The sequence below is a fragment of the Scyliorhinus canicula genome, chromosome 17 (genome assembly GCF_902713615.1).
Source record: "Scyliorhinus canicula chromosome 17, sScyCan1.1, whole genome shotgun sequence".
In the NCBI taxonomy this organism is placed as follows: domain Eukaryota; kingdom Metazoa; phylum Chordata; class Chondrichthyes; order Carcharhiniformes; family Scyliorhinidae; genus Scyliorhinus; species Scyliorhinus canicula.
This window is the reverse complement of record NC_052162.1, coordinates 111,803,980-111,948,158: the sequence shown is the minus strand read 5'-3', so window position 1 is coordinate 111,948,158 and position 144,179 is coordinate 111,803,980. Positions and strand designations below refer to the sequence as shown.

The window sequence follows — 144,179 nt, the reverse complement described above, 5'->3', positions numbered from 1 at the left end:
CGCAAACACAGGGAGAATGTGCAAACTCCACACGGACAGTGACCCGAGGCCGGGATCGAATCCGGGACCTCAACGCCATGAGGCAGCAGTGCTAACCACTGCGTCACCATGCTGCCTGTGTTAAGACTCAACCTTTATTTTAACAATTAACACGATATCAACAAAAACATTTCTAGAAACTGGCAGAATTTGCTTGAAAAATTTATTATTTTATAATTTTGATTCTGTCAGATTCCACCAAGAGTATATGGGGAAGGCAGTGGCTTGGTGGGATTGTCACTGAACTATGTAATCTAGCGACACCAGGTCAATGCTCTGGGCATCTGGGTTCAAAGTGTCTCTTTGGGGATAAAAGTAGAGGTTCTGAAGGTCTTCCTTGCTGGCCAAGTACTGATGATTCCTGAGGCCGAGTTCCAAGGAAATTACTGTCAAAGAAGGAGCCAGACTCCCGAGGCTGAATTCCACAAGAATTACTGTCAAAGAAGGAGCCAGAGAGGGTTACGCTTCTACAGACTGATCACCCGCATGAAGTTGGAAAAGTCAATGGGCGGGATTCTCCCAACGGGAGTCTAAGCGCCAATGCCGGAGTAAAAACCGAGTGTTTTACTCCGGCATCGGTGCCCGCTCCCAGACCCCTATTTTCCCCCCTCCGTAGGGCTAGTAGGGGCGTCGCGCGGTTTACAGGGGCGGGGCCTCAGTCTGGCATTAGAGATCCGGCGCGTAAAAGACGTGGCGCCTTGGGCCCCGCGCATGCGCAGTTGGGCTGGCGCCAACTAGCGCATGCACGGTTACCTCACGGAGCGCTCCGAACCCTCACCGACATGGCGCCGGCTGCGGAAGGAAGTAGGCCCGGGGGCGAGGAGGGGAGAGGCCCATCCGCCGATCGGTGAGCCCCGATCGCGGGCCAGACCCCATCGGAGGCCCGCCCCGGGAATGGAGCCCCCCTCCCCCTCACCCGCCCCACAGGCCGCTCCCAAAGCCTTCGCGACGAGTACCCGCCGGCAGCAACCAGGTGTGGACAGCGCCAGCAGGACTCGGCCGTTTACGTGCTGCCGCTCGGCCCATCTGGGCCGGAAAATCGCCACTGGCCGTTTACGGCGATTCTCCGAGCGGCTCGGCGCGATTCACGCGGCGCTAGTTTCGGGGGTGGGGGTGAGAGAATCACGTGCAGGTGGCATGCTTCGCACGGCGACCTAGCGATTCTCCCACCCGGTGGGGGGGGGGGGGGGGGGGGGAGGGGAGGGAGAATACCGCCCAATGTCTTAAGTTCAGTAAACCTTTTTCATTAATAAACTGCATTTTAAATTTACTATCCAGAGAAATCTGCCTTTGTCGTAATTGGTTAAAGTCTTGTCTGAACCAAAGTGAATTTATTAAATGGTAAGTTGGGGGTGGCTGAAATCAATTAGGTTCCAGATAACAAGATCAGATAACAGAAATCTTCACTTTAAAATTTTGCATTTCTGTAGCGCCTTTCACAACGACAGGACATCCCAAACTGCTTTACAGCCAATGAAGTACTTTTGAAGTGCAGTTACTGTTGTAATACATATATATAGAAAATACAGTTCAGAAGGAGGCCATTCAGCCCATCGAGTCTGCACCGACCCACTTAAGCTGTCACTTCCACCCTAACCCCGTAACCCAATAACCCCTCCTAACCTTTTTTGGTCACTAAGGGCAATTTATCATGGCCAATCCACCTAACCTGCACGTCTTTTGACTGTGGGAGGAAACCGGAGCACCCGGAGAAACCCACGCACACACAGACAGTGACCCAGCGGGGAATCGAACCTGGGACCCTGGCACTGTGAAGCCACAGTGCTATCCACTTGTGTTGCCGAAATGTAGGTAATGTAGGAAACTTAGCAGCCAATTTACACACAGCAAGATCCCACACAGCAATGTGATAATCGTTATTGTCACAAGCAGGTTTACATTAACACTGCAATGAAGTTACTGTGAAAAGGCCCTTGTCACCACATTCCGGCGCCTGAGGGAGAATTGAGAATGTCCACAGCACGTCTTTTGGGACTTGTGGGAGGAAACCGGAGCACCCGGAGGAGACCCACGCAGACACGGGGAGAACGTGCAGACTCTGCACAGACAGTGACCCAAGCTGGGAATCGAACCTGGGACCCTGGCGCACTGAAGCAAGAGTGCTAACCACTGCGCCACCATGCTGCCCAAACTGCCCACTGAGTCATGGCTAATACTATAATCAATACAAAGTTAGAAAGGGAACGTTACCCAGTAAATCCCCCACCCTTTGCCTCCTAAATCTAACAATAAAAAACCCCAGTATAAATAACATGGATTTGACTGACAAATGTTGAAGTGTTGGTTCAGAGCCACAAGTTGCTTCTTCCCATTTGAGTCTCGGGCACCTTTCTGTCTCTGTTGCTCGTCTCAATGACAGGCAGGCGACGGAGCTGAGGCTGAATTTAGCTGAGAATAACGGGGCCTGTGCCCCAGTTGGGAAACTGCCATGGGCGACGCATTAATAGAGAGACAGGAAGGTGCTGGAGGACTGACTGGGAAATGGGTTCCAACCAATTGTTATATCAGTCACTCAGAGGTAAAGAGAAACCCGTCTCTTTCAATACATATACAGGGAAGAGGCTGCAATGAAATCTGTCCCTTTTAATCTGCACTGAAGCAGGAGGCTCAGATTCACAGGCTGCAGGAGGAGTCCAATCATCCCATCGTGCCCCTGCTATCTCTTTGAAAGGACTCCCTGATTCATCCAACTGCTCTGCTCTTTCCCCACAGCCCTGCAAATTCTTCCCTTTCAAGTATTTACTCTTTGGAAAGATACTACTGAATCAGCTTTCAGGCGGATCAGACCCTGAACTCTCTCCTCCAGTTTGATTTGTTTTTTTGCCGAGTGCCAGCCTGCATCTTGTTTTCATGTTTTTTGCTTCCAGACAGAGCTGTCCTTTATTCTGCCATTAACACTTACTCTGGACCAATACTTTGTTTCTTCACCACAACCATTACCTCTCCCGTTGCCTTTTGTTCCAGGACATTTTTGTCATTTAATCTCACCCACCCTCTAACCAATCCCTGACTTTCTCTTTTGTTCTGTCTGACCCTCCCCCTTTCTCAGCAGCATCAAACCCATCACATTTCTCCCTCTCTTTAGTTCAGAAGTAGAGTTACATTGGACGTGAAACATTAACTCTGTTTCTCTCTCCACAGATGCTGCCAGACCTGCTGCGTTTTTCCAGTTCTTTCTGTATCTATTTTAGATCCACCAAATTTAGTGGGGGGAAAACACTATTTACTCTCCAGGATAAAATACACATCCTTCATCAGCTTTTGTGGATCATTTCAGTGGAAATGTGCTCTCCCAGACTCAAAGAGCATCAGCCCACTGGAAGCAAAGTCGTGGAAACGGTCTCTCCTCAGTTTGAATACACTGGTGTTCCATCAGTGCCTGCGACATTTTGAAGCACCTTAGATTTGATTTATTGTCACGTGTACCGAGGTCCAGTGAAAGGTATTGTGCAGCGTACAGTCCAGACAGATCGTTCCATACATGAAAAAACATAGGACATACTGTAATTGAAAATATGGAAACATATGTCATTTGAAACATGGAAGTCTGGTAATACCTGATTTAAGAAATATGAGAGAATGTAGGGGAAAAATCCCACGAAGGGTTAACAGCAGCTGCCAGGAGAGGATTGTAAAATGCAGATAACCTTAGTCAAGCAGGCTTAGCAAACAAAACAGCAGGTCTTTCAAGTCACAATCGAGTGAATTTTAGTACAAAGCTAAAAGCAATATTTCACACCTTCATTCAAGTTCGCTGGAAAAGAATGTATGAGGTTCCGTTGAATTAGGTGACAATTCTAGGTGTGAAACTTTGCTGACAGCAGGTGAATATGGAAAGCTGGAGACAACGTGTCTGCAAGAACACAAATTAGACCCAAATCAAAGTCAAAATTATGAGCTGGGGGCACAATTTGATAATAATAAAACTATAGAAATGACAGGAACCAGAAGTCACACTAACTATGTAATCAAAGCATTTTCGAACATCACAGAGGAAACAATGTAATCAGAGATCTATGAGATGAGGTCATGCTCAAAATGAATATTTAGTTGTGTTTGAACAATTTAGATTAAAGGTACCTTTTACAATCCAAGTGAAATAAAAGTTACTTTACAATAATGTCATAAAAACTTAATAGCTGTCAGAAAGATATATAAACACCGAGAAAGGGGACGGTAGGCAGAGAGGCAGAGAAGGAACAAGAGAAGCAGAGTCAGCTTGCAGTCAGCTAGGTTATGGGACAGAGCAAAGCAGCCGAGCTAAAACAGCTAATACATCTAAGGAAGACCAGAATTTAAAGAGGAGGCAGAGTCAGCTCAGAGCCAGCAGAGTCAGCTCTCACAGCTCGGTACATGGGAAAGATAGAGCATAGCAACTGAGCGGAACAGCGAATCAATCTGAGAAAGACCAAACGTTAAAGAAGACTGATTGTCAAGGTGGACCTGAAGGTGTCTTCAACCAACCAGGAGAATCCAGAAGCAAGATCTTTTTACTTTCCTGTAAAGACAGTGATTGCATCTTTTAAAAGAAAAAATACAATAATAAAATAACTGAAAAGTTTTAACCTGAAACAGTGGTTATTACAAAGTCTACTTTACTTACTTAGCAACGTGGGACCCAGGATATCGATGCTACTAAGTGGTAAGTAGATAAAATTCCTCTGTGAAGATATGGGTTATACTGGGGGAATAACTTGAAAACATAGTTTGACCTGAATAGCACCCACCTAAGCCTGCATCGGAGTCAGGGAGTGAGAATCCCTGTTCACCATTTAGAATGTCGGCCCTTTTTGGTATCGGGGAAATCTAAGAATAGTGGTGAGTTTTCAACTTCAATACATAAATACGCAATGCAAATACATAGGCACAGGCATCGGGTGAAGCATACAGAGTGTAATAGTACTCAGTAGAGAAGAACAAAGAACAATACAGCACAGGAACAGGCCCTTCGGTCCTCCAAACCTGTACCGGTCATGATACCAACCTTTGCCAAAACTCTCAGCACTTCCTTGTGCCTTATCCCTCTATACTCATGCTATCCATGCGTTTGTCAAGATGCCTTCTGAAAGCTGTTAATGTGTCTGCTTCCACAACCTCCCCTGGCAACACGTTCCAGGCACTCACCACCCTCTGCGTAAAAAACCTGCCTCGCACAACTTCTCTAAACTTTGCCCCAAGGACCTTAAACCCATGCCCCCTGGTGACTGACCCCTCCACCCTGGGAAAGAGTGCCTGCCCATCCGCTCCATCCATGCCCCTCATAATCTTGTCGACCTCTATTAGGTCACTCCTCAACCTCTGTATTTCTAATGAAAATAGTCCAAGTCTGTTCAGCCACTCCACATAGCTAACACCCTCCAGATCAGGCCACATCTCCTCTGCCCCCTCTCCAAAGCCTCCACATCCTTCTGGTAGTGTGGTGATCAGAATTGCATGCAATATTCCAAGTGTGGCCTTACTAAGGTTCTATACAACTGTAGCATGACATGCCAGTTTTTATACTCTGTGCCTCGTCCAATGAAGGCAAGCATTCTGTCTGCTTTCTTGACTACCTTGTCTACTTGTGTTGCCACCTTCAAAGATCTGTGGACCTGCACGCCCAGATCCCTCTGACTTTCTATATTCCTAAGAATTTTACCATTTATGATATATTTCCCCTCTATGTTAGACCTATCAAAATGCATTACCTCACATTTGTCCAGATTAATCTCCATTTGCCATTTTGCTGCCCAAGTCTCCAACCTATTATTACGGTCCAGGGTTTAGAGAACACCAAAATATATCATGGAGTTCACTTGACTCACAACTTTTAATAGATTTTGGTTATCTGGAGCACAAAGGCCCACATTTTTCAGCTGTGATGTAATAGAGACCTGAAGTATTTTAAACCAGTTATTCTGAATCCAGTTAACACTTTTTAAACACACAGTAAACAACTTATCAACTACCAACACAAATACCCCCCCCCCTCAAAGATACAACATCCATAAGCCAAACACCCTTTTTCCTACAAAAACAGTTGGTTTGTATTCCTTACAGAAACAGGTATTACTTTGAAATTATCAAGTGATCTGGAGACATTCTTTAGCATGCAGAGAGAGAGAGACCAATTTTACGGTATTAACATTCTGGTATACACTCAGGTTCCTCTTCTGTGTATACTTTCTGATACATCCGTTTTATTTCTATATCTTTCTGTTGTAACTCCACCAATTTTCCTGAACTAAAAATATCTGCCTCATCCGCCACCTGTTTCTGTTCTTTTCTAACCATCTGATCAAAAATCGTTTCTGATAACTGAACTTCAACTTTATCTTCACTCTTTGAATTCTCCTCGTGTCTTAACCTGTGACTTTGCGACCTTGTTACTCCACAATCCGGAAAAATCCCAGGATATTCGTCCTTCAACACTTCAGTTGTTTGATTTTCCACTAGCCTATCAACCACTGTAGGCATCAGTCCCACCTGCGATCCAACTATATCAATACCCAAGGTAAACTGTATTCCTGGACAAGATAGTTTCTCTATTTCTTCGACTACCACTTCACCACTCTTCACTAGACATTCCAACCTTACCATATATAATGGAACACTACTCTTCTCACCCTGAATGCCACATATTACCACCTTTACTGGCAAAATTCCTCCCAAACTACATAACTCCTCATTTCTTACCATCAAAGATTGACTAGCTCCCGTATCTCTTAAAATTGGGACTTCTTTACCTACCCCACCTGGTACACATGCGTAAACTTTACACACACAAGTAAATTATTTGAAGAGATCTGGCACCTTCTTACCAATCACCTCTTGATCAGGCTGTACAATCTTTTGCACCTCCTTCTCTTCAATTGGGCTTTCCTTTACCACTTTAACAAACCCGACTGTCTTATCCTGTTTTACCACATCAGCCTTCCCAGTGCTTTTCTTCAACCACCAGCACTGTGACTTTAAATGGCCTAGTTTATTACAGTGAAAAACATTTGAAACTTTTCATTTCTCTTCCACCCTCCTGGATTTCTTTTTTAGTCTGAGGTACACTCTCCTTATTATCTCCCATCAGATCTCCTTTACCTCTACCACTTGAGTATTTCTCTTTTGCCCAATTTCTATCCCTCACCGGCTGAAACTGATGTCGGAAACCAAGCTTTGACTTATGAACTGATCCATAATCATCTGCCATTTATGCTGCTAACCTCGCAGTTTTAACCCTCTGCTCTTCCACATGAGTTCTCACTACATCAGGAATTGAATTTTTAAACTTCTCCAAAAGTCTAATTTCTCTGAGAGCTTCATACGTTTGGTCTATTTTCAAAGCCTTTATCCACCTATCAAAGTCACTCTGTTTGATCCTTTCAAACTCCATGTGTGTTTGACCAGGTTCTTTCCTTAAATTTCTAAACCTTTGTCTGTCGGCTTCAGGCACTAGTTCATGTGCACCTAAGAAGGATTTTTTCACCTCCTCATACATCCCAGATACCTCCTCTGATAGTGATGCAAACACTTCACTCGCTCTACCTACCAGCTTTGTTTGAATCAGTAATACCCACCCACATGTCCTGTGGCCAGTTCATTTGTTTAGCTACCTTCTCAAATGAAATGAAAAAGGCTTCTACCTGCTTCTCATCAAACCGTGGCAATGCTTGGACGTATTTAAATAGATCCCCACCAAGCCTTCGACTATGATTCTCTTTCTCTTTATCCTCATCACTATCCTCAAACTGTATGTTTCCCTTTACATCCGCCAATTTTAACTGGCTGTCACGTTTCATGGCCATTTTCTGAAGTTCAAACTCTCTCTCTTTTTCTTCTTCCCTGATCTGTACCTCCCTTTCTCTTTCTTGTTGTTCTGCTAGGGCTATTCTTTCTTTTCCCCTCATTTCGTATTCAAGCTGCTTTAATTCTTTTTCATGTTCAAGTTGCTTAATCTGCAACTGAGTTTTTGCCATTTCTAATGAGTTGGACTGTATCTCAGGCAATTTTAAATGCTCAGCTACCGCTGTAAGAACCTCTTCCATCATATGCTGTCAGGTAACATTAACTGCAATATTTTTGCCAAATCTAAAAGCCTTGTTTTAGTCTCTGTTCGTAAGGTACTGCGTGTGACCTTCTCCACCCCCGAAAACGTCCGAGCCTCTGAAAGAGCCATTGTCCACAACACACTCCCGACTTAAACTGGAATACAACACCTGAAAGGCAAACACAAATATGCTCACCCCTCACTATCTTTAAATTCACTCAGCCAACCCAATCACAAAAGATAGACTTTTATCCCGGATGAGCCCCCAATTTATTATGGGCCAGGGTTTAGAGAACACCAAAGTATATCATGGAGGTCACCTGACTCACAACCTTTAATAGATTTTGGTTATGGGGAGCACAAGGGCCCACTTTCCAGGTGTGATGCAAAAGAGATCTTAAGTATTTTTAAACAAAACAATGTTTATTCTATGAATCCAGTTAACATTTCATAAACACACAGTAAACATCTTATCAACTACCAGCACATATTCCCCCACAAAGATACAACATTCTTAGTAACTTTCCCAACATCCATAAGCCAAACATCCTTTTTTCTTGCAAAAACAGTAGGTTTGCATTCCTTACAGAAACAGGTATTACTTTGAAATTATCAAGTGACCTGGAGACATTCTTTAGCATGCAGAGAGAGGGACCAAAATACACCTTCTTGGTTTGGATGCAGCTCCCCAACTCAAAACCAAAAGTAAAACTCAGAGCCACACAGCAGCATTCAGCTCAAATCAAAAGTAAAAAGCATAGCCCAGCCCAGCTCCACCCACACAATGACATCACTGCAGTCACTTGAGAAGACAAACATTTCTTAAAGTGACACTATCTATGTGCTGCTGTATCTTCCGACAATCTTCAACACTATCTACCACTCCACGAACCTTGGTGTCATCCACGAACGTACTAATCAGACCAGCTACATTTTCCTCCAAATCGTTTATGTACACGACAAACAACAGAGGCCCCAGCACAGATCCCTGTTGAACACCACTAGTCACAACCTTCCATTCATAAAAACAACCTTCTTCTGCTACCCTTTGCCTTCTGTGACCGAGGCAGTTCCGTATCCATCTTACCACCTCACCTCTGATCCCGTGTGACTTCACCTTTTGTACCAATCTGCCATGAGGCACCTTGTCAAAGGCTTTACTGAAGTCCTTGTAAACAACATCCACCACCCTCCCCTCATCAATCATCTTTGTTACATCCTCACAAAAACTTGATCAAGTTAGTGAGGCACGACCTCCCCTTCACAAAACCATGCTGTCTATCGCTTATCAGTCACTTTGTTTCCAAATAGGTATAAATCCTGTCCCTGAGAATTGTCTCCAATAAGTTACCCACTACTGACGTGAGGCTCACCGGCCCATTGTTTCCAGGATTCTCCCTGCTACCTTTCTTAAACAGCGGTGCCACATTAGCTATTCTCTGGTCCTCTGGGATCTCACCTGTAGCCAATGAGGATACAAAGATGTCAGTCACAGTCCCAGCAGTTTCCTCCCTTGCTTCCCTCAGTACTCTGGGATAAACCCCATCTGGCCCAGGAGACTTATCCACCTTAATATCTTTTAAAAGACTCAATCCCTCCTCCTATTCGATGTTAACATGATCCAGAAGGTGTGTGAAGAGATCAGTCCAGTCCACAAGAGGGCCATTCAGAGATTTGGTAACAGCAGGGAAGAAGCGGTTTCTCAGCCTGTTCGTGCATGTTCTCAGACCTTTATATCTCCTGCCTGATGGAAGAATTTGGAAGAGAGAATAAACTGCGGGAGGGATCTTTGATTATGCTGCCCGTTTTCCCAAGGCAGCGGGCGGTGTAGACAGAGTCGGGTTCACGTGATGGACTGGGCTGTGTTCACCACTCTCTGACGTTTCTTGCGGTTTTGGGCTGAGCAGTTGCCAGATAGGATGCTTTCTATGGTGCATCTGTAAAAATTGATAAGGCAGTCTGGACATGCCGAATTTCCTTAGTTTCCTGAGAAAGTATCGGCACTGTTGTGATTTCTTGGTCAAAGCATCAACATGATTGGACCATGACAGACTGTTGCTGGTGTGCGCACCCAGGAATTTGAAGCCATCAACCATCTCCAACTCGGTACCATTGAGGCAGACAGGGGTGTTCATGATATTTCGGTCCCTGAAGTCAATGACCAGTTCCATAGTTTTGCTGGCGTTGAGGGAGAGATTGGTGGTGTTACACCACTCCACTAGATTCGCTATCTCCCTCATTATTGTTCAAGATCCGACCCACTACAGTTGTGTATCAGCAAATGTATATTTAGAGATGGAGTCAAATTTTGTGTGTGTACAGAGAGCACAGTTGGGGGCTAAGTATGCAGCCATGTGGGGCCCCTGTATTGATAACTATCATGGAGGAGGTGTTGTTTATTCTTACTGGTTGCGGTCTATGGGTCAGGAAGTTGAGGATCAAGTTGCAGAGAGAGGAGCCAAGTCGTAAGTTTTGGATTTTTGATATGAGCTTGTCTGGGATTATAGTGTTGAAGGCGGAGCTGGAGTCAATGAATAGGAGTCTGTCGTAGGAGTCCTTGTTGTTGAGATGCTCCAGGGATTAGTGTAGGGCCAGGGAGATGGCAGTTCCACCTCCCACCGTCATGCATATAAAAAGTCTCTCATTGGTGAGCGTGACCTTTTGTCTCAGCAGGTTGACTGAGTCGATCCCTTCCCACACATGGTGCAGGAGAACGGCCTCTCCCTGGTGTGAACTCAGTGGTGTGTCTGCAGTTTGGATAACTGAGTGAATCCCTTCCCACACTGAGAGCAGGTGAATGGTCTCTTCCCAGTGTGACTGTGTCGATGAGCTTCCAGCCTCAGACGGATATCTGAATCCCTTCCCACATTCCCACATTTCCATTGTTCCTCCATGATGCTGGTGTTTTATTGTCTCTCCAGATTATATACTAATATAATATTTATTACAGTAGTCCCCCGTTATAACGCGGGTGTTCGGGTCCAAGACAGCCACCCGCGTTGTAACCGAGCCGCGGATATCCAAGATGGCGGATATCAAAATGAATGAACGAGAGGAAACATCGCTGACTATGCTGAACATTGCTGAATGGAAGGGCGTTTTAAATAAGAAACAGCAAAGTTCGTTCAAGTCTTAAATCAAGTTTTAAATTTATTAAAATATATACAATAATATACAGTATACATACAATAATATACTTAAAATTGTACTTACAAGCATAAGAGGCATTTGGGGCCTCACGGTAGCATGGTGGTTAGCATCAATGCTTCACAGCTCCAGGGTCCCAGGTTCGATTCCCGGCTGGGTCACTGTCTGTGTGGAGTCTGCACGTCCTCCCCGTGTGTGCGTGGGTTTCCTCCGGGTGCTCCGGTTTCCTCCCACAGTCCAAAGATGTGCGGGTTAGGTGGATTGGCCATGCTAAATTGCCCGTAGTGTAAGGTTAATGGGGGGATTGTTGGGATACGGGTATACGGGTTACGTGGGTTTAAGTAGGGTGATCATTGCTCGGCACAACATCGAGGGCCGAAGGGCCTGTTCTGTGCTGTACTGTTCTATAAAAAATTCTATATTTTTAAAAATCATTTTAAAAAGTCTGTGAGTTTCCTCTGGCACATCCCCTTCCTCATCTTGACTTGTGCTTGTCTCTGGAGGTTCTTCAGGTGTAAGATGTATATCGGGTCGAAGTCTTGCTGCTCTGTGTATGCTATGAGCCACTTCAGGTGCGTGATGGCATCCGAGTGGCTCTTTGCCACTGTGGGCTGGGGTTCTTCTTCTTCTTCTGCCTCCTCTTGGGTGACCTGGTCGATGATCTCCTCCTCTGTGAATGTTTCTGCGGGTGCCATGTCGTCCTCTGCTGCTGACCACCTGTTCACCCAATCGCGGAGTGTTAGGTTCTCATCCAGTTGGTCCTCTAGCCTCTCCTCAGCCGCCCTGATCTCTGCTTCAGTAAAGCCTACGAAATCCTCTTCATCCGGGTAATGGGGTCGTGGGAGTGCTGCTCCTAGGGCCTTGTTCCAGCAGTTGGCGATGGTCTTCTCTGTCACAGCTCCCCAGGCCTTCCCTGCCAGATAACAGGCATCCTTGATGGTGATGGCTTTCAGGTAATCTGGGACAGTGAGAGGAGAGTCTATCATTTCCAGGATCAGTTCCTTTTTGTACACAGACTTGAAGGTCTGAATGATGCCAGCATCACATGGCTGGATCTTGCTGGTGGTGTTCTTTGGGAGATAGAGCACTTGGATCTGCCCATCCCTGGTCTTGAGAACATCTACCTGAGGGTGGGCTGAGCAGTTGTCCAGTAGGAGTGTGGCCTTCTGCGGTAAGTTGCGGGCTCTAAGGTGGTCCCTGACACTGGGTACGAAGAACTTGAAGAACCACTCCTCAAATAAGGAAGCTGTCATCCAGGCTTTGCCAGAGTTCCGGTAGGTAATGGGTAGGTTCTCCATGTTGATGTGGTGAAAACATCTAGGAGACTTGAATTTGCCCACAATCAATGGCTTCAGCTTGTGTGTTCCTGTGGCATTGCTGGCAAACAGGATGGTGAGCCTGTTCTTGGCTTGCTTGTACCCCAGAGTCTTGTGGGCATCATCCTTGACAGCTAGGGTCTTGTCAGGCAGCATCTTCCAGTAAAGCCCTGACTCATCTGCATTGTAGAGTTGCTCTGGGGTCAGCTCCTCTTGCACCATGGAGTTCTTGAGGATGTCGGGAAAGGCTGCTGCGGCTCCTGAGTCGGCGGATCTCTGTTCACCACTGATGGTAACTGCACCTATCCCATGTCTTTTCTGGAACCGATGGAGCCAACCCTTGCTGGCTACGAAATTGCTGTCCTCTGGGTGGAGCTGGTGATGGAACTTCTCAGCCTGAGTCCTGATGATAGGTCCAGATAGGGGGGTGCCACCAGACTGTTCCTGGACAAACCAGGTGAACACAGCCTTCTCTAAGTTACTGTCACTAGCGTTCCTTGCCTTTTTCCTGCTAAGCCCTTCACTCTGAGAAACTGTCCCAACATATGCTCTTAAATTGGGCTCATCTTTCACCCACCCACGGAGGGTTGACTCTGGTACACCAGTCTCTCTGGATAATTTTGCCTTCGTTTCCCCGTTTCGAAGCCGGTCTATCAAATGTATCTTTTGACTCACTGAGTAAGACTTGCGCTTAAACATTTTGAACGACAGTAACTGAACTCGAAGATACCTGCACTGGAAAAGGTATCCCTTTTATGGCTGGGTAATCGGGCTAATCGGTCGCGGCTACTCATCGCGGCTAATCGTTCTACAGTACAGTGATCATCGCTGCTAATCGGTCTAATCATCGCGGGTAATAATCGCTGCTAATCGGTCTAATCATCGCGGGTAATCATCGCTGCTAATCGGTCTAATCATCGCGGGTAATCATCGCTGCTAATCGGTCTAATCATCGCGGGTAATCATCGCTGCTAATCGGTCTAATCATCGCGGCTAAAAAAGGTGCTGTTTCAAAAAGAGTTTAAAATGAGTCAAGTAAGTTGGGGCCCATAAGCCCCCCAATATCGCGAACGTATTGCGGGGCGCGTTATAACGGGGGACTACTGTAGTATCACAAGTAGGCTTATATTAACACTGCAGTGAAGTTACTGTGAAAACTTGGTGATTCCTTGTCCACACAGAACACGTGTCCGGTCTCTCCCCGTTGTGAATGGTGTGATGTTTTTTCAGGCTGTGTAACTGGTTAAAGCTCTTCCCACAGTCAGTGCTCTGGAACACTCTCACTCGGGTGTGTGTGTCGGTGATTTTCCAGTCACACTGATGTTTAAAATCTTCTGAAGCCGACAAAGCAGACATTTCTCTTCCTAGATTGATGATATTCAGGTCCCGATCAGTCGACTAACTCTGTCAGATCTTTTTTTAAATTTAGAGTACCCAATTCATTTTTTCCAATTAAGGGACAATTTAGCGTGGCCAATCCACCTACCCTGCATGTCTTTGGGTTGTGGGGGTAAAACCCGCACACACGCACAGGAAGAATGTGCAAACTCCACATGGACAGTGACCCAGGGCCGGGATCAAACCTGGGTCCTCGGCGCTTTGAGGCAGCAGTGCTAGCCACTGCACCACGGTGCTGTCCTAACTCTGTCAGATCTCGACATGACAATTGGTTTGAGATTTCCTTCTGTAAATCCTCACCTTCTATAATATCCTGTAAGAGGGGTTTACAAAAATCATCACTGTCAGTACAGGATAGACATTCAGAACAGAGAATTCTAGTTTTTATAGAACATTCTTTTCTCTCTCATTCCCCAAAAGCTGTGAATCTCCATCCCACACACTCTCCCTCCATTCTCACTCTGCTGTATCAAATATTCACCCTCCCAATTCTCCTGAAGGTGCTATCGTGGGAGTGTCCCTTTAAGAAAGGTTTTTGTCTTCATAGAATTTACAGTGTAGAAGGAGGCCATCTGGCCCATCGAGTCTGCACCGGCTCTTGGAAAGAGCACCCTACCAAAGATCAACACCTCCACCCTATCCTAATAACCCAGTAACCCCACTCAACACTAAGGGCAATTTTGGACACTAAGGGCAATTTATCATGGCCAATCCACCGAACCTGCACATCTTTGGACTGTGGGAGGAAACCGGAGCACCCGGAGGAAACCCACGCACACACGGGGAGGATGTGCAGACTCCGCACAGACAGTGACCCAAGCCGGAATCGAACCTGGGACCCTGGAGCTGTGAAGCCATTGTGCTATCCACAATGCTACCGTGCTGCCCTGTCTTATCACATGGCTTCAGTGATGTCATTGTGTGGGTGGAGCTGGGCTGTGGCTCTGTGGGTTTTACTTTCGCTTTGAGTTTGGACTGGTTTTGAACTGCACAGGTTTAAAGAAGTGTTTCACTATCTTCATTTTAAAAGCTGTTTACAGACCACTTGGTAACTTAAAAGAGAGAATTGCTTTCTGGAAGGAATTCAAACCTGCTGTTTGAAAAAGGTAACAGAGTATCAATAACAAGTCTTTTACCAGTGAGAATGCCGTGTGCTGGGCCATGCCTTTGAAAAGGTGTTTCTGGTTTTACTTGGATTTTGTTATTGAATTGGAACAGTTAAGAGGGAATTCATTAAAGGTTATACATTGATTACTGTAGCTGTGTGGGGTCTTTGTAGTTGATAAATTTTTTTGCATATGTGTGTTTATAGAAATGTTAACTAAATTCGTAGAATAAAACTTGTTTTTTGATTAAAAGTGCCGAAGAACTCTGTTGAATAAAACGTGAAAGGCAGGCCCTTGTGCTCATCGTAATCAAAATCAATAAACAGTTATAGGTCAGGTGAACTCCATAATATACTTTGGTGTTTTCCAAACCCTGGCTTGTAACAGTGCTGATTCAGGCTGAGTGACAGATCCCTGCTCACTGCTTCCTGACCAGGACACAGAGACTTGAAAATCTTAATGCATACTCCTAGACAAATATATGTCAATATTACTGGACCAAAAATGTGTTCAATATATAGGTTTGTTCCAGTTAGCTGTGATACAGACTGATCATGATCTTGAACTTGCTGCCTATGAGGGTAGTCAAGCAAAGGTGATCAATCATTTATTTATTTATCTTCAAAAATTTAGATTACCCAATTCATTTATTCCAATTAATGGGGCAATTTAGGACAGCACAGTGGCACAATGGTTAGCATTGCTGCCTACGGCGCTGAGGACCCGGGTTCGAATCCCGGCCCTGGGTCACTGTCCGTGAGGAGTTTGCACATTCTCCCCGTGTCTGCGTGGGTTTCACCCCCGCAACCCAAAAGATGTGCAGGATAGGTGGATTGGCCACGCTAAATTGACCCTTAATTGGAAAAATAATTGGGTACTCTAAATTTATTAAAAAAATTTTTAAAATGGGGCAATTTAGCGTGGCTAATCCACCTAGCCTGCACATCTTTGGGTTGTGGGGGCGAAACCCACGCAAACACGGGGAGAATGTGCAAACTCTACATGGACAGTGACCCAGAGCCGGGATCGAACCTGGGACCTCGGCGTTGTGAGGCAGCAGTGGATGATCAATAATTTTGAAATGAAATTGGATGGCCGCTGCAGGGTTACAGAATGGGACCCACTCGAGACTGACCGAATTGGTCAACGGAGAGTTGGCATTGACTCAAAATGTCGAATGGACTCCTGATCGTCTGTAATAAATCTGACTGGAAATATGTAACGTAGCTACAGTACTATATTAGAAGACTAGAATAATCAATGTACTTTATTCCAGGACCATCAATAATATATCTAATCTGGACCGTATAACAACAAAAGACTGTCCGAAGAATCATAGATTCTTACAGCAGAGCAAGTGACCCTTTGGCCAATTATTTTTGCACCTATCTGTTCTCATTCTATTTTCCCACACTTGATTGTAGCCTTGTGCTAGTGCCTATCAAGTGCTCGTCTCAATGCTTCTTACATGTTGTGAGGGTTCCGGCTTTTAATAATAATAATAATCACTTATTGTCACAAGTAGGCTTCAATGAAGTTACTGTGAAAAGCCCCTAGTCGTCACACATTCCGGCGCCTGTCCGGGGAGGCCGGTACGGGAATTGAACCCGCGCTGCAGGCATTGTTCTGCATTACAAGCCAGCTGTTTAGCCCACTTTCAGGCATGGAGTTCCAGATTGCCACCACCCTCTGGGTGAAAATGTTTTTCCTCAAGTCCCCACTAAATCTCCTGCCCCTTACCTTAAATATATGCCCGCTTTTAATTGGCACATCGACTAAGGGGAAAGCATTACTCCTATCTTTTCTGTATCTGTCCTTCATAAATTTGTACGCCTCAATCACATATCCCCTCGGCCTCCTCTGCTCGAAGGAAAACAACTCCGAACCAGGATCTCTTCACAGCTGGAACGTCCTGGCAACATCCTGGTGAATCTTCTTGACATCCTCTCTGGTGCAGGTACATCCTCCCTCTAGTGTGGTGACCAGAACTACACACAGTACTCTAGCTGTGGCCTCACGAGTGTTTTATACAGCTCCATCATTACCTCCCTGCTCTTATATTCCATACCTCAGCTAATTGAAGCAAGTATCCCAAATCCCTTCTTGACCACCTTACCTCCCTGACCTGCCGCCTTCAGGGGTCGATGGACAAGCACACTGAGGCCCCTTTGAGCCTTTGTACTTTCTAGGGTCTGACCATTCATTGTATGTTCCCTTCCCTGGTTAGTCCTTCCAAACTTCATGTCCCCACACTTTTCGGGGTAAAATTCCATTTGCCACTGTTCTGGCCCATCTAACCAGCCCGTCTATATTGTTCTACAATCGAAGGCTTTCGTCCTCACTATTTACTGCACCGCCAATTTTTGTGTCACCTGAGAACTTACTTATCGTCCCTCCTACATTCACATCCAAATCATTAATAGACACTACAAACAACAAGAGACCCCGTACTGATCCCATCGGAGCACCACTGGACACGGGATTCCAGTCACAAAGACAACCTTCGACCATCACCCTCTGCCACTAAGCCAATTTTGCAGGCACTTTATCCCCTGGGCTCTTACCTTCTTGACCAGTCTCCCATGTGAGACTTTGTCAAATGTCTTACTGAAGTCCATGTCGACTACATCAACTGCACGGCCTTCATCTACACACCAAGCGAGTCACCTCATCAAAAAAGTCAAATAAAATTTGTAAGACACGGGGCGGAATTCTCCGAACCCCTCCCCTCCCGTCATTAATCCCGCCCCCGCCGTGTCCCGAATTCTCCGCCCCCCCCCCCCCCCCCTGAGATTCGGCGGGGGCGGGAATTGCGGCGTGCCGGTCGGCGGGCCCCCCCGCAGCGATTCTCCGGCCCGCGATGGGCCAAAGTCCCGCCGCTGACAGGCCTTTCCCGCCGGCGTGGTTTAAACAACCTCTGGTACCGGCGGGATTGGCGGTGCGGGCGGGCTTCGGGGTCCTGATGTTGGGGACAGGAGGAAGGTTCAGTCTGTGTGAAGCACAATCTTCACTCACAGACAGGAGCAGCAGCTTTAGAACACAGAACGTACAGTGCAGAAGGAGGCCATTCGGCCCATCTTGCTGGACAGGCAGTGGAGGAAGCTGCCTGCAGCCATTGACACAAAACCCGGTCGTGATATTCCAAACGTACAGAAAAGGTTCCAAAACATTAACAATTTGTGGAACAATCCCCCCAACATACAACTCTACAGTTTGTACAAGTTTTATCCTGTTTCACCCCTCCTTCCCACCCCCTCACTCCCCCGTGACAAACAGCTCCTCAAACACGGCCATGAACATCCCCCACCTTGTCTTGAAGCCCTTCATTTGTACTTAACCTGGTCCAAACGAAGAAAGTCATCTAAGTCCCCCAGCCAGGTCACCACCCCCAGTGGCCTTGTCAACCGCCGCTCCAGCAGAATTCTTCACCGGGCAATCAGAGAGGCGAAGGCCAGGACATCGGCCTCCCTCCCCTCCATCAGCTCCGGCTTCTCCAATATCCCAAATATTGCCACCAAAGGGTCAGGTCAACCTCCACTCCCACTATCCTTGTCAGCGTCGCGAACACTCCCGCCCAGAATCTCTCCAACTTTTCGCAGCTCCAGAACATTTGTGCGTGATTCGCTGGTCTCACACTCATCTGCCACCCCCTTGGAAGAACCCACTCATTCTTGCCCATGTCATATGTACCCTGTGTACCACCTTGCACTATCAGGCTCATCCTTGCACACGAGGAGGTCGCATTTATCCTTCGACCACCTCACTCCATACTCCCCAGTTTATCTCCGCACCCAGCCCACCCTCCCACCTCTCCTTAATCTTCACCACCCACTCACCTTCCTGCTCTCCCAGCCACCCGTATATGTCTCCGACCCTGCCGTCCCCTTCCACATCTGGAAGCAGCTGTCGCTCCAGCAGGGTGCACCTCAGCAACCTAGGGAACCGTTTCCAAACCTTCCGTGCGAAGTCTCTTACCTGCAGGTACCTAAACGGACTTCCTCTCGGGGGGCTCCATCATCTCCTTCAATTCATCTACACTGGCAAACCCTCCTTCCAGATACAAATCCCTCACTTTAACCAGCCTCACATCTCTCCACTTCCTATACAAGCCATCTAGCTTTGACAAAACATCATCCATACTCGAAACGCTATCTCCCTTCTCTCTCCACAGATGCTGTCAGACCTGCTGAGTTTGTCCAGTATTTTCTGTTTTTGTTTCAGATTCCAGCATCCGCAGTAATTTTCTTTTATTTTCAAGAGCAAGATTGATGAGTTTCTCGATGTTGAAGATATCAACGGATATGGGGATAGCGTGGGGAAATGGTGCTGAGGTAGATCGGCCAATGATCCCACTGAATGGTTGAGCAGGCTCGATGGGCTGAATGGCCAACTGCAGCTCCTATTTGTTATGGTCTCTGTGTCCAGGACAGGAAGCAGTGAGCAGGGATCTGTCAATCAGCCTGAATCAGCACCTTCAGGAGAATTGGGAGGGTGAATATTAGATACAGCAGAGTGAGAATGGAGGGAGAGTGTGTGGGACGGAGATTCACAGCTTTTGGGGAATGAGAGAGGAAAGAATGTTCCAGAGAAACTAGAATTGTCTGTTCTGAATTTCTATCCTCTACTGACAGTGGTATCTTTTCCAAATTGTTTTTGCAGGATATTAGAAGAGGAGGAATTACAGACAGAAATCTCCAATGTCATGCCTCGATCTGATACAGCCACTCGATTCATCGTCACCTGAGTAGCAACAGCTTTGAATCTAGAAGGAAACACGCTTGTCCACTTTGACAGTTCCAAAAGATTTTAAACATCCGTGTGACTGGAAAAGCACCGAGACACACACACCTGAGTGAGAGTGTTCCAGAGCACTGACTGTGTAAAGAGCTTTAACCAGTTACACAGCCTGAAAAAACATCACACCGTTCACAGCGGGGAGAGACCGGACACGTGTTCTGTGTGTGGACGAGGCTTCAACTGATTGTCCAACCTGGAGAGATTCGAGGACCAGCAACATGGAGAAACCGTGGAAATGTGGGGACTGTCGGAAGGGATACAGAGCCCCATCTGTGCTGGAAGCTCATCGATACTTTCACACTGGAGTGAGACCATTCACCTTCTTTAGATGTGGGAAGGGATTCAGTTAATAATTCAACCTGCAGACACATCAACGGGTTCAAACTGGGGAGAAGCCGTTCACCTGCTCTGAGTGTGGGAAAGGATTCAATGATCCATCCCACCTGTGGAGACACCGGCGAATTCATACTGGAGAGGGGATTTTGTGATTCATCACACCTGCTGAGATGGCAACAAGGTCACAAGTTATTACAGGGGTTGGATTCTGCTGTTGTTGTTTCTGCTCTCAATTACACCCAGGACCGAATTTTGTTCATTCTGGCAGTTACTCGATGGGAATGGTGGGAGGGTTTCTTTCTGTTGGACTGGCCGGTCTCACGACTTTGCCTCCAGTGGGCTGATGCTCTTTGAGCCTAGTTGCGAATCCCTGGTTCAAATTTCGCAAGGATCATAGAATTGAAAGGGTGTTTGGAAGTTGTTTAGTTTATCTATTTGGAACCACCCAAAAGATGCCACGTTGCCATGAAGATGGGTTGTGGTGGTTACATGGTTCTTTTATGGAATTTATCTGGATGTTCCGCACAGAAGGAAACTGTCAAGCTATGATGGGGAGGTTGGCTCTGGTAAATTAGGAGGTTACAATAAAAGCTATGAGGGTAGACAGGCAATCACTAGCATCTCAGGAATTATTACAAAGTTACATCAAATATAGACACCGTGAAGGAACAGAAATCCAACAGGGAAAGTGATGCAACTGTGGCTATCAAGAAAAGTTGAAGATTTCATTAGATGAAAGGAAGAGGCTCATAAAGTGGCCAAAATAGTAGTTAGCCTGAGGATTGGGAACGTGTTTTAGAATCCAATAATGTAATTTCCGATTTCTCACCCACCAATTTTTCCTTAATCAATTTAAGTGGTCCTCTTACCTCAGGACCAAAAATCAGTTCAAAAGGACTGAAATTGGTTGACTCATCAGGTGCATCCCTAATTGCAAACAGTACGAATGGAATTCCTTTATCCCAATCCTCTGGATAATCTTGACAATAAGCCCTCAAAATTGTCTTTAATGTCTGATGCCACCTTTCTAATGCTCCCTGCGATTCTGGATGGTACGCAGTTGATTTAAATTATTCTTAAGCTATCCATAACTTCTTTGAATAACATTGAGGTAAAATTTGATCCTTGATCCGATTGTATTTCTATGGGTAGTCCATATCTAGTAAAGAATTTAAGTAACTCCTCCACAATCTTTTTAGCTGTCATATTATGTACTGGAATGGCCTCTTGAAACCTAGTAGACACATCCATTATCGTCAAAAGATATTGATTCCCACTTTTTATTTTTGGAAAAGGTCTTTTGCAATCAATTAGGATCCTTGTAGGAGGTTCCTCAAATGCTGGAATGGGTATTAAGGGTGCTGGTTTTATCACTGCTTGAGGTTTCCCTATCACTTGACATGTGTGACATGATTGACAAAATTTAACTACATCTTTATGTAGTCCAAGCCAATAAAAATGTTTCTAGATTTTAGCTTGAGTTTTCCTGATTCCCAAATGACCTCCCACTGGTACCTCATGTGCAACTCGCAACACCTCCTTTCTATACCCTCCCGGCAATACTACTTGAACTTCTGCCCACTTTTCATCCGCCTGCATATGTAAAGGTCTCCATTTTCTCATCAAGACATCACATGTACGGTAATAACACACTGGTATATACGCAGATTCCTCTTCCATGTATGCTTTCTGATACATCAGTTTTATTTCTGGATCTTTTTCTTGTAACTCCGCCAATTGTCCTGAACTAAAAATATCCACCTCATCCTCCACCTGTTCTTGTTCTTTTTGAACCATCTGATCAAAAATCGTTTCTGACAATTGCACTTCAACATCATCTTCACTCTTTGATTTCTCCTCTTGTCTTAACCTGTGACTTTGCAACCTTGTTACTACACAATCCGGAAATATCCCAGGATATTCGTCCTTCAACACTTCAGTTGTCTGATTTTCCACTGGCTTATCAACCACAGTAGGCATCACTCCCACCTGTGATCCAGCTATATCATTACCCAAGATAAACTGTATTCCTGGACAAGATAATTTCTCTCTTACTCCAACTACCACTTCACCACTCTTCACTGGACTTTCCAACCTTATCTTATATAATGTAACACTACTCTCACCCTGAATTCCACATATTACCACCTTTTCTGGCAACATTCTTCCCAAACTACATAACTCCCCATTTCTTACCATTAAAGATTGACTAGCTCCCGTATCTCTTAAAATTGTGACTTCTTTACCTGCTCCTCCTGATACACATGAGTAAACTTCACCCACACAAGTAAATTGTTAAAAGAGATCTGGCACCTTTTTATCAATCACCTCTTGATCAGGCTGCACAATCTTTTGCACCTCCTTCTCTTCAATTGGGCTTTCCTTTACCACTTGAACAAACCCCACTGTCTTATCCTGTTTTACCACATCAGCCTTCCCAGTGCTTTTCTTCAACCACCAACACTGCGACTTTACATGGCCTAGTTTATTACAGTGAAAACATTTCAAACTTTTCATGTCTCTTCCACCCTCCCAGATTTCTTTTTTAGTCTGAGGTACACTCTCCTTATTATCTCCCATCAGATCACCTTTACATCTACCACTTGAGTATTTCTCATGTCCCCAGTTTCTATCCCTCACAGGCTGAAACTGATGTCGGAAATCAAACATTGATTTATTAACTAATTCATAATATGTGCCATTTCTGCTGCTAATCTCACAGTTTTAACCCTCTGTTCTTCCACATGAGTTCTCACTACATCAGGAATTGAATTTTTAAACTCCTCCAAAAGTATAATTTCTCTGATAGCTTCATACGTTTGGTCTATTTTCAAAGCCCTTATCTACCTATCAAAATTACACTGATTCTTTCAAACTCCATGTATTTTTGACAAAATTCTTTCCTTAAATTTCTAAACCTTTGTCTGTCAGCTTCAGGCACTAGCTCAAATGCACATAAGATGGATTTTTTCACCTCCTCATACAACCCAGATTCCTCCTCCGGTAGTGATGCAAACACTTCACTAGCTCTACCTACCAGCTTTGTTTGAATCAGTAATATCCACATGTCCTGTGGCCATTTCATTTGTTTAGCCACCTTCTCAAATGAAATGAAAAAGGCTTCTACCTCCTTCTTGTCAAACCTTGGCAATGCTTGGACATATTTAAATAGACCCCAACCACGCCTTCGACTTAGATGCTCTTTATCACTATCCTAATCACTATCATCCAACTGTATGTTTCCATTTACGTCTGCCAATTTTAACTGACTGTCATGTTTCATGGCCATTTTCTGAAGTTCAAACTCTCTCTCTTTATCTTTTTCCCTGATCTACATCTCCCTTTCACTATCTTTTTCCTCTCTCTCCCTTTCGTATTCAAGCTGCTTTAATTCTTTCTCATGTTCCATTTGTTTAATTTGTAACTGAATTTTTGCCATTTCCAATGAGTCAAACTGTATCTCAGGCAACTTTAAATGCTTAGCCACCGCCATAATTACCTCACCGTTTCGCATTTTGCCAGGTCGTGTTAACTGCAATGGTTTTGCCAAATCTAACAGTCTGCTTTTAGTCTCTGTCCGTAAGGTACTGCGTGTGACCGTCTCCACCCCCCAAAACTTCAGAACCTCTGGAGGAGCCATTGTCCACAACACACTCCCCACTTAAACTGGTATACCACACCTGAAAAGCAACCACAATATGCTCACCCCTCACTGTCTTTAAGTTCACTAAGCCAATCCAATAGATAGACTGTTAGACCATAAGACCATAAGACATAGGAGTGGAAGTAAGGCCATTCGGCCCATCGAGTCCACTCCACCATTCAATCATGGTTGATTTCAACTCCATTTACCTGCTCTCTCCCCATAGTCCTTAATTCCTCGAGAAATCAAGAATTTATCCATTTCTGTCTTAAAGACACTCAATGTCCCGGCCTCCACCACCCTCTGTGGCAATGAATTCCACAGACCTACCACTCTCTGGCTGAAGAAATTTCTCCTCATCTCTGTTCTAAAGTGACTCCCTTTTATTCTAAGGCTGTGCCCCCGCGTCCTAGTCTCCCCTGCTAATGGAAACAACTTCCCTACGTCCATCCTATCCAAGCCATTCATTATCTTGTACGTTTCTATTAGATCTCCCCTCAACCTCCTAAACTCCAATGAATATAATCCCACGATCCTCAGACGTTCATCGTATGTTAGGCCTACCATTCCTGGGATCATCCGTGTGAATCTCCACTGGACCCGCTCCAGTGCCAGTATGTCCTTCCTGAGGTGTGGGGCCCAAAATTGCTCACAGTATTCTAAATGGGGCCTAACTAGTGCTTTATAAAGCCTCAGAAGTACATCCCTGCTTTTATATTCCAAGCCTCTTGAGATAAATGACAACATTACATTTGCTTTCTTAATTACGGACTCAGCCTGCAAGTTTACCTTTAGAGAATCCTGGACTAGGACTCCCAAGTCCCTTTGCACTTTAGCATTATGAATTTTGTCACCGTTTAGAAAATAGTCCATGCCTCTATTCTTTTTTCCAAAGTGCAAGACCTCGCACTTGCCCACGTTGAATTTCATCAGCCACTTCTTGGACCATTCTCCTAAACTGTCTAAATCTTTCTGCAGCCTCCCCACCTCCTCAATACTACCTGCCCCTCCACCTATCTTTGTATCATCGGCAAACTTGGCCAGAATGCCCCCAGTCCCGTCATCTAGATCGTTAATATATAAAGAGAACAGCTGTGGCCCCAACACTGAACCCTGCGGGACACCACTTGTCACCGGTTGCCATTCCGAAAAAGAACCTTTTATCCCAACTCTCTGCCTTCTGTCTGACAGCCAATCGTCAATCCATGTTAGTACCTTGCCTCGAATACCATGGGCCCTTATTTTACTCAGCAGTCTCCCGTGAGGCACCTTGTCAAAGGCCTTTTGGAAGTCAAGATAGATTACATCCATTGGCTCTCCTTGGTCTAACCTATTTGTTATCTCTTCAAAGAACTCTAACAGGTTTGTCAGGCACGACCTCCCCTTACTAAATCCATGTTGACTTGTCCTAATCCGACCCTGCACTTCCAAGAATTTAGAAATCTCATCCTTAACGATGGATTCTAGAATTTTGCCAACAACCGAGGTTAGGCTAATTGGCCTATAATTTTCCATCTTTTTTCTTGTTCCCTTCTTGAACAGGGGGGTTACAACAGCGATTTTCCAATCCTCTGGGACTTTCCCTGATTCCAGTGACTTTTGAAAGATCATAACTAACGCCTCCACTATTTCTTCAGCTATCTCCTTTAGAACTCTAGGATGTAGCCCATCTGGGCCCGGAGATTTATCAATTTTCAGACCTTTTAGTTTCTCTAGCACCTTCTCCTTTGTGATGGCAACCATATTCAACTCTGCCCCCTGACTTTCCTGAATTGTTGGGATATTACTCATGTCTTCTACTGTGAAGACTGATGCAAAGTACTTATTAAGTTCCTCAGCTATTTCCTTGTCTCCCATCACTAGATTACCAGCGTCATTTTGGAGCGGCCCAATGTCTACTTTTGCCTCCCGTTTGTTTTTAATGTATTTAAAGAAACTTTTACTATCATTCCTAATGTTACTGGCTAGCCTACCTTCATATTTGATCCTCTCCTTCCTTATTTCTCTCTTTGTTATCCTCTGTTTGTTTTTGTAGCCTTCCCAATCTTCTGACTTCCCACTACTCTTTGCCACATTATAGGCTCTCTCTTTTGCCTTGATGCATTCCCTGACTTCCTTTGTCAGCCATGGCTGCCTAATCCTCCCTCTGATAACCTTTCTTTTCTTTGGGATGAACCTCTGCACTGTGTCCTCAATTACTCCCAGAAACTTCTGCCATTGCTGTTCTACTGTCTTTCCCACTAGGCTCTGCTTCCAGTCGATTTTCGTCAGTTCCTCCCTCATGCACCTGTAATTACCTTTATTTAACTGTAAAACCTTTACATCTGATTCTACCTTCTTTCTTTCAAATTGCAGACTGAATTCTACCATATTATGATCACTGCTTCCTAAGTGTTCCCTTACTTTAAGATCTTTTATCAATTCTGGCTCTTTACATAACGCTAAGTCCAGAATAGCCTGTTCCCTCGTGGGCTCCATCACAAGCTGTTCCAAAAAGCCATCCTGTAAACATTCAATGAATTCCCTTTCTTTGGGTCCACTGGCAACATTATTTACCCAGTCCACCTGCATATTGAAGTCCCCCATGATCACTGTGACCTTGCCTTTCTGACATGCCCTTTCTATTTCGTGGTGCATTTTGTGCCCCTGGTCCTGACCACTGTCAGGAGGCCTGTACATAACTCCCATTATGGTTTTTTTGCCTTTGTGGTTCCTCAACTCTACCCACACAGACTCCACATCGTCTGACCCTATGTCGTTTAGTGCTATTGATTTAATTTCATTTCTAATTAATAAGGCAACCCCGCCCCCTCTACCCACCTCTCTGTCTTTTCGATAGGTTGTAAATCCCTGGATGTTTAACTGCCAGTCCTGAACCCCCTGCAACCACGTCTCTGTGATGCCTACCACATCATACCTGCCAGTCACAATCTGGGCCACAAGCTCATCTACCTTGTTCCGTACACTGCGGGCATTTAAATATAGCACCTTTAATTCCCTATTGACTGTCCCTTTTTGTTTTCTTAATGTGGTGGACCTGGTTTACTGAGCCTTTCCATACACTGTGTCATATTTTGTGAGATGGGGACTATCGTAACCTCTCCTGAGCTCTGTCTTTTCGTGATTTTTTGTAATCCTAAACAGTTACGCTTCCCACTGATTCCTTCACCTCTTGTTTCCCTGACTTTCCCTTCCCCCCCAATCTCTAGTTTAAAGTCCTATTGACCACCCTATTTACTCTTTTCGCCAGAACACTGGTCCCAGCTCGGTTCAGGTGGAGACCATCCCAACGGTATAGGTCCCCCCTGTCCCAAAACTGATGCCAGTGTCCCATGAAAAGGAACCCCTCTTTCCCACACCACTCTTTCAGCCACGTGTTAACTTCCCTTATTCTTGCCTCCCTATGCCAATTTGCACGTGGCTCGGGCAGTAATCCGGAGATTATGACCCTTGAGGACCTGATTTTTAATTTGAATCCTAACTCTTTATTATCTCTAAACAGGTCCTCTTTCCTAGACTTGCCTAAGTTGTTGGTACCGACATGGACCACAACAACTGGATCCTCCCCCTCCCTCTCCAATATCCTTTCAAGCCGGTCAGAGATGTCCCGCACCCTAGCACCGGGCAGGCAACATACCATGCGGGACCCTCTATCCTGCTCACAAAGGATACTATCTATCCCTCTGATAATAGAATCCCCAACAACTACAACTTGCCTATTTACTTCCTCCCCTTGAATGGCCTGCTGAACCATGGTGCCTTGGTCAGCTGACTCATCCTTCCTGCAGCCCTGTTCGCCATCCACACAGGGAGCAAGTGCCTTGTACCTGTTGGACAGGGTCAAGGGCTGAAGCTCCTGAGTTCCTGACTGCTGGTTCCCTTTACCTGCCTGACTTGCAGTCACACCCTGCTGTCCCTGGCCACTGGCAGGATTTAAACTATTTACTCTGACAGGTGTGACTGCCTCCTGAAACAAAGTGTCCAGGTAAGCCTCCCCCTCCCGGATGTGCCTCAGTGTGTGAAGCTCAGACTCCAGCTCATCAACTCTGAGCCGGAGTTCTTCGAGCAGCCAACACTTACTGCAGATGTGGTCGCTGCAGCTCGCAATGGGATCTGCCAGCTCCCACATCAAGCAGCTTAAGCACATCACCTGACCAGCCATCTCTAATTAATTAATTTGTTTAATTTAAGTTTACGAGTTTTAAATTTGGGGCAGATTGGTTATCAACCAATCAGATCACAGCTTCCCTCTGACGTCACTTTTGAAAAAAAAAGTGGAAAACAGGAAGTTACCGTTAGGTCTGTAAACTCACCCAGAGACTGCTCCTCCTCCTCTGAACGGCTCCCGAAACTAGGCCTCGATCCCCGGGTTAAAGTGAGTTTTTATACTCACCCAGAGACTGCTCCTCCTCCTCTGAACGGCTCCCGAAACTAGGCCTCGATCCCCGGGTTAAAGTGAGTTTTTATACTCACCCAGAGACTGCTCCTCCTCCTCTGAACGGCTCCCGAAACTAGGCCTCGATCCCCGGGTTAAAGTGAGTTTTTATACTCACCCAGAGACTGCTCCTCCTCCTCCTCTGAACGGCTCCCGAAACTAGGCCTCGATCCCCGGGTTAAAGTGAGTTATCCCGGACGAGCCTCCAATTGTTATGGGTCAGGGTTTAGAGAATCCCAAAGTGTATCATGGAGTTCACCTGACCCACAACTATTAATAGATTGCGGTATGGGAAGGAGCAGAGTGGCGCAGCGGAAGCGTGCTGGGCCCATAATCCCGAGATTGTGGTATGGGGAGCACATGGCTCACTCTTCAAGTGTGGTACTTCAAACAGGGAAAGGTTCTTTTTTAAAGCAAAACAATGTTTATTCTATGAACTCAAGTTAACCTTTTCAAAACAAACAGTGAATATCTTAGCAAACATTAATTCAAATGCACACCCCAAAGAGTACAACACTAAGTAATCTGTATGCTGTCCTTTTGCACCCAAAAGACTTAAAAACCTTTAAACATAAGCACATTAGAGTTTACAGATACTACTGAAAACATTTATAATTCTTCTGAATTCACCAAATGATCGATAGATAGTCTTTGGACGGCAGAGATCAACATTACATCTCTTTGTTTAAAGTTCAGATGCAGCTCACTGAAAAACACAGATACTCCCAAGCGTTTTCTCAAACTGAAACTAAAAAGCAGAAGTAGAGCTCAGCTCCACCCACACTCTGACATCACTCCAGTAACATGAGCAGCTGCATTTCTTAAAGGTACATTTCTTAAACACCCATTTCTCAAAGGTGCTCTCACATGACACATGGAAGCGATGAAGAAGGAGATGGGGATGGTATTGAAAGTGCTGGTGGAGGAGGCGATTGCCCCGGTGAGGTATCAAACGCAGCGACGGAGGTGCAGGAGCAAGGTGAGACACAGAAGGAAGTGGAAGAGGTATTATCACAGCACAGTGATCAACTCACCTCGATGGGGAAGGAGTTGCGGAGGGTGATAGAGACCAACAAGAGTCTGCGAGCCAAAATGGAAGACCTGGAAAACAGATCCAGGCAACAGAATCTGAGGATTCTGGGTCTGCCCGAAGGGGTGGAAGGCCCGTGGCCGACGGAATATTTTGCCACGATGTTGGTGAAGCTATTGGGGGAGGGGGAACGATCCCTGCCGATATGAGCTGGATTGGGCTCATCGGTCATGGAGGCCTATACCAAAGGTGAGTGAGCCGCCAAGAGTAGTAACTCTGTGTTTCTGTAGGTATAGCATGAAGGAGAAAGTCCTGTGCTGGGGAAAGCAGAAGTGGGTGGTGCAGTGGGCTGGAGCTGGTATACGCATATACCAGTACATTATGGTGGAGCTGGCGAGGAGGCGGGCTGCCTTCAGCCAGGTGAAGAAGGCACTGTACATCAGCAAAGTGCAGTGTGGCATAGTATATCCAGCTAAGTTGAGGGTGACCTACGAATCCAAGGACTTTCATTTTGGGACGACGGAAGCAGCAGAGGAGTTTGCGAAGGCAGACGAATTGAGAAATGGTCGTGTAACTTTATTTTTTCACTGCGTGTTGGTGTATGTACTAAATGAGTCAACGCTGTATATATTTGGACAAGGGAAGAGATGGAACTTTCATTTGCAATGATGGTTCTTTGGGGCTTGGGTGTGTATGCGGGGGTTTGTGTGCTAAAGAGGATTTCTTGGTTTTCCTGGGACCGGGCAAGGGGGAAGGAGACCTGGGCGGGGGCCTCCATGTTGGCTGGGTTAAGCCGGCCAGTGAACGGGAGTGAGGTGGGGGGAGGGGCTGCGGCCATTGGAGCCTGGCAGAACAGGTTTTGGTGAGTCTAGCCAGGGAGAAAGGTTGGGGGAAGGAACCGAGGTTGGGGGGAGGAGTTTACAAGAGGAAATGGAGGTGTGGAGTCTGCGGGGTGGGGGAGGGGTTGGGGGGGGGCGGTGTCTACAATTCATGGGTGTCATTCACGGTACTCTTTCGGGGATTGGATGACGTTGAATATTAGAGGGGTGGGTTGGGGGGTGGACTGTATATGCCAATGGTGACCATAGGCGATTCATGGTTCCTTTTTATTTTTTCCTTTTTTTTTTCCACCTTGGGAGGGTTTGTTTTGTTTGATGCTTATATTGTCAGGTCGATCGTTGTTTGGGGCGGTGGGAGGATGGGATCGTTATTGTTGATAAGGGGACTGACATTGCATTCGTTACCGTTTCCTGTTTGTTGGTGGGGTGTAAAGTTTGAAGAAAATGTGAAAATGGAGAAAAAAAAATTTAGAAAAAAAAACATACGAATTAGGATCAGGAGTACGCCATTCGGCCCCTCGAGCGTGCTCCACCATTCAATTAGTGCACGGCTGATCTGATTGTCAGCTCAACCCCACATTCCCGCTGACCCCCCCCCTCCCGATAACCTTTCACCCCCTTGATTATCAAGAATCTATCCAGCCCTGCCTTCAAAATATTCACAGATTCTGCTTCCACTGCCCTTTGAGGAAGAGAGTTCCAAAGACTCCCAACCCTCGGAGAGAAAAAAGTTCTCCTCTGTCTTAAACGGACAAGTTATTACTTTTAAAGTGACTCCAATTTCTAGGTTCTCCCACAAGAGGAAAATTTCTTTCCGCATTCACTCTGTCAAGGCCCCCTCACACTTGGTTCAATCAAATCATCTAAATTCCATCGGAAACAAGCCCAGTCTGTCCAATCAATCCTCACAGAGTCACGCAGTGCTAAAACACGGAATAAGCCCCATCGGCCCATCGCATGCGCACTGGCCATCAAACACCTAACTATTCTAATCCCGTTTTCTAACACTTGGCCCGTAGACTTGTATGCTTCGGCATCTTCTTAAAAGTTATGAGGGTTCCTGTCTCTACCTCCTTACTACCAGTGAGTTCCAGATTCCAACCACCCTCTGGATGAAATGTTTTTCATTACATCTCCTCTGAACCTCCTGCCCATTACCTTAAATCTATACCCCCCTCTTTATTGACCCTTCCATTAAGGGGAAGAGTATCTGCCTATGCACCTTATCTATGTCCCTCATAATTTTAGACATCTCAATCAAGTCCCTCCTCAGCCTTCCCCGCTCCGGTGAAAACAACCCCAGCCTACCCAGTCTCTCTTGATCGCTGAAACGATCCAGCCCCAGCAACATCCTGGTGAATCTCCTCTGCGCCCTCTCCAGTGCAATCACTTCCTTTCTATAGTGTGGTGACCAGAATTGCACACAATATTCCAGCTGGGGCCAAACACGCATTTTATACAGCTCCAGCATAACCTCCCTGCTCTTAGATTCAAAGCCTCGGTTAATAAAGGCAATAATCCCATTGACCTTCTGAACCAGCTTATCCACCTGTCCTGCTGTCTTCAGAGATCTGTGGACATGCACACCAAGTCACTTTGACCCTCTGTACTTCCCAGGGTCCGACCATTCATTGTATATTCCCTTACCTTGTTAGTTGTTGCCTTTTTATACCTGTTATGAATATGGCAATCAGTGAGGTTGCTCTTCTTTCTTTAGATATCAATATTATATTGCTCATTATATTGTATTCACGCTCTTTTGGGCGGTCCTTCAGTTTAGTCCCCACTAATTGGGTAATTCTTGATCACTCTGTTCGATTTAAACCAATAAAGGGGCGGGTGCCATGATGGATGGGCGTGTCCTAAGCGGTCATTGACCCGGCTGTTTACCCTTCCCGAGTACAGGGAATGGCGCCGAAATGTCTGGGATTGTATCGGTTGCCTGAGTATCAGTCCTTTGTCTGGCCGAGATGGGCCATCAAAATGCTAATCAGTTGGGGGTTTCGATACCGTCTGGATTTTTTGCTCCCAAATATACATTCAGGCTCTGAGCCTGCCTGAACCTTACATTGACCATTTTTCCCATTAGGCTTTGCGAACGTCCATGTTTCTTGTTGTAAGTGGCCATTCCCGATGGCTACAGTCCATCCTCTTGATCCTCAACGTGAAGCGTGATGGATCACGCTACTGAATCTTCCTCTGATCTCTGGTATGCCGGGTACCCTCAATCAAGGACAGGTTCTATCCTACTCTGTCCTATGGGTCGAAACATTGACCTACATTTTCCTTAATACAACACATATCTCTGAAAATTCTAAGGGGGCCACTGTAACAGTTTCTTTACACAAAAAGGGGAACCTCTAACTGTCCTTAACTAAACTACACTCATGCTGCTATACAAAAACCAGGGGAGGGTAACGCGCGCGACTGTATTGATCCAATGACGATCATGATGCAGACCATCATGTTCGTCTTCATCTTGTCTCCGCATCTTTAGGGGCCAAGCCCTCTCATTGAGGGTCTAGGCCCGCGCCGGAGTGGTGAAGGCCATGGCAGAGGCGGAAGAAAAAGAGTGCCCCCACAGCACAGGCCCGCCCGCCGATCGGTATGGGGGCACCCCCGGGGTCAGATCGCGCCGTGCCCCCCCCCAGGATCCGGAGCCCGTCCGCACCGCCAATCCCACCGGTCAGGTAGGTGGTTTAATCCACGCCGGCGGGAGAGGCCTGTCAGTGGTGGGACTTCGGCCCATCGCGTCCTGGAGAATCGCCGCGGGGGGCCCCGCTGACCGGCGCGAGGGACCCGCTCACCGGTGCGGCGCGATTCCCGCCCCTGCCAAATCTCGGGGGGCAGAGAATTCGGGACACGGCGGGGGCGGGATTGACGTCGGCCCCGGGCGATTCGCCCAAGACATCCGATAAAGCAATTCTGTCACAGTGCGAGCACTCTCGCAGCCTGTGTTTGATGGGCTGAGTGGGCGGACAATTACTCCGTCCAGTGCAAATCGTTTCAACCAAGGGTTTTAAAATGTAAATAGCAGGTGGGGGATAGCAACCAAAGGGTCGCCGGAAAGGAAATAAATGTTGTGGCAAAGTGCATTCTTTAAACCACATTTCCTTAAAAGAACAGCAAACGAGTTTCGGAAAAAAAATGTTCCAAATGGGGTACGTATGAGCCACGGCAGGGCAAGAATGGGGGGAATCCCCAGGTAGGGCGGTGATCAGTGCCGTTGCTCCACTACCCGAGCTTGGCTGACCAAATACATAGGGGGTCCTCAGGCAGTACGGGAATAAGTGCCTTTACTCCACTGTCTGAGTGACCTTACAAGAACAGTAAGAATTTGAGCATATATGGACTTCAGCAAACTTGTGCCTTTAACTGCCATGTGGCGTCAAAGGAGTAGTCATAACTGTATCAAGAAATGTGCCGGAGATCGGCACACAAAGTCATGCAAGAGAGAGAACATTCAACATTAAAAAAACAAACTAAAGAAGTAAGTGGGCAGGTTCCATCAGGGAGTAGGACACCGTAGATCTCGATCGGTTCCTTTCTCTCATCATCTAGACACCTCAGGGATCCATTCCGAAAAGGGTCTCAAAGAGGTTAGCATGGTGGGAGTCAGACTCTGAGTTGTCACCATCTCACGGTTCCCAAACCCGTGCCTGGAGTTTCAGTGCCAATGCGGCGTGGGCCGATGTGGGAGCCATCTCGTCATTCCGCGTCAGACGACAAGAATTGTTGCAGTGCCAATGTTTTGTATCCTGTAGGGGCAAGGGGGTGTCGCTATTGTCGGGTGGTGGGTTGGGTTCTGGTAACGGCAAATAAATAGTGTCTGAGGGGCCGAACATATCGTGGTCGGTGTCACTGGAGCTGTAGTGACTGTGGCCTGGTCTGTTTTTCCATTGGTCGGGAATATCAAGGGCATTCGTCGTGCTTTCACTGTCGCTATCGCTAGCGGCCGAATCCATTTGAAATTTCGTCTCGGGGGGGGGGGGGGGGGGGGGAGTCAAGGTCGTGTCTGCGGACGTGCTGTCCTGGCTGGGGGCGGGCTGGATTGGGTTGTCAGTGGGCGTGTCTCTGTTGTCTGCCATTGCCAGTGAGATGTGGTGCGAGTGGCTGCACTGCGTCCATAAACCTTAAGCTGGTTTACATGGAACCACCCTGATTTTCCATTCGGATATGTGATCTTATACACTGAGGGGCTTACTTTATCGGAAATTGAGTAGGGTCCTGCAAATTTGGGGGCGAGGAATGAATTAGAATTGTACAGGGAGATCATGACTTGCTGTCCGACTGTATACTCTGTCGGGTGTACTGTCTTATCAAAGCAGGCCTTACTCTGCTTTTTCCTAGCGCCTAGTTGAACAGCTGCAGCGAGCTGTGCTGCTTTAATATTCTCCATCATGTTTTGGCGGCTTTTTCGTGGGTCAGGGCGGTGACTGTGGGGCTGGCCAAATCAAGTCCAAATAAATACTAGGTACCCTTCATGGGTCATCTGGTCATTTGAGTGTGGGGGGGGGGGTGTATCCTGTCGAACTCAACTCTGTGTTTCTAATAAACATCAGTGTGAATGGGAGCACTGTGTCCCATGTTGTGTTATGCTGCTGTACCATCTTCCTAAGTGTTGCCTTTAGGGTCCGGTTCACGCGTTCCACAATGCTGCTGGACTGTGGGTGATAGGCAATGTGAAACTTCTGTTTTATGCCAAAAATCGTCAGGACGTTTTTCATAACTCTGCCTGCGAAGTGCGAACCTTGATCCGACTCAATACGACGGGGGAGTCCCCATCTAGTAAATATTTGCTGGGTTAGAATTTTTGCTGTCGGTTTAGCCGTGTTTGTTCTTGAAGGAAATTCTTCAACCCATTTTGTGAATGTGTCAATGACGACCAACGCATATTTGTATCCATTTCTGCAGGGGGGGGGTGGAGACCAATATAGTCTAACTGCAAGTTTGTCCATGGGCCATTAACAGGGTGGGTTTGTCTTAGCCGACCTTTCTTCACATATCTGTCCGTGTTGTTCTGGGTGCAAATCAAACAATTCTCAATGTAATGGTTTGCATCGGTTTTTATATCGGGCTACAAGCAGAGAGGTCTGGGGTGGGCTCGGGTGGATTCTATCCCTTGGTGTCCGTGTACTTTGTGGAAGTGGAACATAATCTGGTTCCTGTCCTGGATGGGGACCACATAAATACCATCCTTTAAAACGATTCCCTCATGGATCGTTAACGTGTTTTAAAACCTATCATAGGGAGCTGGGAAATCTCCTTTTAAAATTTCCTTTAACATATCATCTTCTTTTTGCGACTGGGCTAAATCTTGAATATTGGTCTGTGAGACCTGAACCGCGTGTACTGGGGCACTCTCAGGGGGTTGCCAAAAGTGGCCATGTCGTGAGCCTACTTTGGCTAGGGTGTCTGCTTTCACGTTACTGGGTGGGGAGGAACGATGATGGCTTCTAACTTTTATGATTCCGTATTTTCTACCTTTCGCTGTCTGGAGAATGTGTTTGAGTAATGGCGCTGAGGGTAGGGGTTTACCGTCGTCGGATATAAATCCTCTAGATTCCCACAGGGGCAGGAATTCTGTCAAGCTGTTGCAGACGTACAAACTGCCTGAATATATGTCTGCTGGGGTCGGGAACGAATCTGGGTGCTGCCCAAAGTAAGCAATGGCTGCTAACTCGGCTGCCTGTGGACCTAAATGTCCTGGCAACTTTAATGAGATTTCCTCTAAAGCGCATCCCGGCGCGTCCTCTGCAGAAATTCCACATCCTGTGATCCTTTTTCCACCTAGAACTGTGGAGGAGCCATCTACATAAATTTTTGGAGCTTTGTCTATGGGCTAGGTCATCTGTGGTCGGATGCTTGTCTTTTTTGGTGCCGATTTGGGAACAAAGGGACCTGTGTTGTGCTTGGGTGCAATGATCTCACACGCACGTGGGGTTCCTGCATAGTGTAAATTGTCAGCCAGAAACGTATACGTCTTTGTCCTTTTTACCATAACGTCGCATCCTTGTAGGAATAGGGTCCAGCGCGCTGCTCTAATTTGGCTAACTGTGCCGTCTTTTAACCTACTGTCTAACAGTAGCTGTGTCGGGGTGTGCTCGGCCAATATAGTTACGGGGTTGAGTCCTGTTATGTACGCGAAGTACTGTACCGCCCAGAAAACTGCGAGCAAGTGCCTTTCGCAGGCAGAAAATCCTTGCTCTACGTGGTCTAAAACTCGTGAGGCATAGGCTACGGGTCCTAAACGATTGTGCCTTTCCTGTAGAAGTACGGCCGAAAGGGTTCGGTCGGTGGTCGCTACCTCTATCGCGTATGGGGATTGTGGGTCTGGTGCCTGCAAAGCGGGAGCTGTGCTCAGTGCACGTTTCAATGTATCCACGGCATCCGTGTGCTGTGGAAGCCATTTCCATGGGGCCTGTTTCTTAAGGAGCTCGGAAAGTGGGGCTGCTTTTGTGGCAAAACCGTCTACATAGTTCCTGCAGTAACCAACCAGTCCTAAAAATGACCAGAGTGCTGTAACATTATGAGGCAAGGGCAGTTTTACAATTGAATCTATTTATCGATTCAGTTCTATCTCACGCTTACCATGCGTGATGACCGTATCTAAATAAGTGACCTTTTCCTGGAGAATTTGGGCTTTTTTGGGGTTAATTTTTCATCCAATTTCTTTTAGGAGACCTAATAATTCCGAAGGAAGCGAAATGTGCTCTTCATTGGTGTCAGTCTGTCGGAGCAAGTCGTCCACATACTGAACGAGGCATTCAGGTCGGGAAAAGTTTGCTAATCTGTTCGCCAATTGTCTGTGAAAAATGGAGGGGGAGTTGTGGAAGGCAAGTCCACATGTACTGCTGTCCCTGGAAAGTGAACACAAATTTGTACTAGCACGTTTTGTCCAATGGAATGGACCAAAAGCCGTTGCTAATGTCCAGAATCGTGGAAACTTTTGACTGAAGTCCCTGTTTTAACATGGTCTCGGGACTCATGGCAACGGTGGGGGCTGCTAATGGAGTTACTTTGTTTAATTCCCTGTAATCGATGGTCAGTCACCATGAACCATCTGTTTTTTTTAATGGACCAAATCGGGGCATTGTTCGTTGATGCTACGGGCCGAATTACTCCTTGGTCCAATAAACACTGGATTACTTTAGCTATCTCTCCCTCGGCTTGCTGTGGAAAACCGTATTGTTTCTGGGGCTTAGGATCGGGACCTGTAATGTTGACCATTCCTGGGATTCTGCCGCAATCGTGCTTGTGCTGGGTAAACAATGCTTTATGTCTTTTCAAGACTTCTCTAACTGTTTTGTCTGTGGTAATGGTTTGTGGATCAAACCAGTAGTCTCCAACTGAACTAATCCTGTGTGCGTAGTCACCTACTGTGAGCATGGCGGGGGCTCGTGCTGCTCTGGCCATTTGCCACACACACTTATTTACGGGGTTGAAAGAGAGGTTGTGTGTGCTCATAAAATCTATTCCCAAGATGTGTTCTGCTGTCTGGGGTAAATCTACCAAAACGACTGAGTGCTTAGTTCGAACGTTACCGATCTGGATATCCACAGGGCCCGTAATGTGTCCCTGCTGGAGGTGCCCTGTAAAGCCACTGAGAGTGATAGTGTCTGTAGTGGGCCATATATCTCGTTGGTACAGCGTGGAGGAGTTTCATAGAATTTACAGTACAGAAGGAGGCCATTTGGCCCATCGAGTCTGCACCGGCTCTTGGAAAGAGCACCCTACCCAAGGTTAACACCTCCACCCTATCCCCATAACCCAGTAACCCCACCCAGCACTAAGGGCAATTTTGGACACTAAGGGCAATTTAACATGGCCAATCCACTTAACCTGCACATCTTTGGACTGTGGGAGGAAACCGGAGCACCCGGAGGAAACCCACGCGCACATGGGGAGGATGTGCAAACTCCGCACAGACAGTGACCCAAGCCGGAATCGAACTTGGGACCCTGGAGCTCAGAAGCAATTGTGCTATCCACAATGCTACCATGCTACCAGTTTAACATGGTTCAGGACCCTCCTGTGTCCCAAAGAAACTCGACTGGGTGTCCCCGGACTGTGCCTGCAACTACGGGTCTTCCAGACTTATCCCAAAGTGTGTCGCAGACCCAAGTTGGGGAGCCCGAACATCATCAATCGGTGCCATTTCTGGCCAAATTATCTGCTCGGGCGCTAACGCTGTGGATGGGTCTGGCATTGTATCTAGGGGGGGGGCATTAGGGGGCTGATTCCATTGCTGTTTCGGGGGGGGCTTGGCATTCTCGGGCGTAATGTCCCTTCTGTCCGCAATTGTAGCATTCCTGTGCTTTAGGGTGCTGTGTGTTACTTCTGCCTTCATTTACCCTTGGTGTGCCCTTACTGGATTCATGTCGGCGTCTACTTTTTCCTGCTCTGTCCTTTTTTGTAGGGATTGTTCCCAAGCTCTAGATAGTCGCTTCAGTACCCACACTTCATTATGTGCCGGGTCTGAGGGGTCGTAATTCGTACATGCCTTTTGTCCTGCCTCCGTTGCGTGGGAGACCAGAGTACGGGTCCATTTGGCCGTATTGTCTACAGATAAATGGGCGCGGGCTAAATCACTGAATACTGCGGTGAAGTGGATCTAGAGGTGTCCAGCAAATGCTGTTGGATGCTCTCCTTTTTTCTGTCTGCACCGGTTGAGTCCTTCTACTGCACCACTTCTATTGTAGCCAATGGCGCCTAAGATGGTGTTTTCATATCCTGGAGGCTACCTCCTCATACATTTTGTGGGTCGGGAAGGGCTGAACAAGACTCATTACTCTGAGTTTCACTTCTTCCTGCTCGTCCAGACCGTACATGAGGGTATGTTGCCTAATTTGCTCAAAAAGTGGTGTGGGTCTGATGTGGGGTGAAAAGTTTCAATTTTATCGCAGGCATCTCTTAACTGGGTGATGGTTAGTGGGGTAGTCTTCGGGGGTTTTAAACTAATTCAGCAGGGGGATGGGAACCTAAATTGTAGTCCCAGTGTACAGGATGTTGAGAGTAGTGAGGTCAGGGATAGGGTTAAAAGTTCGAAAGAGGGCACCGGCAAGCAAGATGCTGGTTTGAAGTGTGTCTACTTCAACGCCAGGAACATCCGGAATAAGGTGGGTGAGCTTGCAGCATGGGTTGGTACCTGGGATCTCGATGTTGTGGCGATTTCGGAGACATGGGTAGAGCAGGGACAGGAATGGTTGTTGCAGGTTCCAGGATTTAGATGTTTCTGTAAGAACAGAGAAGATGGTAAAAGAGGGGGGGGTGGGGGGGGGGGGGGGGGGGGGGGGGGGGGGGGGGGGGGGGGGGGGGGGGTGGCATTGTTAATCAAGGAAAGTATTACGGCGGTAGAAAGGACGTTTGAGGACTTGTCTACTGAGGTAGTACGGGCCGAGTTTAGGAACAGGAGAGGAGAGGTCAACCTGTTGGGAGTTGCCTATAGACCTCCGAATAGTTCCAGAGATGTAGAGGAAAGGATTGCAAAGATGATTCTCGACAGGAGCGAGAGTAACAGGGTAGTTGTTATGGGGGACTTTAACTTTCCAAATATTGACTGGAAATACTATAGTTCGAGTACTATAGATGGGTCAGTTTTTGTGCAGTGTGTGCAGGAGGGTTTTCTGATGCAGTATGTAGACAGGCCAACAAGGGGCGATGCCACATTGGATTTGGTACTGGGTAATGAACCCGGCCAGGTGTTAGATTTAGATGTAGGTGAGCACTTTGGTGATAGTGATCACAATTCGGTTATGTTGGGCAGGGATAGGTATATACCGCAAGGCAAGAATTATAGCTGGGGGAAAGGCAATTATGATGCTATTTGGCAAGATTTAGGATGTATAGGATGGGGAAGGAAACTGCAGGGGATGGGTACAATCAAAATGTGGAGCTTTTTCAAGGAACAGCTACTGCGTGTCCTTGATAAGTATGTACCTGTCAGGCAGGGAGGAAGTTGTCGAGCAAGGGAACCATGGTTTACTAAGGAAGTTGAAGCACTTGTCAAGAGGAAGAAGAAGGCTTATGTTAGGATGAGACATGAAGGCTCAGTTAGGGCACTTGAGAGTTACAAGTTAGCCAGGAAGGACCTAAAGGGAGAGTTAAGAAGAGCGAGGAGAGGACACGAAAAGTCGTTGGTGGATAGGATCAAGGAAAACCCTAAGGCTTTCTATAGGTATATCAGGAACAAAAGAATGACTAGAGTAAGATTAGGGCCAATCAAGGATAGTAGTGGAATGTTGTGTGTGGAATCAGAGGAGATAGGGGAAGCGTTAAATGGATATTTATCGTCAGTGTTTACACTGGAGAAAGACAATGTTGTCGAAGAGAATACTCAGGTACAGTCGACCAGGCTAGATGGGATTGAGGTTCACAAGGAGGAGGTGTTAGCAATTTTGGAAAGTGTAAAAATAGATAAGTCCCCTGGGCCAGATGGGATTTATCCTAGGATTCTCTGGGAAGCCAGGGAGGAGATTGCAGAGCCTTTATCCTTGATCTTTATGTCGTCTTTGTCAACAGGAATAGTGCCGGAAGACTGGAGGATAGCAAATGTTGTCCCCTTGTTCAAGAAGGGGAGTAGAGACAACCCTGGTAATTATAGACCTGTGAGCCTTACTTCGGTTGTGGGTAAAATGTTGGAAAAGGTTATAAGAGATAGGGTTTATAATCATCTTGAAAAGAACAAGTTGATTAGCGATACTTAACACGGCTTTGTGAAGGGTAGGTCAGTAGGGGGATTGAGTTTCGGAGCCACAAGGTCATGCTGCAGCTGTACATAACTCTGGTGCGGCCGCTCCTGGAATACTGCGTGCAGTTCTGGTCACCGCATTATAGGAAGGATGTGGAAGCTTTGGAAAGGGTTCAGAGGAGATTTACTAGGATGTTGCCTGGTATGGAGGGAAGGTCTTACGAGGAAAGGCTCAGGGACTTGAGGTTGTTTTCGTTAGAGAGGAGAAGGCTGAGAGGTGACTTAATAGAGACATATAAGATAGTCAGAGGGTTAGATAGGGTTGACAGTGAGAGTCTTTTTCCTTGGATGGTGATGACCAACACGAGGGGACATATCTTTAAATTGAGGAGTGGTAGATATAGGACAGATGTCAGAGGCAGTTTCTTTACTCAGAGAGTAGTAGGGGTGTGGAACGCCCTGCCTGCAACAGTAGTAGACTCGCCAACTTTAAAGGCATTTAAGTGGTCACTGGATAGACATATGGATGAAAATAGAATAGTGTAGGTCAGATAGGCTTCAGATGGTTTCACGGGTCGGCGAAACATCGAGGGCTGAAGGGCCCGTACTGCGCTGTTATGTTCTATACTGTTCTAAAATCGACTTGGTCTTCTGTTGTTACTCTGCGCTACGTGGTGACTGGATTCATTGGGTTGGGTGCTGCCTGTGCAGTCGGTGGTGTGGGTGCTTTCCTTTTCGAGGCCTGGGGAGCTCTATTCTGGCTTTCTGTTTCATTCACAGATCGATGCGATCGTTTCATTAAGTTCCTGCCAATCAGGGCCATCTTCCTGATCTAACTGTGGGCCAAAGGTATCTCTGAACCCATTCTGAATGGATAGCAGTGATTACAATCTCGCAATTTGCTGCCTGCACTTGGCATGGTCGACCGAACTCTACATCTGTTCCGTGGTGGAACTGTGGAGTGCTCATAGGGCTGCCTTTAAATCCTCACATTGTTTTCTCAACTGTTTTGATTGGTTTTCCGTTTCCTCTCTTACCAAAACCGCACGTTGCGTGTCATGGTAGGCCTTATTGTATTGAATCTGAAAGCTGCTTAGGTGAGCGAGACAAGATTGGTGTGCCCGTTTGACATCAGCCATCTCCTTGTCCTTCGCTGCTAGCTGCTCTCGGAGTTGCTCGTTTACTCTCTCACACTCGCTAACATTTCCTTCTCTGCTCCTCTCTTTCTCCTCAAGCTGTCTGCGGAGTGTCCTCACGACCTCCTCTGTGCCTCGCAATTGTGCCAAGCAGGACACGATTGCCATCGGCTAACCAACTCTACTCAAATTCATCTTGTGGATCTCAGTCAGGTTATCCCACCAAGTTTGTCCTGTACTACCAGGACCTGTCTCTTCATTGCACAAAACTCGGACCATAGGGGCCATCCTTTCCCCTTTAGGTATTTCCTAATCTCTTCTTCCCATATGGGACACTGTTCTGCTCTGTTGGTCGCTGCGACTCAGGCTCTTGTGGATGCATAAGGCATTCCATTGCCTTCATTGCCATCTCTACGATTATCTCTGTTTCTACCGAGAAATTGGGACAAGGGGGAATAAAGCGGTGGTGCAAACACAGGTACAGTTATTTTCCCGTTTACGCAACTCCTGAAAGTTTTACGCAACAAAATCTATCGAGGTTACCGTATATCGCTTTTTCGTACCAAATGTTCATAAGTTCATTAGATACAGGAGCAGGATTCGGCCATTTGGCCCATCGGGTCTGCTCTGCCATTCGATCATGGCTGATCTCATCCTGGCCTTAACTCTGCTGTCCTGCCCATTCTCCATAGCCCTTCAACCCATGACCGATTAAAAATCTAACTCTTCCTTAAATTTACTCACATTCCCAACATCCACCACACTTTGGGGTAGCAAATTCCACAGATTTACAACCCTTTGGGAGAAGTAGTTTCCCCTCAGCTCCACTTTAAATTTGCTGCCTCTTATCTGAAGACTACAACCTCTCATTCTGGAATGCCCCACGTCTACTTCATCTACACCATTTATCATCTTGTATTTTCATCCACACCATTTATCATCTTGTATACCTCATTTTAATCTCCCCTCATTCTTCTTAACTGCGTAAACTCGTTTAATACGACAAACCCCTCATCTCTGGAATCAATCTAGTGAACCTCCGTTCAAATGTAAATGGCTTATAGAAGAGAAACAGATCATAGACGATTGGGAAAAGTCCATGAGATATACATGTGTTAATGTTTAGACAAGGAAATTGATTGGAGCCAAATACACAGAAAGCATAATCAGAGAACAAAAAGGAATCCTTGATCAGACCCAGAGAGGCAGTTAACATCGAGCAGTCTCAGAGAGAAAGACAGGCAGGTTCCAGCCGCACAGCCTGAAGACCGCGTTTACAGCCAAACAAGTTTCTAATCTTAGAGCCAAGGCAGTGCAGAAAACCTTTGTAATGACAGTTTGAAATATCTTCAATGGACCAGAGAAAGACATTCTTCCAGACTTGAGGAGCATCCCTGTATTGTGTGGCAACTATAGCTGGTTATTTAATTTGGATGTTGTTTGGGAACAGGGGGAGCCTCACAGAGTTCAGGTATTGTAGATATATTTTGTAACCAATGTTTTGTATGGGGCTGGTTTAACACAGTGGGCTAATCAGCTGGCTTGTAATGCAGAACAAGACCAGCAGCACGGGTTCAATTCCCGTACCGGCCTCCCCGAATGTGGCGACTAGGGGCTTCATTGAAGCCTACTTGTGACAATAAGCGATTATTATTATTAACCAGGCATGCATTCTATATAAAGTGTGGGCGTTTAGTAATTCATACATCTGATATGCGTGAGAGTGGAGTCATCCTGTGTGTGTGTGTATTTATCTTTTCATTACTTTACAAAATAGTCTTTCATAATTTCGACACGACGACTGGGCTATTTATTCTTGCTGGGGTTTTATTTGTGCGTTCAACGTAATTTCAATAACTGGAAAATTTCAGACAAGGAATTGTCGGTTTTACATCAAGGATGTGTTTGGGGGCGACGTTGAAGTCCCCGTGACCGAGAGGGTTTTGTAGCTGCCGATAAATGAGGGGATAAAGCCGTACGGGAGGCTAAACAGAAAGAGTTAGGCAGTTGGAGAGAGTTTGGCATGTGTTCAGAGGTCCCAGATAGGGGTCAGCCAGCATCATCACATCAATGGATCTGCACAGAAACGGTCCAGCTGGATGGAACCTATAAGTCCAAGGCGAGGTTAGTGGCTCGGGGATTTGAAAGGGATAAAGAGGTCAGAGTGGACTCATCCACAGTGGGAAAGGTCATTTTAAAATTTCTTTGGCCATTTTCTCGGGAATGTAAGGCAAGAAACATTAAAGCTGCGATTGTGCTGGGATTACCTCCAGGGGGCAGTGTTTCTGCAACCTCCCAAGAAGGTGTCAAGTTGAATAGGTCAACGGCATGGCGGCACAGTGGTTAGCACTGTCGCCTCACAGCTCCAGGGACGCGGTATCAATTCTGGCCTCGGGTTACTGTCTGTGTGGAGTTTGCACGTTCTCCCCACGTCTGCTTGAGTTTCCTCAGGGTGCTCTCTCAAGAGCTGGTGTAGACTCAATGGGCCGAATGGCCTCCTTCTGCACTGTAAAGTCTGTGAATTGGATTGGCTGGGCACACAGACAAGGCCGGATACAAGTCTGATGTCTTCGAGCTGAGTCCTGTAATGAAACATCCAAAGGTCGGGGACACTTAATAGGTGAACAAAACATTAAAAAAATACAAGATGAAGAAATGTCTGCTGAAATTTCCATCTATGGGTGAGCTGAAGACTATCAAATGGATTGTTTTTAGTGATGCCTCTCACTCGCATGAGCCTGTCTCAGTGTCCAAATATTTCTCTTGCTAGATTTAAAGTTCGATGATATTCAGCTCCCATGAATCGACTGACTGTCAGATCTTTTAATATTTATTCCTCCTTTATTCAAATAAGGATATACATAACAACATACAATCAATAACAAAATAAACATAATAAATTAGGAGGATTGTGAGATTTTTTCTTATTTCCATTAAACATTTCCCTTTTGCCCTCCCTACTTATCCCAGCTCATCTACCCCCCCCCCCCCCCCCCCCCCCCACCAACAAACCTCGAGACAAGAAAGGCTTCCAACTCATCCAGAATGCCCCATCTGAGCAACAAAAGACAAACTTAATGTTCTCAAAGTTAGGGGATTCCACAAGACCCCCTAACCATGTTGATATTTTTGGAGAATCTTCTGACTTCCATTCTAATAAGATTCACCTCCAGGCAATCAATGTGGAAAAGGCCACCACATCAGCTCTTTTCCCGTCTATACGTCCTGGCATTTCTGACACTCCAAAAACTGCCTCGGGATTCTGGTAATATTTCCCCCTCCAACATTTTTGATAATGTTTTAATATTGGCGGCACGGTAACACAGCGGTTAGCACTGTTGCCTCACAGCGCCAGGGACACGGGTTCGAATCCCGGCTTGGGCCACTGACTGTGCGGAGTCTGCACGTTCTCACCGTTTCTGCGTGGGTTTCCTCCGGGTGCTCTGGTTTCCTCCCATTAGTCCCGAAAGACTTGCTTGTGAGGTGAACTGGAGATTCTGAATTTTCCGTCAGTGTACCCAAACAGGCAGTGGAGTGTGGCGACTCGGGGATTTTCACAGCAACGTCATTGAAGTGTTAATGCAAACCTACTTGTGACACTAGTAAAGATTATAAGATCCTCACGGCCTCACGGTAGCATGGTGGTTAGCATCAATGCTTCACAGCTCCAGGTTCGATTCCCGGCTGGGTCACTGTCTGTGTGGAGTCTGCACGTCCTCCCCGTGTGTGCGTGGGTTTCCTCCGGGTGCTCCGGTTTCCTCCCACAGTCCAAAGATGTGCGGGTTAGGTGGATTGGCCATGCTAAATTGCCCGTAGTGTAAGGTTAATGGGGGGATTGTTGGGTTACGGGTATACGGGTTACGTGGGTTTAAGTAGGGTGATCATTGCTCGGCACAACATCGAGGGCCGAAGGGCCTGTTCTGTGCTGTACTGTTCTATGTTCTAAGATTATAAATACCGAGGTCCAAAACCCTACTACACGTCCCCAGAACATGTGGAAATGGTTAGCTGGTCCTCCTTTACATCTCTCACATTTACCTTCTACCTCCGTGAAGAATCTGCTCATTCTTTCCGGTGTCATATGGGCCCAATGTGCTGGAATTGTATTAAGCTCATCCTATTGACCCTATGCAGTGTTGACCCTGTGCATAGTTTCACTCTGTAGTCCCCATCGGTGTTTTCTTTGTGTCCATCAGCCATCTATAAATGTTAATTATTTTCCCATCTCCCAAGTCATCTGGCAAGAGCAATTTATCAAAGGATAAGACGGAAAGATCAGAGAGGCAATGATTGATTGATACAATCCTGGAAGTCGATCGGCAGTACACTGTGACTCTTATGAAGGAACTCTTGGCAGAACAGAAAAATTCTTGGCAAGGGGAATTCAATTTTATAATGATAGGGAAGACTGCGAATCAGCTTCGGAGAGCAAGGGGTGTTTGTATGAATATGAGAAAACAGCCAGCCGACTGCTAGCGCACCAACTGTGACAACAAGTTGCCGTAAGGGAAAATCATTTTTTTAAAATTTGGTCATGGGGCGTGGGCGTCGCAGTCTATGCCAGCATTTATTGCCCATCCCTAATTGCCCTTGAGAGGGCATTTAAGAGTCAACCACGTTGCTGTGGGTCTGGAGTCACACAAGGCCATAAACAAATAAGAGCAGAATTAGGCCACTCGGCCCATCGAGTCTGCTCCGCCATTCAATCACGGCTGATATTTTTCTCATCCCCATTCTCCTGCCTTCTCCCCATAACCCCTGATTCCCTTATTAATCAAGAACCTATCTATCTCTGTTTTAAAGACACTCAGTGATTTGGCCGCCACAGCCTTCTGCGGCAAAGAGTTCCACAGATTCACCACCCTCTGGCTGAAGAAATTCCTCCTCATCTCTGTTTTCAAGGATTGTCCCTTTAGCCGGAGATTGTGTCCTCTGGTTCGAGTTTCTCCTACAAGTGGAAACATCCTCTCCACGCCCACTCTATCCAGGCCTCGCAATGTCCTCTAAGTTTCAATAAGATCACCCCTCATCTTTCTAAACTCCAACAAGTACGGACCCAGACTCCTCAACCGTTCCTCATATGACAAGTTCTTAATTCCAGGGATCATTCTTGTGAGCCTCCTCTGGACTTTTTCCAAGGCCAGCACATCCTTCCTTAGATACGGGGCCCAATACTGCTCACCATACTCCAAATGGGGTCTGACCAGAGCCTTATACAGCCTCAGAAGTACATCCTGCTCTTGTATTCTAGCCCTCTCGACATGAATGCTAACATTGCATTTGCCGTTTGCATGGGTTTCACCCCCACAACCCAAAGATGTGCTAGTTAGGTGGATTGGCCATGCTAAATTGCTCCTTAATTGGAAAAAATAAAAATATTAGGCTGCTCTAAATTTATTTAAAAAAACATTGCATTTGCCTTCCTAACTGCCGACTGAACCTGCACGTGAACTTTAAGAGAATTGTGAACAAGGACTCCCAAGTCCCTTTGTGCTTCTCATTTCCGAAGCATCTCCCCATTTAGAAAATAGTCTATGCCTCCATTTCTCCTTCCAAAGTACATAACCTCACACTTTTCCACATTGTATTCCATTTGCCACTTCTTTGCCCACTCTCCTAGCTTGTCCAAGTCCTTCTGCAGCCCTTGCTTCCTCAATACTACCTGCCCCTCCACAGATCATTGTATCATCTGCAAACTTAGCAACAATGCCTTCAGTTCCTTCTTCCAGATCATTAATGTATATTATGAAAAGTTGTGGTCCCAGCACAGACCCCTGAGGCACACAAGTCACCAGCTGCCATCCTGAAAAAGACCCCTTTATCCCCACTCTCTGCCTTCTGCCAGTCATCCAATCCTCTATCCATGCCAGGATCTTACCCTTAACACCATGGGCTCTTAACTAATTTAACAGTCTCCTATGCGGCACCTTGTCAAAGGCCTTCTGGAAATCTAAATAAATGACATCCACTGGTTCTCCTTTGTCTAACTTCCTTGTTCCCTCCTCAAAGAACTTTAACAGATTTGTCAGACGTGACCTCCCCTTGTGTTTTGTTCACAAGTTCCCCCAAGTCCCTTTGGGTTGCAGCTTTCTGCAGTTTTTGTCCATTTCAGTAACACTTTGTTATTTTGTTCTCCCTTCCAAAATGAAGTTCCCATTTTCCCACATTATACTCCATTTGCAAACTTTTGTGCCCACTCAATTAACCTCTCAATATCTCTTTGCAAACTGTTTGTGTCCCCCTCGCAATTTGCCTTTCTACCTATTTTTGTGTTGTTTGCAAATTTGGGCACAGTACGTTCGCTTCCTTCCTCCAAGTCATTAATATAAATTGTACACAGTTGCGGTCCCAGCACTGATCCCTGTGGAACCTCACTGGTTACAGGTCACCAACCTGATAAAGAACCCCTTATCCCCACTCGCTGTTTCCTGCTCATTAGCCAATTCTCTATCCATGTCAATATACTACCTCCAACACCATGGGCTCTTATCTCATGACTTAACGTTTTGTGACGTACCTTGTCAAAGGCCTTCTGGAAGTCCAAACACAACAAACCCATCTACTGGTCCCCCTCTATCCACTCTGATTGAGACTTCCTCGAAACACTCTGATAAATTAGTCAGGCACGGTTTCCCTTTCATGCAGCCATGACGACTCTGCTTGATCAGATTATAATATGCCAACTATGCCACTACTTCCTTATTCCAAAATATTTCCAACAATCAATGTTCGGTTAATCACCCTCTCGTTCCCCGCTTTTGCCTCACTCCCTTTGTGAATAGTGGTGTCACATTGGCAGCTTTCAATCCTCTGGTACTTATCCAGAACCAAAGGTTTTTGGAAAATTGCAATCAATGCATCCACTACGGTAGCATGGTGGTTAGCATAAATGCTTCACAGCTCCAGGGTCCCAGGTTCGATTCCAGGCTGGGTCACTGTCTGTGCGGAGTCTGCACGTCCTCCCCGTGTGTGCGTGGGTTTCCTCCGGGTGCCCCGGTTTCCTCCCACAGTCCAAAGATGTGCGGGTTAGGTGGATTGGCCATGCTAAATTGCCCTTAGTGTCCTAAAAAAAGTAAGGTTGGGTTACGGGTATAGGATGGATACGTGGGTTTGAGTAGGGTGATCATTGCTCGGCACAACATCGAGGGTCGAAGGGCCTGTTCTGTGCTGTACTGTTCTATGTTCTATCTCTGCAGCCATTTCTTTTAGGATCCCAAGATGCAGCCATCCAGAGGACTTATCTGATCCCCATTAGTTTGTCTGATGGAATTTAATTCCACCACCGTATTCTTTAGTATCAATGGGATGTTTGAAGTCTCTTCCACCGTAAAGACTGATGCAAAATATCTGTTTAACTCCTCTGCCATTTCCTTATTCCCCATAACTATCTCCGCAGATTTATTTTCTAAGGGGCCTGTGTGGAGTTGAGGTTACAATCAGATCAGCCGTGAACCTATTGAATGGTGGAGCAGGCTGGAGGGGCCGAGTGGCCTACTTCGTGACTCCTACTCCTGCTCCTAATTCGTACGTTATCACATCTTTTATAATAGATTGTAGCATTTTCCCTCCTACTGATGTCAGGCTAACGGGTCTGTGGTTCCCCGTTTTCTCTCTCTCGCCTTAAATAGTGGGGTTACATTTACCACCTTCCAATCTGCAGGAACCATTCCAGAATCAATAGAATTTTGAAAGATGATCACCAATGTATCCACTATCTCTACAGCCGCCTCTTTCAACACTCTGGGATGTAGAGCATCAGCTTTTGGGGATTTATTAGCCCCAACCACATTAATTTATCCAGTGCGACTTTTTCACTAATACTAATCTCTTTCAGTTCCTCGTGCTCACTAGTCCCTTGGTTCTCTCATGTTTTTGGGATGATTTCTGCATCTTCCTCCGTGAAGACAGACACACATTGTTTAGTTTCTCTGTCATTTCCTTATTCCCCATTATAAACTCTCCTGTCTCTGCCTGGAATGGACCCACATTGGTCTTTGCTAATCTTTCCCTTTTCACATTCCGATAGAAGCTTTTCCTGTCGGTTTTTAGGTTTCTCCCCAGTTTGCTCTCATATTCTATTTTCTCTTTATCAGTTTCTTGGTCCTCCTTTGCTGAATTCTAAAACAAGTTCCCAACCCTCAGGCGTACTACTATTTTGGCCACTTTGATCGAATGGAATCTTTAAGTTTTCTTGTCAGCCACAATTGCATAACTTTTCCTGTTGGATGTTTGTTTCTCAAAGGAATCTATATTTTATTTAAATATGTAATAATTCCTTAAATGCTTGCGATTGTCTGATTATCGTCACACCTTTTATTGCAAGTTCCCAATCTACCTCAGACAACTTGCCCCTCATGCTTTGACCTTCTGTGAGAAACACCCAGATACAATAAACAAAAGAACCATGTCACCACCATGGCCCATCTTCATGGCAATGGGGCTGCTTTGGAGGGGTTTCAAAGAGAAATGGGAACTAAACATCTTTTAACTTCCAAATAGCCTTTCACCCTGTGATCCTTTTGATAATCGGAACCAGATTTCCGCAACTAGGCTCAAAGAGCACCAACCCACTGGAAGCAAAGTCGTGAGAGTGGCCAGTCCAGCAGAAAGAAACCCTCCGACCCTCCCCATTGAACAGCTGTCAGAATGAATGAAATGCAGTCTAGGATGTAACTGTGAGGAAGTGAGCAAACGAATATGATGGACAGCAGGACCCTGAGGGTAATGTGTTCACAGACAGAACAAAGGGATGAGCAAAGCATGGCTCGGGGGATGGTAGCCTCGTGGAGAGAATAGTGAAAAGGATGCTGGGTAAAAAACATTCACCTGAAGAAGGAGCCGTGCTCCGAAAGCTCGTGTTTGAAACAAACCTGTTGGACTTTAACCTGGTGTTGTAAGACTTCTTACTGTGCTCACCCCAGTCCAACGCCGGCATCTCCACATCATGGGTAAAAAATGGGCCCAGAATAAGTGAGCCAATTAGGATATATGACCAGGTCAGGAGGTGTGCAAAATGACCAATGGGAAGTTTGTATGCGAATCGTGATGTAATTTGAAGTATATCTCCAGTGTTCCTTTGTTTGAGGTTCTCTTTATCCTGGGCTCTACAGAAGACAGTGTGTGTGTCCTGAGGGTCTATGGATTGAGTCAGCCTTGCAAGTTAGTTATTATTAAATGATATGAAACCTGCAAATCCATCTCAGATTTTATTGAATCTAGACTGACAGCAAAATAATCAGGCATTAACAACTGAAGCAGAAACAATAACAGCAGAATCCAACCCCTGTCATCAATTGTGAACTTGTTGGTGTCTCACCAGGTGCGATGAATTACAAAATCCCTTCCCACACTGAGAGCAGATGAACGGCCTCTCCCCAGTGTGAAATCGCTGGTGTGTCTGCAAGCTGGATAAAAAAGCGAATCCCTTCCCACATTGAGAACAGATGAGCGACTTCTCTCTATTGTGCACTCGCTGGTGTCTCTGCAGGGTGATTGGCTGAGTGAATCCCTTCCCACACACAGAGCAGATGAACGGCCTCTCCCCAGTGTGAACTCGTTGGTGTGTCTGCAGGGTGGATAACCGAGTGAATCCCTTCCCACATTGAGAACAGATAAGGGACCTCTCTCTATTATGCACTCGCTGGTGTCTCTGCAGGGTGATTGACTGAGTGAATCCCTTCCCACACACAGAGCAGGTGAACGGTTTCTCCCCAGTATGAATTCGCTGATGTGACTTCAGGCTGCATTGCTCGGTGAATCCCTTCCCACATTGAGAGCAGGTGAACGGCTTCTCCCCAGTGTGAACTCGCTGGTGTGATTTCAGGTTGGATAAATGAGTGAATCCCTTCCTACACACAGAGCAAGTGAACGGCCTCTCCCCAGTGTGAATACGTCGATGAATTTCCAATACAGATGGGGCACTGAATCCCTTCCCACAATCCCCACATTTCCACGGTTTCTCCATGTTTTGTGTCTCCTCGTGTCTCTCCAGGTTGGACAATCAGTTGAAGCCTCGTCCACACACAGAACACGTGCACTGTCTCTCCCCGCTGTGAATGGTCTGATGTTTTTCAGGCTGTGGAACTGGTTAAAGCTCTTCCCACAGTCAGTGCTCTGGAACACTCTCACTCGGGTGTGTGTGTGTGTCTCTCTGATTTTCCAGTCACACTGATGTTTAAAATCTTTTGAGGCTGTCAGATCTGGAAAATATTTCTCCTTTTGTTTCAAACGCTACTGGTACTCAGATTCCCAGGAACCGAGTGACTCTGTCGGTTCAAGACGTGACTTTTGGGATTTCTGTCTGCAATTCCTCCTCTTCGAATATCCTGTGAAAATAATTCAGAAAAGAGATCTCTGTCAGTACAGGATAGAAATTCAGAATAGACAATTCTAGTTTCTCTGGAACATTCTTTCCTCTCTCATTCCCGAAAAGCTGTAAATCTCCGCCCCACACACTCTCCCTCCATTCTCACTCTGCTGTATCTAATGTTCACCCTCCCAATTCTCCTGAAGGTGCTGATTCAGGCTGATTGACAGATCCCTGCTCACTGCTTCCTGTCTTGGATACAGAGACCATAACAAATAGGAGCTGCAGTCAGCCATTCGGCCCATCGAGCCTGCTCAACCATTCAATGGCCAATGGACAATCTACCACAGCACCATTTTCCCCACAGTATCCCCCATATCGCTTGATGACATCAATATGTTGAAGCCTATTTAACTCGTTCCAGAAAATATTTGATGACCGAGGCTCCACAGTCCTCAGCGGTAGAGAATTCCAAAGCCCAACTGCATCATTGGCCGAGTCAACTCAGGCCAATTTAAAAAGAGCAACTTGTAACTCACTCCCAGTGAGTTCTCCCAGTGAGGCACAGAAGACACAGCCAGAGTGAGACACAGCGAAGGGTGAGTTTGGGAATTCGAAGCTGGGTGGGGAGGAGGTGCTTTCTAGCCCCGGTAAGTAGTTCTTCTTTTTTCTTTTCATGCTCCTCATGTCCGATGTGGGAGCTCAGGGACACATCCAATGTCCCTGGCTCCTATTAGACCGCTTGACAGCTCTGGAGCTGCGGATGGACTCACTTTGGAGCATCCGCGATGCTGAGGACGTAGTGCATAGCACGTTTAGCGAGTTGGTCACACCACAGGTGAAAGTTACTGAGGGAGATAGAAAATGGGTGACCAAAAGGCAGAGCAAGAGTAGGAAGGCAGTGCAGGTGTCCCCTGCGGTCATCTCCCTGCAAAACAGATATACCGCTTTGGATACTGTTGAGGGAGATGGCTCACCAGGGGAAGGCAGCAGCAGCCAGGTTCATGGCACCATGGCTGGCTCTGCTGCGCAGCAGGGCAGGAAGAAGAATGGCAGGGCTATAGTGATAGGGGACTCAATCGTAAGGGGAATAGACAGGCGGTTCTGTGGACGCAATTGAGGATGGTATGTTGCCTCCCTGGTGCAAGGGTCAAGGATGTCTCGGAGCGGCTGCAGGACATTCTGGGGGGGAGGGTGAACAGCCAGCTGTCGTGGTGCACATAGGCACCAACGATATAGGTAAGAAACAGGACGAGGTCCTACAAGCTGAATTCAGGGAGTTAGGAGTTAAACTAAAAAGTAGGACCTCAAAGGCTCAAAGGTATCTCAGGATTGCTACCAGTGCCACGAGCTAGTCAGAGTAGGAATATCAGGATAGATAGGATGAATGCGTGGCTCGAGAGATGGTGCAAGAGGGAGGGATTCAAATTCATGGGGCATTGGAACCGGTTCTGGGGGAGGTGGGACCAGTTCAAACCGGACGATCTGCACCTGGGCAGGACTGGGGCCGATGTCCTGGGGGGGGGGGGGGGGTTTGCTCGAGCTGTTGTGGCAGGGGGATGGGAACCAATGCAGCAAGTCGGAAGGTAGTAAAACAGGGACAGAAACAAAAGGCAGTAAGGGGGAAAGTGTAAGGGCAGAGAAGACATAGTCAAAAATCAAAAAGGGCGACAGTACAAGGTACAGTGACTGAGGTGAGCTCAGTGAATAGGCCCAGTAATACGAAAAGGAATAAAACAGGAAGTAAAAACGTAAATGGTAAGCGATGCAGCAGGTTGTTACATGAAGATGTTCACCGACAAGGAAAATTAAGAGAATAGTTAAGAGGAAATATAACTTAAGAGAGGTTACTGATTGAGGTGTTAAGATTCAAAACAGAGGTATAAAAGCCAACATAAGTGTACTTTACCTGAATACTCGGAGTATTCGGAATAAGGTAAATGAGTTGATGGCGCAAATCATCGTGAATGACTATGATTTAGTGGTCATTACTGAAACATGGTTAAAGGATGGTCAAGACCGGGAGTTAATTATTATGATGCCGGCGGTGGAAGGGGAGGCGGAGATAGTGGTGGCGCTAGATGCAGAGAAGGCCTTTGATAGGGTCGAGTGGGGGTACTTGTGGGAGGTGCTGGAAAGGTTTGGGTTTGGGGAGGGGTTTGTCAGTTGGGTGAGGCTGTTGTATGAGGCCCCGATGGCGAGCGTAGCCACGAATAAGAGGAGGTCGGAGTATTTTCGACTATACCGAGCGACGAGTGTCCCCTGTCCCCCCTACTTTTTGCGCTGGCAATTGAACCCCTGGCTATGGCACTGAGGGAGTCGGGGGATTGGAGGGGGCTGGTCCGGGTTGGGGAGGAGCACCGAGTGTCGCTCTATGCAGATGACCTATTGTTGTATGTGGCGGACCCGGTGGGGGGAATGCTGGTGGTGATGGGGATTCTCCGGGAATTTGGGGATTTCTCAGGGTACAAGCTTAACTTTGGGAAAAGCGAGCTGTTTGTGGTACATCCGGGGGACCAGGAGGCTCCCACTGAAAAGGGCGGAGAGGAGCTTCAGGTACTTGGGGGTTCAGGTAGCCAGGAGCTGGGGGGCCTTGCATAAGCTAAACCTCACAAGGCTGGTGGAGCAAATGGAGGAGTTTAAGAGGTGGGACATGCTGCCGCTGTCTCTGACGGGTAGGGTGCAGTCAGTCAAGATGACGGTGCTCCCGAGGTTTCTGTTCCTGTTCCAGTGGCTCCCCATCCTTTTCCCGAAGGCCTTTTTCAGGCGGGTTAACAGGAGCATTACGGGGTTTGTGTGGGCACACGGGACTCCAAGGGTGAGACGGGTGTTCTTGGAGCGGGGCAGGGCTGGGGGGGGGTTGACGTTACCCAACCTCTGTGGGTATTATTGGGCTGCCAACGCAGTGATGGTGCGCAAGTGGGTAATGGACGGGGAGGGGGCGGCATGGAAGAGGCTGGAGATGGCATCCTGTGTGGGTACGAGCCTGGAAGCGCTTGCAACGGCGCCGCTGCCGCTCCCTCCTACGAGGTATACCACGAGCCCGGTGGTGGCAGCTACCCTCAAGATCTGGGGGCAATGGAGGCGGCACAGGGGGGAGGTGGGGTCCTCAATGGGGTCCCCGATACGGGGGAACCACCGGTTTGTTCCGGGGAGAATTGATGGCGGGTTCCTGAGTTGGCACAGGGCAGGTGTCAGGAGGCTGGGGGACCTGTTCATAGACGGGAAGTTTGCGAGCCTGGGTGAGCTGGAAGGGAAGTTCAGGCTCCCCCCGGGGAACACCTTTAGATACCTGCAGTTAAGGGCGTTTGTCAGGCGGCAGGTGGCGGGGTTCCCCCTGCTGCCGCCGCGTGGGGTCCAGGACAGGGTGCTCTCGGGGGTATGGGTTGGAGAGGGGAGGATTCGGATGTGTACCAGGTGATGCAGGAGGTAGACGAGGCCTCGGTGGAGTAGCTGAAAGATAAATGGGAGGAGGAGCTGGGTGAGGAGATTGAGGAGGGGACGTGGGCGGATGCCCTAGAAAGGGTGAACTCCTCCTCTTCGTGTGCGAGGCTTAGCCTCATACAGTTTAAGGTACTGCATAGGGCTCACATGACCGGGACAAGGACCGAGGACAGCTGTATTAGGTGCTCAGGGAGCCCAGCAAACCATGTCCACATGTCTGGGCATGCCCAGCGTGGGGGAATTTTGGAAGGGGGTAGCAAGGACGGTATCGAGGGTGGTAGGATCCAGGGTCAATCCAGGCTGGGGACTCGCAATATTTGGGGTTGCAGTTGAGCCGGGAGTGCAGGAGGCGAAAGAGGCCGGTGTTCTGGTCTTTGCGTCCCTAGTAGCCCGGCGGAAGATTCTTCTTCAGTGGAAGGATGCGAGGCCCCCAAGCTTGGAGGCCTGGATCAACGATATGGCGGGTTTTATTAAATTGGGGGGGGCGGAGGGGGTCGTCTCTTTGTTTTTGTGTTGGGTTGAATATCTGTCTTTTGCCAATGTCGGGCGTTAATTTATTGTTTCTCTTTTGTATTTACGGCGGGCGGGGGGGGGGGGGGGGGGGGGGGTTCTGTTTTTTTTTTGTTCTTACAATTTTCTGTTATTGTTTTCTTTTTTGTGAAAATTTGAATAAAAATTATTTTTTAAAAAAAGACTGGGAGTTAAATATCCGAGGGTATCAAACTATTCGGAAGGACAGAATGGATGGTAAGGGAGGTGAGGTAGCTCTGTTATTTAAGGATGACATCCGGGCAATAGTAAGGGATGACATCGGTGCTATGGAGGATATGGTTGAATCCATTTGGGTGGAAATCAGGAATAGTAAGGCGAAAAAGTCACTGATAGGAGTAGTCTATAGGCCACCAAATAGTAACATTATGGTGGGGCATGCAATAAACAAAGAAATCACTGATGCATGTAGAAATGGTACAGCAGTTATCATGGGGGATTTTAATCCACATGTCGATTGGTTTAACCAGGTCGGTCAAGGCAGCCTTGAGGAGGAGGTTATAGAATGTATCCGTGATAGTTTCCTAGAACAGTATGTAATGGAACCTACGAGGGAACAAGCGGTCCTAGATCTGGTCCTGTGAAATGAGACAGGATTGATTAATGATCTCATAGTTAGGGATCCTCACGGAAGGAGCAATCACAATATGGTGGAATTTAAAATGCAGATGGAGGGTCAGAAGGTAAAGTCAAACACTAGCGTTTTGTGCTTAAACAAAGGAGATTACAATGGGATGAGAGAAGAGCTAGCTAAGGTAGACTGGGAGCAAAGACTTTATGGTGAAACAGTTGAGGAACAGTGGAGAACCTTCCAAGCGATTTTTCACAGTGCTCAGCAAAGGTTTATACCAATAAAAAGGAAGGATGGTAGAAAGAGGGAAAATCGACCGTGGATATCTAAGGAAATAAGGAAGAGTATCAAATTGAAGGAAAAAGCATACAAAGTAGCAAAGATTAGTGGGAGACGAGAGGACTGGGAAATCTTTAGGGGGTGACAGAAAGCTACTAAAAAAGCTATAAAGAAGAGTAAGATCGATTATGAGAGTAAACTTGCTCAGAATATAAAAACAGATAGTAAAAGTTTCTACAAATATATGAAACAAAAAAGAATGGCTAAGGTAAATATTGGTCCTTTGGAGGATGAGAAGGGAGATTTAATAATGGGAGATGAGAAAATGGCTGAGGAACAGAACAGATTTTTTGGGTCGGTCTTCACAGTGGAAGACATAAATAACATGCCAGTGACTGATAGAAATGAGGCTATGACAGGTGAAGACCTTGAGGTGATTGCTATCACTAAGGAGGTAGTGATGGGCAAGCTAATGGGGCTAAAGGTAGACAAGTCTCCTGACCCTGATGTAATGCATCCCAGAGTGCTAAAAGAGATGGCTAGGGAAATTGCAAATGCACTAGTGATAATTTATCAAAATTCACGAGACTCTGGGGTGGTCCCGGCGGATTGGAAATTGGAAAAAGTGACACCACTGTTTAAAAAAGGAGGTAGGCAGAAAGCGGGTAATTATCGGCCAGTAACTTCGGTAGTAGGGAAGATGCTGGAATCTATCATCAAGGAAGAAATAGCACGGCATCTGGATGGAAATTGTCCCATTGGGCAGACGCAGCATGGGTTCATAAAGGGCAGGTTGTGCCTAACTAATTTAGTGGAATTTTTTGAGGACATTACCAGTGCAGTAGATAATGGGGAGCGAATGGATGTGGTATATCTGGATTTCCAGAAAGCCTTTGACAAGGTGCCACACAAAAGGCTGCTGCATGAGATAAAGATGCATGGCGTTAAGGGTAAAGAGTAGCATGGATAGAGGATTGGTTAATTAATAGAAAGCAAAGAGTGGGGATTAATGGGTGTTTCTCTGGTTGGCAATCAGTAGCTAGTGGTGTCCCTCAGGGATCCGTGTTGGGCCCACAATTGTTCACAATTTACATAGATGATTTGGAGTTGGGGACCAAGTGCAATGTGTCCACGTTTGCAGACGACACTAAGATGAGTGGTAAAGCGAAAAGTGCAGAGGATACTGGAAGTCTGCAGAGGGATTTGGATAGGTTAAGTGAATGGGCTAGGGTCTGGCAAATGGAATACAATGTTGACAAATGTGAGGTTATCCATTTTGGTAGGAATAACAGCAAACGGGATTATTATTTAAATGATAAAATATTAAAACATGCTGCTGCGCAGAGAGACCTGGGTGTGCTGGTGCACGAGTCGTAAAATGTTGGTTTACAGGTGCAACAGGTGATTAAGAAAGCAAATGGAGTTTTGTCCTTCATTGCTAGAGATAGGTAGATAGATAGAACATTACAGCGCAGTACAGGCCCTTCGGCCCACGATGTTGCACTGTCCTGTGAAGCCCTTCTAAAGTCCCTCTACACTATTCCCTTATCGTCCATATGCCTATCCAATGACCATTTGAATGCGTTTAGTGTTGGCGAGTCCACTACTGTTGCAGGCAGGGCATTCCACGCCCTTACTACTCTCTGAATAAAGAACCTACCTCTGACATCTGCCCTATATCTATCTCCCCTCAATTTAAAGCTATGTCCCCTCGTGCTGGACATCACTATCCGAGGAAAAAGGCTTTCGATGTCCACCCTATCTAATCCTCTGATTATCTTGTATGCCTCAATTAAGTCCCCTCTTAGCCTTCTTCTCTCTAACGAAAACAGCCTCAAGTCCTTCAGCCTTTCCTCATATGATCTTCCCTCCATACCAGGCAACATTCTTGTAAATCTCCTCTGTACCCTTTCCAATGCTTCCACATCCTTCCTATAATGTGGCGACCAGAACTGCACGCAATACTCCAAATGCGGCCGCACCAGAGTTTTGTACAACTGCAACATGACCTCATGGCTCCGAAACTCAATTCCTCTACCAATAAAAGCTAACACACCGTACGTCTTCTTAAAAACCCTCTCAACCTGGGTGGCAACTTTCAGGGATCTATGGACATGGACACCGAGATCTCTCTGCTCGTCCACACTACCAAGAACCTTACCATTAGCCCAGTACTCTGCCTTTCTGTTATTTCTTCCAAAATGAATCACCTCACACTTTTCTGCATTAAACTCCATTTGCCACCTGTCAGCCCAGCTCTGCAGCTTATCTATGTCCCTCTGTAACTTGTAACATCCTTCTGCACTGTCCACAACTCCACCGACTTTAGTGTCATCTGCAAATGTACTCATGCCCTCCTCCAGGTCATTTATAAAAATGACAAAGAGCAACGGCCCCAAAATAGATCCTTGTGGCACACCACTAGTAACTGGACACCAGTCAGAGCATTTCCCATCAACCACCACTCTTTGTGTTCTATCAACTAGCCAATTTCTGATCCAAACTGCTAAATCACCCTGAATCCCATGCCTCTGTATTTTCTGCAATAGCCTACCGTGGGGAACCTTATCAAATGCTTTACTGAAATCCATATACACCACATCAACTGCTTTACCCTCATCCACCTGTTTGGTCACCTTCTCGAAGAACTCAATGAGGTTTGTGAGGCACGACCTACCCTTCACAAAACCATGTTGATTATCTCTAATCAAATTATTCATTTCAAGACGAGGAAGGTTATGCTGCAATTGTATAAGGTGTTAGTGAGGCCACACCTGGAGTATTGTGTTCAGTTTTGGTCTCCTTACCCGAGAAAGGACGTACTGGCACTGGAGGGTTTGCAGAGGAGATTCACTAGGTTAATCCCAGAGCTGAAGGGGTTGGATTATGAGGAGAGGTTGAGTAGACTGGGACTGTACTCGTTGGAATTTAGAAGGATGAGGGGGGATCTTATAGAAACATATAAAATTATGATGGTAATAAATAGGATAGATGCGGGCAGGTTGTTTCCACTGGCGGCTGAAAGCAGAACTACGGGGCATAGCCTCATAAATAAGGGGAAGTAGATTTAGGACTGAGTTGAGGAGGACCTTCTTCACCCAAAGGGTTGTGAATCTATGGAATCCCTTGCCCAGTGAAGCAGCTGAGGCTCCTTCATTAAATGTTTTTAAGATAAAGATAGATAGTTTTTGAAGAATGAAGGGGTTAAGGGTTATGATGTTCGGGCCGGAAAGTGGAGCTGAATCCACAAAAGATCAGCCATGATCTCATTGAATGGCGGAGCAGGCCCGAGGGCCCAGATGGCCTACTCCTGCTCCTAGTTCTTATGTTCTTATCCTCAAGTGAAGAATTTAGGACTCATCTTAGCTTTCTGTCCATTTTCCTGCCTGTTCCCCATAGCCCTCCACTCCCTCGTCAATCAGAAATTTGTCCAACTCATCCTTGAACAGATTTAATGGCCCCCAGACTTCACTAGTTCCTGTGTAAGAGAGATCTGAGGGAAGAATGATTGGAAGTATATAATGTAACTGCAATGCAATATTACTAGACTAGAAATAACAGTAAATGTACGTTGTCACAGAACTATCAATAAGATATCAAATCTGTACCATATAACACCAGGCATATCTCTGATATTAATTTACTGTCCCCTTAAGTGTCAGCCATCTCCTGGGGAAAGCAGCCCTTTAATTGTGAACATTGGGAAAGAGACCATCCTTTTAGCCAGACAAATAAATGTCTCAAGCTGAGGGGACAAAGGATGTCAATGTCTTAAGACAGGACTGTTCCCTTCCAGTTGGGGAACACTTCAGCAGTCAAGGACATTCAGCCTCTGATCTCCGGGTCAGCATTCTACAAGGAGGCCTTCAGGAGACGCGACAACGCAAAATTGCTGAGCAAAAACTTATAGCTAAGTTCCGCACGCATGAATGCGGACTCAACCGGGATCTGGGATTCATGTCGCATTACATTCGGCCCCCACCAACAAGCCTGGACTTGCAGAGGCCTACCGACTGAACTGGCTTGGGACAATTCACACCTCTTTAACCTGGAGTTACCTCTCTCTCTGCATCTTTGATGATTTGATTGCCTGCAGGTGCTCGCATTCCGGGGCATCTCTGACTGTGTCTATATAAACATTTCTGGAACAAGCCTTTCCATTCACCTGAAGAAGGAGCCGTGCTCCGAAAGCTCGTGTTTGAAACAAACCTGTTGGACTTTAACCTGGTGTTGTAAGACTTCTTACAATGTCTTAAGAGAGAGAGAGAGACCTGGGCCAAGATTTCCAGAGTCTGCACCCTCCCTGGATTCACTTCCTTTCCCTTCAGTTGCTGCAAGTGACCAATTGAAGGTGAGAATGAGAAAAGAAATGGAAAGGGGGAGAAAAGAAAATGTTTTACTCACAGATGTTGGAGACTTGAGGAAATTTCAGTCTGTGTGAAGCTCGATCCTCTGCCTCTGATTGGCGGGAGGACAGGAGTCCTTCCGGTCGTCTGTGTTTCCCATTGGTCAATAACTCAGCAGGAAGATCAGGGGGCAGGCTCCCTTCCGCACATGCGCAGCTACTCCTCTTCCTTGGACCTGTGCAGTCCCGGGCCGGGGTAGGGGGAGGGGGGTGATCACCGAGCGGCTTCTCGCTCTGGCCGGAGCCGTCAGTCGGTTGCCTGGAAACCTTGTCTCCGGGAGGTGGAAGGGAAACAACGGGTGGGGGTGGGGCTCCCGTGTGCGCGCGCCGGGCCTGCGCATTGGACCGCGCGGTGACGTCACCGCTGAGCAGACTGATACATATTGGCTGACTCAGGCAGGGCTCCATTCACTTTGAAGGTGACAAGGGTAGTCTGAGGGCCAAAGAATGTTCCAGAGAAACTGGAATTGGCTGTTCTGAATTTCTATCCTGCACTGACAGTGATGATTTTTGCAAACTCCTTTTAAAGGATATTAGAAGGTGAGAATTTACAGCAGGAAATCTCAAACTAATTGTCATGTCCAGATCTGACAGAGTTAGTCGATTGATCGCGACCTGAATATCATCGGCCTTTCAATCTGGAAGGAGAAATGTCCGTTCTCATTTTAAACGACAGTGTGACTGGAAAAGCACCGAGACACGCACACACAACCGGGTGAGAGTGTTCCAGAGCACTGACTGTGGAAAGAGCTTTAACCAGTTACACAGCCTGAAAAAAAATCACCCTATTCACAGCGGGGAGAGACCAGACACGTGTTCTGTGTGGATAAGACGTCAACTGATTGTCCAACCTGGAGAGACGCAAAGATACCAGCACCATGGAGAAACGGTGGAAATGTGGGGAATGTGGGAAGGGATTCAAATATCCGTCTGAGCTGGAAATTCACCAACGCACTCACACTGGGAAGAGACCGTTCACCTGCTCTCAGTGTGGGAAGGGATTCACTCAGTTATCCAGCCTGCAGACGCACCAGCGAGTTCACACCGGGGAGAGGCCGTTCACCTGCTCTGTGTGTGGGAAGGGATTCACTCAGTCATCCAATCTGCTGAGACACCATGTCACGCACACCAATGAGAGACCCTTTAAATGCTCTGACTGTGGGAGGTGCTTCAGAAGGTCTCAGGTACTGATAGAACATCAGCGCATTCACTCTGAGGAGAGACCGTTCACCTGCTCTCACTGCACAAAGAGATTTCGAACGTCATCCAACCTGCGGAAACACCAGCGGGTTCACACTGGTGAGAAGCCGTTCACCTGCACAGTGTGTGGTCAGCAACTCGCTCATTTATCCACTCTGCTGAGACATAAAGTCACTCACACCAATGAGAGACCCTTTAAATGCTCTGACTGCGGGAGTGGTTTCAAAAGCTCTCAGGAACTGATGACCCACCAACGCATTCACACGGGGGAGAGACCATTCAGCTGCTCTCTCTGCACAAAGAGGTTTAGAACATCATCCAAACTGCGGGAACACCAGCGAGTTCACACCGGCGAGAGACCGTTCATCTGCTCCGTGTGTGGCCAACGATTCGCTCAGTTAACTGGCCTGCTGCAACACAATGTGATGCACATCAATGGGAGACCCTTTAAATGCTCCGACTGTGGGAGTTCCTTCAAAAGCTCTCAGGGATTGATGGAACACCAGCGCATTCACACTGAGGAGAGACCGTTCAGCTGCTCTCTCTGCACAAAGAGGTTTAGAAAGTCATCCACACTGCGGGTACACCAGCGAGTTCACACTGGGGAGAGGCCATTTACCTGCACTGAGTGTGGGAAGGGATTCACTCAGTCATCCAGCCTGGTGAGACACCGGCGATTCCACAGGTGGTGACAGGGGTTGGATTCTGCTGTTATTGCTGCTGTTAATCACACCCAGGACTGAACCATGCTCATTCTGACACTTGGTGAAGTGGGAGGGTTGGAAGGTTTCTTTCTGCTGGACTGGCCGGTCTCACAACTTTGCTTCCAGTGGGCTGATGCTCTTTGAGCCTGGGAGACCACATTTCCACTGAAATGATCCACAAAAGCTGATGAAGGACATTTATTTAATCCTGAAATGTAAATAGTGTTTCCTGCCCCCATCCCGTCCACCTAACTACAGACCGATCTAAAATAAATACTGGCAGCACGGTAGCATGGTGGTTAGCATAAATGCTTCACATCTCCAGGGTCCCAGGTTCGGTTCCCGGCTGGGTCACTGTCTGTGCGGAGTCTGCACGTCCTCCCCGTGTGTGTGTGGGTTTCCTCCGGGTGCTCCGGTTTCCTCCCACAGTCCAAAGATGTGCGGGTTAGGTGGATTGGCCATGCTAAATTGCCCGTAGTGTCCTAAAAAAAAAGTAAGGTTAAGGGGGGAGGGGGGGGGGGGATGTTGGGTTACGGGTATAGGGTGGACACGTGGGTTTGAGTAGGGTGATCATTGCTCGGCACAACATCGAGGGCTGAAGGGCCTGTTCTGTGCTGTACTGTTCTATGTTCTATGTTCTAACAGGTCTGGCAGCAACTGTGGAGAGAGAAGCAGAGTTAATGTTTCACGTCCAATGTAACTCTGCTTCAGAACTAAAGAGAGGGAGAAATGTGATGGGTTTGATGCTGCTGAGAAAGGGGGAGGGTCAGACAGAACAAAAGAGAAAGTTAGGGATTGGTTAGAGGGTGGGTGAGATTAAATGACAAAAATGTCCTGGAACAAAAGGCAAAGGGAGAGGTAATGGTTTTAGTAAAGAAACAAAGCATTGGTCCAGAGTCAGTGTTAATGGCAGAATAAAGGACAGCTCTGTCTGGAAGCAAAACACATGTAAACAAGATGCAGACTGGCACTCAGCAAAAAAACAAATCAAAATGGAGAAGAGAGTTCAGGGTGTGAAGTTGTTGAACTCAATGTTGAGCCCAGAAGGCTGTAAAGTGCCTCATGGGAAGATGAGGGGCTGTTGGTCCAGCTTGTGTTGGGCTTCTCTGGAACATTGCAGCAGGCCGAGGACAGGAATGTGAGCCTGAGAGCAAGGTGGTGAATTCTAATGGCAGCAAGCGGAAGGTCAGGGTCAGGCTTGTGGACTGAGCGGAGGTGTTCCACAAAGAGGGCAGGGAACAGGCTACAGATGAATTAAAGACAAACCATTTGGGTCCAGAACATTTTTGTTTTGTTTTATTTTTTTTCCAATTATGGGCAATTGAGTGTGGCCAATACACCTACGGCACAGTTGCACACTGGTTAGCATTGTTGCTTCACAGCACCAGAGTCCCAGGCAATAGTTTTCTTTCTTCGTCATCTTGATCATGTTGAACAATGAGCTTATTCTTGAGCCAGACTTTGATAGACTATGATTGCAGGCCACTTATCAACATAAGAACATAATTTACTTGTATCAACGATTTCTGTTACCGTTACAGTTTCTAGAAACATTTAGAAACAAAGAATGTACAAACCTAATTCTGCCATTACAATATTATCTATTACATTGTTTCGCTAATTTTCACTTATATAAAATTCAGTGTTGAATAATCAACTGTGTTGTAACTAGTTTTTAATAGGAAATCAATATGTGATTAATAAAGAAAAGTTATGTAATGTAAAATGGCTGCAAGAAGCTAGATGTTGGAGTTTAAAATGGCTTCCTTGACCTTGTTACTTATATCCGTGAATATGGTGTAAAAGTGATGAAATTTTAAAATTAAATAGATTTCCCAGTACTGCATGGTAGCACAGTGGTTAGCATTATTGCTTAACAGCGCCAGAGTCCCAGGTTCGATTCCAGCTTGGGTCACTGTCTGTGCGGAGTTTGCACGTTCTCCCCATGTCTGCATGGGTTTCCTCCTGGTGCTCCGGTTTCTTCCCAGAAGTCCCGAAATACGCACTGTTTAGATAATTTGGACATTCTGCATTCTCCCTCTGTGTCCCTGAACAGGCGCCGGAATGTGATGACGAGGGTATTTTCACAGAAACCTCATTGTAGTGTCAATGTATGCCGACCTGTGACAATAAAAATTATTATTATTACCTGCGGTATCGTACATTACAACAATTACTGCACTTCAAAAAGTACTTGTTCTGCGATGCTATTGAAAATGATTTTTTTCTAATTTTCCTCAAACTTGGATATATTACAGTTGGTCCCCTCATCAAAATAATTGACAAAGACTGAGCTTGAATTTTGAGTAATACCATGTCTTTAATTCTCTCTGAAATTCTCTCTGAAATTCTCAGTGAAAATCCAAACACACCAAATACTGAATAATTTGTTTTTTAAACACAGGCAAGTTGTTGTGATTTGGACTGCGTTACCTGAAAAGAGTGCAAGAAACCAATTCAACTCTTCTTTCAAAAGGGAATTTTCCTTGAAAGGAAATGAACATTTCTGGGCAGTGGGATTAATTGGTTGGCTCTTTCACAGATCTGGCATCAGCAGGATGGACCGAATGGAGGAGCCCCTCGTGAGGAGTAATGGGGACAAAGGGACCTGGGTGAGAATGGGTCCTCAATAAGTCACTGAAGGCTAACATGCAGGTGCAGCAAGCTATCAGGAAGGCTAATGGACGTTGGCCTTTATCACAAGAGGATTTGAGTACAGGTGTAGTGAAGACTTGCTTCAAAAGTATAGAACAGGCATTGTCAAAGTCGTGGGTGGGTGTCGGGAGGGTCGCGGAGCCATCCGTCACGGCGCTCCGATCGCGCAAATCCTATGCCGGCTGCAAGCGGCCTTCAAAATGGCCACAAACATATTTTTAAAATTCGGGCGCATGCGCAGTGCGGCTGCATTTTTTTTTAATGCGGTCGCAGCCTTTTTTTTTACAAATTCGGGGGGACGAAGGGACCATTGGAGCCAAAGGGACCCAAAACCATTTCCTCCATTTTTCTCAGCAACAAACAAGGTAAGAGAAAATGGTGGGTTGCGCAGGTCGGCCAGCGTGGGTCAGAAAAGGTCGGCCGGCATGGATCACGAAGGTGGGTCACGAAGGTCGGCCGGCGTGGGTCGCGAAGGTCGGTCGGGTCGGATCCTGAAGGTTGGATCGTTGGTAAAAATGGGTCCCCGGAAAAAAGTTTGATAAACCCTGGGATAGAACATTGGTAAGACCGCAACTGGAGTACTGTGTGCAGTTTAACCTCAGGAAAGATATTGCCACAGAGGGAGGTTCACCAGACTTGATCTGGGGATGGCAGGACTGTCCAATGAAGAGAGATTGGGGAAACTGGCCCTGTATTCTCCAGAATTTTGAAGAACGAGAATTGATTTCATTGAAACTTATAAAATACTTTAAGGAATAGACAGGGCGGGTGCAGGTGAGATGTTTCCCCGGGTTGGGGAGTCTAGAACCAGGGGACACAATTTCAAAATAAGGGGGAAGCCACTTAGGACGGGTCTCGGAGGAGGCATTTCTTTACTCAGAGGGTTGTGAATCTTTGGAATTCTCTACCCCAGAGGGCTGTGGAAACTCAGTCACTGAGTGTGTTTAAAGCAGAGACTGACAGATTTCTAAATCCCAATAACACAAAGGGAGGTGGGGATAGTGTGGGGGAAAAGGCATTGAAGTGGATGATCAGCCATGATCGTATTGAATTCGGAGCATGCTCAATGGGCTGAATGGCCAACTCCTTCTTTGGAAAGTAAATTGTGAAGAGGACATAAGGAGGGTACAAAGGGATATAGATAGGTTAAGTGAGTGGGAAAAGATCGGCTAAATGGAGAATAATTTGGGAAAATGTGAAATTGTCCATTTTGGCAGGAAGAATAAAAAGCTTATTTACCATAAGGTGAATGATTGCAGAGCTCTGAGATTGAGAGGGATCTGGGTGTCCAAGAGCATGAATCACAAAAGGCGAGTATACAGGTACAGCAAGTAATTAGGAAAGCTAATAGAATGTTATTGTTTATTGTGAGGGGAATTGAATACAAAAGTAGGGAGGTTATGCTTCAGTTATACAGGACATTGGTGAGACCACATCTGGAGCACTGTGTACAGTATTGCTCTCATTTAAGGAATGATGTCAATGTGTTGGAAGCAGTTCAGAGAAGGTTTACTGGACTCATACCTGGAATTGGAGGCTGGTCTTATGAGGAATGATTGGACAGGCTGGGCTTGTGTCTGATGGAGTTTAGGTGACTTGATTGAACCGTATAAGATCCTGAGGGCCCTTGGCAGGGTGGATGTGGAAAGGATGTTTCCTCTTGTGGGAGAATCTGGAAATTGGGAGTCACTTTAATAGTGATAACCTGTCCGTTTAAGGCAGAGGAGAACTTTTTCTCGCAGTCTTCGGAATTCTCTTCCTCAAAGGGCAGTGGAAACAGAGTCTATGAATATTTTTAAGGCAGAGCTGGATAGATTCTTGATACGCAAGGGAGTGAAGGACTTTCGGGGGGGGTCAGCAGGAATGTGGAGTTGAGGTTTCAATCAGATCAGCCGGGAACTTATTGAACGGTGGAGCAGGCTCGAGGGGCCGAGTGGCCTACTCCTGCTCCTAATTCATATGTTATCACAACCTTTATAATAGATTGTAGCACCATCCTTCCTACTGATGTCAGGCTAATGGGTCTGTGGTTCCCCGTTTTCTCTCTCCCTCCTTAAATAGTGGTGTAACATTTACCACCTTCCAATCTGCAGGAACCATTCCAGAATATAGGATCGGGGAGCTGGTTGTAATAGTGATGGCTGCATTGGAGGGGAGGCTGGTAGCACTGGTAATCATATATGGGTGCCATCCCGGAACTGGGTACCCATGAGTCAAGGGAGGAGCCGAGGATTGACAGGTCCCTACCCGCGCTCTCTGACCCAGGGGGAAAAGGCATTGGCCGAGCTCATGAAGGAGATTGGGGGAGGGGGGTTGACTCGTAGAGATTTTTACACGCGAGGGATCGGGAGTATTCGTTTTTCTCCCCGGTAGACAAGGTGTTTTCTTTGACCTTTTTTGTGGTGGGAGTTGGTTGGAGTTAAGAGGTTGTGTACACGGCCATTGCGATCTCGGATCACGCTCCTCGTTGGATGGATGTGGTATTGGAGAAGGGGGCAGCCCAGGGGTGGAATATGGATATGGGATTGCTGGAGGATCGGAATTTCTGTGACAAGATAGGGAAGGTGGTTGAGGAGAACGTGGGGTTCAATTGCACGGGGGGGGGGAGGTTTCGCAGTCGGTGGTTTGGGAGGCTCTGAAGGCGGTGGTGGGGCGAGGGTGGGGAGGGAGGTGGTCCCATTTCAGGCCAAGGTGGATAGGGAGGAACGGCAACAACTGAGAGGAGAGATTTTGGAGATGGATGGGAAGTAGACGGGGGGACCCGGACCCGAGGCTCCTGCAAAGAGGAAGGAGTTGAGGTGAGGTTTGACCTATTGTTCATGGGGAGAGTGGTGCGTCAGCTGAGAAGGATGAAGGCGGCTGTCTGAGAGTGCAGGGAGAACGCAGGATGTATGTTGGCAGGTGACCTCCATAAGGAGGCTGTGACAAGGGAGATGGTTCGGGTGCAGGACAGGACGGGGAAGTTGGTGGTGGTCCCGGATAAGATTAATCCTGTTTGAGGGGTTCTGCAGGGACTTGTATAAGTCGGAGCCACCGGAGGAGGAGCAGAAGATGAGGGAGTTTCTGGGTGGGTTAGAGTGCCCGAGGTTGGGGGGAGGTGGCAATCGGATGGATGCAGGCAGGGAAGGCAGCGGGGCTGGATGGGTCCCCGGTCAAATAAAGATTTAAGGACAGGCTGGGGCGGCACAGTGGTTAGCACGGCTGCCTCATGGCACACAGGACCCGGATTCGATTCTGGCCCTGGGTCACTGCAGGGGCGGAGTTTGCACATTCTCCCCGTGTCTGCCTGTGTCTCACCCCCACAACCCAAAGATGTGCAGGGTCGGTGGATTGGCTACGCTTAATTGACCCTTAATTGGAAGGAAAGAATTGGGTACTCAAATATGTTTCTGAAAAAAGATGGGGAGAATGCGTTTGATCGGGTGGAGTGGAGTTATTTAATGGCAGTGTTGGAGAAATTTGGGATTGGGTTGAAGTTTGTGACATGGCTGTAGATGTTATATAAGGAGCCGATGGCGAGTGTGTGCACAAATAGTATGAATTCAGGGTACTTTGCATTGCACTGGGGTCCGAGGCAGGATGACCCATGCCCCCCCCCCCCCCTTCTGTTTGCATTGACTATAGAGCCCTTGAACATTGTGCTGAGGAGTTTGGTGTTGTGGAAGGGGATAGTGAGTTGAGGAGGGAGCATCCGGTATCCTTGTGTGCAGATGACTTGTTGCTGCATATTTTGGAGCCGAGCTCTTCGGTGGAGAGTATAATGGGGTTGCTTCAGAGATTTGGGATGTTTTCAGGGTGCAAATTGAATTTAGGGAACAGTAAGTACTTTGTGGTCTCCCCTGCAGAAGTGGGAGCGGGGGTGATGGGGCTGCTATTTCATGCAGGAACATCTCATTTCAGGTACCTGGGGGTGCAGGTGGCCCGGGATTGGGCAGGGCTCCAGAAGTTTAATTTCACTAGCTTGGTGGGGAGGGTGAAGGCTGACTTGCTGAGGTGGTGTGGTGATATAACCACTGTAGTGATGTGTACTTGCAGTAGGGGGATGTATGCCTGTACCTGTAATACAGGTTCCTCCGGTCAGCCCCTGCCGGCTAGCTCCGCCCACAGGGAGCTTGTGTATAAATATGTGTGTGAGTCACTCAGACCTTTAGTCTACAGTTGCAGATGGAGGAATAGCATCACACAGCAATAAAGCCTCTACTGTACATGTCTCTCGTCTTTGAGTATAATTGTTAGCACTACAGGTGGGACAATCTCTGTTCGCGGAGTTAATGAGGCAAGTTCTTCAGATCATATGGAACTTCAACAAAATGTCTTTTTAATGCCTTGTGCATGCAGGAGAGTGAAAACCCAGCTGATGTAACTCCAGCTTGGTCCAAGTCGCTCTGCCCGCACAAAGCCAGTTCACATTTCTTGATATTGTGTGGATGTTATCGACTGATTCAAAGAAATACAAAGAGATTCAAAGTAATTAACCAATTATCGATACCGTTAACTTGATCAGTTTACACTCATTCTCCTGATTCGATGACATGGATACATTGTCTTACATGCTTTAGTTCTTCTTTTAAAATAAATTTAGAGTACCCAATTCATTTTTTCCAATTAAGGGGCAATTTTAGTGTGGCCAATCCACCTACCCTGCACATCTTTGTGTTGTGGGGGCGAAACCCACGCAAACACGGGGAGAATGTGCAAACTCCACACGAACAGTGACCCAGAGCCGGAATTGAACCTGGGGCCTCGGCGCAGTGAGGCAGCAGTGCTAACCACTGCGCCACCGTGCTGCCCCGTGCATGCTTTAGTTCTAATCATTCGGTGGATACATCTTGTCCATGTTCTTTACAATGCAAAGCAACGTATTTTAGACAATCAGTCCATAATGAGGTGATGAATGTCCGACCTCCCTGACACCAGCATAAGGTTATGTGCACAATGCCCCTTCCAGACATGCAGGAGCCAGGCTGAATGTTTCCCATTAGTCCCTGTTGCTCGGGCTTTGGAAATGTGTTGCCTGAGGTACACCTGCTTGTACTATGCGAATTTGTGTTTGTCCACATCTGGGTTTTGGAGACTGTCAGTCCAGGCTTCCTCTTCCATGCTGCCCCAAGTCTGTCATAATATACACCAGTATATCATGGTGCAAACACATACTGATGGACACACACAGGGACCAATCAACATGTACAAACACCGCAGCCAATCACCAGTTAGAATACACACACGATAAAGGCAGAGGGCACTACGGTTCCCGCTCATTCTGGGTGCTGCCTCTGAGTGTAACAAGAACTCATCCAGCCCAGCACAGACTCACACCACGTGCTGAGAGAATCAACTGGTTCGGACAAGGCTTAGGTCTCTAGTTTAAGTTAGCATCATTTAGACCCACAGTCATCGTGTGTTAGTTAGTTCGAAGTAGTCAATAAAATTGAGTTGAACCTTCATCAGTGTTGGAAGTGTCTGTTCATCTCTCAAGTCTATACTAGCCAACACTTCAAAGTCTACCTCAGATTCTTCATTTTCCCGACTACAATCTCCCTCTGTCGTTGGCGGGCCGGATACAGGTAGTAAAGGTGAATGTTTTTCCGCGATTCTTGTTGTTGTTCCAGTGCCTGTCAGTCTTTTTGCTCAAGGCTTTTTTCTTAGGGGGTGGACAGGCTGATCTCCTCTTTTATTTGGGCAGGGAAGGTGGCTAGGTTTAGAAAGATACTGCAGAAGATCGGCAGGCTGGGGGGCGGGGGCTCCCAAATCTGATGCATTATTATTGGGCAGAGAAGATACAGGGATGGAGTAGGGAGGTGGGGGCTTTGTGGGTGAAGACGGAGGCCTTGCAGGGAGTCAGGGTTGCCGGCGCTGGCAACGGCGCTGCTCCCGATGGCCCCAGGGAAGCGTTCGGTGAGTCCAGTGGTGGTGGCCACGCTGAAGATCTGGAGGCAGATTTGGCAGCATTTTAGGTTGGGAGCTGGGTTGAGGGAGATGCTGATTAGGGGGAACCACGGGTTTGAGCCGGGGAGGATGGATGTAAGATTCGGGGGACGGTGAGAGAGGGGGGGTGAAGGAAATGAAGGATCTGTTTCTGGGAGGGTGATTTGCGAGTCTGGAGGAGCTGGGCGAGAGGTTTGGGTTGGCACGGGGCAAGTTTCAGGTAGCGGCAGGTGCAGAACTTTACAAGAAAAATCTTCCCGACCTTCCCGATAGCATCAGCCTCCTCATTGCTAGAGGTGGTGCTGTCAGTGGGGGGGAGGGGGGTATTGGGGACAGTGTTGTCTTGGCAATTTACGGGGCGGGGGGGGGGTGGGGGATTTTGGACAGAGTGTCCTTGAAGGGGGTTAAGGCGAAGTGGGAGGAAGAGTTGGGGGCGGTGCTGGGGGAGGGACAGTGGTGTGAGGTTTTGCAGAGGGTCAATGCCTCGACTTCATGCACGGGGCTGGGGCTATTACAGCTGAAGGTCGTGCATAGGGAGCACCTTACAAAGTCTGGGATGAGCTGGCTGTTTGAAGAGGTGGGGGATGTCAGTGAACGATGTGGGAGGGGGCCTGCCAACCATGTGCATATGTTTCAGTCCTGCCCGAAGCTGGAAAGGTTTTAGAGGATGGCGTTCGGCCCCATTTTGGGGGTTCTGCATGTGGATGTGAAGCCCGTTCCCCTAGAAGCCAGAATCGGGGTGTCAGATCAGCCACGGCTGCAGGCAGATGCGGGGGGGGGGGGGGGGGGGGGGGGGGGGGGGGGGGGGTGCGGATGTTTTAGCCTTCGCCTCACTGATTGCTCGCAAGCGGGTCTTGTTGGGGTGAGCCACTGTGTACACCTGTATTAGGGGATGTAAGGTCGGACCTGTACTACAGGTTCGCCAGTAGCCCGTGCTGGCTGGCTCCGCCCAGCAGGAGGAGTATAAATATGCGTGTCCTCCATTGATCTGCCATTTCGCCAGCTGCAGTTGGAGGCCACGCATCTGACTGTAATAAAGCCACAGTTGTACCCAATCTGAGTCTTTTGTGCAATTGATCGTGCATCACAGATGGAGTATAATATGGGAGAACATGAATGTGTTCACTGTGGCAGGAGGAACAGAGAAGCAGTATCCTATTTAAATGGAGAGAGATTGATGTACCATCGATTGCACGCGAGGCGAGTGGTTTACCAATGTCAGGCTTTAATTAACTAGAACACAGCTCTGCGATCGTCTACAGTGGAAAGGGACGATCGTCAGGCGTCTGACCATTTATACCTCGTTGATAGAGGCGTGGTTAACTCAGCCTCTCGGCCAATCGGTCGAGAGGCACATGACCGACCAGGGCCAATGGTAAGCCGACGTTCTGGCCCAATGGCAGACGAGTATGCAGATCATATCATCACATTCACCCCTTACGGAGAAGGAAGGCGGGGGGGGGGGGGGGGTGAACGAGACCCAGGGTGGGGTGGGGGGGGGGAAGAACTGATGATATGAGTAGCCATGGGGAGAATAATTTTCTCTCCTTACCCTTATCGAATTTGGGGGCTTGCCACTGGCCCAGACATAACAATATTTACAAAGGGAGTCCATGGGGCTGTAGAACTCTAGAAGGATTCGATCAGTCTTTTGGTGGTCCTTGACGTCCTGGCCGAGCGCCGTAGTGGAGGAGGTGTCGTCGGATCGGCTGATGGTCCTGCTGATGTCCTGGAGTCCGGGAGCAATAGACTTCGAGTAGTCTCCGTCACCTGAGCTGGCCGCGGAGACGCCATGGATGAGGGATGGGGAAGCTGAGTGGGGTGCTGGGGTGAAAAAGGGGAGGGGTCTGTGGTGGGGGGGGGGGGGGGGGCGTACGCCGGCGGGTGCCAGGTCCCGGAGGGAGACCGTGTCCTGCCGACCGTCGGGGTACTCCACATACGCGTACTGCGGGTTAGCGTGGAGTAACTGGACATGCTCCACCAACGGGTCGGACTTGTGCACCCGCACATGCTTCCGGAGCAAGATGGGCCCGGGGTTGACCAGCCACGTCGGGAGAGGGGATCCGGAGGACGACTTCCTGGGGAAAACAAGAAGACGCTCATGAGGTGTCTGATTAGTTGCAGTACAGAGGAGTGAGCGGATAGAGTGCAGTGCATCGGGGAGCACCTCTTGCCATCGGGAAATAGGGAGATTTCTAGACCGGAGGGCCAGCAGTATGGTCTTCCAGATGGTACCATTCTCCCGCTCGACCTGTCCGTTACCCCGAGGGTTATAGCTGGTCGTCCTGCTAGAGGTGATGCCCCTGTCGAGCAGGAATTGACGCAGCTCGTCGCTCATAAAGGAGGACCCCCGATCGCTGTGAATGTATGCGGGGTAGTCGAACAGTGAGAAGATGGAGAGTAGGGCCTTAATGACGGTCGATGTGGTCATGTCGGGACAGGGAATGGAGAAGGGGAAGCGGGAGTGTTCGTCGATAACCGCCAGGAAGTAAATGTTGCGGTTGTTAGAGGGAAGGGGCCCCTTGAAGTCAATGCTGAGACATTCAAAGGGGCGGGATGCTTTGATCAGGTGTGCGCGCTCGGGGCGGTAGAAGTGCGGTTTGCACTCGGCGCAGATGTGGCAGTCACGGGTTACTGACCTGACTTCCTCGATGGAGTAGGGCAGGTTGCGGGCCTTAATGAAGTGGTGTAGGCGGGTCACCCCTGGATGGCAGAGGTCTGCGTGGAGGTACCGCGGGACAGGGCATCAGGAGGCTCATTGAGCTTCCCAGGACGATACAAGATATCATAGTTGTACGTGGACAACTCGATCCGCCACCGTAAAATCTTGTCATTTTTGATCTTGCCCCTTTGTGCATTATCAAACATGAAGGCTACTGACCGTTGGTCTGTGAGGAGGGTAAACCTCCTGCCGGCCAAATAGTGCCTCCAATGTCGCACGGCTTTGACTATGGCCTGGGCTTCCTTTTCCACAGATGGGTGGCGGAGTTTGGAAGCCTGGAGAGTTCTGGAGAAGAAGGCCACGGGTCTGCCCGCTTGGTTCAGGGTGGCCGCCAGAGCTACTTCTGATGCGTCGCTCTCAATCTGGAAGGGGAGGGACTCGTCGATGGCGCGCATCATGGCCTTTGCGATGTCCGCTTTGATGCGGCTAAAGGCCTGGCAGGCCTCCGTCGACGGCGGGAAGGTCGTGGTTTGAATGAGGGGACGGGCCTTGTCAGCGTAGTTGGGAACCCATTGGGCGTAGTATGCGAAGAACCCCAGGCAGCGTTTGAGGGATTTGGGGGTATTGGGGAGAGGGAGTTCCATCAGGGGGCGCATGCGTTCGGGGTCGGGGCCTATCACTCCGTTACGCACTACGTAGCCGAGGATGGCTAGGCGGTCGGTGCTGAACACGCATTTATCCTTATTGTATGTGAGGTTAAGGAGTTTTGCGGTTTGGAGGAATTTCTGGAGGTTGGCGTCATGGTCCTGCTGGTCGTGGCCGCAGATGGTGACAGTATCAAGATACGGGAAGGTAGCCTGTAATCCGTACTTGTCGACCATTCGGTCCATCTCCCTTTGGAAGACCGAGACCCCATTCGTGACGCCAAACGGAACCCTAAGGAAGTGGTAGAGGCGCCCGTCAGCCTCGAACGCGGTGTACAGTCGGTCACTCGCACGGATGGGGAGCTGGTGGTAAGCGGACTTAAGGTCCACAGTTGAGAAGACCTTGTATCTCGCGATCTCGTTTACCATGGTAGAAATACAGGGAAGAGGATACGCGTCCAGTTGCGTAAACCGATTGATGGTTTGGCTATAACCGATGACCATCCGGTTTTTCTCCCCCGTCCGGACCACCAGCACTTGGGCTCGCCAGGGACTGTTGCTGGCCTCGATGACCCCTTCCGTCAGCAACCTCTGGACCTCGGACCTGATGAAGGATCGGTCCTGGGCGCTGTACCGTCTGCTCCGTGTGGCAACGGGTTTGCAATCGGGGGTGAGGTTAGCAAACAGGGAGGGAGGGTCCACTTTGAGGGACGCGAGGCTGCAGACAGTGAGGGGGGGTATAGGGCCGCCGAATTGAAAAGTCAAGCTCTGCAGGTTGCACTGGAAGTCCAGTCCTAGGAGTGCCGGTGCGCAAAGGTCAGGGAGGACAAGGAATTTATAATTTTTAAAAACCTTCCCTTGGACCGTGAGGTCCGCGATGCAGCACCCGGTGATGTGGACGGAGTGCGAACCTGAGGCTAAACCGATTTTGCGTGTTACGGGATGGACAGGGAGCGCGCAGCGTCTTACCGTGTCAGGGTGAACGAAGCTTTCCGTGCTCCCGGAGTCCAGCAGGCAGTCCGTCTTGTGGCCGTTGAGGTGGATCAGTGTAGTCGTTTTTGCGAGCGTGCGTGGATGAGACTGGTCGAGTTGAACGGCCGTGAGCTGTGGAGAAAATCCGTCGTCGCCGTCCGAGTCGATGCTGGAGGGACCTTGCGTGGCAGATCTGGAAGTCGGTGGCCAGGATCCCCAGGTGAGGTCTGTTCCCCAAGATGGCGGCACCCAGCATCCGCACGTGGGGTCGGGGCCCCAAGATGGCGGCGCCCAGGAAGCCCTCGTGGCCGAGCTAGCGTTGCCGGCGCTGCGAGCTGATCAGCTGTGGGGGCACGCAGGCCGGCTCCAGGAGGCGAGCCGGGTGTAGCAGCTGTGGGGACGCGCAGGCCGGCTCCAGGACGCCGGTTCGGTGCATCAGCTGTGGGGATGCGGAAGCCGGCTCCAGGACGCCGGTTAGGTGTAGCAGCTGCGGGAGGAGGTAAGGCGCACAGGCCGGGTGCGGGGGGCCGGGGGCGGGGGGAGCAGAGTCGCGCTGCGGGCAGGCAGGGACCGGGGGGCCCGGAGAGGCGAGCCGGTCGGGCGCCGGGGCCCGGGGGTGGGGGGAGCAGAGTCGCGCTGCGGGCAGGCAGGGACCGGGGGGCCCGGAGAGGCGAGCCGGTCGTGCGCCGGGGCCCGGGGGTGGGGGGGGGAGAAACGTGCGGGGCAGTCTGGCAGAGGCCTGGAGGGGCCGGGGAGGTGCGCTTGTCGGCCGGCGGGGCGCGAGTCGGGAGCGGCTGGGGGGGCCCTGGGGGAGAGAGAGAGGCACACAGGCCATTTGCAGAGGCCTGGGGGAGGGGGGGAGAGTGCTGTGCAGCTTCCAGAAACGCTGCAGACAGCGTTTTGGCCTGGCAGACCGTGGAGTAGTGGCCCTTCTTCCCGCAGCTCTTACAGAGGGCGGAGCGGGCTGGGCAGCGCGAGCGAGGGTGTTTAGCGTACCCACAAAAGTAGCAGCGGGGCCCCGCGGATTTATCGGGGCGCCCCGCGGCACAAGCCTGAGGGAGGCCGGGAGCGGTGGGTAGCTGGTGGGAAGCGTGCCAGGAGGAGGCCTGGCCAGGGTCATAGGTGCGAGCGCTTAGATCTGCGACCTCCAGGGAGGCGGAGAGAGTCAGCGTCTCCGTTAAACTGAGTTCGTCTCTTTCCAGCATCCGCTGGCGGATCACGGGAGACAGCATCCCAGCCACGTAAGCGTCTCTGATGAGTAGCTCCATGTGCTCTGTAGCGGACACCGCTACACAGGCGCAACCTCTCCCCAGGGCATAGAGGGCCCGGGCGTATTGGTCTAGAGACTCACCGGGGACCTGCTTTCTGGTGGCCAGCAGATGTCGGGCGAATACCCTGTTGATCAGTTTGATGAATTGTCCTTTTAACTTTTGTATAGCGTCATCATAATCCGTTTCCTCTTTGATTATTGCGTAAGCGACAATACCCACACTGGAGTGGAGGACGTGCAGCTTCTGTGCCCCGGTGGGGGGGGTGGTTGTAGATGCCAGGAACCCTTCGAGGCAAGTCAGCCAGAGTTTGAAAAGTTCTGCAGAGTTCGGAGTTTGCGGGCTGATGCGGAGGCATTCGGGCTTGATGCGGAACTCCATCTTCAAAGTCGTAGTTAATTAAATCGATTGCACGCGAGGCGAGTGATTTACCAAAGTCAGGCTTTAATTAACTAGAACACAGCTCTGCGATCGTCTACAGTGGAAAGGGACGATCGTCAGGCGTCTGAGCATTTACACCTCGTTAATAGAGGCGTGGTTAACTCAGCCTCTCGGCCAATCGGTCGAGAGGCACATGACCGACCAGGGCCAATGGTAAGCCGACGTTCTGGCCCAATGGCAGACGAGTATGCAGATCATATCATCACAGAGATTGCAATACTCAGTGTTACAGAAGGATCTGGGTGTCCTGTTTCAGGAAGCACAGTAAGTTAATATGAAGGTACATCAACTAATTCGGAAAGCAACTGGAATATTAATGTTTCTCAGAAGGGGAAATGGAAGCTACAGCTGTGCTGGGCCTTGGTGAGACCACACCTGGAATATTGTGCGCTGCATCTTCAGCTTGTTTGAAACACAAAGATATAATTGTGTTAGCAGCAGTTCAGAGAAGGTTCACTCGACTCATTCCTGGGATGAGGGGCTCCCCTTGTGAAGAAAGGTTGAACATGTTGGGTCCGTACCCACTGGAGTTTAGATGAAGGAGAGGTGATCTTATAGAAACATTTACAATCCTGAGGGAATTTGATAGGGTAGAAATCAGGAGGATGTTTCCAATTGTGGGAGAGACTAGAACCCGGGGACACGGTTTATCAATATGAGATCCACCATTCAGACGGAGATTGAGGAGAATGTTTTTCTCTCAGAGGGTGTTTAGTCTGTGGAATTCTCTTCCCCAGAGAGCAGTGGGGGCTGGGTCATTGAATATATTCAGGGAAGAGTTAGACAGATTATTGACAGAGGAGACAAGGGTTATGGGGGTGAGACAGGAAAGTGGTGTTGAGATCACATCCAGATCAGCCATGATCTTATAGAATGGGGCAGCAGGCTCGAAGGGCTGAATGGCCTACTGCTCCTATGTTCCTATCCGGTTCTGCCTAAATTTGCTGCCATGTTTCCTACACAACAGTGACTACACTTCAGAAAGTACATCATTGGCTGGAAAGTGCATCGAGAAATCCAGTGGCCCTGAAAGGTGTTACACAAATACAAGTCTTTTGTTCAATCTGCCAATCCCTCTGTTCCTTTCTCTTTCATGGACCTATCCAGCTTCCCCTTAAAGTCACGCACACATTGACACTCAAATTGGCAAAGGAATCAAAGGTGGCATTTGGGAAACCTTGTTTGCAGAGGGAGTGGTGAGGATATGGAAGGTTCTGTCTGAGAGGGTGGTGCAGGCAGATCCAATTTCCAGAGGGAATTGGGTAAATTCTATGAACGGGGAACGACAGGGGAGTGGCGCTAGCTGAGCAGCTCTGGCTGAGAGATTGCAGGGACATGATGGGCCGAATGGCCTCTTTCTGAGCTGTAAGCATTCTGTGATTCTATGCTGCAAATAGTGGGATCTCCATGGTCCATCAGGAAGTTATGGAATGGAGAATCCCTCAAGTGTTGTCCGGGCAGCATGGTGGCGCAGTGGGTTAGCCCTGCTGTCTCATGGCACCGAGGTCCCAGGTTCGATCCCGGCTCTGGGTCGCTATCCATGTGGAGTTTGCACATTCTTCCCGTGTCTGCGTGGGTTTCGCCCCCACAACCCAAAGATGTGCAAAGTAGGTGGATTGAACACCCTAAATTGCCCCTTAATTGGAAAAAAATAATTGGGTACTCTAAATTTATTTTTATAAGTGTTGTCCCTCCCTGTCTGGGCCAGGTTAGGTATCTGGATGAAGAGGTGGACAATGAATTATATCCATGTTTTGTGTTGGTTTTAATTATAGAAGGTGATGCTGCAGTCCAGGATGGACAGGGTCAGTCTACAGCTGGGATCTCTTTGGTCGCAGCTTGTGTTGAACCGTTCCAGGCACTGACCATCTCCAACCAGAGAGAATCAAACCAGCTCCACTTGACATTCAATGACATCACCATCGCTGAATCTCCCACCATTAATATCCTGAGAATTACCATTGACCAGAAACTGAACTGGATCAGCCGTATAAATACTGTGCCTGCAAGAGCAGGTCAGAGGCTGGGAATTCAACGATGAATGATGCATATCCTGACCCCCAAAAGGCTATCACGATGCACTGTTGCCAATCGACACCGGAGTCGCCAATAATGTTGCCAATCAATAATGATGCACTTTAGAGTCACCAGGTTTCAAATGATCAAAGACCAAGCAAACCACACAACCAGTTAGTCAGTTCAAGTTGAAAGATGGTTTATTTACACACAAGGATTACTTCGACATGCAACACAAAACACTACAAAATAAACTACACCTAACAACTACAATAACCTATACTTAACTTTAGGGCAACCGGCTCTATGCAGATGGACAAGGCCTTTGTCTGGATCTTGCGTGGCTGGGTGGAAGAAGTGGCTCTGTTTCTGCTGGCCTCACCCGTCTGGTAGCGATCGTTGATCTTGAACTTGTCTGTCTGGTTGTTATGCTGCACTTGGGTTGGCATAGGCCGGATCCAAGAGAGACCGAGCACATGGCTGTGTCTCTTCCTATCCCTCTGGGATTTCGTGCTCTTTGGGGCTTTCCTTAGCTTTGGACCCAATAATTCGGCAGGCTTCGATCACTGCCTACAATTTTGGCCAATAAATGGGCGGGTGCCTTGATGGCTGGGCGTGTCCTGAGCGGTCATTGACCGTGGCTGTTTGGGCTTTCTTAGCAAAGGGAGTGGCGCCGGTTAGTCTGCATCTGTATCGGTTACCTGAGTACAAGCCTTTTGTTCTGGGGAAATGGGCCATTAGAATGCAAACGAGCGGGGGTTTCGATCGCGTCTAGCTATCTGGGTTGCAAATACACACACAAGCTCCGAGTGTGTCTGAGTCCTGGGTTGGCCATAATTCCCCTGGTCCTTTGCAGGTGGCCATCTGAGATGGCTACAGTACTAACTGCAATTCAAAGAACAAAGAAAAGTACAGCATGCTCTTCGGCCCTTCAAGCCTGTGCCGACCATGCTGCCCGTCTAAACTAAAACCTTCTACACTTCCTGGGTCCGTATCCCTCTATTCCCATCCTATTCATGTATTTGTCAAGATGCCCCTTAAATGTCACTATCGTAATTCAGGAATGTGATGGAATACTATCCAGTTCCCTGGATGTGGGCGGCTACAACAACACTCACACCAACCAGGATGAAGCAGCCCACTTGACTTGCACCCCATCCAACACCTTAAACACTCCCTCCAACGCCCAGTGGCAGCCGTGGGTACCATCCACAGGAGGAACTGCAGCAACTCGCCAAGGCTCCTTCGACAACTCCTTCCAAACCCGTGGCCTCTGCCACACAGAAGGTGAAGTGTAAAAGGCACATGGGGACCTCACCACATGGTCCCCTCCAAGCCAAACACCATCCTGTTTTGTTTCTAGTCTTGGGACTAAAGGGATCAAAGGATATGGGGGGAAAGTGGGTGCAGGTTTCTGAGTTGGATGAGTAGCCATGGTCATAATGAATGATGGAGCAGGCTCGAAGGGCCGAATGGCCTCTTCCTGCTCCTATCTTCATGTTTCTATGATTTGGAAAGATATCGCTGTTCCTTCAATGCCACTGGCTCAAGATCCCAGAACTCCTTTTTTTGTTATTTTCTCACTGATCGAATCCATGTGAACTGCTGATGGACTCTTGTTTTTGCTTGTACTCCATTTTTTTTCTTCTCTCCCCATTTTTCCCAAACTGTACAGAGTTACTGTTCTGTATTTTGTAAATAGTTGCGGGCCAGTGGGCAGCCATCAATGCAATGGTACGATCTAACATCTCTAGTCATACTACCAGTCTCATGTGCTCATGGGACACGCACCCCCCCCCCCGCTCCATGTCCGCGTTCCCCGTACACACACCCCCCGGTTCCTTTCACAACAGGGGGTGAATGTGGTAGTATGACTAGGGGTATTACGGTACCTGGGAGTGTGAGCTGCCATTGGTGCAGAGGACTCGCTGCCCAGGTATGTCATGTGCCCCTCAGCCGATTGGCTGAGAGGTAGGTAGCTCCGCTTACGAGGCGGGGTATAAGAACCCGTGTTCCCCGGCAGTCTGCCATTCTTCTGTACGTCTGCTGCCGGGTCCACTTCTTGTGTATTAAAGCCTATCGTTCGGACTTTATCTATGTTTCGTGTCCATTGATTGTGCATCAATAGTCTTTAATAATAATCGCTTATTGTCACAAGTAGGCTTCAATGAAGTTACTGGGAAAAGCCCCCAGTCGCCATATTCCGGCGCCTTTTTGGGGAGGCTGGTACGGGAATTGAACCCACGCTGCTGCCTTGGTCTGCATTACAAGCCAGCAGTTTAGCCCACTGTGCTAAACCAGCCCCTTTATTGTCACAAGTAGCCCTACATTAACACTGCGATGACGTTACTGTGAAATGAGTGCCCATGGCTGGGCCGGCATTTATTCCGCATCTCCAAAACGCCCTTGAGAAAGTGTTGGTGAGCTGGCTTCTTGAACCGCAGCAGTGCACGGGGTGTCGGTACACCCAGAGTGCAGTTAGGGAGGGAGATCCAAATTTTGACCTCTGACAGAACTGTGGGTTCATCAAAGGGGGTCATCACTCTGGCTGAATCATCGATACTGACACATTAACCAATGACTCTGCAACAGTCAGTGTACTGAGTGATTTAGGGCCTTGGATCTCTGGTTCTGAATATTGGAGGTTAGTGTGTATCAGAGGTTAGAGTTAGTCATGGCTTTTGTGCTAGATTTAGGGCTATAATTAGGATTTGATATCAAGTTTCGGTGAGAATCGTAAATCATACGGTACAGACGAGATCCTTTGGTCCATCCAGCCCTTACCAACAAGAAAAGACAAATCTTTTAAAAATAACTTAGATGACCCTTTTTTCCAATTAAGGGGCAATTCAGCGTGGCCAATCCACCTGCCCTGCACCTCTTTTCATAATAATCTTTATTAGTAGGCTTCCATTAACACTGTAATGAAGTTACTGAGAAAATCCCCGAGTTGCCACATTCCAGCTCCTCTCCAGGTACACCGAGGGAGAATTCAGAATGTCCAAATTACTTAACAAGCACGTCTTTAGGGACTCGTGGGAGGAAACCGGAGCACCCAGAGGAAACTCACTCAGATACGGGGAGAACGTGCAGACTCCGCACAGACAGTGACCCAAGCCGAGAATCGAACCTGGGACCCTGGTGCTGTGAAGCAACTACTGTGCTACCCACTGTGCTACCGTGCTGCCCATAACTCCACTAAACCTCTTGCCTTTCACATTAAAATTATGTCCCCTTGTTATTGATCCTTCAAAAAAGGGAAACAGCTGCTCCCTATCACCCTGTGCATGTCCGTCATAATCTTATACACCTCACTCATGTCCCCTCTCATCCTTCTCTACTCCAAAGACAACAAACTGAGTCTATCCAACCTCTCTTCATAGCTAAAATACTCATCCCAGGCAACACCCTGGTGAATCTCCTCTGCACCCTCTCCAGTGCAATCACATCCAATCACAGTGCGATGACCAGCACTGAATAGAGTACTCCAGCTGTTGCATGACAACATAACCCCTCTGCTCCTATAATCTATGCCACAACTGATAAAAACAAGTGTCCCGTATGCCTTCTTAACTATTAACCTGTCCTGTGTCTTCAGGGATCTGGAAACAAGCAACCCACAATCCCACTGAACTGCTCTCTGTGTTCCCACTCGTGTTCTGTTCATCACTGAAAACTTTCTTGTCGTGTTACTCCTTCCAAAGTGCATCGCCACGCACTTTTCAGGGTTAAAGTTTGTGGTAAACACCACTACAGTAGTAACACATTGCATGTATCATGGTACTGCCCATGTATCACAAGTACTGCGGTAAATCCCTGCCTGCTGGCTCCTCCCAGCAGGTGGTGTATAAAAGTGTGTGCTCTCCTGCGCTGCAGCCATTCTGGTTCCAGCTACAGGAGGCACAACACCTTGTCCAATAAAGCCTCAATTGTTCCACCATTCTCGTCTCGTGGTAATTGACGGTACATCAAAGTTTCATCTGCCATTGGCCCATCTGACCAATCCGTCGATATCCTCCGGTAATCAACCAATCATCTGCAAACTTACTTATCATCCCTCCTACAATTTCTTCTTATTGCTTATATATATATATACAAACAATAGGAACCCAGCACTGATCCCTGTGGTACGCCACTGGACACAGGCCTCCAGTCACGCAAACAGCCGTCTGTCATCACCCTCTGTCTCCTATTACTCAGCCAATTTTGGATTCAATTTGTCACTTTACATTGTCACATTGATCACATCTGCTTTTACCTTCTTTATCCAGTTCCCTTGTCAAAGAGAAGGTGCCACAAAGATTCACATAAATACAACAGAGCTGAAAGCATTTAATCCTCAGGAAAGGCAGGGGCTGCTTTTCTCTGGGAAAGAGAAAACTTTAGATTTAGATTTAGAACAGTACAGCACAGAACAGGCCCTTCGGCCCTCGATGTTGTGCCGAGCAATGATCACCCTACTCAAACCCACATATCCACCCCATACCCGTAACCCAACAACCCCCCCTTAACCTTACTTTTTAGGACACTACGGGCAATTTAGCATGGCCAATCCACCTAACCCGCACATCTTTGGACTGTGGGAGGAAACCGGAGCGCCCGGAGGAAACCCACGCACACACGGGGAGGACGTACAGACTCCGCACAGACAGTGACCCAAGCCGGAATCGAACCTGGGACCCTGGAGCTGTGAGGCATTTATGCTAACCACCATGCTACCGTGCTGCCCACATGCTGCCCACCGTGCTGCTTTGATTTGATTTGATTTGATTTGATTTGATTTGATTTATTGTCACATCTACCAAGCATTGGGCTGGTTTAGCTCACTGTGCTAAATCGCTGGCTTTTAAAGCAGACCCGACATGGCCAGACTCGGCAAGACTCATCCGGCGACTGTACCTTGATCTCGACCTGGAAGTGGAAGATGCCCGAAGCGGAAGCTCAAACCCGACCTCACATGGAAAACAACATGGCTCCCGGAGCGCCCAACCCGGCTCCCAGAATTCCCGATCCGGTCCCCAACCCGGAGAGGCCCGCCCAGCGGCCCAACCTACCGGAGGATAAAGAGGAGAATCAACGTTAAGACCCAACCAGGCCTGCTCCAAGGCCTGATTCCAGGAATTCCCGATCAGACCACCAACGCTGGAAACGAAGACGTGATCCCACCCAACCTGACCCAGGAAGACCCTACCGCCGAACCAAACCTAGACTAAAGACATCCAAAACAGCGAAGACCCCACGCGAGGACCCGAATATGCCAAAAGGTAAACACGTCCTCATGGAACCCCAGGGCCCAACCGGATCGCGAACATGCCCTCCTGGCGATCCTGAATTCGCAACCAGCGCCCGGGACCCCGCCAGACGCAACCACTTACCTTACACATGGTCAGACTTCTCCCATCGGATCATGGGACCATCCAGAAGCAGCTGCCGACCGAGGAAGCGAGGGAAACGCGGTAATCTGCAGGTGAGAGTAAAAGAACGCTGTTTCAAGACTCCTCTCCTCAGCATAGTCCTGGCAAACATCCGATTGAAAACAAGCATGACAAGCTGAATACTAGACTTACCTCTCAGAGGGAAGTAAGAGACTGCTGTGTGCTCTGTTTCACAGAGACATGGCTCACCCCTGCCTCACCTGGATGTGCCATGCAACCTGAAGGCTTCTCGATACACTGGATGGACTGCATGGCGTCATCAGGCAAAGCGGAGGTTGGAGGGGTTTGCCTCCTCATCAACTCCTCCTGGTGCTCGGACGTGGTGACTCTGGCAACCTACGGCTCTCTGGACCTGAAATACCCGACTGTGAAGTGCCGCCCGTACTACCTTTCACCGGAGTTCATTTCTGCCATCATCGTGGTCTACATCCCACCCCAGGCGGAGGTGAAGAAGGCGCTTGATGAATTGTAACCGCTATAAATAACAATGAAGCAGAATACCCGGAGGCCTTGTTCATCATGGCCGGGGACTCTAACCAGGCCAACCTCGAGAGTGGATGAAAGCAAATTACTGCGGAAGCTGGAATCTGAAACGAAAGAGAAAATGCTGGAAAATCTCAGCAAGTCTGGCAGCATCTGTAGGGAGAGAAAAGATCTGACGTTTCGAGTCTGATGACTCTGTCAAAGTTCAAGAGTGTACTGCCATAATTCCATCAACACATCTCCTGTCCCACCAGGGGTGCCACCATCCTTGACCACTCCTACACAAACAGCAAGGGGCTGGTTTAGCACACTGGGCTAAATCGCTGGCTTTTAAAGCAGACCAAGGCAGGCCAGCAGCACGGTTCGATTCCCGTGCCAGCCTCCCCGAACAGGCGCCGGAATGTGGCGACTAGGGGCTTTTCACAGTAACTTCATTGAAGCCTACTCGTGACAATAAGCCATTTTCACTTCAAGGGCGCCTACCAATCCATTTTTCTACTGCAGTTCAGAAAATCGGACCACAAGACGGTGCTCCTTCTCCCGGCATACAAGCAGAATTTGGCCGGGTTTCGGGATATAAATTGAACATGGGAAAGAGTGAGATATTCCCGATCAATGCCAGAGGGCAAGAGAGGAGATTAGGTGAGTTGCCGTTCAGGTGATGGAGATGAGCTTTGGTACTTAGGAATCCAGGTAGTGCGGAGCTGAACTAGGCCTGATTTGTGGAGGGGTGAAGGTGAATTTTAACAGGCGGGATGTGTTGCCGCTGGCACTGACTGGGTGTGTGCAGACAGTGAAAATGACAGTGCTGCTCAGGTTTTCGCTCGTGTCTCAGATCCTCCCTTTCTTTGTCCCCAAGTCTCTTTTTAGGAGAGTCAGTGGGATAATTTCAGGGTTTGTGTGTATGGGGAAGGACCCGGCGGAGAGGCGGGTATTTTTGTAGCGGGGTAAGGGGGGGGGGTGTTGGGGGGGGGGGGGGTTGGCATTGCCAAATTTGATAAATTATTATTGGGGGGCGAACATGGCGATGGTGAGGAAATGGGCTGTGGAGGAGAGGTCAGTCTGGGGGCGGGTGGATCGGCATCATGTATGGGAACGTGTTTGAGGGTTCTGTTGTTGGCACCTCTCCTGTTTTTGCCAGCCAGGTACAGCGTGAGCCCAGTGGGGGTGTGGGTGTTAAAGGTGTGGGGCAGTGCAGGCAACGTTTTGAGCTGGAGGATATGCCGCTTTGGGTTCCGCTATGTGACAACCATAGAATTGTGCCAACAGGGCTGTACGTGAGGTTTCTGGGGTGGTGGCAGGTAGGGATTGAGTGTTTTAGGGACTTGCTTGTAGAGAGGAAATTCACGGGGCTGGAGGAGTTGGAGGAATTGAATGAGTTGCCCAAGGGGAATGGCTTTATGTACCTGCAGGTACGGGATTTTGTGTGGCGAAAGGTGCTGCCTCTGTTATTGCAGGATAAGCTGTTACTGGAAGACGAAATAGGGAAGGGAAAGGTGTTGGGTGTATATATGTAAGGAATTGTTGGAGATCTATGGTTGTTTGTTGGTTTGATGTATTGTTCTTTCGATATTCTGTGTATATATTTAAGAAGAAAGAAAGAAAAGAAGAAAGAAGAAAATTGCTTATTGTCACGAGTAGGCTTCAATGAAGTTACTGTGAAAAGCCCCTAGTCGCCACATTCCGACGCCTGTTCGGGGAGGCTGGTACAGGAATTGAACCGTGCAAGGCCTGCCTTGGTCTGCTTTAAAAGCCAGCAATTTAGCCCAGTGTGCTAAACCAGCCCCTAAAAAGCCTTGAATAAAAATATTTGAAAAAAAATCTTTTCCCACAAACTAAAAATTCTCTTTCCAAAAGCACAGGCCGCTCACTGATATTCAATTTCAGGATGTGGAGATGCCGGCGTTGGACTGGGGTGAGCGCAGTAAGAAGTCTTACAACACCAGGTTAAAGTCCAACGGGCGCGATTCTCCCAAAACGGGAGAAATCGTAAAGCTGGCGTAAAACCCGGGCGGGTTTTACGGCAGCGCGCCCCTTCCCGACCGGGGACCGATTCTGGTCCCCGGTCGGGGCTAGCAGCCCGACGCCGTAGGCTCCGGCAAGACGGGCTTAACGAAAATCGTTAAGCCCGCTTGCCGGAGTTAGCGCCGGCTGACGCATCATATGACGTCAGCCGCGCATGCGCAGTTTGGAAGACTCCAACCCGCGCATGCGCGGGTGACGTCATCGCGTTTTTGCGCGAAACCCGCACATGCGCGGGCCGGGTTGCCCCTCAGCCGCCCCGCAAATGGATACTGCGGGGCGGCGGAAGGACAAGTAGTGCGCGGGCATCGAGCCCGCTGCCCGCGATCGGTGCCCACCGAACGCGGGCCCATGGCACCCTTGGCACGGCCGTGCCAATCGGTGCCATGGTTATTAATAGCGAGTTAGTCACGCCGTTTTTACGAACGGCAAGACCAGGTGTGTTTGCCGTTCGTAAAAACGACGGCGTAAAGGGCTGGGACTTCGGCCCATCTAACAGCTGAGAATCGCTGCCGGCCGTAAAAAAAACGGCGGCAGCGATTCGGGTCGGGACTTCGGCGGGGGGGGGGGGGGGGGGGGGGGGGAGAATAGCGGGAGGGCGGCAAAAATGTCGGGAAGGCCCTCCCGCTATTCTCCCACCCGTCGTGGGGGGCGGAGAATTTCGCCCAACATGTTTGTTTCAAACACTAGCTTTCAGAGCACAGCTCCTTCCTCAGGTGAATGACTTGACCTTCCTCACCTGAGGAAGGAGCAGTACTCCGAAAGCTAGTGTTTGAAACAAACGTGTTGGACTTTAACCTGGTGTTGTCAGACTTCTTACGGGATTCAATTTCAGATGAATGGAGTGAATCTGTTAAATATTGATGTGCAGTTTGATTTGAGTTTCCCATCTGGGGTCTATGTTCATAGATCTTTGAAAGTTGCCACTCAAGTGGTTAGAGCTGTGAAGAAGGCCTATGGTGTGCTAGCGTTCATTAGCACAGGGATTGAATTTAAAAGCCGTGAGGTGATCCAGCTGTACAAAACATTGGTAAGGCCACATTTGGAGTACTGTGTGCAGTTCTGGTCGCCTCATTTTAGGAAGGATGTGGAAGCTTTGGAAAAGGTGCAAAGGAGATTTACCAGGATGTTGCCTGGAATGGAGAGTAGGTCTTACGTGGAAAGGTTGAGGGTGCTCGGCCTTTTCTCATTAGAACAGAGAAGGATGAGGGGCGACTTGATAGAGGTTTATAAGATGATTAGGGGAATCGGTAGAGGAGACAGTCAGAGACTTTTTCCCCGGGTGGAACAAACCATTACAAGGGGACATAAATTCAAGGTGAATGGTGGAAGATGTAGGGGGGATGTCAGGGGTAGGTTCTTTAACCAGAGAGTAGTGAGGGCATGGACTGCACTGCTTGTGGAAGTAGTTGAGTCAGAAACATTAGGGACCTTCAAGTGGCTATTGGATAGGTGCATGATGGGCAGCACGGTAGCATGGTGGTTAGCATAAATGCTTCACAGCTCCAGGGTCCCAGGTTCGATTCCCGGCTGGGTCGCTGTCTGTGCAGAGTCTGCACGTCCTCCCCATGTGTGCGTGGGTTTCCTCCGGGTGCTCCGGTTTCCTCCCACAGTCCAAAGATGTGTGGGTTAGGTGGATTGGCCATGCTAAATTGCCCGTAGTGTCCTAGAAGTAAGGTTAAGGGGGGGGATTGTTGGGGGCATAGGGTGGATACGTGGGTTTGAGTAGGGTGATCATGGCTCGGCACAATATCGAGGGCCGAAGGGCCTGTTCTGTGCTGTACTGTTCTATGTATTACAGTAGAATGATGGGGTGTAGATTAATTTGTTATTAATCGAGGACAAAGGTTCGGCACATCGTGGGCCGAAGGGCCTGTTCTGTGCTGTATTTTTCTATGTTCTATCTGTAAATCCCCTCCTTGCAAATATCCTGTAAAAGGAGTTTACAAAAGTCATCGCTGTCAGTCGCAGGTAGAAATTGAGAGCAGGCAATTCCAGTTTCTATGGAACATTTTTTCCTCTCTCAGTCCAAAGATGTGCAGGTTAGGTGGATTGGTCATGCTAAAAAAATTGCCCTTAGTGTCCAAAATTGCCCTTGGTGTTGGGTCGGGTTACTGGGATAGGGTGTGGGATTTGCTAGGGTGCTCTTTCAAAGAGCCGGTGCAGATTCAATGGGCCGAATGGCCTCCTTCTGTACTGTAAATGCCATATGATTTCCCTACAGCTGTAAATCTCCATTCCACACACTCTGACTCCTCTCTGGGCTGAAATCCAAACCCATCTCAGCATCTCCACCTTTTCATTCCTCCACTCCCAGTTCTCTCCCTCCCTCTCCTCTCCTCTCCCTGGGTTCAGCTCTGCAACTCCTGTCTGCAGACTGACAATAAAATCAATGAGTCTAATTGGGGGGGGGGGGGTTGGAACCTCCAGCGGGTGTTTGTGAATCCTCCCCACCCACCTCCCAGGTTTTCCTTCCTTCCCAGAGATCAGAATCCTCATTGATTTGAGCCCAAAGTGGAATCTCTGATTTATTGTCCCCTCCCCCATCCAGAACAATGGGCACAGGGGGCGGGGCTGGACGACTGAGACAGACACCTGGTCCTCCAACCAATCAGAGTGAATGGGGGGCGGGACCTAGCCTGGGAGTTTGCTCCCCCTCCCCAGTGCGAACCAATGTGATGGGGGGGCGGGGCTGGAGGACTGGTCTTCCTGCAGTCAGTGAATGGGGGGCGGGGCCACCTTTGCTCCAGTGCGAACCAATCGGACGGGCTGGAGGACTCAGACAGGCCGCTGGTCCTCCAGCCAATCAGAGTGAATGGGGAGGGGCAGGACCGAGTTTGCTCCCCTCCCCAGTGCGAACCAATAGGATTGGAGGGCGGGGCTGGAGGACTGAGACAGGCGGCTGGTCTTCCAGTCAATCAGAGTGAAGAGGGGCGGGACTTCGCCTCATTGTTTATCCTCTGCTCGCTCAACCAAGATGGCGGCCGTTAACCTGGGTCTGGTCCCGGGAGGGAGAAATTCCGCGGGTGCAGATCAGTGAGCTGACAATTGCTAATAAGGTTTTGCGGATCGACAAGGTGTTCCGAAGCCTCCTTACTTTCCCTCGGCGATTACGTTCTCGTGTGGCCCAGAAACCGCGATGCGCATGTCCAGGGTCGAGGGGTAACTGCGCATGTGCGGGGGAGGGCTCATCTGTCAGACATCCTGAGGTGTTGACCAATGGGAAGAGCTGGGGAACCGGAAGGACGCTGGTCCTCCAGCCAATCAGAGAGACTCAAACCTCCTGTCTGCAACATCTGTGAGTAAATCACTTTCTTTTCTCCCCTTTCCATTTCTTTTCTCATTCTGACCTTCAATTGGGGACTTGCAGCAACTGAAGGGAAAGGAAGTGAATCCAGGGAGGGTGCAGACTCTGCAAAGCTTGGCCCAGGTCTCTCTCTCTCTCTCTAAGACATTGACATCCTTTGCTCCCTCAACTTGACACATTTATTTGTCTGGCTAAAAGGATGGTCCCTTTCCCAATGTTCACAATTAAAGGGCTGGTTTCTCCAGGAGATGGTTGACATTCAAGGGGACAGTGAATTAATATCAGAGAAATGTCCAGTGTTATGTGGTACAGATTCAATATTTTATTGATGGTTCTGCAAAAAATGTGTTAGCAGGAATTGATCCAAAAGAATCACTCGACACCTAGAACATAGAACAGTACAGCACAGAACAGGCCCTTCAGCCCTCGATGTTGTGCCGAGCAATGATCACCCTACTCAAACCCACGTATCCACCCTATACCCGTAACCCAACAATCCCCCCATTAACTTTACACTACGGGCAATTTAGCATGGCCAATCCACCTAACCCGCACATCTTTGGACTGTGGGAGGAAACCGGAGCACCCGGAGGAAACACACGGGGAGGACGTGCAGACTCCGCACAGTGACCCAGCCGGGAATTGAACCTGGGACCCTGGAGCTGTGAAGCATTTATGCTAACCACCATGCTACCATGCTGCCCCTGGGTCTGCTCCAAACATCAAACAGTTTATTGTGTTACATTGGTGGGGAGCAGGCAACTCGGGCAATTAAGATACCTCTCTCCTGAACAAAGAAAATGATCATTTATACAATTACAAATAGTTAGTTGGTCTTCTTCAGCTGGACACATTCCAAACAAAACTATTATACATTGATATTTATTATTTCCCGTCGTGTAATATTGTCCTGTCGCAATGTTATATATTTCCAGTCATCTCTTCCCTCAGAGGGTTGTTGGTCTCTGGATTTCTCTTCAATAGCGACCAGTGGAGGTTGGCAGTTGTTGAATATATTTATGGATCAGCTGAACAGATTAAAAAATATATATATTTTTAATTAGGTTTTTGCCATTTTTAACAATAAAAGCAACAGAGTAACATAAAAATTGGTGGAAAATCAGCACAGAGCAGAACAAGAGATATTGCCGCATAAATACAACAACACATTGTAGAATTAATTCGGAACGGGATATTTGAGGGACCAGAGCCTCTAGATGAAATGCCGGATCAATTGATCAACCAGTGAACATGTTAACATGGTGAGAGGGGAAGATTCAATTAAAAACAGGAGGATTACAATGCAGGTCACACACCCCAAAGTATTCCAAAGCAGACTAACAACATAGTCAAATTAAAATGTATAAGTTGATTGAATTTGGTGTCTCCTCATCAATATTGACTGGTAAGTCCCTTTCCCATGACTGCAAAGCGTTAGAAGGCAGGATCTGGAATTGAGAGCATCATAGAACTTGTTAATCAATTATTTAGGCTCCACATAATTCAGGATTTTTCCGCTGGAAAAATTGAGGAATCAAAATGCAAAGATGTCTTGATAAAGTCTCTGAGATCTAAATACTGAAATAAGACTGTCTTGGGTTGTCAAATTGCTGACATAGCTGCTCAAAGTAAGACAAGGAAGCATCTCTGAACATGTCTGCTATCATCTGCAGAGCGTACAATAGTCTGGACAACACAAAACATCCCTTGGCATGAAATCGGAAGAGACAACCCCCCCAGACAAGGTCCCACCTAAGAGTCACCATCAGCTGTGGAAAGTTGGCCCCAAAGAGCATTCAGTACTGAAACCTTTTGCATTTCTGGGTTCACCAAATGATTAAGCTATCTTTGGATGGCAGACTTCAGATGCAGCTCACTGAAAAACACCTCGAGCTTTTTCTCAAAGTGAAACTAAAAAGCAGAGCCTAAAAAGCTCAGCTCCACCCACACTGACATCACTGCAGTAACATGAGCAGCCAAACATTTCTTAAAGCGACATTCTCATGACACTGTCCTTGCCTGGCCTGGCCCACATGTGACTCCAGACCCACAGCAATGTGGTTCACTCTTAACTGCCCTCTCAAGGGCAATTAGGGATGGGCAGTAAATGCTGGCACAGCCTGCGACACCCATGAATAAAAAAAATAAAAATTAAATATAAAGTGGCTGGTGACGCCACTGGGAATGTCCCAGGAACAAAATCCTGTACCTGGAAGTACCGAAACATAGCTGGCCCCCACCAGTCCGACTTTCTCCTTCAGCTCCTCCGAGATGGCAAACTGCCCGCCCTGAAACAAGTCCCTCACTGCGGCCCTTTCCTTTCTACCCCCAAATGTGGCATCCACTGGCTGAAAGAAGCTGCGTCCAATCCTGTCATGCCTGGACCACCAGATTAGTCCCAGCCAGACGGAACGGAAGCCCCCCCTCCCCACCCCTCCTCCTCTCCCTGAAGGGCTAACCACAAAATACTCGCACTTGCCAAAATTGAACTGATACCCCGAGAAGGAGCTGAATCCCTTCAATATACGCATAATGTCCCCCATACCTGGCCCCGAATCCTTTACATACAGCAGCAGGTTGTCTGCGTACACGGACACCCTGTGATCTGCCCCACCCTTCACAGTTCACCCCCAGTGGTCTGAGGCCAATGGTTTGATCGCTGTCGCAAACAGGAGAGGAAACATAGGACACACTTGCCTCATCCCCTGAGCAGCCAAAATGGCCCCGAACTCATGGTGTTAGCACTGTTGCTATATTTATTTGGTTATAAATATGGCAGTCAATATGGTCGCCTTCCTTAATCCTAATTATGTTTACACTGAGAGTCGCCAGGTATCTCTCGATACCGCCACAAGGTTCAAACCCGATTACTGATCAAAGAGCCAATACACCAGTTAGTTCAAAGTCAATACTATTTATTTGCACACACAGTAATATCTACTCATGCACAAAATACCACAAACTAAACTATCGCTAACGCTAACGCCTATACTTAACTTCAGTTCCCACTCAGTCAGAGGAACAATGGGCGTTTTTCGGATCTGAGGCTGTTGGGTGCGGAGAGGTAACAGGAGAACAGCTAAGGTCGTCCGTCTGATAGCGAGCGTTGACCTTGGACTTACTGGTGCAGCTGGTGGACGTGTCTCTCCGCTTCGAGAGCCGAGTCCAAGAGAGCGATTCTCTCTCGGGGGGGGGGGCTTCTTCTTATACCTGAAGGGGCTTCGTGCGCTTTTGGGCGGGACTTGAACTTGGCCCCAATTAATTGGGCCGTATCTTGATGACTGGTATTGATCTTGACCAATAAAGGGGTGGGTGCCCTGATGGCTGGGCGTGGCTTTGGTGGCCGTTGGCCTGGCTTTGTTTACGCTTTCGGTTTGGGGAACTGGCACCGGGACGTCTGGAACAGTATCGGTTGCTTAAGTGTCATTCCTTTGTTCCCGGAGATGGGCCATCAATATGCTAATTGATCTATAGTTTCAATTCCGTCTGGGAGCTGTCTCTCCAATATGCATACAGGCTCTGTGCCTGCTTGCTTTCTTAACATTGTCCATATTTCCCTACAGTCATTACGATCACCCATTTTGTATTCTGGAAGTGGCCATACCCAGATGGCGACAGCACGCATGCTGCCAACTGGAGCTTCGCAGAACAGTCGCACCCATGAAACAAACCCAGGACCCAGCCCAAACTTCTCCGCACTGCAAAAAGATATCTCCACTCAACTCTATTGAATGCTTTTTCTGCGCCTGGTGAGACGAGATCTCCGGTTCCAGCCCCACTGCCGGGTTGAGAATTACATTGGGTAGCCACCTCACATTGGACAACAATTCCTGCCCTTCACAAAGCCCGTCTGATCCTCCCCCACTATCTCTGGGAGACAGAGCCCCAACCTCGACGCGAGGAAAAGCTTCACATCTACGTTGAGCAGCGAAGCCCGGGGCGATACGACCCACACTCTTTGGGGTCCTTTCCTTCTTCAGGAGTAGGGAGCTGGACGCCTGCCCCAGTGTCTCCGGGAGGTTGCACCAGTGAATCATTAAACATCACCAACAACAACAGGGCCACTGACCCGCAAGCTTATTACAAAATCCTACCGAACCCATCCGGCTCCAGCCCCTTCCCCGTTTGCATCTTCCCTAAAGAGGTTTGAACTTCCTCCAGCCCCAACTCCTCCTGCAAATCGTCCTACACCTCCAAACCCTCCAGAAACTCTCACTCTGCTTGTTCTCTGGTGGCTTTACAGCCCCTCGTTAAAGGTTGGAAATGCTCTATTTACCATCCGTGGGAAACTAACCCACCTCTGTCTCCCTCTCTTCATAATCTCCCTCGCAGCTTCCTGTCGCCTTAACTGGTGAGCCACAAGGTGGCTAGCCTTCTCCCCGAATTCATGCACCACCCCCTTTAAGCACCTCAGCTGGTGCCTGCGGACCTACCTGCGGACAGCAGGGGCAGCACGGTAGCATTGTGGATAGCACAATTGCTTCACAGCTCCAGGGTCCCAGGTTCGATTCCCAGCTGGGTCACTGTCTGTGCGGAGTCTGCACATCCTCCCCGTGTGTCCATGGGTTTCCTCCCACAGTCCAAAGATGTGCAGGTTAGGTGGATCGGCCATGCTTAATTGTCCTTAGTGTCCAAAATTGCCCTTAGTGTTGGTTGAGTGGGGTTACTGGGTTATGGGGATAGGGTGGTGTGGGCTTGGGTAGGGTGCTCTTTCCAAGGGCGGTGCAGACTCGATGGGCCAAATGGCCTCCTTCTGCACCGTAAATTCTATGAAATTCTAACAGGTCAAATTGCATTTGTAGCTTCTTCCTTCGAGCCCATCACTCCGGCTTTGGGTCACTTGCATATTCCCGGTATACTTCCAGAATCTCAGCCAGTAGCTCCCAACTCTCCTTCCTGGCCTCCCTGTCTATATGTGCGTATACCAGATGATTCTCCACCCCCCCCCCTCCCCAATCATCGCCTTTAGTGTCTCCCACAAAGTGAAGGGCGAGACCATCCCATTCTCATTCAACTCAATGTATTCCTTTATGACCTTTGAGATCTTCCAATATCCAGCCTCCATCCCGTGCGCTGCACCCGACACACCTCCAACATCAAGTCCACCAAGTGTAGCGCATGGTCAGAAATAACCACCACTGAGTACTCCGTGTTCTTCACCCCTGGGAGCAGGGTCCTACCCATAATGAAAAAGTCGATTCTTGAGTACACCTTGTGTAACGGGTGAAAAGAAATGAAAACTCCTTCCTCTCCCCAGGTGCATAAACCACCAGGGGTCAGCACCCTCGCCATCCCCGAAGGGGCCAGCGACTTCGGCCTGGGGCGATCCAGCTTAGGATCCAATAGTTAAAATCACTGGCAAAAAAATAATTGGTGCGTGTCTAATCCCGCTATTGCAGCCAGCAGCCCTCCCAAAAACTTGACATCGTCCCAATTCAGGGCGTACATGTTCAGTAACACCACGGCCTTCTCCTCCAACCTTCCCCATAAACATCACGCACCTACAACCCCCCCCCCCCCCCCCCCCCCCCCCTCGCGGCCACCCATTGACCAGAACCGACCCTGCCTGAAAACGGACATGTTCCAGATAACTAACTTTGCTGGAGTCTCTCACTAACCCCCCCCCCCCCCCTCGAGTCAGCCATCAGGTGCAATACTCCTGCAGAAATCCCACCTACGATGGCTTGCAGCCCCACCTCGAGGGTGAGACGAAGAATCACCTTGTCTCTGTTAGTTCTGTCCCTGCCCCGTTCCTTCCCCGCCCCCCCCCAAACCTCAGGCTCGCAGATTTCCTGCCGTCTCACCCAACCCAATTCCTCCCCCCTCCAAAAAAACAACCAAACCCATTGTGCCCCTCCCAATCTGCCCCAAGGAGTTGCAGCCTCTCCCCTCTATCCCCCTGATCCACTCCCTTTCATCAGCTATCTCTTCCCTTTTCCTCTCGTGAGGTGGTCCCCACACCCCCCCCCCCTCCGATATTACCCCACAAAAAACAACAAGCACTTAATTCCTCCTACCCCACAACCCCACCAAAGTGCCCAATCCCAAACACCGTTCTCCGCCCTCTACCTCTCCAAATCCTCTCCCTGGAGAACAAGGCCGAGAATCCCCGAGGTAAGGTTTTTATACTCTCAGCTCTGATACACCGCCCCTCCGAGTCGGCTCACTGGAGGCTAGGCCGTGAATCCCCGAGGTAAGATTTTAATCCGCTCGGCTCCAATACTCACTCCCTCCAAGTCCACTCCCTCGAGATTAGGCCACATATCCCTGAGGTAAGGTTTTTATACTCGCTGCTCCGATACTCCACCACTCCGAGTCGACTCACTGGAGGCTAGGCCGTGAATCCCGAGGTAAGGTTTTTATACTCGCTGCTCCGATACTCCACCCCTCCTAGTCGGCCCACTGGAGGCTAGGCCGTGAATCCCCGAGGTAAGGTTTTTATACTCGCTGCTCCGATACTCCACCCCTCCTAGTCGGCCCACTGGAGGCTAGGCCGTGAATCCCTGAGGTAAGGTTTTCACAGCTCTGATACTTCGCCCCTCTGATGCCGCTCCCTGGAGACTAGGCTGCAAATCTTTTGAGGTAAAGCTTCTGCAGTCTATCCCGCATGGGACACATGGGGCAGACCTTCTAATATTCCCCGTGTGCCTCGAGGAGCATGAACTCCTCTGGTAATGACAGGGTGGGGCCACAATGTATACAATGCCAACCAGAGTATCACTGGCCTCGAGAGACAAAGGACCAGTGTCATTCTAACCGGGTTGTGATGTAGATTCCTGAATGTAAATAAAAGTTATTTTGTCTTGCAAGCCGACCGACTACTCTCGCTGTTGTTAAACTGGCGACGAGGATAAAACCGGAAGCAATATACGGAACGCCTCTGATTTTTCTCCAAGGCCAATATTACCGAGACGGAACACCAAACAGTGATCCTTTTGTTGGCCTGCGGTGCTCGTACATTCAGTGTCACATTTCCAACCGGATACAGTTGCGTTCGACCAGCTGGTTTTGCGTGTGGGAGACCATCTCAACCCAACGCTGCCTGCTGTTGTGCAACACTATCAGATTAACGCAACTGTACGGTCTGAGAAGGAGTCAGTCGCTGCGTGTGCAGCCCGATTGAGACGCATTGCTGAGGATTGTGATTGGGGGCTGCCCTCGCGGATATGAATGTAGAACATACAGTGCAGAAGGAGGCCATTCGGCCCATCGAGTCTGCACCGACCCACTTAAACCCTCACTTCCACCCTATCCCCATAACCCAGTAACCCTGCCTAATATTTTTGGACACAAAGGGGCAATTTAGCATGGCCAACCCACCTAACCTGCACATCTTTGGACTGTGGGAGGAAACCGGAGCACCCGGAGGAAAGCCACGCAGACACGGGGAGAACGTGCAGACTCCGCACAGACAGTGACCCAGCCGGGAATCAAACCTGGGAACCTGGAATCGAAACTGTGAAGCAGTTGTGCTATCCACAATATTCAGAAGCAGCTTTTGGGGGAAGGGTGCCTAACATTCCTGTCGGTTCTCTCACAGGAAAGTGTGGCTCCTGTAGTTCAAGAACGATGAGGCATGGAGGTCAATGCCACGAATCGTCTTTCCCCCTGCCGCCCTTTCACCACACCCAGGTGGGGTCGCCGAGAGTCGATCGGGACACAGCCTCATGACGCAAAGTCTAAATAAACACTCTGGATGGATTTGGCCTGGGCTGCCAGCGCGCTGTGTGAGCGGTGTTGCTTCCAAAGCGGCCAGCAGCGTTGTCAGCGTAAAGAGCAGCGTGTTCGTAAGGGTTCTACGGTTCGTCAGCCACTTGTGAGGGCCCATCATATTGATGACCCCGAAGAGGCTGCCAACCAGTCAGACGTGCAGCTGAACTGTTTGGCTGTGCCTGGGTTGCACCTATCAGGATTCCTATCCGGGTCAATGGACATTGTTCGTATGGAATTGGACATGGGTGCGGCCGTAGCTGTGCTTCCCTGCAGTATTTCTCATTGTATCCGCCTCGGGGTGAGTGAATTGGCCGTGGCTGATTTGGTGGACTGTCTCGGCACGTATACCGGGGAGCATCTGCCCACAGTGGGCTCTGCGCTTGCCCCTGTAACTTTGGAGCGTCAGTTGCTACATCTTTCCCTCATTGCGGTCAAATGAGCTGACCCTTACCTCCTGGGCTGCAACAGTTGCACCTTGATTGACCACTTATCCTACGAGTGGAGGCAGGAGGTTTGCATTCGGTGTTACTTCCCTGATGTTTTTGGGTCTGGCCGTGGGAAGATTAAAGGAGCTGTGGCAAAAAATCCAAGTAGAGCCGCAGGCCGAAACTCGTTTTTCCGTGCTGGACTGGTTCCTTCTGCCATCGTCGGAAACGTTGAAGCTGAATTGCAGAGGTTGCAAGACCTTGAGATCATCCGGAACGGGCAGCCCCGATGATGAAGCCGGACCGTCCGTCTTTGCAGAGATTACAAATTGACCGTGAGTACGGAATCTCGTCTGGACCACTATCCGCTCCCTCTCTCTGCCACTTCGGCGGGAGGCTCGACTTTTACAAAACCCAACATGAGCAGCGCATATGTGCAACTCCATAAGGCATCGAGAAAATACCTCACTACCAACACTTAGAAGGGTCTTCATGAGTATACCAGGCTTCCTTTTGGCACCTCGTCTGCCTGCGCTATTTCTCAGCGCAGTATGGCGGAGATATTGCGTGTGGCAGTTTATCTCGTGCTTAATGCAGGAGCAGCAGAGGCCGAACATTTTCAAAATCTTGAGGCTGTTCTACACCGCCTTTCTGAGCACGGTTATTTATTTGGTCTACCGTGTCGACCGCGATGGCCTCCACCCAGTCGAAGACCAGGTGCAGGCTATTGTTGTATTTTATATTTTCCCCGCGTCTTGACTGTGATAGAGAAATTCAAACAGCATTCATTAGGTAAGCAAAACTGAACTTTATTCACTAATTAGAACTGCTAGCAGAAATTGGCTGATACTTGGAAAGTCGGAAGGCAGTCAATTACAAACTGCTGAGTCCGTCCCAAGTCTGCGCTAGTACAGGAAAAGAAGGCGATTCTTATACATTATAGGATCAAGATAACATGAATACAGCTTGGTCAGGAATTTGGTCAAAAGTAAAACATAAGTAATAATCGTTACCATGGCGGCACCTTCTGACCTTTAGGGGACTTGAGTTTCATATCATTATCTTGTCTTTGTTTTAAGAAAGGGAAGAAGTTGTTTACATACAGAAGGAGACAGTTGTTCAGCTTGTTATGTATTGAGACTACATTTAGGCGAATGATGAAAACACCTTATCTTAGAATTTTAGAGTCACTCGGTTCTTAGGTCAAGTCGACCTCGGCTGTCTCTGTATTCTGGGCCTTAGGTTATATGAAAATCAGTTTAAATTCACTTGTACCAAGAAGACTTGACTAGTTTTCCCATCATGCCATTATTTGCTTCACACAATACTACACAGGTGCAGGCTATCAATTTGCCCCAGCGCCAATTATTGTCACAGATCTTCATTTGTTTTTGGGCCTTGTTAATTATTATGGCCGCTTTAAGCCAAACTAGGTTACGATTTTGGCCCTCCCCTTCATCAGTCCATGCAGAAAGGTACCCCATGGTCGTCGAGGGACGAACAAGATGCTTCGTTTCGGATCGTGAAGCGAACCCTGGTTTCCTCCCAAGGTTCTTGCGCACTTCGATGCAACCAAACCTTTGTGTTTAACCTGCAATGCATCGCCATCCAGCATTGGAGCTGAACTTCCTCAACACATGAAAGATGGTCGGGTCGCCCCATAGCCTACACCTCTAGGCTACTGCCGGCTGCTGAACGCTCCTTTGTGGATATGGAAAAGGAAGGGCAGCCGGCCATATTTCGGGTCAACCGATCCAGTATGTCTATGGCCACCACTACTTCTCCGTTGCAGATCACAAGCCATTGCATGGTTTATTCTGAGAAGATAAGGCGTCCCGCCAGTTCCATTCAGAGCTGGGCTCTCCTATCGCCGGCCTATCGGAACTCTTTTGAACACAGACCAGGCTCATCTATAGCGCATGCGAATGCTTTGAAGTTGACTGCCGTTGCCTGCTGTATCAATTGACCCGTCCATGGACGATGAAGTCATGGCTGGTCTTCAGTTTTATGAACCCGCTACCCCCTGACAGCTGCACATATCTGGGAAAAGTAAGAAATCTTAGAACACCAGGTTAAAGCCCAACACGGTTGTTTCGAATCACTAGCTTTCCGAGCGCAGCTCCTTCCTCAAGTGAATGAAGAGGTGGGTTCCATAAACACAGGGGCAGCAGGGTAGCATGGTGGTTAGCATAAATGCTTCACAGCTCCAGGGTCCCAGGTTCGATTCCCGGCTGGGTCACTGTCTGTGTGGAGTCTGCACGTCCTCCCCGTGTGTGCGTGGGTTTCCTCCGGGTGCTCCGGTTTCCTCCCACAGTCCAAAGATGTGCGGGTTAGGTGGATTGGCCATGCTAAATTGCCCGTAGTGTCCTAATAAAAGTAAGGTTAAGGGGGGGTTGTTAGGTTACGGGTATAGGGTGGATACGTGGGTTTGAGTAGGGTGATCATGGCTCGGCACAACATTGAGGGCCGAAGGGCCTGTTCTGTGCTGTACTGTTCTATGTTCTACATATATAGACAAATTCAATGATGCAACACGATACTTTGAATGCGAGTCTTTGCAGGCCATTAAGTCTTTACAGGTCCAGACGGTGCGACTGGAGAGAGGGGTAACCCCAGGTTAAAGAGATGTGAATTGTCTGAAACCAGGACAGTTGTTAAGATTTCGCAAGCCCAGGCCAGATGGTGGGGGATGAATGTAATGCGACATGAATCCAAGGTCCCGGTTGAGGCCGGACTCATGCATGTGGAACTTTGCTATAAGTTTCTGCTCGGCGACTCTGCCTTGCCGCGTGTCTTGGAGAACGCTTACCCCGAGATCAGAGGCTGAATGCCCTTGACTGCTGAAATGTTCCCCGACTGGAAGGGAACATTCACTCCCCCACCATCTGGCCTGGGCTTGCGAAATCTGACCAATTGTTTTCTTTCCAATTGAGCGGCAGTGCAATTTGGCGTGGCCAATCTATCTACCCTGCATATCTTTGCGTTGTGGGAGTAAGACCCACGCAGACACGGACGGGGAGGATGTACAAACTCCACACCGACAGTGACCCGGGGCCGGGATCGAACCCGGGTCCTCAGCACTGTGAGGCAGTAGTGCTGCCCACTGCGCCACTGTGTCGCCCCTGACCGAATTGTTGATGGGTTGTCTTCTTCACACCCAACTGGGATAATTATTCGGAAGTTTAAAGGCGTTGCCCCGAAGGGCCTTGCTCTCTACGAAAATCAGCGTCCGCAACTTCGGTGATGGTCCTCATTGGATTCCAGGGGTGGTCGTTCACCAAACCGGTTCCGTGTCGTACTAGGTCCGCGTACGAGGCCATCTCATGAAGCATCATCTCGATCACCTTCGTGCACCTGCACCTGATGCTCTGTCTTCTTCTCGTCGTCTTTCATCCACAAGCCAGCAAGGCATTAACGCAGTGGACCTCCGCTCCGGCTCGGCCGTCCCTCGGGGGGTCTTCGGAGGTCAGGGGGGGGGGAGGGGTGTAGTAACCCGCATGGAACAACGGGGCAAACCTTCTAATACTCCCCTTGTGCCTCAAGGAGTATGAACGCCTTTGGTATATAAGGCCGACCAGAGTGTAACTGGCCTCGAGAGAAGGGATCGGTGACTTTCCAACTGAGTCCTGATGCAAATTCCTGAGAGTAAATAAAAGTTATTGTGTCGAGCAAGCTGAATGATTCCTCTTGCCATTAAAGTTTTTGTACTGATTGCTCAAATACTCCGCCCCCTCGAGTCCACTCCCTGGAGAGTCAGCTGCGAATCCCCGAGGTAAGGTTTTAATACTCTCAGCTCCGATCCCCCCCCCCCCCGAGTTCACTCCCTGGAGACTAGGCTGCGACACCTCCGAGGTAAGGTTTTTGTACTCGCAGCTCCGATATTCCACATCTCTGAGGCCGCATCAGTTAAGGTTTTTGTACTCGCAGCTCGATCCCCCTCCCCTCCGATTTCACTCCCTGGAGACTGGGTCACGAATTCCTGAGGTAAAGTTTTTTATTCTCACATCTCCGATACTCCACCCCTCTGAGTCTGCTCCCTAGAGACTAATAATAATCGCTTATTGTCACGAGTAGGCTTCAATGAAGTTACTGTGAAAAGCCCCTAGTCGCCACATTCCGGCACCTGTTCGGGGAGGCTGGTACGGGAATTGAACCCGCGCCACTGGCCTTGTTCTGCATTACAAGCCAGCTGTTTAGCACAATGTGCTAAACCAGCCCCTAGGTATGGGGAGTAGGATTTGGAGAGTAGGTAGTGGAAAATATGTCTCTGGGACTTGATGGCCTGTAGCCTTGGGTATTCAGGGAGGTGGCAGCGTGGATGTTGGACGTATTGGTTCTGATATTTCAGAATTCCCTGGATTCTGGAAAGGTCACAGTATGTGACACCCCTATTCAAAAAGGGAGAGAGGCAAAAAGTAGGAAACTATATACCGGTGAACATGACGTCTGTGGTGGGGAAATTGCTGGAATCAATCATTAAGGAGGAGATGATTGGACATTTGGAAAGACAAAGCTCAATCCACCAATGTCAGCATGGTTTTATGAGGGGTAGGTCATACTTGACCAACTTGCTCGAGTTCTTTGGAGGTAAACAGCAAGGTGGATAATGGTGCTACGGGCCAGGGTTTACAGAACACCAAAGCATATCATGGAGTTCACCTGACAAACAACTTTGAATAGATTTTGGTTATGGGGAGCACAATGGCCCACTCTGCAGGTGTGACGCAATAGAGATCTAAAGTATTTTAAAAACAAAACAATGTTTATTCTGTGAATCCAGTTAACATTTTATAAACCCACAGTAACCATCTTACCAACTACCAACACTGATAACCCCCCCCCCCCCCAGAAAGATACAGCACTCTATAGGTAACCCTTAGTAACTTTCCTCACAACATCCATGAGCCAAAACACTTTTTAACAAAGACAGGTTTGTGTTCTCTACAGACAACCGGTGTCACTTTTAAATTATCAAGTGATCTAAACACCTTGTTTAACATACAGAGGGAGACCAGTATATGTGGTGATTGTATATCTGGGTAGATGCAATACAACTGAGCAAGCACTAGAGCAGGGGTGGGCAAACTTTTCCGTGCAAGGGCCACATTCAGAAATTCACAATTTTAAAGGGCCGCATAGTATATTAAGTAAAATAATTACTTCACCCGGTTATGATTCTGGGCGCCTCATATAGAACATAGAACAGTACAGCACAGAACAGGCCCTTCGGCCCTCGACGTTGTGCCGAGCAATGATCACCCTACTCAAGTCAACGTATCCACCCTAGACCCGTAACCCAACAGCCCCCCCCCCCTCCCCCCCCCCCCCCCATTAACCTTAAAAAAATACTTAAAAATTAAAAAAAAAAATTTTTTTTTTTAATGACTTGGTGGGCCGCATAAAGACCTTTGGCGGCCCGCGGGCCGTAGTTTGCCCACCCCTGCACTAGAGGGTGCACGGGAGAGATAGAAATACAGACAAACAGGAAGTCAGGACACACTTCACAGGACGGGAGCTGGCAGCAAGACAGACTAGCAGCATAGATGTAACTTTAAGTTAAGAACTGAAGAGAGAACTAACTCACAATAAAGCATCTACTTCAACTTTAAGACTACGAGCTTTATTAAGACACAAGGAACAACACATGGTACCAGGAGTTGGGTTCCAATCAATCTCATCGAATTAGCGAAGTCTTCCCATGTCGAATGTCCGGTAGGAGTTTTCCTTGCCATTTTTATCTTTCTGTGTCTGCAGCTTGTGTAATCTTATTGTAAGCATTCTGAAACACCTGCTTGGTTTGAATGCAGCTCTCCAACTGAAAACGAAAGTAAAACACAGAGCCAAAGACATCTTTCAACTCAAAAGAAAAGTAAAAAGCAGAATCACATTCCAGCTCCACCCACACAATGACATCACTGAGGCCGTGTGATAAAACACCCTTTTCTTAAAGGAACTCTCACATGACAATGGGAACCTGTGGATGTGGTATATCTAGGCTTCCAGAAGGCGTTGAATAAGGTGCCGCATAAAAGACTGATCCAGAAGGTGGGAGCGCTGGGGATTGGCGGAGTGGGGGTAGAGTGCTAGATTGGATTGAGGATTGGCTGACTGACGGAAAGCAGGGGTGTTGGGATAAATAGGTCCTTCTCTGGCTGGTGAACTGGAACTAGCGGGGTGCCACCGGGATCAGTCCTCGGACCTCAATTGTTCACAATTTATATAAATGATCTGCGAGCAAGGACGTGGTGTAATGTAGCAAAATTTGCGTTTGATACTAAAATAGGTGGGAAAGCAGGCAGTGAAGAGGAGAAAAAGATTTCACAGATGGATGGAGAATGGGCAAAATTTGGCAGATGGAGTTTAATCCATTTTGGCCGAAAAATAGAAAGGGAAATTATTATCTAAGAGCAAAGCAGATTTAAAATGTGTCTGGGTCGAGGGATCTGGGTGTCTTTGTCCATGAATCGGAGAAAGTCGGTATGCAGGTACAGAATATAATTAAATAGGCAAATGGAATGTTCACGTTTATTGGAAAAAGGCTGGAGTGTAAAATTAGAGTGGTGTTGTGGCAATTATATAGGGTGTTGGTGAGACCACATCTGGAGTATTGTGTCCAGCTTTGCTCTCCTTATTTGAGGAAGGATGGGGTGGCATTGGAGGCAGTTCAGAGGAGGTTCACCAGTTTGATTCCAGGAATGAAAGGGTTGACATATGAGGAGAGATTAAACAGTTTGGGCACGTACTCGCTGGAGTTTAGAAGGATGAGAGGGGGATCTGATCGCGATGTATAAAATACTAAAAGGGGATTGATGTGGGGCAATCTAGAACGAGAGGTCACGGGTATTGGTTGAGAGGCGGTAGATTTAAAACTGAGATGAGGAGACACTACTTCTCGCAGAGGTTGGTGAATTTGTGGAACTCCCTGCCCCATAGTGAGGTGGAATCTGAGTCATTAAATGGTTTCAAGAAGGAGATAGATATATTTCTGATTTGAAAAACGGGTGAAAGGGATATGGGCAACAGGTAGGGAAGGTGGATTTGAGACCAGGCGGAGATTGGCCATGATCTGATTGAATGGCGGAGCAGGCTCGAAGGGCTGAATTGCCGACTTCTGCTCCTAATTCCTATGTTCCAATGAACGAGAGAGGAAAGAATGTTCCAGAGAAACTAGAATTGTCTGTTCTGAATTTCTGTCCTGTACTGACAGTGATGTGTTTTGTAAACTCCTTTTGCAGCTTATTAGAAGAGGAGGAATTACAGACAGAAATCTCAAACGCCATATCTAGATCTGGCAGTGTCACTCAATTCATCGGGACCGGAATCGACCTTTGAATCCCGGAGAAGAAATGTTTGCCCAAGCTGTTGGCATCAAGAAAAATTTTCAGTGTGACTGGAAAATATCAGTGTGACTGGAAAAGCACCGAGACACACATATTCGGGTGAGTGTTCCAGAGCACTGACTGTGGAAAGAGCTTTAACCAGTTACACAGCCTGAAAAACATCATACCATTCAAAGCGGGGAGAGACCGTACACGTGTTCTGTGTGTGGACGAGGCTTCAACTGATTGACCAACATGGAGAGACACGAGGAGACCCAAAACATGGAGAAACCGTGGAAATGTTGGGACTGTGGAAAGGGATTCAGAGTCCCTTCTGCACTGGAAGCTCATCGGCGCATTCACACTGGGGAGAGGCCATTCATCTGCCCTCACTGTGAGAAGGGATTCACTGTGTTATCCAGCCTGATGTCACACCAGAGGGTTCACACTGGGGAGAGGCCGTTCACCTGCTCAGTGTGTGGGAAACGGTTTACTGAGTTATGCGACCTGCGGGTACACCACCGCGTTCACACTGGGGAGAGGCCGTTCATCTGCTCTCAGTGTGGGAAGGGATTCACTACGTTATCCAATCTGAAGACACACCAGCGAGTTCACACTGGGGAGAGGCCGTTCATCTGCTCTCAGTGTGGGAAGGGATTCACTGAGTTGTCCAGCCTGCGGAGTCACCAGCGAGTTCATACTGGGGAGAGGCCATTCACCTGCTCGCAGTGCGAGAAGGGATTCACTCGGTTGGCCAACCTGCAGGCACACCAGCGAGTTCACACTGGGGAGAGGCCGTTCACCTGCTCTCAGTGTGGGAAGAGATTCACTCGGTTATCCAACCTGCGGAGTCACCTGCGCGTTCACACAGGGGAGAAGCCGTTCACCTGCTCTCAGTGTGGGAAAGGATTCACTCAGTTATCCAGCCTGCGGTCACACCAGCGAGTTCACACTGGGGAGAGGCCGTTCACCTGCCCTCAGTGTGGGAAGCGATTCACTGAGTTATCCAACCTGCAGAGACACCAGCGAGTTCACACCGGGGAGAAGCCGTTCACCTGTTCTCAGTGTGAGAAGGGATTTACTCGGCTATCCAGCCTGCAGTCACACCAGCGAGTTCACACAGGGGAGAGACCGTTCATCTGCTCTCAGTGTGGGAAAGGATTTATTCACTCATCCAATCTGCGGACACACCAGCGAGTTCACACTGAGTAGATGCCATTCACCTGCTCTCAGTGTGGGAAGGGATTCTGTGTTTCCTCATACCTGCTGAGACACCAACACGTTCACAATTGATTACTGGGGTTGGATTCAATTACATCCAGGACTGCATTTCGTTCATTCTGACAGCTGTTCAAGTGGGATGGTCGGAGGGTTTCTTTCTGCTGGACTGGCCGGTCTCACGACTTTGTCTCCAGTGGGCTGATCCTCTTTGAGACTTGATGCCAATATCTGACTTCAAATTTCACAAGGATCACGGAGTGAAAGAGTGTTTGGAAGTTTGAAGACATTTCTGTTTGGAACCCCCAAATCATGCCACGTTGCCAGAGAGATGGGCTGTGGTGGATACATGGTTATTCGTGTTTAATTTATCTGTCCTTCACAGAAGAAAACTCTCTGAGGGGCAAGTTGTCTGAGGTGGGCTGGGAAACTGATGGGAGACAGGCTAATATTTAAGGAATTCTTACATATTTACCAGGGGGCCAGTTGGCTGGATACTTGGTTCATGATGAGGAGAGACTCGAACAGCACGGGTTTAATTCCCGTACCGGCTGAGGTTATTCATGAAGGCCCCGCGTTCTCATCATTGCCCCTCACCTGAGGTGTGGTGACCCTCATGTTAAATCACCAGTCATCTCCCTCACTGTCAAAGGGGAGAGCAGCCTATGGTCCTCATAAATACAACAAATATAGATTATTAAGGGTCAAAACTGCAACAGAAAAAGTGACGAAACGGTAGCTAACATGAAAAGTTAAAGATTCCATTTGCTCAAAGGAAGAGGCTCATAAAGTGGCCAAAATAGTCGTAAGCCTGAGGATTGGGACCGTGTTTGAGAATTCAGCAAAGGAGGACCAAGAAACTGATAAAGAGAAAATAGAATATGAGAGCAAACTGGGGAGAAACATAAAAACCGACTGGAAAAGCTCCTATAGGAATGTGAAAAGGAAAAGATTAGCAAAGACCAATGTGGGAACTGAAAGAGATTAGTATTAGTGAAAAAGTAGTACTGGAGAAATTAATGTGGTTGAAAGTTAATAAATCCCCTAAAGCTGATGCTCTACATCCCAGAGTGTTGAAAGAGGCGGCTGTAGAGATAGTGGATACATTGGTGATCATCTTTCAAAATTCTATAGATTCTGGAATGGTTCGTGCAGATTGGAAGCTGTTAGCCTGAGCTAATGGGCTGGGGCCGGTTTAGCTCAGTTGGCTGGACAGCTGGTTCATGATATAGAGCAAAGCCAGCAGCGTGGGCTCAACCCCGTGCCGGCTGATGTTATTCATGAAAGCCCCGCCTTCTCAACCTTGCCCTTGTCCTGACCTGTGGTGATCCTCAGGTTAAATCACCACCAGTCACCACCCCCCTCAAAGGGGAAAGCAACCTATGGTCACGTGGGACTATGACAACTTTACCTTCCCTTAGCCTGACATCAGTAGGGAAAATGCTACAATCTATTATAAAGGATGTGATAACATATGTGTTAGGAACAGGAGTAGGCCACTCGGTCTCTCGAGCCTGCTCCACCATTCAATAAGTTCCCGGCTGATCTGATTGTAACCTCAACTCCACATTCCCGCTGACTTTGATAACCTTTCACCCCCTTGCTTGACAAGAATCTATCCAGCTCCGCCTTCAAAATATTCAAAGACTCTGCTTCCACTGCCCTTTTGAGGAAGAGTTCCAAAGACTCCCAAAACAAGAACTTTTAAAGTGTAGTCACTGTTGTAATGTACAAAACTATAGGTCGGGCTGAGAAATTCAATTTAATTTTAAAATTCAATCACTTTTGCACCAAATTCACAGATATAAGTAACAAGGTCAAGGAAGTCATTTTAAACTCTAACATTTAGCTTCATGCAGTCATTTCCCATTATATTGATTTCATATTAATCAACAGTAACAAAACAGTTGATTATTCAGAAATGGACTTTGATTAAGTTGTTAGCAAAACAATGTAATAGATAATATTGTAATGGCTGGATTGTTCTTTTATAAATTATAAATTAAGATTGTACAAACCGAAATGTTGCGAGAAACTGAAAAACTAGCAGAAATCGTTGATACCAAGAAATTATTTTCTATCTTTGATAAGTAGTAGGATATTATATTCTATCCAAGTCTGGCTCAAGAATAAGCTTGTTGTTCAACCTGATCATGATTAGCAAGGAAGAAAGATATTGTCTTCCACAAACTGTCTTTTTGAGCCAGTGTACCTTGTATTAACTAAATGTATTAATTAGATTACTATATTAATTAGCTACCAGTCAGTAACATGTTAAATAAGTAATGACAGTAATGACCCTTAATCGAGTTAGTATTAATGAATCAATAATGAATCAGTAGTTATAATAAAAGACTGAGTTTAATTTGTGCTCAAAATATTTTAATTACTGTGTATGTAAAGAATGTGAAATGAGGATAAATGTACTGGCAAGAGAGACCTTCAAACTCTGATTAGCCTCAACATTTGAAACTGTCTGAAAAGGGATTGTATAGAATCAGATAAAGGGATAGTATGAAACAGTTCTGTTGTATTCCTGTCTGAGATAATGAGAGAAGGTGGTGTCAGTAATTGGGGAGCCAAATATCTCGAGACCAAATTGTCCTGTTACAACAGGCTCAACTCTGCCGTGAAATGGTCACTTTGGGGATAAAAGTAGAGGTTCTGAAGGTCTTCCTTGCTGGCCAAGTACTGAAGATTCCTGAGGCCGAGTTCCAAGGAAATTACTGTCAAAGAAGGAGCCAGACTCCAGAGGCTGAATTCCAGAAGAATTACTGTCAAAGAAGGAGCCAGAGAGGGTTACGCTTCTACAGACTGATCACCCACATGAAGTTGGAAAAGTCAATGTCTTAAAGTTGTTCAGTAAACCTTTCTCATTCAATAAACTTCTTTTTAAATTTGCTATCCAGAGAATTCTGCCTTTGTCTTAATTTGTTAAAGTCTTGTCTGAACCAAAGTGAATTTATTAAATGGTAAGTTGGGGGTGGCTGAAATCAATTAGGTTCCAGCTAACAAAATCAGATAACAGAAATCGTCAATTTAAAAACTTGCATTTCTATAGCGCCTTTCACAACCACAGGTTGGCCCTGTGGTGAATTATACACCTAGTAATTCACACTGTTGTATTACATGTATTGTGTTCTCGTGGGCTCTATATACGAGCCACTGCGCGGCTCTGTCCCTAGGGGGAGATCAGTTTATACTGGGCTCCACCCTTGGCTCCGCCCATGGCTCCTCCCACTAACCGGAAGTATAAAGCACTGCAGTCGTAAGCCTACTCTCAGTTCATCTCGTCGCAGGCAGGCTCTGTTGTAAGACTATTAAAACCACTGTTTACTTCCAATCACGTATCTTGTGAATTGATGGGCTCATCAATTTAATAGTCTTAGAAAACTTGAAGACAACTACAATGGAATCAGCCCTCAAACCTGACTGACTAGAACTCGACCCGCAGGATGCAGAGGCAAAATAAATCTTTCTACACTGGCTCAGATATTTCAAGGCCTACCTGGCTAAATCAAGCACTTCAGAAACTACAGAGGGACAGAAACTCAGCCTACTGCACGCAAGGGTGAGACATCGTACTCCACACAACTTAACTGCACTACCTCGTATACGGAGGCCCTGGCCATACTCGACCGAATGTGCGTGTGGCCCATCAACGAGGTCTACGCGCACCATATTTTCACGACCCGCTGCCAGCACACCGCGGAGTCGTTGGAAGACTTTCTGCGCGATTTAAAAGCCCTAGCTCGGGAATGCAATTATCAGGCTGTCACAGCCTCCCAGCATATGGAACTCGCTGACCGTGATGTATACGTGGCAGGACTCAGGTCCAACTATGTGCGCCAACGGTTGCTTGAGAAAGGGGCCCAGAACTTGGAGGACACTGTAGAGTTAGCTACAATCATGGAAGGTCTCGTTCCGCAGCCTCCCCTCGTTCCCCGCAGACCAAGCGATCCCATCATGGGCCCCCGACCAGTGACTGCCCCAGGCCTGCGCCGTGCGGCCACCCACTCACTATGCAGCACCAGCATGCCATTTTTGTGGGCAGCCCCAACACCCACGGCAGCATTGCCCGGCCCGCAACGCGACCTGCAGCAGCTGGGGTCGCAAAGGACGCTATGCCCGGGTATGCCTTGCGAAGAAAACTCCAAACTCCCCCGCAGTCCAGAGCACTCGCTTCCCAAACTCGTAGGCCCCGTAACGCTGCAGCCTGTATGCCGACTCCGTCCCCACCCGACATGTGCGACTCATGGGGGCTGCCATCTTGGCAGCCCTCCTCAAACGCGACCGGCCACATGCGACTCATTGGGGCCGCCATCTTGGGCGCCATCTTCCTCGCCGTCCGCCACGTGCGATCCACGGGGGTGGCCATCTTGGGCTCCATCCTCTCCAACCTCTGAAACTTGTCTCGAAGACTACGACCTCAGCGGGCAGTCATCACGGGGCCACTCCAGCACAGCTGATCGAGCCGCCGACTACCCGCAACTCAGCGCGGTCACGTTGGACCAGTCGTGTCCGAAACACCTCCGGAAATCTATGATGACCGTTAAAATCAACGGGTACAGTACACCGTGCCTCTTCGACTCCGGGAGCACCAACAGCTTCGTACACCCAGATCTGCGAAGACGCTGTTCGCTCCCTATTTTCCCTGCACGGCAAACTATCTCCCTTCCCTCGGGCTCACACTCTGTTCACATCCAAGGGCGCACCGTCGCGACCCTAACGATTCAGGGCGCTAGCTACTCAAATTTCCAGCTGTACGTACTCCCCAAACTCTGCGCCCAACTCTTACTGGGACTCGACTTCCAGTGTAACCTCAAAAGCCTCACACTCAGCTTCGGCGGGCCCCTACCCCCACTCACTATCTGCAGTCTAGCGACGCTAGAAATCGACCCCCCTCCACTCTTTGCTAACCTCACTCCGGACTGCAAACCCATAGCCACTCTCAGCAGGCGGTATAGCCTGCAGGACAGGGTGTTTATCAGAACCGAGGTCCAGAGGCTCCTATGTGAGGGGATCATAGAGGCCAGTAACAGCCCCTGGAGAGCTCAGGTGGTGGTTGTCAAGACCGGGGAAAAATTCCGAATGGTAGTGGACTACAGCCAAACCATTAACCGATTCACGCTCCTCGATACGTACCCCCTCCCCAGGATTGCAGACATGGTGAATCAGATCGCCCAGTACCGCATCTTCTCCACGGTGGACCTGAAGTCTGCATACCACCAGCTCCCAATCCGCCCAGAAGACCACCACTACACGTCATTCGAGGCAGATGGCCGCCTCTTCCATTTCCTCCGGGTCCCCTTTGGCGTCACGAATGGGGTCTCGGTGTTCCAACGAGCAATGGACCGAATGGTGGACCAGTACGGGCTGCGGGCCATGATCAGCAGGACGATGACACTAACCTCCATCGATTTCTCCAAACTGCCCAGAAACTTAATCTCACGTATAACACGGAGAAATGCGTTTTCCGCACGACCAGGCAAGCAATCCTTGGCTATGTCATGGAAAACGGAGTCCTGGGCCCCGACCCGCACCGTATGCAACTCCCTCTTACAATTCCCTCTCCCTCATTGTCCCAGGGCCCTCAAGAGGTGCCTGGGATTCTTTTCGTATTATGCCCAGTGGGTCCCTCAGTATGCGGACAAAGCCCGCCCACTATTTAAGGCCACACTCTTCCCACTGTCAGCTGAGGCTCGCCAGGCCTTCAACTGCATCAAGGAGGACATCGGCAAAGCCGCCATGCGGGCGGTGGATGAATCCATCCCCTTTCAGGTGGAGAGCGACGCCTCGGAGGTCGCTCTCGCAGCCACTCTAAATCAGGCAGGGAGACCAGTTGCCTTCTTCTGCCAAACCCTCTCCGCTTCGGAACTTTGACACTCCGCGGTCAAAAAAGAAGCACAAGCCACCGTGGAAGCTGTACGACACTGGAGGCACTACCTCGCAGGTAGGAGGTTCACCCTCATCACCGACCAAAGATCGGTTGCCTTCATGTTTGACAACTCGCAAAGGGGCAAAATTAAAAATGATAAAATCCTGCGGTGGAGGATCGAACTCTCCACCTAAAATTATGATATTATGTATCGACCGGGGAAGCTCAATGAGCCCCCAGATGCCCTGTCCCGCGGCACGTGCGCCAGCGCGCAAGACAACCGCCTGAAAGCCATCCACAATGACCTCTGCCACCCGGGAGTCACCCGGCTCGCCCACTACGTCAAAACCCAAAATCTGCCTTTCTCCACCGAGGAGGTAAAAGCCATCACCAGGGATTGCCTGATCTGCGCGGAGTGCAAACCGCACTTCTATAGACCAGATAAGGCCCACCTGGTAAAGGCCTCCTGGCCCTTTGAACGCCTGAGCATATATTTCAAAGGGCCACTCCCCTCGACCAATCGAAATGTGTACTTTCTGAACATCATCGACGAGCTCTCCTGCTTCCCGTTTGCCATCCCGTGCCCCGATATGACCTCCCACACAGTCATCAGAGCCCTGCACAGTATCTTCACCCTGTTCGGGTTCCCCAGCTACGTACACAGCGACAGGGTTCATCCTTTATGAGCGACGAGCTGCGTCAGTTCCTGCTCGACAAGGGCATCGCCTCGAGCAGGACTACCAGTCACAACCCCAGGGGAAATGGGCAGGTGGAGAGGGAGAACGCGACGGTCTGGAAGACCGTCCTACCGACCCTCCGGTCCAGGAAGCTCCCGACCTCCCATTGGCAGGAGGTCCTCCCCGACGCGCTCCATGCTATTAGGTCCCTCCTATGCACAGTCACTAACCAGACCCCTCACGAGCGGCTATTTGTTTTTTCTAGGGGCACTACCACGGGGGTTTCGCTCCCAGCTTGGTTGAAGACACCGGGCCCGGTTCTCCTCCGGAAGCACGTCCGGGCACATAAAACTGACCCACTCGTAGAGAGAGTGCTTCTACTCCACTCGAACCCCCAATACACCTTCATCGAATACCCTGACGGCCGTCAGGACACTGTTTCCCTCCGGGACCTGGCGCCTGCAGGATCCAACTCCACCACCACTACCGCCGAGGTACCCCTCACACTACACCCCAGCCAACCCTCCGTGCCCGGCGTCCCCGCACCTATAGGTTCACTGCCCGTGCTCCGCGCCCCCATGCCTATAGGTTTCCTCTGCCCCCCGTCGCACCAGTCGGGTACGAAGCTCGGACCGAATCACCCCCGGAGTCCACTATCGTACCCTTACCGACCGTCACCACCCAGCCACCCGAAGAGGCTGCAACCCCGGTGCTCCGCCGATCTCAAAGGACGACTCGGCCGCCGGACCGGCTCAATTTGTAGACCCATCACCCCCGCCGGACTTAATTTTTTTACAGGGGGTGAATGTGGTGAATTATATACCTAGTAATTCACACTGTGTTGTATTACATGTATTGTGTCCTTGAGGGCTCTGTATACGAGCTCTACCCATAGGGGGATATGAGGAGTTTGTACTGGGCTCCACCCTTGTTCCGCCCATGGCTCCTCCCACTAACCAGAAGTATAAAGCACTGCAGTCGTAAGCCTGCTCTCAGTTCATCTCGTCGCAGGCAGGCTCAGTTGTAAGACTATTAAAACCACTGTTCACTTCCAATCACTTGTCTTGTGAATTCATGGTCTCATCAGCCCCAAAGTGCTTTACAGCCAATGAAGTGCTTTTGAAGTGTCGTCGCTGTTGTAATGTAGGAAACGCAGCAGCCAATTTACACACAGCAAGATCCCACACACAGCAATGTGATAATGAGCCGATGATCTATTTTTAATGATGTTGACTGAGGGATAAATATTGACCAGGACACCGGGGATAACTCCCCTGCTCTTCTTCAAAATAGTGGCTGTGGGAACTTTTACACCCACCTGAGAGGGGCAGACAGGGCCTCAGTTTAACATCTTATTTCCCTGGATTCTGGAAAATATCAGTTCCAGTGGATTGGAAAAAGGCCAATTTAACGCCCTTATTCAAAACAGGAGAAAGGCCGAAAGTAGGAAACTATAGACCAGTTAGTTTAACGTCTGTTGGGAAATTGTTGGAATCCAATATTAAGGAACATTTGGAAAGTCAAAACGCAATCCATCAGAGTCCGCATGGTTTTTTTGACGTGTAAATCATGTTTGACCAATTTGCTGGAGTTCGTTGAAGATGTAACAAGCTGACCATCAGAAAGCAGAGTGGGGATGGATAAATTTAGTGTCGATCACTGGCCAGCTGCTTTAATGCTTTCAGCAACACAAGCTGTGTGAAGTCAAAAAGCAGTGTAGATCACTGAGCAATTGCTTTAATGCTGGTGTAATTTCATTGGGGGTTTGGCACAGTGGCTATCACTGCTGCCCCACAGTGTAAGGAACCCGAGCTCAATTCCAACCTTGGGTGACTATCTGGGTGGAGTTTGCACACTCTCCCTGTGTCTGCGTGGGTTTCCGTCAGCTGCTCTGGTTTCCTCCTACTGTCCCAAAGATATGCAGATTAGGTGGGTTGGCGATGCTAAATTACCCCTTTCTTGTCCAGGGCCAGGTGTGGTCCCAGGATTGCAAGGATCGGGTGGGAGCTGTGTTAGGGTGCTCTTTCAGAGAGTCGGCGCAGGCTCGATGGGCTGAATGGTCTCCCTCTCCACTCTCGGGTTTTGTGTGATTCCATGAAATGGGTATCTTTCCGGTTGACAAGCTGTAACTACGTGCTACAGGTTTCAGTTCTGGAGCCCCAACTATTTACAATCTATATTAATAACTTGGATGCAGATGTGAGCCAAATTTGCAGACGACACCAAAGGTGGGGAAAAAAAGTTGCGATGAGGAAATAAGAAATTTGCAAATGCATATGTTAGGTGAGTGGACCTAAATTTGGCAATTGGATTTGAACATGGATAAGTGTGAGGTTATCTAATTTAGTCGGAGGAATAAAAAGGCAATTTAAATGGAGAGAATCTTCAAGATGTTTCCATACAGAGGGATCTGGTGCCCTTTTGCACAATCGCAGGTCAGTCTGCAGGGGCAGCAGTTATAAGGAAGAAAAGTGGAATTTGGCATTTATTGCTGATGGAATAAAGTATAAAAGTTGAGATGTGCCGTTGTAACTGGAGAGGGATTGGTGAGGCCACATCTGGAGTACTGCGCATACTTTTGGTCCCCTTAATTGAGGCAGGATGACGGTTCAGAGAAGGTTCACTGGATTGATTCCAGGGATGAAGAGCTTGTCTTGTGAAGCTAGACTGAGCAGTTTCGGCTCATAAACTCTCTGGAGGTTAGACGAATGAGAGGAGATCGAATTGAGGTATATAGAACATAGAACAGTACATAGAACAGTACAGCACAGAACAGGCCCTTCGGCCCTCGATGTTGTGCCGAGCAATGATCACCCTACTCAAACCCACGTATCCACCCTATACCCGTAACCCAACAACCCCCCCCCCAACCTTTTTAGGACACTACGGGCAATTGATCATGGCCAATCCACCTAACCTGCACATCTTTGGACTGTGGGAGGAAACCGGAGCACCCAGAGGAAACCCACGCACACACGGGGAGGACGTGCAGACTCCGCACAGACAGTGACCCAGCCGGGAATCGAACTTGGGACCCTGGAGCCGTGAAGCATTTATGCTAACCACCATGCTACCGTGCTGCCCATATAAGATGTTAAAGGGCATTGACAGAGTAGACGTAGAGCGGACATTCTAGAATTAGAGGACATAGTTTTAGGCTAATAGGTGGCAGATTTAAAACCCGAAATGAGGAGGAATTACTTCACTCGAAGGGTTGTCAATCTGTGGAATTCTCTACCCCCCAGAGTACAGTGGGCACCAGGAGACCGACAGTTTAAAAAAAATAAATTTAGAGTACCCAATTCATTTTTCCAATTAAGGGGCAATTTAGTGTGGCCAATCCACCTAGCCTGCACATGAAAATGAAATGAAATGAAAATCGCTTTATTGTCACTTGTAGGCTTCAATGAAGTTACTGTGAAAAGCCCCTAGTCGCCACATTTCGGCGCCTGTCCGGGGAGGCTGGTACGGGAATCGAACCGTGCTGCTGGCTTGCTTGGAAAGCCAGCGATTTAGCTGAGTGAGCTAAACATCTTGTGGGGGTGAAACCCACGCAAACACGGGGAGAATGTGCAAACTCCACACGGACAGTGACCCAGAGCCGGGATCGAACCTGGGACCTCAGCGCTGTGAGGCGGCAGGACTAACCCACTGCGTCACCGAGCTGCCCTGACGGACAGGTTTTTAATACGTAATGGCAAGGGTTACGGGTTGTGGCCAGGAAGGTAGAGATGAGGCTGAGAGGAGATGAACCATGATCCTATTGAATGGTGGAGCAGGCTCGAGGGGCTGAATGGCCAACTCCTGCTCCTATGTTCTTTTGAAAGAAGTTTGTCCTGACAGTGCAGCACTCCCTCAGTGCTGGGACGAGGAATGTCGGATGTGATTTTTGTCCTCAGGTCCCTGGACTGGGATTTGAACCCACAACCTTCTGACCCAGAGGTGAGAGAGCTGCCCACTGAGCCACGGCTGACACAATAGACAATACAAAGTTAGAAATGGAAAGTTACCCATTGAAATCCCCCACCCTTTGCCTCCAGTGCCTAAATCTAATAATAAAACCCCCCAGTATAAATAACATGGATTTGACTGGCAAATGAAGTGTTGGTTTAGAGCCACGAGTTGCGACTTTTTAACTTCCCATTTGAGCCTCGGGCACCTTTCTGTCGTTATTGCTCGTGTCAATGACAGGCAGGAGACGGAGCTGGGGGCTGAATTTAGCTGAGAATAACAGGGCCTGGGCCCCAGTTGGGAAACTGCCATGGGCATTGCACTAATAGAGGCAGGAAGGTGCTGGAGGACTGACTGGGAAATGGGCCTCCAACCAATTGTTATATCGGTCACTCAGGGCTAAAGAGAAACCCGTCTCTTTAAATACATAAACAGGGAAGAGGCTGCAATGAAATCTGTCCCTTTTAACCTGCGCAAAAGCAGGAGGCTCAGATTCACAGGAGGAATCCATTCAGCCCATCGGGTCCCTGCTATCTCTTTGAAAGGATTTTCTGATTCATCCAACTGCTCTGTTATTTCCCCACAGCCCTGCAAATTCTTCCCTTTCAAGTCTTTACCCTTTGGAAAGATACAATTGAATCTGCTTTCAGGCTGATCAGAACAACTCACTGTGTCAAAAAATAAAATAAAATCTCATCTCCCCCTTTGGCCCCTTTGCCAATTACCTCAGAGGGACTCACTTTCTGTTAATGAGCCTGTCAACCCCTCTCACCCACTTTCCCTAAAGTGCATCGATCTAATCATGAAAAGTCCAAAAAAATCAAATATTTTTACTGATAAACATTTATTAATGAAACAGAACATGGTTTAAAAAAACAGAAAATTTCTTGATGAACAAAGACAACCAGAGTAAAAGGATGTTCACAATGTTCTGGACCCAAATGGTTTTCTCTTTAATTCATGTGTAGCCTGTTCCCTGCCCTCTTTGTGGAACACCTCCGCTCAGTCCACAAGCCTGACCCTGACCTTCCGCTTGCTACCATTAGAATTCACCACCTTGCTCTCAGGCTCACATTCCTGTCCTCGGCCTGCTGCAATGTTCCGCAGAAGCCCAACACAAGCTGGACAAACAGCCCCTCATCTTCCCATGAGGCACTTTACAGCCTTCTGGACTCAACATTGTTTTTATTTTATTTTCTCTCATTCTCGCTTGGCGTTGTAAAGTTAACTTAAGGGTTAAGTCATGGCAGGAGATCCCAGATCCGTGTCATGCGTTTCCTGTGCGATGTGGGAATTCATGGACCCTTCTGGTGTTCCTGACTCCTTCACGTGCAGGAAGTGTGTCCGACTGCAGCTCCTGTCAGACCGCTCGATGGCTCTGGATATGCAGGTGGATTCACTTCGGAGCATCCACGATGCTGAGGAAATTGTCGATAGCACGTTCATTAAGTCACACCGTAGATAAAAATTACTGAGGAAGATAGGGAAAGGGCTACCATCAGACAGAGGAAGTGTAGGAAGTCAGTGCAGGTGTCCCCTGTAGTCATCTCCCTCCAAAACAGATATACCGTTTTGGATACTGTTGGGGGAGATGACTCACCAGGGGAAGGCAGCAGTAGCCAGGTTCATGGCACCGTGGCTGGCTCTGCTGCACAGCAGGGCAGGAAAAAGAGTATCAGAGCTATCGTGATAGGGGATTCAATTCTGAGGGGAATAGATAGGCATTTGTGCGGCTGCAAACGAGACTCCAGGATGGTGTGTTGTCTCCCTGGTGCAAGTGTCTTGGATGTCTCCGAGCGGCTGCAGGGCATTCTGGAGGGGGAGGGTGAACAGCCAGCTCTCTTGGTGCATAAAGGCACCAACGATATTGGTAAAAAATGGGATGAGGTCCTACAAGCTGAATTTAGGGAGTCAGGGGTTAAACTAAAAGGTAGAACCTCAAAGGTAGTAATCGCAGGATTGCTCCCAGTGCCATGAACTAGTCAGAGGAATGGCAGAATAGCTAAGGTGAATACGTGGTTGAGTGGTGGTGCAAAGGGAGGGATTAAAATTCCTGGGACATTGGAACCGGTTCTGTGGGAGGTGGGACAGTATGCACCTGGTATGGATGGTTTGCACCTGGACAGGACCGGAACCAATGTCCTTGAGGAATGTTTGCTCGCGCAGTTGGGGAGGGTTTAAGCTAATATGGCAGGGGATGGGAACCGATGCAGGAGATCGGAGGGATGCATTGAAGTTACAGTGCAGAAGGAGGCCATTTGATCCATTGAGTCTGCACCGACCCTTGGAAAGAGCACCCTACTTAAGCCCACGTCTCCACCCTATCACCAGTAACCCGGCCTAACCTTTTGGACACTGAGGGACAAATTAGCCGGAATTGAACCCAGGACCCTGGAGCTATAAGGCAACAGTGCTAACCAATGTGCCAACTTGCCGTCCAAAGGACCCGTACGGCGGGGACAGAAACAAAAGGCAGTAAAGGGGAAAGTGGAAGGCAGAGAAACCAAAGACAAAAATCAAAAACGGCCACATTCCATCATAATTCTAAATGGGCAATAAATGTAAAAAAAAATAAGCCTGAAGACTCTGTGTCTCAATGGAAGGGGCATGTGTAATAAAGTTGATGAATTAACTGCGCTGACAAATCATTAACGGATGTGATGTAATTGGGATCACAGAGACCTGGCTCCAGGGTGACCAGGAATGTGGGAACTCAACATTCAGGGGTATTCAATATTCAGGAAAGATAGAAGGAAAGGGAAGGGAGGTAGCATTGCTGGTTAAAGAGATTAATGGAATAGTAGGGAAGGACATTAGCCTGGACGATGTGGAATCTGTCTGGGTGGAGCTGTGGAACACCAAAGGGCAAAATACGTCAGTGGGAGTTGTGTACAAACAGTAGTTGTGAGATTGGGGATGGCACCACACAGGAAATTAGAGATGCGTGCGGTGAGGGTACAGCAGTTATTATGGGTGACTTCAATCTGCATATTGATTGGGCGAATCAAACTGGTAGCAACGCGATGGAGGATGGTTTCCTGGTACGTATAAGGGATGGTTTTCCCGCCCAATATGTCGAGGAACCAACTGGAGAGCTGCAGGCCATCCTGGACTGGGTATCGTGCAGTGAGAGAGGATTAATTATCAATGTTGTGGTGTGAGATCCTTTAGGGAAGAGTGATCATAATATCATTGAATTCTTCATGAGGATGGGGAGTGACACAGTTAAGTATGCGACTAGGGTCCTGAACTTAAAGAAAGCTAACTTTAATGGTATGAGATGAGCATTTTTTGTAAAATGTTATTCGTTTACAGGATGTAGGCGTCGCTGGTTAGGCCAGCATTTATTGCCCTTCCCTAGTTGCCCTTCAGAAGGTGGTGGTGAGTTGCCTTCTTGAACCGCTGCAGTCCTTCAGGTGTAGGTACGCCCACAGTGGTGTTAGGGAGGGAGTTCCAGGATTTTGCCTCAACAACAGTGAAGGAACGGCGATATATTTCCAAGTCAGGGTGGTGAGTGACTTGGAACGGACCCTCCAGGTGGTGAGGTTCCCAGGTATCTGCTGCTCTTGTCCCTCTAGATGGTAGTGGTCATGGGTTTGGAAGATGCTGACTAAGGAACCTTGGTGAGTTACTGCAGTGCATCTTGTAGATGGTACACACGGCTGCCACTGGTCGTCGGTGGTGGAGGGTTTGAATGTTTGTGGAAGGGGGAGCAATCGAGTGGGCTGCTTTGTCCTGGATGGTGTTGAGCTTCTTGAGTGTTGTTGGAGCTGCACTCCTGACTTTTGCCTTGTAGTTGGTGGATTTGCGGGGGGTGGGGGTCAGGAGGTGAGTTACTTGCCGTAGGATTCCTAGCCTTTGACCTGCCCTGGTAGCCTTTGACCTGCCCTGGTAGCCTTTGACCTGCCCTGGTAACCTCAGTATTGATATGAATAGTTCAGTTCGGCTTCTGATCAATGATAACCCCCAGGATGTTGATTGTGGGCAGCAGGGTAGCATGGTGGTTAGCATAAATGCTTCACAGCTCCAGGGTCCCAGGTTCGATTCCCGGCTGGGTCACTGTCTGTGCGGAGTCTGCACGTCCTCCCCGTGTGTGCGTGGGTTTCCTCCGGGTGCTCCGGTTTCCTCCCACAGTCCAAAGATGTGCGGGTTAGGTGGATTGGCCATGCTAAATTGCCCGTAGTGTCCTAAAAAGTAAGGTTAAGGGGGGGGTTGTTGGGTTACGGGTATAGGGTGGATACGTGGGTTTGAGTAGGGTGATCATTGCTCGGCACAACATCGAGGGCCGAAGGGCCTGTTCTGTGCTGTACTGTTCTATGTTCTATGTAATGCCACTGAATGTCAAGAGCATTGGCTAGGACAAGCTGGCAAAGGATTCTAAAAGGGTTGACGGTGGATAGGCAATGGCAGACATTTAAAGAACACATGGATGGGACTTCTGGTGACGGTGATGTGCTCAGAAGTCACACATCAGGTCGCTCTCCTCCAGAATACAACCAAATAGGCCCTCTTTTAGTCGAATTTAGCCTGGAAAATTGGACTTATTTCACCTACAAGTGAGAAAGGGAGAGAATAGGTACAACGTGCCAGCAAATGGAAGCTTGAGAGGCCACAGACAAGGCAGGAGCGGAGGGAAAGGCTAAGACCAGCGGACGAGTGAGTCGGCGGATCCACGAGGCAAGTGACGCCCCCAATCATCCCAGAGAGAGGGAAACCGATGACCCAAACAGCGGCCTCCCCCCACCCCCGCCTGGATATGGATGAAAGAACTTCCTGACGAAGGACTTGACGGCGATGAGGGAGGTGATAAAAGTGGAGATCCAGGTGACGGTCAAGATGGCAGTGATGGAGACGTTGGTCGCCATGCCGACGGCGATAGATGGAATGGGAAAGAAACTGGAAGCTCAGAGGGAGACGATCCTAGAGCTGGAAAAAGCGTTGGCGGACCTGAGCGACAGGATCGTTGCTCTGGAGGCTGAAATAAAAAAGGTTGGTGGCCACCCAGGGGAGCCTGAAGGGGAAGGTCGAGGACCAGGAGAATCGGTCTCAGCGCCAAAATATCCGGACCGTGGGCCTGCCGGAGGGGATCGAGGAAAGGGACCCGATGGACTAAGTGGCCCAAGTGCTGGGTGCCCTAGTCGGGAGGGACAGCTACCTCAAGCTGCTGGAGACCGACAGGGTACACAGGTCACTCTGACCGAAACCCAAGATGGGGGCAGCCAAGGGCAATAATTGCCAAATTACATCGCTATCAAGATGGGGAGAAGATCTGGGGTGGGCAAGGCAGACACAGGTGAGCAGCTGGGAAAGACACCGGATAGGAGTGTTCCAGGACATTGGAGGCAGACATGGCAAAGCGCAGGGCCGAGTTCAACCAGGTGAAATCAGCCCGGTAAAAGAGCGGAGTGAAATTTGGAATGCTATTCCCAGCCAGGCTCTGGGTCACGTTACAGGACAAGGAACATTACTTCAACACCTTGGCAGAGCCGGACAGATTTATACAGACGAATGGCCGGGATAAGGGGCAGACAAGGCAGCGTTGAGGACGAAGCAGGGGAGGAAAAAGGGAGAAAAAAAAAACTATGATGGACTTATACTACGTTTGCGCGGGACAGCTTTGAATGGTGATATCAGACCACAGGGAAGGGCGAGGGAAGCAGAACACAGGAGAGGGTGAAAAGGAGACAGAGGGAACAGCTATCTAGCGGGCATAAGATTCTCAGCCCCGGGGGGGGGGGGGGGGGGGGGGGGGGGAGTGGGTAGCAGGGGGGTCAGAGGGGGGGAAGGAGAAACAGAAGGGAAATAGAAGGTCAGGAAAGGGACGGTTTTCAGATTAGCTTCAATAGGTACGGTGCAGGTTGAAGGAACAAGATGGTGCTGCAAGCAACCACTTTGGAGGGTCCCTGGGCAAAGGGAAACCCCGGCGTGCAGGGGCGCACCCATGTGGTGTACACACTGTGGCCAAATGGCCACCTAAAATGGGGTCCTGCAATGGGTGCTTTGAGAATTGGCCAAGTTCGAGGACAAGCGAGCTGCAGCTCAAATAAACACCAAAGAAATCAACTGCAGCTCAGACTCTACAATACACAGGAAAAGGGCCATCTCCAGGCCATCCCAGGAACAATAGAACTGTCCTCTCAATCACACTAGCTTACCAGACACAGTGGCACCTACACCCCTTATTTGGAAGGCCTACATGCCCCCAACACTTGCAGCCATGGCCAATGAGTGCCCACCCCAAAATCAATGTGGCAGCCCCTGATTGGACTTAATCAGTCAGGGTGATTGAGCCCTGATCAATTGATTGACAATGACCGAGAAACCGCCCACCAAAGGGCCCGAAATCCAAGCAGGTTAAAAGATACCACACCACCTGAGAATCACTCAGCAGCACCCAACGACGGTGACCCTTCACTGGCCGAAGAAGAACACTGATAGAAAGAAAACCAGAGACAAGGGCAATGAAGACCAACGACCAACCATCGAGAACTGCAAGACCGCGGGTCACAGATAAAGACCATAGCTGCCCGGGACTTGCCAGTGACTTGAAGTTAAGTTAAGGTCTTTAAGCTTTGTACTAGCTTTGTAGTTTGACTTATGTGTGTGTGTTTGTGTGATTGAATAATTTTAACATTGTGTGTAAGTAAATAAATATTGAATTGTTTCATGAAACAGACTTGTAGTCATTTGTCCACCGTATACGGGTTAAGACACACTGTGGTTTAGGCACAACAACACACAGTTGGTGGCCATGTTGAGTGCCCCCTGGACAAAGGGAAACCCCGGAGCGCAGGGACCCAGCCTCATGGTGAGAACGGCGACCGGGGCCATTTTGGACAACCCTCTAACAAAGGAAAACCCCGGATCGCAGGCCACGGCCATCAGGTAAGTATGGTTGATCCCACAGAAGCGGGGGGACAGAAGCCCCCCCCCCCCCCCCCCCCCCCCCCCCCCCGGACCAGGATTATAACCGACAATGTCAGGGGAGTTAACGGCCCAGTGAAAAGATCAAGAGCCTTCGCCCACTTGAGGAGTTTGAAAGTCGACATGGTCTTCCTGCAGGAGACGCACCTGAGGGAGAAGAACTGACTGCGGTGAGGAAGGACTGGCTGGGACAGACCTACCACTCATGCTGCAGGACGAGGGCTTGGGGGGGGGGGGGGGGGTTAGCTATCTCGATTAGCATGAGGAAGATATTTTACGGAACCAAGAATGGTCACGGACCCAGGGTTATGGTACGTCATGGTAGGCGGTGCCCTAGATTGGGTACCGGTAGTCCTGGGAAACGTGTACGCTTTCAACTGAGACGACACGGATTTCATAAAGAAGACCATGGCGGAAATCCCCGACATCAACACATACCAACTGATCATGGCGGGGACTTTAACTGCGTAAAAGGACCCACTAATGGAACAATCAAATCCTAGAACGGTAAAAAAGACAGGCATGGCTAGGAAACCGGGAGCATTCATGGGCAGCACGGTAGCACAGTGGTTAGCACTGTGGCTTCACAGTGCCAGATTCCCGGCATGGGTCACTGTCCGTGCGGAATCTGCACGTTCTCCCTGTGTCTGCGTGGGTTTCCTCCGGGTGCTCCGGTTTCCTCCCACAGTCCAAAGATGCGCAGGTTAGGTGGATTGGCCATGATAAATTGTCCTTAGTGTCCAAAAAGATTAGGAGGGGTTATTGGGTTACGGGGGATAGGGTGGAAGTCAGGGTGTAAGTGGGTTGGTGCAGACTCGATGGGCCGAATGGCCTCCTTCTGCACTGTATGTTCTGTGTTCTAAGATGGGGGCAGTGGGTCTCTGGCGGTTCCTACACCCAGGTGAGAAGCAATTCCTGTTCTTCTCACCAGTACACAAGGTATTTACCCGCATGGGCTTCTTTGCAGTGGGAAATCAGTGCTTCCCGAAATAGCCAGAGCGGAATACTCCACGATAGTCATCTCCAACCACGTTCCACATTACATGGATGTGAGGTTGGAGACGGGCCAAGCCCAATGCCCCACATGGGGGTTGGACACGGCCCTCTTGGCCGACAAGGTCTTCTGCCAGAAAACACCATCGGCCGCAGTCACTAACAACCGGGATGGGGAAGTCTCACCTTCCACGTTCTGGGAGACACTGAAGGTGGTGATTCGGGGAGAAACTAGCACCTATAAGGCATGCAGAGATAGGGAAGAGAGGACGGCTAAGAGGAACTGATTGACTCTATCCTGGCAGTCGACAGGAGAGACTGCGAGGCCTCGACCATGGAGCTTCTGGCGGAGAGGAAAGAGATACAAATGGACTTTAACCTGCGATCCACCAGGAAGGCAGTGCACCACCTCCGCCAGGCACGGGAGATCTTTTATCAACACAGAGAGAAGGCCAGCCGCCTGTTGGCTCACCAGCTGAGACAGCAGGCAGCCACGAGGGAAATAGAACAGGTGAAGGTCAGCAGGGGGTTGGGAACCTGAATTGTAGCTCCAGTACACAAGAAGTTGAGAGTAGGGAGGTCATGAGTAAGGTTTCAAAGTTGCAGGAGTCTACCGGCAGGAAGGAAGGTGGTTTAAAATGCGTCTACTTCAATGCCAGGAGCATCTGGAATAAGGTGGGTGAACTTGCAGCATGGGTTGGTACCTGGGACTTTGATGTTCTGGCAGTTTCGGAGACATGGATAGAGCAGGGCGAGGAATGGTTGTTTCAGGTGCCGGGGTTTAGATATTTCAGTAAGGTCAAGGAAGGTGGTAAGAGAGGGGGAGGGGTGGCATTGTTAGTCAAGGACAGTATTACGGTGGCTGAGAGGACATTTGATGAGGACCCGAATACTGAGGTAGTATGGGCTGAGTTTAGAAACAGGAAAGGAGAGGTCACCCTGTTAGGGGTTTTCTATAGGCCTCCGAAAAGTTCCAGAGATGTAGAGGAAAGGATTGCAAAGATGATTCTGGATAGGAGCGAAAGTAACAGGGTAGTTGTTATGGGGGACTTTAACTTTCCAAATATTGACTGGAAACACTATAGTTCGAGTACTTTAGATGGGTCCGTTTTTGTCCAATGTGTGCAGGAGGGTTTCCTGATGCAGTATATAGATAGGCCAACAAGAGGAGAGGCCACATTGGATTTGGTACTGGGTAATGAACCAGGACAGATGTTAGATTTGGAGGTAGGTGAGCACTTTGGTGATAGTGACCACAATTCGATTACGTTTACTTTCGTGATGGAAAGGGATAGGTATATACTGCAAGGCAAGAGTCATATCTGGGGGAAAGGCAATTATGATGCGATGAGGCAAGACTTAGGATGCAGAGGATGGGGAAGGAAACTGCAGGGGATGGGCACAATGGAAATGTGGAGCATGCTCACGGAACAGCTACTGCGTGTCCTTGATAAGTATATACCTGTTAGGCAGGGAGGAAGTGGTCGAGCGAGGGAACCATGGTTTACTAAGGCAGTTGAAACACTTGTCAAGAGGAAGAAGGAGGCTTATGTAATGATGAGACGTGATGGTTCAGTTAGGACGCTTGAGAGTTACAAGTTAGCTAGGAAGGCTCTAAAGAGAGAGCTAAGAAGAGCCAGGAGAGGACATGAGAAGTCTTTGGCAGGTAGGGTCAAGGATAACCCAAAAGCTTTCTATAGATATGTCAGGAATAAAAGAATGACTAGGGTAAGAGTAGGGCCAGTCAAGGACAGTAGTGGGATGTTATGCGTGGAGTCCGAGGAGATAGGAGAGGTGCTAAATGAGTATTTTTCGTCTGCATTCACACAGGAAAAAGACAATGTTGTCAAGGAGAATACTGAGATACAGGCTACTAGACTAGAAGGGCTTAAGGTTCATAAGGAGGAGGTGTTAGCGAATCTAGAAAGTGTGAAAATAGATAAGTCCCCTGGGCCGGATGGGATTTATCCTAGGATTCTCTGGGAAGCTAAGGAGGAGATTGCTGAGCCTTTGGCTTTGATCTTTAAGTAATCTTTGTCTACAGGAATAGTGCCAGAATGTTGTCCCCTTGTTCAAGAAGGGGAGTAGAGATAACCCCGGTAACTATAGACCAGTGAGCCTTGCTTCTGTTGTGGGAAAAGTCTTGGAAAGGTTTACAAGAGATAAGATGTATAATCATCTGGAAAGGAATAATTTGATTAGTGATAGTCAACATGGTTTTGTGAAGGGTGAGTCGTGCCTCACAAACCTCATTGAGTTCTTCGAGAAGGTGACCAAACAGGTGGATGAGGGTAAAGCAGTTGATGTGGTTTATATGGATTTCAGTAAAGCGTTTGATAAGGTTCCCCACGGTCGGCTATTGCAGAAAATACGGAGGCATTGGATGCAGGGTGATTTTAACAGTTTGGATCAGAAATTGGCTAGCTGATAGAAGACAAAGGGCGGTGGTTGATGGGAAATGTTCAGACTGGTGTTCGGTTACTAGTGGTGTGCCACAAGGATCCGTTTTGGGGCCGCTGCTGTTTGTCATTTTTATAAATGACCTGGAGGAGGGGGTAGAAGGATGGGTGAGTAAATTTGCAGATGACACTAAAGTTGGTGGAGTTGTGGACAGTGCAGAAGGATGTTACAAGTTGCAGAGGGACACAGATAAGCTGCAGAGCTCAGCTGACAGGTGGCAGATGGAGTTTAATGCAGAAAAGTGTGAGGTGATTCATTTTGGAAGGAATAACAGGAAGACAGAGTACTGGGCTAATGGTAAGATTCTTGGTAGTGTGGATGAGCAGAGAGATCTCGGTGTCCATGTGCATAGATCCCTGAAAGTTGCCGCCCAGGTTGAGAGGGTTGTTCAGAAGGCATACGTTGTGTTAGCTTTTATTGGTAGAGGAATTGAGTTTCGGAGCCATGAGGTCATGTTGCAGTTGTACAAAACTCTGGTGCGGCCGCATTTGGAGTATTGCGTGCAGTTCTGGTCGCCACATTATAGGAAGGATGTGGAAGCATTGGAAAGGGCACAGAGGAGATTTACAAGGATGTTGCCTGGTATGGAGGGAAGATCTTGCGAGGAAAGGCTGAAGGACTTGAGGCTGTTTTCGTTAGAAAGAAGAAGGTGAAAAGGTGACTTAATTGAGGCATACAAGATGATCAGAGGATTAGATAGGGTGGACAGTGAGAGCCTTTTTCCTCGGATGGTGATGTCCAGCACGAGGGGACATAGCTTTAAATTGAGGGGGATAGATATAGGATAGATGTCAGAGGTAGGTTCTTTAGTCAGAGAGTAGTAAGGGCGTGGAATGCCCTGCCAGTAACAGTAGTGGACTCGCCAACACTAAACGCATTCAAATGGTCATTGGATAGGCATATGGACGATAAGGGAATAGTGTAGATGGGCTTTAGAGGGGTTTCACAGGTCGGCGCAACATCGAGGGCCGAAGGGCCCGTACTGCGCTGTAATGTTCTATGTTCTAAAGCATTTGAGGCCTTCTACCGGGGACTGTACACCTCCGAACCCCGCAACAGAGTCGCGGGGATAAAACAGTTCCTCGACAGACTGGGCAAGCCAGTCAGGTGGCAACGATAGACGGAGGGAGCTGGAAGCACAAGTAGGACTGGGAGAGGTCATGGAGAGCATCAGCTCCATGCAGGCGGGAAAGGCGCCCGAACCCGACGAGTTCCCGTCTATAAAACATTTGTACCAGCTCTGGCCCTCCAACCTATGGGAGATGGTCGCAGACTCGCTAGCGAGGGGCACTTTGCCGCCTCGGCTAACACAGGCCATCATATCGCTGATACCCAAAAGAGACAAAGGCCCGACGGAATACGGAGAATAAAGACCCATTTCGCTGCTTAACGCAGATGCGAAAATACTCGCCAAAGTCCTGGCTAAGCAGCTGGAGAACTCCGTACCAGAGGTGGTCGCAGAAGACCAGACGGGCTTTAGTCAAGGGTCGGCAGCTAACTGCGAACATCGGACTGCTGAACATGATACTGAGGGAAGGGGCGGGAACACCAGAGGCGATCGTCTCCCCGGACGCAGAAAAGCCTCTGACACAGTCGAGTGAAAGTACCTCAGAGAGGTACTGGAACAGTTTGGGCTGGGGGCAGGGTTCACTGCCTGGGTGAAACTCCTGGACAACGGCCCCAAGGCGAGCGTCCAGCCCAACACCACCAGCTCTGAATACTTCCAGTTACACAGGGCCACAAGGCCCACTGTCCCCATTCCTGTTCGCCCGGGCAATTGAACCCCTGGCGATCATTCTGCAAGAGGTTGGAAGGGCCATCAGCAGAGAAGGCAGATGGGCAAAGGGGGCGGGGTTGCATTGCCGGTAAGGAATGAAGTTAAATCGATAGCAAGGAGCGATATCGGATCAGAAGGCATAGAATCTCTGTGGGTCGACTGGAGGAATCGCAAAGGTAAAAAGACCCTGCTGGGAGTTATGTACAGGCCCCTCGCAGTACTCAGGATGTGGGGCAGAGAATAAATCAGGAGTTGAATTAGAGAAAGCATGTAAAAAAGGCAATATCTATTTGGAATTGAATCAGAATGAGGAGGTGTCAGCGGCTATATTTTGGGAAGCACTGAAGGCAGTGATCTGGGGGGAAATTATTTTGTTTAAGGCCCATGCAGTTAGGGTAAGGAGGGGAGGAACATGACCGTCTAGTCAGCGAGATAGCGGAGGTGAACAGGGAATATTCGAGGGTACCCACCGTGGAGGGATTGGCGAGGAGGAAAAAGTTGATAGGGGCAATTTGACAGGCTGACAACGGGAAGGGCGGTAGGGCAACTACATAGGGCAAGAGGGGTGCAATACGAGTATTGGGAGAAGGCGAGCCACATGCTGGTGCACCAGCTGCAGAGGCAGGCTGCGTCCAGGGAAATATTGAAGATCCGGACTGGGGCTGGGGATGTGGTGTCAGAGCCAGGGAAGATAAATGAGGCATTTAGAGAGTATTACCAGGGACTTTATGAGGCAGACCCAGGAGGAGGGGGACATGGGGCAGTTTCTGGACGAGCTGGAATTTCCCCAGGTGGAGGAAGCAAAGAGGCCGGCGTTGGAGGAGCCCCTGGGGCTGAGGGAGGTGCTGGATAGTATCAGGGGTATGAAGTCAGGGAAGGCCCCTGGGCCAGATGTACCGGCGGAATTCTATAAGGAATTTGCAGCAGACCTGGCAGCACATCTGTTGGGGGCATTTAATGAAGCACTGGAGAAGGGGAAGTTGCCGGAGATGATGTCGCCGGCAGTAATCACACTAATCCCGAAAAAGGGGAAGGACCCATTGGAATGTAGATCGTGCAGACCCATATCACTATTGAACACGGATGTGAAAGTATTGGCTAAGTTGTTGGCGGGGAGGATGGAGGATTGTGTCCCGGGGGTGGTTGCCGAAGATCAAACAGGCTTTGTGAAGGGCAGGCAGCTCGCGAGTAATATAAGACGGCTGTTGAATGAATCTGTCGGGGACTCTGGTACCGGTGGTGGTCGAGTCCATGGACGCAGAGAAGGCATTTGATCGGGTGGAGTGGCGGTACTTGTTCGAGATTTTGGGAAGGTTTGGGTTTGGGCCGAGATTTATGACATGAGTGCAGTTGCTGTATGTGGCACCAAGAGCGAGGGTGAGGACGAATGATATGAGCTTCCGAAGCTTTGACTTGCACAGGGGTACGAGGCAGGGGTGCCCACTGTCACCGCTGCTGTTTGCGCTGGCCATAGAGCCATTGGCAATGGCTCTCCGGGGGTTGGTAGAGTGGCGGGGATAATGAGGGGACAGAGGGAGCCTCGCGTGTCGCTCTATGCCGATGACATCTTGCTGTATGTTTTGGATCCGTTGGGAGAGTACGGGAAGGATTATGGGCCTGTTGGGGAGGTTTGGAGGGTTCTCGGGATACGAGCTGAATGTAGGGAAAAGTGAGGTATTCCCTGTGAATCAGCTGGCACAGCGGGCTAATTTAGGGGGGATGCCATTTACGGTAGCGAGGGATAGGTTTAGGTATTTAGGGATTCAGGTAGCGAGGGAATGGGCTTCATAAGTGGAATTTACCGAAGCTGGTGGAGGAGGTCTGGGAGGATCTCAGGAAGTGGGATACACTGCACTTAACATTGGCGGGGAGGGTCCAAGTGGTGAAAATGAATATTCTGCCGAGGTTCGTGCTTATCTTTCAGGCTCTCCCGATCTTTATACCAAAGGCCTTTTTTATGAAAGTGGACACAATCATCTCTGACTTTGTACGGGTGGGGAAGGTGCCGAGGGTGGGGTAAAAGATAAAAGATATTTAAGCAACAATGTACCTTTCGACAAACTAGACACAAAATCTACCAAAGTCACAACATTGAAATCAGTGTCAAGGTATATCCAGCTGGTAATCAATTATTAAGAGATATAAAGTGATCTACAGAGGCAACAAGGGGGGGTTGGCATTGCCGAACTTGCTTCACTATTATTGGGCGGCGAATGTGGACATGGTGCGGTGGTGGTGGTGGGAAGGAGAAGGGGTAGAGTGGGTTAGGATCGAGGAGTAATCTTGTAAGGGGCCTAGTTTGAGGGCTATGGTGACGGCAGCATTGCCAATGGCTCCGAGTAGGTATTCAGGGAGCCCAGTGGTGCAGTCCACAGTGCAGATATGGAATCAGCTGAGGAGCTGAGGCAGCACGGTAGCATTGTGGATAGCACAATTCCTTCACAGCTCCAGGGTCCCAGGTTCGATTCCAGCTTGGGTCACTGTCTGTGCGGAGTCTGCACATCCTCCCCGTGTCTGCGTGGGTCACACCCCTACAACCAGCACAGTGAGGCAGCACGGTAGCATTGTGGATAGCACAATTCCTTCACAGCTCCAGGGTCCCAGGTTCGATTCCAGCTTGGATCACTGTCTGTGCGGAGTCTGCACATCCTCCCCGTGTGTGCGTGGGTTTCCTCCGGGTGCTCCGGTTTCCTCCCCCTCCCACAGTCCAAAGATGTGCAGGTTAGGTGGATTGGCCATGCTAAATTGCCCTTAGTGTCCAAAATTGCCCTTAGTGTTGGGTGGGGTTACTGGGTTATGGGGGTAGGGTGGAGGTGTTGACCTTGGGTACGGTGCTCTTTCCAAGAGCCGTTGCAGACTCGATGGGCCGAATGGCCTCCTTCTGCACTGTAAATTCTATGAGGCATTTTAGGGTGGAAGGGATGTCGGTGCTAACGCCTCTGTGCGAGAATCATGGGTTTGAACCGGGGGGATGGAAGTAGGGCTGGTCAAGGTGAGGGAACTGTATTTGGAGGAAGGGTTCACCAGTCTGGAGGAGCTAAGGGTCAGTGTAGAGCTGCCGAGGGGGAGTGAGTTCAGGTACCTGCAGGTTAGGGACTATGCGCGAAAGGTCTGGAAGGGGTTCCCTCAATTGCCGGGATACACCCTGCTGCAGCGACTGTTGCTTCCAGATGTGGAAGGGGAGGGAAGGATTGGGGTTATATACAAGTGGCTGGGGGAGCAGGGAGGCAAGCGGGTTGTGAAGATCAAAGAGAAATGGGAAGCGGAGTTGGGAGGGGTGATCAATTGGGGAGTATGGAGTGAGGCACTGCGTAGGGGAAACGGGACCTCTTATGCAGGGATGAGCCTGATACAGTTTAAGGTGCTGCACAGGGTGCATATGATTCAGGCAAGAATGGGTGGGTTCTTCCAGGGGGTAGCAGATGAGTATGAGAGGGAGAAGCAAAAAAACAGATGTAACGGTATTACAATTAAATAAGGGTAACTACAAAGACATGAGGGAGGAGCTGGCCAGAGTTGATTGGAAAAGGAGCCTAGCAGGGAAGACGGTTGAACAACAATGGCAGGAGTTTTTGGGGGTTATTCAGGAGGCACAACAGAAATTCATCCCAAGGAGGAGGAAACATGCTAAGGGGAGGACAAGGATTAATGTAGAAGGGGGGGGGGGGGGGGGGGATAAATTGCTGATGAGGAGGGGACTTTTAGGGTGTTGGAGGAGGAGAGTGGATGAGGGTAGCTGCTGGGGGGCGGGCCGGGTGAGGTGCAGGTCATGGGCTGTGCCTCGGATCCATCCCCCCCCCCCCCCCCGACCAGGCTGGTCACGTGAAATGTTCGTGGACTGAATGGGCCGGTCAAAAGGACCCATGTGTTCGCACACTTGAGGCAGCTGAAGGCGGACGTGGCCATGTTGCAAGAGACGCACTTGAAGCTGGGAGACCAAGTTAGGGAGGGGGGGGGGATGGATCCGTGGAGATTCGGAAGGCCAAGGGGCAAGGAGTATTCATTCTACTCCCATGTGCACACAAGGTGTATTACAGGATAGACATTTTTGTACTTGACAAAACGCTGTTAGCAGGGGCGGAGGGCACTGAATACTCAGCAAGCGTGGTGTTGGATCACGCCCCACACTGGATAGACCTACGGGTCAGCGCAGGAAAGCCCCAGCATCCGCAGTGGAGGTGAGATGTAGGGCTGCTGGTGGAGGATGAGGTCTGCGAGCGGGTAAGGGAGGCCATTCGGGCTACATAAAGAGCAACGACACGGGTGAGATTGTGGCGGGGGTGGTTTGGGAAGCATTGAAGGCGATTATCAGAGGGGAATTTATTTTGACTTCCGGTGGCGGCTATGGAGGAGTAAGTCGCACATTTGGTGGCTCTCGATCCGGTCGGACTTTTGGATTTTTTTCCCCCGACTTTTTTGTAATTTTGAGCCCTGGTTCTGAATGCATAGGCACTCGGGCACTGACTCCAGATATAGGTGTATGGGATTAAGAAGCAGAAAGAATCGCAAACAGCTGAAGAAGTGGGTAAACAAGGGCAGTGTAGAAGCTGCTGCTGAGGACAATATGGCCGATATCCGCACCCCGGTGCAGACAGCCCAGCCAACAACGGAGCATCTGCTGAAGGTCATCCAAGACGGCTTTACTGTGGTGAAACGGAACAGTTTTGACGCGATCCAGAAATCAATCGAGTGCCTTGAGCACAGGCTGGATGCCCAGGTTCGGACGACCCAGAAGATGGAGAAGGCGCTGGAGGAACAGGAGGATCCCCACACGGTGGTGGAGGTGGAGATGGAGAGGCTGAAGGACCAGCAACAAAGGCTCCTGGAAAAAGTGGAGGAGCTGGAAAATAGGTCTCGCCGGCAGAATTTGAGAATCGTTGGCCTCCCGGAGGGGGCTGAGGGAGAGGGTGCCGCAGCGTATGTGGCGGACATGTTCCAGAAGCTGTTGGGGGATGATGCCTTCTCGCGCCCGGTGGAGGTGGACAGGGCGCACAGGGCGCTGGCGAAGCAGCCGCAAGTAGGGGGCATCCCCCCGAGCGATGATGGTCCGGTTTCACAGGTTCCTGGACAAGGAGCGGGTGCTACAAAGAGACAAGCGCACATTGGAATAACAGTGTCTTGCGTATCTACCAGGACCTGAGCATGGAGGTGGCCAGAAGGAGGGCAGGCTACAGGCAAGTCAAAGAGTTTCTGTTTAAGAAGCAGGTGAAGTTTGGGCTGCTGTATCCGGTGCGCCTGTGGGTCACACACGATGGACGGCACCGTTACATTGAGGAGCCCGAGGATGCGATGGACTTCGCCAAGAGAGAAGGGCTGGTGTCGAACTGAGGACTTTTTGGATTTAGGTTAATAAGAGGGGAATTTATTTCGATTCGCGACCACAGGTAGAAGACTGGATGGGTGGAGTTGGACAGGCTGGTAGGTGGACAGGAATATGCGGAGTCTCCGGATGAGGAGCTCCTGAAGGAGCGTCAGAGACTCCAAATGGAATTTGGGCTCCTTTCCACAGGTAAGGCGGAGAGACAGCTGAGGAGGGTAAAAGGGGCGATGTACGAATATGGGGAGAAAGCTAGCAGGATGTCGGCCCATCAGCTGAGGAAACAGGAGGCGGTGAGAGAAATTAGGACGGTAAAAGATATAAGGGGAAGGTGGTGGGAGATCCGGAGGCGGTAAATGATGTGTTTTGCAAATTTTATAGTCGACTTTATAAATTGGAACCCCCCCCCCCCCCCCCCCCCCCCCCCCCGCGGGGAGGAGGGTATGAACTCCTGGAACGGGATCACGGGGATGGGGGGCTTGGCCCTCCCGAGCTTTATTAATTATTACTGGGCGGCCAACATATTGATGGTCAGGAAGTGGGTAGTGGGGGATGGGTCGGTTTGGGAGCGAGTAGAGGCGACATCCTGTAAGGATACGAGCTTTGAGGCTTTATTAATGGCGCCCCTGCCGTTCTCACCGGCTCAGTACTCCACAAGCCCAGTTGCAGTGGCAGCCCTGAGGGTGTGGGAGCAATGGAGGCAGCACATGAGATTGGAGGGGGCGTCAGTGTGGTCACCGATCTGTGACAATCACTGTTTTGTTCCGGGGGGGGCTGGATGGGGGCTTCAGGAGGTGGCAGAGGGCGGGGATTGAGAGGTTTGGGGATCTCTTCATTGAGGAGGGTTTCCCGAGCCTGGAGGCATTAGAGGAGGAGTTTGAGTTGCCGGGTGGGAACGGGTTTAGGTATCTACAGGAATGGGATTTTGTCCAGAGGCAGGTTCCAAGTTTTCCTCGCCTCCCCCTAAGGGGACTACAGGATAAGGTGTTGTCAAAAACAGGGGTTAGAGAGGGAGGGCCTCGGAAATAGAAATGAAGTGAAAATCGCGTATTGTCACGAGTAGGCTTCAAATGAAGTTACTGTGAAAAGCCCCTTCCTAACAAGGAATTGATGGAGTGGGAAGGGGTCCCAATCGGGGAGGTAAAGAGGAAGTGGGAGGAAGAGTTGGGCCAGGCTCAGCCTGATCCAGTTCAAGGTGGTTCACAGGGCTCATCTGACTGGCCTGGTTGAGTAGGTTTTTTGAGGAAGTGGAGGATAGGGGCGGGAGGGGGAAACCCAGCGAACCACGTAGACACGTTCTGGGCGTGTCCGAAGTTGAGGGGATTCTGGCAGGGATTTGTGGACGTCATGTCAGAGGTCCTGGAAGGGAGGGTGTCTCCGAGTCAATATTTGGGATATCGGAAGATCCGGGGGCCTGGGGGGGGGGGGGGGAAGAGAAGCCGACGTTTTGGCCTTTACCTCCCTGGTGGCCCGGAGACGGATTTTGTTGGGATGGAGGGACTCGGAGCCTCCAAAGTCAGGAGTGTGGGTCAGTGACATGGCCGGGTTTCTCAGGCTGGAAACGATGAAGTTCACCTTGAGAGGTTCAATTCAGGGGTTTGCTCGGAGGTGGCAGCCGTTCATCGACTTCTTCCAGGAAACTGGCCGTCAGCGGTAAGAGAGGGGGGAGGGGAGGGGGGGGGGGGTGGAAAATGGGAGGCACGCTAGTGCAAGACAAGGACAGGGAACTTAATATGCAGGTAATTAGGAAGTAGGGCGGGGGTAGTAGGGGATGTTATTTTTATGTTTGATGCGTGTGTCGACTCGCTCGGGTGTTTAAGAAATGTTGAAGTGTTAAAACTGTGAAAAATACAAATGCTTCAATAACATTATAGGCCAGTTAACCTGACTTCAATCATTGGTAAGATTTTAGAATCCGTTGTTAAAGATGAGATCGCGGAGGACTTGGAAGTGCATGATAAAATAGGACTGAGTCAGCACGGCTTTGTCAATGGCAGGTCATGTCTGACAAATCTGAGTTCTTTGAAGAGATAACAAGGAATGAGACAAAGGAGAACCATTGGACCTGATTTATTTAGATTTCCAGAAGGCCTTTGACAAGGTGCCGCATAGGAGACTGTTAAATAAGTTAAGAGCCCATGGTGTTAAGGGTAAGATCCTGGCATGGATAGAGGATTGGCTGACTGGCAGAAGGCAGAGAGTGGGGATAAAGGGGTATTTTTCAGGATGGCAGCCGGTGACTAGTGGTGTGACTCAGGGGTCGGTGCTGGGACAACAACTTTTCACAATATACATTAGTGATCTGGAAGAAGGTACTGAAGGCACTGTTGCTAAGTTTGCAAATGATACAAAGATCTGTAGAGGGACAGGTAGTATTGAGGAAGCAGGCGGGCTGCAGAAGGATTTGGACAGGCTAGGAGAGTGGGCAATGAAGTGGCAAGTGGAACACAATGTGGAAAAGTGTGCAGTTCTGCATTTTGGAAGGAGGAATTGAGGCATTGACTATTTTCTAAATGGGGAAATACTTTGGAAATCAGAAGCACAAAGGGACTTGGGAGTCCTTGTTCACGATTCTCTTAAGTTTAATGTGTGGATTCAGTCGGCAGTTAAGAAGGCAAATGAAATGTTAGCATTCATGTCGAGAGGGCTAGAATACAAGACCAGGGATGTACTTCTGAGGCTATATAAGGCTCTGGTCAGACCCCATTTGGAGTATTGTGAGCAGTTTTGGGTCCCGTATCTAAGGAAGAATGTGCTGGACTTGGAAAGCGTCCAGATGAGGTTCACAAGAATGATCCCTGGAATGAAGAACTTGTTATATGAGGAACGGTTGAGGACTCTGGGTCTGTACTTGTTGGGAGTTTAGAAGGATGAGGGGGATCTTATTGAAACTTACAGGATACTGCGAGGCCTGGATAGAGTGGACATGGAGATGATGTTCCCACTTGTAGGGACAGCTAGAAGCAGTGGACACCATCTCAGACTAAAGGGTCGATCCTTTAAAACAGAGATGAGGAGGAATTTCTTCAGCCAGAGGGTGGTGAATCTGTGGAACTCTTTGCCGCAGAAGGCTGTGGAGACCAATTCACTGAGTGTCTTTAAGACAGAGGAAGATAGGTTCTTGATTAATCAGGGGTTATGGGGAGAAGGCAGGAGAATGGGGATGGGAAGAATATCAGCCATTATTGAATGGCAGAGCAGATGCGATGGGCCGAGTGGCCTAATTCTGCTTCTCTGCCTTATGGTCTTATGGATGACCTGCTCCTCTGCATCTCGGACCTGCAGAACAGCTTGAAAGAAATCGTGAAGCTCCTGGAAGGGTTTGGGGTCTTCCCGGGCTACAAACCCAACCTGAGCAAGAGTGAGGCATTCCCGGTGAACCTGAATGGAGGAGGGACGGAGCTGGGAAGTCGACCATTTAAACTAACCCAAAACAAATTTCAAGGATCCAGACAGGCCATAACTGGACACGGATCCACAAGTGGAGTCTGAACAGTTTGGCAGAAGAAGTCAAAAAGGATCTACTCCCGCTTTCCTGGTGGTGAGGGAGCAGACGATCAAGATGAACATACTGGCAAGGTCCCTCTTCCTGTTTAGATCCATTCCGACCTTCATCCCCAAGGCCTTTTCCAAAGAATAGATAAATTGATTATGGCATTTGTATGGGGGGGGGGGGGGGGGGGGGGGGAATCCAAGAATCCCGAAAGCAACACTGCAGAAGAAGCATGGCCCTTTTCAACTTGCAATACTACCACTGGCAGCTACACCGAGAGGGTGAGTGGTCGGGTAAACGAGTCAAGCAAGGAATGGGTAGAGATGGAGGAGTACTCCTGCCCCAGACCCGACATCGCTCCCATCCCACCCTCTCTAAAGTACACATCCAGCCCAGTGCTGGTAGCAATGCTAAAAACCTGGAACCAGAAGAGCCAACACTTTGGCTTAACTGAGGTGCCCACCATGGCTCCCATCTGTGGGAACCACAAATCCCCACCAGCCATGCTAGACGCCACCTTTGAGAGGTGGAGACAGGACAGGGGGATGCTAGCAATCAGGGACTTCTACATGGGGGACAGACCTGCAATCGTAGACAAGCTGACGGAGGGACTAGAGCTACCGAACAGACAGGAGCTCCGACATATACAAATCAAAAACTGTCTCTGCAAGGAGATGACGAGGTACCCTAGGGCCCCGAGAGACACAATGATGGAGGAACGACTGGATGCAGACAGTATGGTGAAAGGGAACTGTGGAGACATTTATGGACGACTTTTGGAAAGGGCGAGACCACCACTAGAAAGTGCAAGACAGAAATGGGAAGATGAACCTGGATCGGAAGTAGGGTGGGGACTCTGGAGTGAAGCAATAAGTAGGGCCAACTCCACCTCCTCCTGTGCCGGGCAAAGCCTCATGCAGCTTAAACTGATGCACAGAACACACCTCGCCAGAAACCAAATGAGCAGGTTCTTCCCGGATGTGGAGGACAAGTGTGAACGGTGCCAGGGAGGCCCACATGTTCTGGGCATACCCCAGACTTGACTGGTTCTGGACAGCCTTCTTCGAGGTGATGTCCAAGGTTGTGGGGGTGAGAGTGGAGCCGTGCCCAAGTGTGGCAGTCTTCAGGGTATCAGACTAGCCAGAACTACAAAGGGGGAAGAGGATCGATGCCCTTGCTCTTGCTTCCTTAATCGCCCGGCGGAGAATCCTGCTCGGTTGGCGATCACCAGCACCACCCATAGCTGCGGACTGGCTGGCAGACCTGTCGGAATTTCTCCACCTGGAGAAGATCAAATATACCATCCGAGAGGTGGACGAGGGCTTTCACAAAGCTTGGGGGAAATTCATCAGCCTGTTCAGGGCCAATGACGGATAGTAAGGGAGGGGGAATGAGGGGGGACCAATAGGCGCCAACAGGACCACTCAAAGCAGATGGGAACAAGGTGGAGGGGGCAGCAAGAGAAGAACCCAACAAAATACCAGAAGGATAAACTGGGAAAGAGCGAATTGAGGGGGTAGAGGGCCCTCACACAAAGCCACAGGGACAACAATAACAAATAGAACATACAGTGCAGAAGGAGGCAATTCGGCCCATCGAGTCTGCACCGACCCACTTAAGCCCTCACTTCCACCGTGTAACCCAATAACCCCTCCTAACCTTTTTGGTCACCAAGGGAAATTTATCATGGCCAATACACCTAACCTGCACGTCTTGGTACTGTGGGATGAAACCGGAGCACCCGGAGGAAACCCACGCAGACATGGGGAGAATGTGCAGACTCCGCACAGACAGTGACCCAGCGGAGAATCGAACCAGGGACCCTAGCACTGTGAAGCCACAGTGCTATCCACTTGTGCTACCGTACAGGATGAAAGATAGACTACAACATCTACAGCAGATGAAAGGGCCTAAGATGGAGCCCAAATAACAGAAAAGGGGAGGAGGAATTGGGGGGGGGGGGGGGGGGGGAGGGCGGAGGAGAGCCAAAGAAAGAAAAACACGTATATTGTACATGTTAACCGTCTCATTCTCCTGCTGTATAGTGTACAGATGTAAAAATCAATAAAAATATTTGGGTCGATAATGGCCCCATTGGCACAAAGTTAATGTTTTCTCCTCAGAATCATCCCAGCTGACTGTCACATGAGAGTTTCCAAACTCCACTCCCAAAATACTCTGACATATTCCCTTGTAGCAATACCTTCACTTAGTGATTCACATTTCAAACTCCAGTCCATGATTTTCAAAAGACCCTTTTGACCAGAGCTTCCGCTCCACTTTTAGCAGCAAGTCTGGGGCAGGATTTTGGACACTCCTTTTAGGTATCCAATTTGTTCACAGGTGGTATTAAGACATTTCAAATTGAGGATTACTTTTAGAGAATGTTTCTCCAGTATTCTCGCTCACCGATTCTTTCTCAGTTTTGTCTGTTGTCCCTGAACAGAATTCTGTTCTATCTCCAGGTTTTCAGACCCAGCTGTCCCTCAGTTTCCTCTGAATCTTGCTTTCCTGCACATTACTCTGATGTCCAGCTTTTACTAAACGATCTAACTAGCTTCAGCAATACATCCTGGTACCATGTCCTATTACCCTTGATGCTAATATATTGTGTTCTTTGTCTTTTGTTCCTGAATGGTCCGTTCAGTTGATGAAAAAGAATCCACCAATCATTAGATTGAAACAAAACTAATTTATTGTATAATGATTAATTACATGAAGTTCGCTCACTCTACTGAGCTACAGTTAATAACAAAGTGATATTGAATCTGTCTAGCAGTAATCAATAATCTAAATCGTCACTAATAATAACCTTGTGTTAACTCTCTCTAACCTAATCTTCGCCTCGTCCTGTTCTCAGGCTTTCTCCTTCATGAACACTACCCAGCTTTCCCTGAGGTCTGATTTGTATACAGAGAAATGGTAGTGCCCTATAGTGTTTGAATTACACAGAGACGTAATAATTAACCCTTCACTGACTTGCCTATATACATTTCATTACATCCCCCTTTTTTTAACATTTCCTTTCGATGTACCAACGGAAAAAGTGTATAATATTAATACAATACATGATAGATATATACCTTAGATATGTAGTGAAAAATCAATAATGAGAAAGTTCAACAGGTACAATTCAAAGATTGAGTCAGTCCGGCTTCCTTCTTTTCCTGGTTGACTGTCTTGAATCACAAACAGGAGACTCCGAAGTTTTTACTGTCCTCTGTGAATCTTCATGATTCACAGTTGAAAATACTTTCACGGAGTTGTAGATCTGGAAAGGTGTTATTGTGTTGTTTGAGTTTCAAAAGTGCTCGGCGATTCCATCGAACAATTGATCCTTCATCTGTTTGAATGACATTGGAGCATGGTGCTGCTTGACGAATAACTTTTCCAGGAGCAGACCGACCTCCATCAGGTATTTTGACCCTGACTGTGTCACCTGGACGCAGTGTGTCCAGCGTATTTGCATCTTGATCATAATACAGTCATTGTTTATCTCGTTGATGTTGCATCTTTTGTATTGCGGGCAGATGATCTGGATCAGGTAATGTAATGGACGGTAGAGTAGTCCCTGTTCATCAACAATTCGGTAGCACGGTAGCATTGTGGATAGCACAATCGCTTCACAGCTCCAGGGTCCCAGGTTCGATTCCGGCTTGGGCCACTGTCTGTGCGGAGTCTGCACATCCTCCCCGTGTGTGCGTGGGTTTCCTCCGGGTGCTCCGGTTTCCTCCCACAGTCCAAAGATGTGCAGGTTAGGTGGATTGGCCATGATAAATTGCCCTTAGTGTCCAAAATTGCTTAGGAACAGGAAGAAATAGTTGTTCAGCTTGTTATGTATTAAGACTACTTCTAGCTCCAAGCCTTATCTAGACTCTCAGAGTCACCCAGTTCCCAAGACATGCTGTCTCTGTGTATTCTGTGCCTTAGGTTATATGAAATCAGTTTAAATTCACTTGTACCAAGAAAACTTGACTACTTTTCCCATCATGCCATTATTTGCTTCACACAATACCGCAACACGATGAATAATCTCTGATGCTGAAATAATTCCAAATGGCATCCTGTTGAAACAGTACCTACAAATGGTGTGTTGAACGTACACAATGTTTCGCTGGATTCTTCCAACTGCATTTGCCCAAATCTTCTGGAGGCATCCAGTTTGGAAAATATTTTAGCGTTAGCCATTTCGCTAGCGATTTCTTCTCTCTTGGGTACAGGATAGTGCTCTCTCTTAATATTCTTGTTCAGATCTTTAGGGTCGATGCATATCCCCAGATCACCAAAAGGTTTCTTTACTAAAACCATGGAACTGGGCCGGTCAGTCATAGAATTTACAGTGCAGAAGGAGGCCATTCGGCCCATCGAGTCTGCACCGGCTCTTGGAAAGAGCACCCTACCCAAGGTCAACACCTCCACCCCAGCCCCATAACCCAGTAACCCCACCCAACACTAAGGGCAATTTTGGACACTAAGGGCAATTTATCATGGCCAATCCACCTAACCCACATATCTTTGGATTGTGGGAAGAAACCGGAGCACCCGGAGGAAACCCACGCACACACGGGGAGGATGTGCAGACTCCGCACAGACAGTGGCCCAAGCCGGAATCGAACCTGGGACCCTGGAGCTGTGAAGCAATTATGCTATCCACAATGCTACCGTGCTGCCCATATTTTAGCGTTAGTCGGTTCTGTAATTCTTGCTATAATGCCTAGATTTTGCATTCTAGCAAGTTCAAGCTTCAATCTCTCCCGAAGCGGTGCAGGAACTTTTCTTGGCACGTGTACCAC

General features: G+C 48.7%; 1 protein-coding gene, 1 long non-coding RNA gene and 1 pseudogene across 2 annotated transcripts; 2 read left to right on the top strand and 1 right to left on the bottom strand.

Annotated features, from left to right (window-relative positions):
* Positions 1-51,226: 51,226 nt before the first annotated feature.
* On the bottom strand, positions 51,227-61,722 carry LOC119952217 (gastrula zinc finger protein XlCGF7.1-like). Its single transcript, XM_038775866.1, has 2 exons — positions 61,507-61,722; positions 51,227-52,278 (listed from the first exon to the last, which is right to left on the bottom strand). Exon 2 carries the CDS (start codon positions 51,915-51,917, stop codon positions 51,243-51,245), a length of 675 nt encoding a protein of 224 aa, XP_038631794.1. The 5' UTR covers positions 51,918-52,278; positions 61,507-61,722; the 3' UTR covers positions 51,227-51,242.
* Positions 61,723-61,811: 89 nt separating this feature from the next.
* Positions 61,812-119,887, top strand: LOC119951522 (annotated as a pseudogene).
* Positions 90,860-106,653, top strand: LOC119952250. The gene is made up of 2 exons (XR_005457789.1): positions 90,860-91,232; positions 106,615-106,653. It is a non-coding gene; the product is annotated as an uncharacterized LOC119952250 (long non-coding RNA).
* Positions 119,888-144,179: the final 24,292 nt, after the last annotated feature.

Bases quoted from the DNA above. Each gene is read 5' to 3' on its own strand.
- LOC119952217 (XM_038775866.1), bottom strand. From the start codon at position 51,917: ATGGAGAAACCGTGGAAATGTGGGGATTGTGGGAAGGGATTCAGTGCC.